At 49.9% G+C, this 140,030-nt stretch overlaps 5 protein-coding genes and 2 long non-coding RNA genes across 9 annotated transcripts; 6 read left to right on the forward strand and 1 right to left on the reverse strand.

Moving 5' to 3' along the window:
* The first annotated feature begins 7,228 nt into the window (after positions 1-7,228).
* LOC104976949 (uncharacterized) lies at positions 7,229-17,175 on the forward strand. The gene is made up of 2 exons (XR_003034707.2): positions 7,229-7,342; positions 16,818-17,175. It is a non-coding gene; the product is annotated as an uncharacterized lncRNA (long non-coding RNA).
* Positions 17,176-25,629: 8,454 nt separating this feature from the next.
* Positions 25,630-33,080, forward strand: KRT8 (keratin 8). The gene is given in 9 exon segments (NM_001033610.1): positions 25,630-26,055; positions 28,463-28,671; positions 29,305-29,365; positions 29,800-29,895; positions 30,475-30,639; positions 30,912-31,037; positions 31,794-32,014; positions 32,133-32,191; positions 32,674-33,080. Coding segments are annotated over 9 exon segments (1,437 nt in total). The 5' UTR covers positions 25,630-25,710; the 3' UTR covers positions 32,829-33,080.
* Positions 33,081-46,124: 13,044 nt separating this feature from the next.
* Positions 46,125-48,278, reverse strand: LOC132345257 (uncharacterized). Its single transcript, XR_009494486.1, has 2 exons — positions 46,801-48,278; positions 46,125-46,366 (listed from the first exon to the last, which is right to left on the reverse strand). It is a non-coding gene; the product is annotated as an uncharacterized lncRNA (long non-coding RNA).
* Positions 48,279-70,257: 21,979 nt separating this feature from the next.
* KRT78 (keratin 78) lies at positions 70,258-78,258 on the forward strand. Of its 2 annotated transcripts, none has more exons than XM_005206216.5 (9): positions 70,258-70,689; positions 71,055-71,269; positions 72,311-72,371; positions 73,050-73,145; positions 73,954-74,118; positions 74,475-74,600; positions 76,883-77,103; positions 77,351-77,385; positions 77,463-78,258. In XM_005206216.5, exons 1-9 carry the CDS (start codon positions 70,324-70,326, stop codon positions 77,765-77,767), a joined length of 1,590 nt encoding a protein of 529 aa, XP_005206273.1. In that variant the 5' UTR covers positions 70,258-70,323; the 3' UTR covers positions 77,768-78,258. The 2 variants fall into 2 exon arrangements, with proteins under 2 accessions (XP_005206273.1, NP_001095547.1); NM_001102077.1 differs by having other exon boundaries at positions 70,292-70,689; positions 77,466-78,258.
* Positions 78,259-83,527: 5,269 nt separating this feature from the next.
* Positions 83,528-94,365, forward strand: KRT79 (keratin 79). Of its 2 annotated transcripts, XM_024991530.2 has the most exons (10): positions 83,528-83,629; positions 83,812-84,319; positions 86,148-86,368; positions 87,428-87,488; positions 87,610-87,705; positions 91,091-91,255; positions 91,466-91,591; positions 92,520-92,740; positions 93,450-93,484; positions 93,712-94,365. In XM_024991530.2, the coding sequence occupies exons 2-10, from the start codon at positions 83,843-83,845 to the stop codon at positions 93,915-93,917; spliced, it is 1,608 nt and encodes a 535-aa protein (XP_024847298.1). In that variant the 5' UTR covers positions 83,528-83,629; positions 83,812-83,842; the 3' UTR covers positions 93,918-94,365. The 2 variants fall into 2 exon arrangements, with proteins under 2 accessions (XP_024847298.1, NP_001068816.1); NM_001075348.1 differs by lacking the exon at positions 83,528-83,629 and having other exon boundaries at positions 83,817-84,319.
* Positions 94,366-103,285: 8,920 nt separating this feature from the next.
* KRT4 (keratin 4) lies at positions 103,286-110,197 on the forward strand. Its single transcript, NM_001098385.1, is given in 9 exon segments — positions 103,286-103,833; positions 105,466-105,680; positions 106,749-106,809; positions 107,147-107,242; positions 107,804-107,968; positions 108,223-108,348; positions 108,881-109,101; positions 109,346-109,380; positions 109,489-110,197. Coding segments are annotated over 9 exon segments (1,650 nt in total). The 5' UTR covers positions 103,286-103,341; the 3' UTR covers positions 109,728-110,197.
* Positions 110,198-122,333: 12,136 nt separating this feature from the next.
* Positions 122,334-128,447, forward strand: KRT3 (keratin 3). The gene is made up of 9 exons (XM_003586049.5): positions 122,334-123,023; positions 124,057-124,277; positions 124,819-124,879; positions 125,211-125,306; positions 125,588-125,752; positions 126,160-126,285; positions 126,597-126,817; positions 127,164-127,198; positions 127,674-128,447. The coding sequence occupies exons 1-9, from the start codon at positions 122,424-122,426 to the stop codon at positions 128,054-128,056; spliced, it is 1,908 nt and encodes a 635-aa protein (XP_003586097.1). The 5' UTR covers positions 122,334-122,423; the 3' UTR covers positions 128,057-128,447.
* The last annotated feature ends 11,583 nt before the right edge of the window (positions 128,448-140,030 follow it).

The raw sequence follows: 140,030 nt of genomic DNA on the forward strand, positions 1-140,030 counted from the left end.
ATTGTTCTTCTTATTTGTTGCTGATTTGTTAATATTTTGGAAAAGATTTTGCATTAATGTTTCTGGAGGATATTGATCTATTCTTTTCTTGCAATGTTTTTGTCTGGCATTGGTATCAGAGTAATGCTGACTTCATAAAATTAGTTAGAAACAGGTTCCTCCTCTTCTGTTTTCTGAAAGAATTGTGTAGAATTGATATTATTTCTTCTTTGAATGTTTGGTAGAATTCATTAATGAAGCAATCTAAGTCCAGACTTTTCTTTGTGGAAGGTTTTTAATTAAGAATTTATTTTTTTAAATAGATGTAGAACTATTTAGGTTTTCTAATTCTTTTGCATGCTCTTTGGTATTTTACATTTTTAAAGGAATTAGTTCAGTTCAGTTCAGTTTAGTCGCTCAGTCACGTCCAACTCTTTGCGACCCCATGAATTGCAGCACGCCAGGCCTCCCTGTCCATCACCAACTCCCGGAGTTCACTCAGACTCACGTCCATCAAGTCAGTGATGTCATCCAGCCATCTCATCCTCTGTCATCCCCTTCTCCTCCTGCCCCAATCCCTCCCAGCATCAGACTCTTTTCCAATGAGTCAACTCTTCGCATGAGGTGGCCAAAGTACTGGAGTTTCAGCTTTAGCATCATTCCCTCCAAAGAAATCCCAGGGCTGATCTCCTTCAGAATGGACTGGTTGGATCTCCTTGCAGTCCAAGGGACTCTCAAGAGTCTTCTCCAACACCACAGTTCAAAAGCATCGATTCTTCAGCACTCAACCTTCTTCACAGTCCAACTCTCACATCCATACATGACCACAGGAAAAACCATAGCCTTGACTAGACGGACCTTTGTTGGCAAAGTAATGTCTCTGCTTTTGAATATGCTATCTAGGTTGGTCATAACTTTCCTTCCAAGGAGTAAGCGTCTTTTAATTTCATGGCTGCAATCACCATCTGCAGTGATTTTGGAGCCCCCCAAAATAAAGTCTGACACTGTTTCCACTGTTTCCTCATCTATTTCCCATGAAGTGATGGGACCAGATGCCATGATCTTCATTTTCTGAAAGTTGAGCTTTAAGCCAACTTTTTCACTCTCCTCTTTCACTTTCATCAAGAGGCTTTTTAGTTCCTCTTCACTTTCTGCCATAAGGGTGGTGTCATCTGCATATCTGAGGTTATTGAGATTTCTCCCACCAATCTTGATTCCAGCTTGTGCTTCTTCCAGCCCAGCGTTTCTCGTAAGGTACTCTGCATAGAAGTTAAATAAGCATGGTGACAATATAGAGCCTTGACATACTCCTTTCCTATTTGGAACCAGTCTGTTGTTCCATGTCCAGTTCTAACTGTTGCTTCCTGACCTGCATACAGATTTCTCAAGAGGCAGGTCAGGTGGTCTGGTATTTCCATCTCTTTCAGAATTTTCCACAGTTTATTATGATCCACACAGTCAAAGGCTTTGGCAAAGTCAATAAAGCAGAAATAGATGTTTTTCTGGAACTCTCTTGCTTTTTCCATGATCCAGCAGATGTTGGCAATTTGATCTCTGGTTCCTCTGCCTTTTCTAAAATCAGCTTGAACATCAGGAAGTTCACAGTTCACATATTGCTGAAGCCTGGCTTGGAGAATTTTGAGCATTACTTTACTAGCGTGTGAGATGAGTGCAATTGTGCAGTAGTTTGAGCATTCTTTGGCATTGCCTTTCTTTGGGATTGGAATGAAAACTGACCTTTTCCAGTCTCGTCTAAGTTGTCAAGTTTATAGGCAGCAATATTCCCTTATTATCCTCTTAACATCTACAGGAGCTGAAATCCCCTCTTTCATTGCTGATATTGGTAGTTTATGTCTTCTTTTTTTTTCTTTCCCTATTAGATGAGTTTTACCAATAGTTTTCATTTTCCAAAGAATCAGCTTTTGGTGTCACTGGTTTCTTCTACTGTTTTTCTATTTTTAAGGTCATTGATTTCTGCTCTTAAATTTATTATTTCCTGCCTTCTGCTTGCTTCTTGCTTTGGTTTTAATTTGCTTTCTTTTCCTGTTTTTTAACTTGGAGGCTTAGGTTTTATTTCAAGGGTTTTAAAAAAAGTATTTAATGCTATAAATTTCCCTCTAGGCACTGCTTTATCTGTGTCCCAAAATGTTTAACTAATTTAAAATATTTTCTAAATTTCCTTGTGAGTTGTTTTAACCATGGATTATTTATAAGTATGTAGCTTAATTCACAAATATTTGGAGATTTTTCCAGATATACTCTGCTATTAATTTCCATTTTTAAGCCTCTTATGGTAAGAGAACATAGATTGTATGATTTCATTTCTTTTCAATTTGTTGAGATTTGTTTGTTTGTTTTTTTTTTTGACCCAGAATATGGGCTATTCTTGTAAATGTTCACTTGAAAAATATATATATTCTGCTGTAGTTGGGTGAAATTTTTTATGTATCAATTAGATCATATTGGTTGATGATGTTTTCTGAGTCTTTTACATCTTTACTGATTTTCTATTTATTTTATTAATTACTGAGAAAGGAACACTGAAGCCTCCGACTGTAATTTTGGATTTATCTACTTCTCCTTTCAGTTCTTTCAATTTCTCTTTTGTGTTTTTTAAAACTCTGTTGTTGAGTGCATACACATTTAGGATCACTGTAGCTTCTTGATGAATTGGCCTCTTCATCGTTCTATAATGTCCTTCTTTATCCCAGATGGAGAAGGCAATGGCACCCCACTCCAGTACTCTAGCCTGGAAAATCCCATGGATGGAGGAGCCTGGTAGGCTGTAGTCCATGGGGTCGCTAAGAGTTGGACACGACTGGGTGACTTCATTTTATCCCAGATATATTCTTTGTTTTGAAGTCCATTTTGTCTGATATTTGTGTGACTTTCTTCTAATTTTTCCCTTCTCATGGAATGGTATCACCATCCAAAGAGATGTCTAGGGCAAAAACTGAGTTGTCATCCTTGACACTTCCCACCCTCCATCACTGTATCAGCTTAGGGTCAAATCTTGTCCATTTTACCTAAGTGAGTGTTTTTCCCTACTTTTTATTTATTCATATTTTTAAAACCATTGTATTTATTTACTGTTGGCTATGCTGGGGCTTTGTTGCTGTGAGGGCTTTTCTCCAGTTGCAGAGAGTGGGGTCTACTCTTCGTTGCCGTGCTTGGGCTTCTCATTGCAGTTGCTTCTCTTGTTGCAGAGCATGAGCTCTTGGTGTTCAGGCTTCGGTAGCTGGGGCACTCAGGCTCAGTAGTTGCAGTTCCCAGGCTCCTGAGCACAGAATCAGTGATGTGACGGACAGGCTTAGTTGCTCCATGACATGTGGGATCTTCTTGGGCCAGGGATTGAATGTGTGTCTCCTGCATTGGCAGGTGGGTTCTTTACCTGGGAAGCCTCAATATTTACATGTTCATTAATGTGATTATTAGGTTACTATCTTTCTCTCCAACTAAATTGTAAGGTCAGGGGCCATGTCTATTTTGCTTACCCTTGTGTCCTCAATGCCTGTGTTTATTAGGTGCTCCAAAAATATTTGTTGAATATGTGGGGAGTCAACATATAGTGGATAGAAGGAAGAGGCAGAAGATGAAGTGGGAAAGGTTGCTGAGGGCCAAGTCAAGGAGGACCTTGCAGACTTTGTATAGTTTTTCCTTTTTTGCTTCTTAATTTTCTTTTACACAAGATACATCAGGGAATGCGTTATGAATGCAAGTGCCAAGGTACCCCCTAGGCTTGCAAAGGATTGGGGTCTGAACCTCTATTTATAACAAGTTCCCTAGGAGTGCACCAAAGGTTGGGGCTACTGTTTTAGGATCTAGGAAGACAATGAAGATTAAATAGGAAAGTGTCATGGTCAGAATTGCATTTTGGCAAGACCATTTTAGCTGTATAACTTGGAAAAATAGGAAGGAACAAGACTGGAGACTACTGCAGTCATCTAGGCATGTGATAATGAATGCCCAGCTTAGAGAAGGCAATGGCACCCCACTCCAGTGCTCTTGCCTGGAGGGTCCCATGGATGTGAGAGCCTGGTGGGCTGTAGTCCATGGGGTCGCTAGGAGTCGGACACGACTGAGCAACTTCCCTTTCAATTTTCACTTTCATGCATTGGAGAAGGAAATGGCAACCCACTCCAGTGTTCTTGCCTGGAGAATCCCAGGGACGGGGGAGCCTGGTGGGCTGCCATCTATGGGGTCATACAGAGTCGGACACGACTGAAGCAACTTAGCAGCAGCAGCAGCAGTGGAAAAACAGAGTAGAAAATAGATTCAAGGGAAATTTGGAAGTTAGAGCTGGCAGGTCTTGGTATCTAATTAGATATAAGGGGGAAAAAAGATGAAAGAATAGCAACCATAATAATGAACAATTACTGAGAACCTATGAAGTGCCAGGCATGATCCTATGTACTTTACACATATCACATTATTTAGTCTCATAACAACCATATTAGGCATGTTATAGAGTACCATTCCTGGGTTACTCCCAATTTTCTTGCTTTGGAGGCAGTAATGGTGTCTACCTGACAAGGATTATGAAAGGAAGGAAGGCCAGGAGGGTGGTGTTAAGGCAGTGACTTCAGTTTGGAAACCTACTGACTTTGGGACTTGGGAGAGATATCCAGGTGGCAATCAGGAATATGGGTCTGAAACTTTCCTGAGAGTCTGGAGATGTGGGTCTATGAGCTGTCATCTTTGGGAGTGGATGGGATTGGCCAGAGGAGGTTGAGGTACCATCCTGGGGATCCTAACATCCAAGGCTGAGGCTCTCAGTCTGGCTTTTGTGATGGTTTCCTGAGCCCAAGAGCCCCCTGAGTTGTATGGGAGATGCTGATAATCTGTGATTGTGCTTTAGAGTCTCAAAAGGGTGCAGTTCAGTTTAGTTCAGTCTCTCAATTGTGTCCAACCCTTTGCAACCCCATGGACTGCAGCACGCCAGGCTTCCCTGTCCATCACCAACTCCCAGAGCTTGCTCAAACTCATGTCCATTGAGTCAGTGATGCCATCCAACCATCTCATTCTCTGTCATCCCCTTCTCCTCCTGCCTTCAATCTTTCCCATCATCAGGGTCTTTCCCAAGGAGTCTGTTCTTCACATCAAGTGGCCAGAGTACTGGAGCTTCAGCTTCAGCATCAGTCCTTCCAATGAATATTCAGGACTGATTCCCTTTAGGATTTACTGGTTTGACCTCCTTGCAGGCCAAGGGACTCTCAAGAGTCTTCTCCAACACCACAGTTCAAAAACATCAGTTCTTCAATGCTCAGCTTTCTTTATAGTTCAACTCTTACATCCATACATGACTACTGGGAAAACCATAGCTTTGACTAGATAGACCTTTGTCAGCAAAGTTATGTCTCTGTTTTTTAATATGCTGTCTAGATTGGTCATAGCTTTTCTTCCAAGGAGCAAGCATCTTTTAATTTCATGGCTATAGTCACCATCTGCAGTGATTTTGAAGTCCCCCAAAATAAAATCTGTTACTGTTTCCATTGTTTCCCCATCTATTTGCCATGAAGTGATGGGACTGGATGCCATGATCTTCATTTTTTGAATGTTGAGTTTTAAACCAGCTTTTACATTCTCCTCTTTCACTTTCATCAAGAGGCCTTTAGTTCTTCTTCACTTTCTGCCATAAGGGTGGTGTAATCTACGTATCTGAGGTTATTGATATCTCTACTGGCAATCTTGATTCCAGTTTGTGCTTCATCCAGCCTGGCATTTCACATGATGTACTCTGCATTGAAGTCAAATAAGCAGGGTGACAGTATACAGCCTTGACGTACTCCTTTCCCTATTTGGAACCAGTCTGTTGTTCCATATCCGGTTCTAACTGTTGCTTCTTGACCTGCGTACAGATTTCTCAGGAGGCAGGACAGGTGGTCTGGTATTCCCATCTCTTGAAGAATTTTCCAGTTTGTTGTGGTATGGCCCACCAAAAAGATTAAGGGCTACAGATACAAATGGTGGGTAGATAAAGTGAATTCAGGAGTGCAAAGAAGTGGCCAGAGAGATAGTAAGAAATTCAGAAGGCGATGTCAGGAGGTTAAGGAAATCATCTTTCAAAACAGAGGGAGTATCCACTCTAATATTGCAGGAGGTCAGATAAGAAAAAGCTTGAAATGGTCTACCAGATTTGGCTTTCAGTTGATCATGGATGGCTTTAATAACTTCTGTGACTGGTGGCTGGGGTCAGAGTAGATAGGATGCGATGAAAATAGAGAACGAATATGGCCTCTTTTTTAGGGGAAGAGCAAAAAGAGGGGTCAAGGATAATTTCCCTCCCTCCTTCCCTCTTTCCTTCTTCCTTACCTTTTTTTTTTTTTTTTCTCTTTTATTTTTGTCTGCATGACATGTGAAGTCTTAGTTCCCCGACCAGGGATTGCACCTGTGCCCCCTCAGTGGAACTGTGGTGTCTTAACCACTGGACTGCTAGGGAAGTCCCCTTCTTTGCTTTTTTAAGGGAGGAAAGGTCTTGAGCAGCGATACAGATAGAGGGGAAAAATCCCTCCTAGGATGAAGGTGAGAGGAGCAGGACCAGATAGAGAAGCCAGTTGATGTAGTGAGGTTCTGAGTAGTGGAGTTCAGAGTGCAGCTGAAGGGCCTGACTCAGAGCACAGCGAGGGCCATATCCCAGAGGGAGGAGGAAAGGATGGGAATGGGTACAGGCAGCGGGTAAGGGGATGTTGTTAAGGATGGTAGTGGCAGCAATGGCGGTCCCTTTGGGCACCATGAGTTTATGATTCTGATGACTAGCAGAGGAGAGTGATGGTGCATCTGGCCTCATGTTAGCTAAGAAGACACTGCTTCTTCCTTAGCCTGGATCACTCTCCTCCTTTATGGGGGCTTGGAAGCCTTCCTTGACTGATACCTCCACTCTGCCCTTTCCCAGTACACGCCTCAGCTCCCCGTTCCCTTTTTGCCTCAGCACAGAGGCCAAGAGCTCCCCTTGGCTCAGTGTCTGTCTGTCTGTCCCTTGTCAGAGCGAAGGCTCAAGGAAGGACGTGAGGAGGCGATGGGAACACATGTGAATCTGTAAAATGGGTGGATTCTCCCTCAGGACTGTCCCCCAGCTCTCAGGACAGGCTGTGCCCACAAGGGGGTGCTCGGCCAGAGAAGGCCTGCGTGGCACCATCTGGGCAAATGGCCCAGTTGGCAGGCTGGTAGCAGGGCCCTCACTCTGGTCAAGACCTTTGCTCCCTGCTCAGATGGCCCTGGGCTCCGTTGCCATGGCTGCTTTTTAGTTTGAGGTAAACAGAGCTCTTCCTCCTCCTGTCCAGACACCTAAGTTCTCTCTGGGGAAGGGTTGGAATTTCAAGCGTCCAGGTGTCCCTCACTCCCCTTCCCGGAAGGCACGAGGGCGGTGAGTCATGCATTTAGGCCCTTCTCCACCCCCTCACTGCTCTCAGGCACCCTGCTTCCCCCTCCTGCCCCTCCTGCCCCTGGGTCTGGAGAGAAATTGGGGAGGATGGGGTGAGGGCTGGGTCTCGCTATCAAGCTGGGTGTGGGGTGGAGGGCAGAGCCTTCCTGTCCTCCCATCTAGGGGCCTGGATCCTGGGGCCTGAATCCAATCCCTGGAATCAGTGAGAACAATTACAGCTTCTTTCCTCCTTATCTGCTGGATCCTTAGGGCCTGGGGTGAAAGAGAGGAGAGGACAGAAAAAACAAATGTGGGGGAGAAGAATAGGGATCAGAGCGGAGAAAATGATTCACCTGGATAGAATTGACTCTTGGAACCATTCATTCATTCACTCATTCTCTCATTCTGTGAATCAAACAAATTCCTGTGCTGGGTGCTGAGGGAAATAGAAACTTGCAAGACAGAACCCTGTTATGTTTTTTTTTTTTCTGATGTGGTCCATTTTTAAAGTCTTTATTGATTTTGTTACAATATTTCTTCTTTTTTAATGTTTTGGTTTTCTGGCCATTAGGCATGTGGCATCTTAGCTCTCTGACCAAGGATTGAAACTGCCCCCCATGCACTGGAAGGCAGAGTCTTAACCACTGGACTGCCAGGGAAGTCCCACCACCCTGATTTTTGAGGAAGCGCCTTATAGCGGGTGTGAAGGCCCTGGATTGGAATTTGGGGGCCCTGGCTTGAGCCCCAAATACCACTGGATGGGCAAATCACTTCTCTAAGCCTTGGGTTCCTCGTCTGTGAATGAGGATAACCATACTGAGCTCCCAAGGTTACTGTGCAGATCAGATGAGATGAATATGGGCGCCTGCTTCATTCGCCCTTGTCCACTGCCTGTCAGATGCCTGTGGCTTGGGTTTACAATCAGGGAGGGGTGCTCAGACAGGTATAACCCAGCCCAGGGAGTAACAAAGGTCGGTTCTTGGGGTCTCTGTGGGAGGGGCACTTCCTACTGTGCTGACTGTGGGTGGCGGTGTGCGGAGGTGCCTGGTGTGTGATTTTCATTCAGTAAATGTTTGCAGAGGGCCCGGGGTGTGCTGGAGCCGGGGCCTGCAGGAAGGGTAAGGTTTCAGCAGGTGCAGGTGCCAAGGATGGCGGCAGGAGGGACAGGCAGAGCCCTGGGGCTGGGGCAGGAGCAGCTAGTGCCAGGTAGGAAGGACTCAGCTCCATCCTTCATGAGCCGCTTGACCTTTACTCTGAAGGCAAAGGAAGTTCTGAGCTGGGGAGTGACAGGATCAAAGTGGTGTTTGTAGAACAGTCTGGCTGGGCCCTGGGCCTTGGGCCCTGGGAGAGGACAACTTGGAGCAAAGCAAAGCCAGCTCAGTGTGGAGGCGGAGGGGGGCTGGGCCACAGGGAAAAAGCCTACGTGTCTAGGAGCCTCAGGCGGGCAGTGAGGTCACCTCTCCCCCAACTCTGCGAGGAGGAGGAGGGCGTTCGTGGCTGCACGTCTCTCTCCCTGGGGCCCCTTCTCACCTGCTTGCGAGAAGGCGGGAGGGAACATGGCAGGGAGTTGGAGAATTTCTCAGGGCCACAGACAGCAAGGAACACTGCCTCTTCTCTCCTCCTTCCTTCCCAGAAGCCAGGGCTCCACTCAGGGCGGAAGGGGGACAGATTGGAATCAGGATTGGGCTCCCTTCTGGGTCCTACTCCAATGCCCCAAGAAAGAGGGTGAGTCAACTGCCATTTTTGAAGCTGGAGAAGTAGTTGATGGTGGCAGAGAGAGGGAAAACCCACAGGCCACAAGAAATTCACTGTCCTGAATGTCCAAAGTTGCTGCCTGCAATACAGTGCTGTCCAGCCCCGGGACACAACTTTCTTGGGAGGGAAATTTCTGGCTAAGGGCTGGCTGATAGGAATCCAAGACACTTAGCCTTTGTTGGCATCAGTGATCCTGGCCACCCTTTGCTCCAACTTCATTTCCGGATGGACCACCCATGCTGGGGTGACTCAGGTGTATGGCCTAGGCCTCCCAACCCCCAGGGCTGACTCAGCCTGAATTCCGGAGAATGAGGAGATAGCTCTCCCCAGCTCTCCGTGGGTGGAGAGATAAGGTTTACGGCTGGTTCTCTGCAAGGTGGTGGGCTGTGCGGACATCCCTCCAATTGCATTCTTCTTGGGCCTGACCTTGCGTTACACAGACTTTTCCAGGAATTTGAGGCATTTCAGCACCATATTCAGAAATCTGCTCCTTGGCACCTCCTCCCCCAGGAGGTCTCCTCACCACCCAGGCCGTGGCTTGCTCTTGTCCCCTCGAAGCACGCTGTTCCCACTCTCCTCTGGGCCTTGGACTCTGGGCTCCATGTTCCACTGTAGGTCTGAGTGAAAAGAGATCCCCCCGCCAACCCCTCACCGCTCCTTTTGCAAAGGAACATCCCCTCCTTTCCTTTTCCCTCACTCTCCTCCTCCTCCTTGCATTAGCCGGTCCTTCCTTCAGTCTAGCCTTTTCTCCCTTTCAATACTTAAACTTCCACTTAATGTAATATTTATTTTCATTTTATCTCCAGGTCACATTCTCTATATTAAAAAATAGTCATATAATAACAATAGATGGAGTATAACCTTTCAAAATTGTGACTATATTGTATATGTCTAACTTGTGTGATATTGTACAGCATTAAAAAAGACGTCGTGAGTATTGAGACTTCCTTGGTGGTCCAGTTGCTATGACTCCAGGCTCCCAATGCAGGGGGCCTGAGTTCCATCCCTAGCTGAGGAACTAGATCCCACATACCACAAGTAAAGATCCCACGTGCCACAACTAATACCTGGTGCAGAGAAGGCAATGGCGCCCCACTCCAGTACTCTTGCCTGGAAAATCCATGGATGGAGGAGCCTGGTGGGCTGCAGTCCATGGGGTCACGAAGAGTCGGACACGACTGAGTGCCTTCATTTTCACTTTTCACTTTCATGTACTGGAGAAGGAAATGGCAGCCCACTCCAGCGGTCTTGCCTGGAGAATCCCAGGGATGGGGGAGCCTGGTGGGCTGCCATCTATGGGGTCATACAGAGTTGGACACGACTGAAGCGACTTAGCAGCAGTAGCAGCAGCCAAGTAAATATATATATATATATATATATATATATATATATATATGTATACACACACACACACTTTGTAGATATTGAAAAAATTTGGATTTAGGGATTATGTATGATCATACTCACTTCCTGCATCCCCTACACTGTCAGAGAAAAAAGTGAACTTTACACACTTTGAAAGATGGGATGCACAGAGAAAGATACACCCAAGTAACAACACAGAGACCAAACGGCAGACATGTCAGAAGCACAGACGAGACAGCTCAGGGCTCACAGCAGAGAGGAGGAGTCACAAAAAGGCTCAAGCTTTGAAATACCATGGCTGGGGCCTTACTGAAAGGGAGAAAAGACCAGACTGAAGGGAGGACTGGCTAATTCAAGGAATAGCAGGAGCAGAAATCAGTGAAGTAGGGTGGTGATGTTCCTTTGAAAGGGAGGAAGGCATTACACTGGAGAAGGAAATGGTAACTTGCTCCAGTATTGTTGCCTGGAGAATCCCGTGGACAGAGGAGCCTGGCAGGCTACAGTCCATGGGGTCGCAAGAGTCGGATATGACTTAGCGATTGAATCATCACATCAAGGCATTACTTAAGGGAGCTGATGCTGTTTTGTTCAAGGGTTGGTATTGCAGGGAGGTAGCATTGGAGAAGGCGATGGCAACCCACTCCAGTGTTCTCGCCTGGAGAATCCCAGGGACGGGAGAGCCTGGTGGGCTGCCGTCTATGGGGTCGCACAGAGTCAGACACAACTGAAGCAACTTAGCAGTAGCAGCAGCAGCAGCAGACTCTGGAGGGCAGGTGAGAGTGGACTTACCACAGGAGCTCCTTAACGGAGGAGAAGGAGGCAACAGACAGGGGTTGGGTGAATTCTTGGGGGAGACCTTATAGTTTTCACCCATCAGAGCGGTAGGTTTTTTTTTTAACTTAAAAAAATCTTTTTATTTTATATAGGAATAGAGCCAACTAACAATGCTGTGATAGTTTCAGGTGGACAGCAAAGGGACTCAGCCATATATATATACATGTCTCCATTCTCCCCCAAACTCCCCTCCCACCAGGGTGCCACATAACACTGAGCAGAGTTCCCTATGCTATCCCATAGGTCCTTCTTGGTTATCCATTTTAAATAGAGCCGTGTGGACGTGCTGATCTTCAACTCCCTAACTATCCTGTACCCCTCCCTATTCTTCCCAGCAGTAGTTCTATATGGGGACTGCACAGGGTAAAGAAAATCTCTTGCAAACATTAGCATTATATAATTGCCCAAATCAGGTGTGATTTCAAGCTTAATGTTTTCCCCAAGGCATTGCAATTACTTTGGGAAGATCAAAGTTCTAAAAACAAAATGAATTTAAATGTCATTAACAATAAAATGTAATTTCAAGGAATTTTTAAAATAAATGGGACTGCTCCTTCATAAAAGATGCAACAACTGTAGCTCTGAGAGGGGAAGTGACCTGTCTCAGATCACACAGCAACTTAGAGACTGAGTTGAGACTGGAGCACGGGTTATTTGATTTCCCAGTTTAATCGGCTGTGGCCGTATATGTTGTTTCAAGAACTGTTGAAAACAATTCTTAAAATGAAAAAAAAAAGAATTCTCCTGACAAAGCCTGGAGCACTTTGGAGGTGGTGGAGGAATCTGCAGAAGTGAAAGGTCCTGAGGGTGTGTCAGCTCGCAGGATTTGTGGGCTGGGCAGGGACTGGGAGCAGGAGGTCAGCTAGCCAGGGAGCCCGCTCTCAGCTGTCCCGGGGTTCCTAAGCCCCAGATCAGCAGGGCAACTTCTGCAGGCCTTCTGGAAGTCATCTTCCTTTGTCAGAGGTGCTGGCTGATGACAGCGAACGCTTTCATGCTGGCCTGGAGGGTCTGTACCCTATCCCCTGTGTCTCTGTGTCTGGTTAGACTCAGGATGGGGAAGCCCAGCAGGACAGGGAAAGCTAACTGGGTTTCGGAGCCAGAAGAGTTGGGTTGGATTCTGATCCTGACACCTAGGTGCTACGGGACCTTACAGAATGGATCTAAAGTTTCTAAACTTCTGCATGTTAATGTATATATAAGACTAGCTGTACTTTCCTCATAGGTTTAATTGTGAGGATTAAATGGGGTTATAAAAAGTCTATGATTCAGGGAGTGCCTGGCATATGGTAAGACCCTGAAGGGATGGGGAGAGAGGGAGGGGTAAGGCAGGGAGGCAGACAGGGCCCAGTTCTACTGTTAGAGCACAAGCTATTCTGAACCTCGATGCTCAGTTTCCTCAGCTGTAAAATGGAGACAGTGCTGATTTCATAGTTTCTCTAAGGATTAAAAGCTGTCATTACTGCCTTAAGGAAACTCCTAAGTCAGTGGGTGGGTACTTACACCCATGCCCAACTCTGGGAGACCGGATCAGAGTCCTGGATGGGAAACCTGGGGAGAAGTCTGAGAGGGAAAGTCTGGGAGGGCTTCCTGTAGGAGGTATTTGGAGTGGAGCCAGAAGAGGAGAGTCTGGTGAAGCAACCAGGTGGAGAGAGAGTTTGTGTAGGGGCTGGCTGTCATGTGAAATAGGGTCAGGCTGTGGGTGGGGAGGGGTGGTTGGAGGTGGAGGGTTCTTGTGGCTGCAAATGTGGGGGTCATGGGAGCCATGGACCTATGGGACTAGGAGGAGGCCTGGAGACTCTGACTTCTGCAGCGGGATACTCCTGAGCCAGAAGCTCTGATCCGGTAGGGAAATGGCCCTCTCCTTTGTCTCCCAGGGCTTCCCTTGAGGCTCAGCTGGCAAAGAATCCACCTGCAATGTGGGAGACCTGGATTCCATCCCTGGGTTGGGAAGATCCTCAGAGAAGGGGAAAGGCTACCCACTCCAGTATTCTGGCCTGGTGAATTCCATGGACTGTGTAGTCCATGGAGTTACAAAGAGCCGGACACGACTGAACCACTTTCACTTTTGTCTCCCATGTTGTGGAGGCTGTTTCTGGGGCTTGTGCTTCTCTTAGCTTTCCCAGATGATCACCTGGGAAACCAAGGAAGGAGAGAGAGGGCAGTACAGGAGCAATGCCTTGGGGAGCCCTGGCCTCAGGCTGGAATTCTGTTGGGAATGCAAAAACACAGACTGCTCTGTGTTGCCATAGAAGCTTGCCTAACACTCCTTGGGGCTAAACAGGTTCCAGCTGGCTGGGCTGGCTGGGACCAAGCCCAATTCCACCTTCCAGGTCAGCAGCTTTGTCACTAGACCTAGGGTTGTATCACTATGATCTGTTTTGGAGTTGTCTTAGCCCTTAGAGACCAAGGAGTCCCGGAAGGTATGTTGGATATCGGGTGGTAGGTAGTACCGACCTGACCTGACCTGAGCTGCTCTCCTACCCTCTCTAATACACACACATACACACACACACACAATGGCATAGACTGAGCAGTGATTAGTGAATTCATTCATCATATGTTGGAAGGCGCTTTCTAAGCACTTTCTAAGGCTGCAGATATAGTAGTTAGTAAGGCAGTCAAGGTCTCTGCTCTCATGGGCTTTCTTTTTTGGGGGAGGTGTCCCCTAGGTCTGTCTGGATTACTAAGTAGGAGAGGTCATTTAGATATTCAGTAAATGAATATAATATATATTTTTTGGATTGCTAAATAAAAGAAGAAGATTTGGGGGGGGGGGACATTTCTTCTGGGTTATTCACACAGACTCTATAAGAAAGCATCACTGAAAACAGCATGCCCAGGGTTTGGACTTACCCCAGACTTGAGGTCAAATCTTGAAGGACCTTTAAATTTCTTATCTGTAAAATGGGGTAATGTTACCTTCCTCCTGGGTTATTTTATGATTATAAATATGTAAGAGATCTGACACTTTGACCATTAGTGGGAACCCAGCAAATGAAAGCTGACATCATTATCACTATCATTTATTTCCCACATCACCACCTTCACCATCATCAAGGATGGCAGGGAAAAGAGCCCTGGGTTGGGAGCTGGGGAAGCAGAATGGGTGTCATGGGCAGAGCTCAGTTTGCATGGCTGGCTTCCTTGGAATTGGATTTGCAAGCTTCTGTTTTGCATTGCAGCAGAGTTTTGCATGTTATCCCTTTATTACAATCCCAGAGACTCCTTCTTATACTCGCAATCACCACCTCTCTCTAGTTACCCTCAACCCTTCTGAACGATCGCTCTCTGCCTTGTGAACACCTCCCATGGGCTGAGTGAACACTGCAGAGGACACAGAGATGCATGAGACATGGTCCCATCCTTCAGGGACTTCAATTTTCACCAGGCAAACGAGTCAAAGTGGGTGTGAACACAAGTTCCATGGGCTGCTGGTCCTGAAGATGCTGAAGGAATGGGGAAGCTGCACATGGGGAGGGGTGATGAGAGTCGAGCTAACATTGGTTGAAAATCTACAACTGTCAACTTACCTGATTGTTAGACCAGTCCTTAGGGAGTTGCATTTTCAGCTGCGGAAAAGGAGCCTCAGAGGGATTAAGTAGTGTGCCCAGCTTCACACAGTTGGGAAGTGGTTACAAAATTCTTTTGATCGCATGCAGTATCCTCTGGCCTTCAGTCACACTGGCTGCAGTAGGACATGCATCGACAGGCTTGGTCAGTCCCACCAGTGAGGAGTCCACCGCATTCAGTCCAGTCTTCTTCAGAGCCATGTGGACTTGGGCACTTACCCATCCTTGCCTAGAGGGATAAACTTACAAACTCTTTGCAAGTTTCCATGAGGTGAAGTTCACAGTGCACATAGTAGGTCTTAGAATGTGTGTCTGGGGCCCTGCCAACCCATCTATTGAACTTCTGCCACCACTTCCCAGGTGACAATGCAGACTTCACTTGTCCAAAGCTTGAGCTTTGGGGAAGTTTTTCTTACAGCCAGCAGAAGTCTCTCTCTGGGGGCTCCTTCCTGCTGGTGCTGGTCATATCCCAGGGGCCATACAGATGAATTGGAGAAGGAAATGGCAACCCACTCCAGTATTCTTGCCTGGAGAATCCCATGGGCAGAGGAGCCTGGCAGGTTACAGTCCACGGGGTCACAAGAGTCAGACACGACTTAGCGACTAAACCGCAACCACCACCACACAGATGAATGTCCCTTCTTCCTCTGGCAGTCTGTGCCTCTTCTCCAGGGAGCATGCTCTCAGTGCCAGCTACCTAAGAGGTTTGCAGAATGTGGTTTGCATTCATCTCCTTATCCCAGACATCTCTTTGCATTGGCTCCATGTGTCCAGGTCCCTCGTCAGAGTCAGACAAGAGCCAAACCCTGTTCTCCAAGCATGGCATGATGGGAGGGGAGAAAACAGGTTCTCCCAGATTTGGATCTCCTGTTGAGGACCACAGAGGATTTCATGGTGGCCTCATCACCCTGTTGCTGGTGTGAAGGTGTGTGTGTGCGTGCATGTGTGATGAACAAAGGTAAGGTGATGGGTGTAAACTGTGTGTGTTCAGGGGGAGAGTCTACACATTCCCTCTGCGGCATCTTCTCTGGGTGGATGCCCTGCCAGACAGAGGTTGGCGCAGGGATGGGAACCAGACATAGATACTGGTGGATGCTCTCCTGTCTGCAAGAAGCTGTGGTCTGACTCTAAGGTCCAGCAGCTCGTGGTGAGTGTGAGCTGCAGTCTGCTAGAGCAGAAGGTGCTAGGGTCAGAAGGGAGCTACTGGAAGTGCCTCTGAGTCACCTTCTCACTTCCCTTCATGTTGGACTCGGCCAGGCAATCAACTGCCATATCCTGTTGGTTCTTTCTTCTTACCATCCTCTCACCACCCTGCTCCGGGCACCCCACAAGCCTTCTCTCTTGTGCTGCAATAGCCCCCTGTCTAGTCTCTTCCCAGTTTTAGCCCCTACCGTCTAACCTACACATTGCAGCCCCCTGAATCTTCCAAAAGCACCACTTTAACCATGTCTTCCTCCCAGCCCGCATCTTCCTTGGCCCCTGTGACCTATAGGATAAGCTGTCTGGCCTTCAAAACCCTCAATCCCATCCCCTTCTCCCCACCTGGCCTTGCTTTTTCATAGATACCTGTTCTTATCCAATAACTCACTGCATTTTATAGGTTTCTTTTCTAAACTCACTTTCATCAAGCCCAAACTCATTTTGTTTTTTTTCAAACTCATTTAAAACAGCTCTTCTCTTCCTCTAAATTCCTATATCCTATGTCTCAATCACTCATTTATCTGAGATCAATATTTCCTTGATAAGTAGAGAAGGTAGACTTTGACCAGGCAGGATTTATACTTATGCAACGGCTGGGTACACCAATATCTTTATACCCCTACAGTCTCTATATTTCCATATCTCCTTTGTGTACATTGGGATTACAGTGAGTAGCGAACATCTGTTGTTTTTACCTGCCCAGCATCTCTTCCTCTTCTTTTGCTGAATTATCTTCTTCTGCCCTTCTTCTATAGAGTTTGGGAAGGGCTGACCACCTTGTCCTCTACCTGGCTCACAATCTGGTATCCCAGTCCCCCCTGCTACTGTGATTGGTTCCAGGAGGAGCACGTGACCTCAGTCAATCCAATGGGAGTCGGTTTTGGAACGTAAGCCATAAAGACTGGGAAAGTGGCTCTCCCTTGGTTGCCATCCTTGCTGCAGCATGGACATGGTCATGGTCAGCTAAGAAGGAAGCCCACACAGAAGGAAACAGTCAAGGGAAGGAGAGAAAATCCGATGCCATCATCAAGTCCCTCATCTGGCTATACCAAAGCCAAATAAACATCCCAAACCTCCCAATTATGTAAGCAAATAAATGCTATTTCATGCTTATGCCCATTTGACTTGGGTCTCAGTCACTTGCAGTCAGGAGTCCTCAGCAATAATGAGTACCTGGGTGTCTTGGTTTGGATGATTTAGCTGTGTGTGTACAGGCACTTGTGTGACGTGCATTGAAGGGTGGCATGCATGTGGCTGTGATGGGTGGGAAAGGTGGCACTATTCACGCTTGGATGGCGTGTGTGTGTCTAAGTGGGGAGGGCAAGGGGCTGACTAGCTGTTAGGATCAGAGGGGATGTATGCACACAGGGTGGGCATGTGAGTGGCTGTTTGTCCTTGACTCCTGTGTATCCTGAGGGCAGGGGCTGAGTTTGAATTACATGTACCCAGGGAGAACCCAGCAGGTACTCAAAATACCTTCTTATCATCATTAGGCTCTACCCTCTGGAGAAAATCCCCATTGTTTTCTGATTGAAGCCAAATTCTTTGGACTCCTTGAGTGATATATAGAATCATAAAACTTGTGTTAATGTTGATGGCTGACTATCCCCACCCCTAATAACAGGAGAGGAAACAGATCCATATAGGAGTCATTTGTCGAGGCATAGCCAGATGTCACCAGGTGGAGTCTTTACTTCCTTCTTCTCCAAGAGGTGGGGACAGAGATGGGCAGGGCTGGCCTTGGGCACTTTTGAGGAGACCCCCCCACCCCCGCCCCAGTCCTGCTTCTCCATGAGCTGTGGTTGAGTTTATGGTAGGTGATTAGCCTCACACTGGATGTTTATGGTAGAATTTCTGGGAATTTATTGCCAGCTCCCATGAATCTTGATCTCTGAGCCCTTTCTCCAAGGTGGGCCATAGCTGCTTGCATCTCATTTCTTTCTCTTCCTCCCTCAGCTCCTCACTTCACCAGAACAGAATGGTCTCCCCAAGCCAGAGCTTCCCTGCCAGGGTGTCTGGTCACACCAGCTGTGCCAAGAGTGAGCTATACCTGTGTGATGCACTGGGCCCACCAGCTCTCTGAGTGTCAGAGGGAAGCTTTGCGTGGCCAGAGCACACCTAGTCCCAAGCATTTACCCCAGCTTACCATGCACAAATGATCACTTCCTGTGGGCCATGACTCTTGACTGTGAAGAAGGTTTGGAATGGCCTAAGAAGTGGCTGTTTCCCGGGATGAAGTGGTGAGATCTGGAGACCGGGAGAGCTCTCAGAAGATCACGCCTTGCCCATGACTTTTCACCACTCCACCTGCATCGTGCAACTTTCTCTTCTGAACTAGATGTGGAAGGGTCACAGCTCCTGTGTATCAGGAGAGCAAGAAGGGGCCCTTCTTCTTCACCCAGGGCTGGACTGGGTGCCTGGGCTAGTGTGTCAGAATGTGCCCTACCCTGGGACTCTGATCAGTATGAAGTATCAAGGCCTTCAAAGGTTCTTTTTTTTAAATTGAAGTATAGTTGATTCATAGTGTTATATTAGTTTCAGGTATACTGCAAAGTGATTCAGTTATACACGGACATACGTATATGCTTTTTCAGATTCTTTTCCCATATAGGAAAGATATTGAATATACTACAAGATATTGAATACAGTTCCTGCTGCTATACAGAACATCCTTGTTGTTTAGCTATTTTATATACAGTAGTAGTATGTGTCTGGTGATTTTGAAGTGTAGAGCTGGAGAAGACTTGAGAATCCCTTAGACAGCAAGGAGATCAAATCAGTCAATCCTAAAGGAAATTCACCCCGGATATTCATTGGAAGGACTAATGCTGCAGGTGGAGCTCCAATACCTTGGCCACCTGATACGAAGAGCTGACACATTGGAAAAGACCCTGATGCTGGGAAAGGTCGAGGAGAAGAGAAGGGAGCGATGGATGATGAAATGGTTAGATAGCATCACTGACTCAATGGACATGAATTTGAGCAAACTCTGGGAGGGAGTGGAGGACAGAGGAGCCTGGCATGCTGCGGTCCATGGGATCACAGAGTGGGACTTAGTGACTGAACAATAACAGTGTGTATTTGTTTTGATCCCAAACCCCTAATTTATTCCTCTCCAAAGGTTCCTATTCAACTCCACTAGTTCTGGGTTTTTAAGGGGGTACCTGGGGGATGTTTTTCAGACCACAAAGGGCCCTTTTCAAGCAGAGCCCTAGATTTCTCTGAGGCCGGGAGATGTGGGCTGAAAAATGAATACTCAGAAGTCTGTCACAGCCTGAAACTTCAGGCAATGTTTTGGTAAGGGAGCTTACCTCAGTACCCTTCCCCACCAGACCTCCTGCCTCCCCAGAGGGCACTTGGACTCAGTGCTGACACTGCGTTCTTCTTCCTATCAAAGTACGCTGCTGTCCTCAGCCCCCCTCTCTCAGGCCCTGCCCCTGGGAGTGTCAGTTTGCTGATCTGAAGGTGGTCTCCAGGCTGCTAAACCATCAATATACCAAGTTAGTGACTAAGGACTCCTAATATTCACCTTTCAATAGAAACCTTCAGGCTATACCTTGCTTAATTCATAGGAGGCTCCTACCTGCACTGAACTGGCATGAAAGGAACCAAAAAGCTATCTCCCCACACCGTTTTGGAGCTTCCCTGGTGGCTCACTGGTAAAGAATCCACCTACAATGCAGGAGATGCAGGAGACTGGGGTTTGATCCCTGGGTCGGGAAGATTCCCTGAAGGAGGGCATTGCAACACCCTCCAGTATTTTTGCCTGGAAAATCCCATGGACAGAGGAGCCTGGCAGGCTATAGTCTGTGGGGTAGGAACACCACACTGTTTAGGGTATTGTCTGATAAGCAATACCCTAAGTGGACAAGTGTGAATGAATGTGTGAATAAAAACAGGAGGGCGTAAAGGCCTGGGTCCCTTCCCCTAACTCCTTGCTTTGGCCTTCAGGTTGTTGGGCAGGAAATTCACAACCGAAGACCACTGGACAATAGCTCCATTGCCAAGCGACCCACAGGGGGCTCAGATGGCAAAGCGTCTGCCCGCAGTGCGGGAGACCCGGGTTTGACTCCTGGATCGGAAAGGTCCCCTGGAGAAGGCAATGGCACCCCACTCCAGTACTCTTGCCTGGAAAATTCCATGGATGGAGGAGCCTGGTAGTCTACAGTCCATGGGGTCGCAAAGAGTTGGACACGACTGAGCGACTTCACTTTCCAGGCCACAGGTGATTCTCAGGGCTAGGAGTGAGGGTAGGCATGGGGGCTGTAGCGGAGACCCAGGTCCTTGCAGTTCCTTTCCCCTTCCTGCACTCCTATCTGGTTACCTGAACACACCTTTAGGGACACTTTTTTCTTGCAGTGGAGGTATGTAGGTGGGTGGGCTGTGCAACTCTTTCCTTGGGGACCCATCCTCCTGGGGAGCCAGCGACTCCCTGTGTCCTCCTTCCCATCACTCAGACCTCCTGCACATTGTCCTCACCTCTATGAGAGGGACCCATCTAGGTCCTCTCTCAGTCTGTCTGTGTCCTTGGAGTGTCAGGCTCCGGGGACTGGTCACTATCTTCCTTCCTAAAGGGCAGGTATCTCCTTCTTTCTGACCAGGGACCCTGAAGTGCTCTGGACTTGGGCTGTAGCCTATATCCTCTTGGGAGAGGAGAAACGTGTATTTCTGGAGGTCTTCATGTGAGAGCAGAGCCAAGGCCAAGAGCTCAACCCTGGCTGCTGCAAGGAAGCTTTTAAAACGTGCAGGTGGGCTTCCCTGGGCTCTCAGTGGTAAAGAATCCATCTGCCAATGCAAGAGACATGGGTTCAAGCCCTGGTCCGGAAAGGTCCCGCATGCCTTGGATCAACTAAGCCCGTGTGCCACAGCTGTTGAGCCTGCACTCTAGAAGCAGAGAACTGCACCTACTGAGCCCATATGCCACAACTACTGAAGCCCGCGACTCCTAGAGCCTGTGCTCTGCAACCTGAGAAACTACTGCAATGAGAAGCCCGCATACCGCAACTGGAGAGTAGCCCCTGCTCGCCGTAACTTGAGAAAAGTCCGCAAAGCAATGAAGACCCAGTGCACTCAAAAATAAGTTAATAAAATCATTAAAAAAATAAAAGAGTTCTTGTATTAAAAAGAAATACAGGGGCAGCCTGGGCGATTTTGGTGTGCATGCTCCAGACGGAGAACCGGAATTAAGAGGAAGGGCAGCAATGATTGAGCTACGGTTGACTGTCTGTCCAGTAGACAGCTGCGTCCAGTTTGGTATCAGTGGAGACGAGGGTATAACGAAGGGAGAGCAGGCTGGAGACCTCATCATCTCCAGGCTGTAGGCTTGCCTCCTTTCCTCCATTAGGAGGCTTACCTTCCTACTTTTCTCCCTGTGCCTGTTCTAATAATTTCTAACTACGCCTTCTGTCAAAATAAAAAGTTTGGTTTGGAGGACATTCGTGGTTGTCCAATCAAAGCCTAAGTTCTGTGACAGCAGATCATGGATCAAGGCTCTCAGAGTGGGGAGGATCGGGAAGTTCTAGTCCAAACCCCTATCTGAGTTACGAATCCTCCTACAGTAACCCAGAAGACAGCTGGTTAGCACACCTTGTTCTCCAGATTTCTAGGGGCAGGAGCTTGTTGCCTCTCTAGGCAGTATATTCCCATTCGACTGGCTTGAATCATCAGAGCTGTGTTTATCACAATGACAAATAGTCGCCATTTACTGAGCACTGACTACGAACAATTTTGGCCTTGAGGCATAGGGCACAAAAATGAACAATCAGATCAACTTTATTATTCATGATGTGGCTTACTGATGGGTTTTCCCACCATCTGTGGCTTTCCACTTAAATTGTTCTTGCTGCCTCAGCCCTAAACTCAGATATTTCCATGTCAACAGTAAGACTCAAATGCTCATCTTTTAAAGTGACTTCAGTTCTTTGGAGACTCTGCTCTGGTTACTAATCTAGAAGCAGGGAACCTACCTTTAGCATCTAAACAAAATCTTCCTTTCTGTCCCCTGAATCCTATGCTGGTCCGCAAAGTCTCTACTTTATATACGTGGCTGATTTATGCTTTTGTGGATTGCCTGTTTTTGTGACAGCTTTATTAAGCTATAATTCACATACCACACAATTCAACCATTTAAAATGTACAATTCAATGATTTTTACTATTTTCACAGGCTTGTACAATGATCACCATAATTGAATTTAGAACATTTTCATCAGCCCTAAAAGAAACTCATATTTTTACCAATCACTTCCATTCCCTCCAGCCTGGAGGTAGTTTGGCAACCATGAATCTGCTTTCTGTCTCTATAGATTTGCTGCTTCTGGACATTTCATACAAATAGAATCATGCAATACGTGATCTTGTGTGACTGGCTTCCTTCACTCAGCATAGCGTTTTTCAAGGTTCATCTGAACTGTAGCAGGTATGGGTGATTCATTCATTTTTACTGAGAATGGTACACCATTGTAGGGGGATGTCGCCTTTTGTCTCTCCATTCACCAACTGGTGGACGTTTGCGTTGTTTGCATTTTGGCTACTGTGAGTAGTGCTTCTTTGAGTGAGGTGTTTTGTGTCACCAGTCCTGATCACTGAGAAGAATGTGTTCAGATCATCTTTTCGGAGGATTGTGAATGACGTATGATAAAGAGCTACCCTGTTCACCCATCTCTGGCCTCAGCCTTGACCTGAGGCCTCCGGGGACTTCCTTGGTGCCATCCTGTGCCATCACCATCAGGGTGGAGGGGGTGAGCGTCTCCTTCTTCCCTCTTCTGACTTCCAGGAAAGGCAGTTTGGAGCAGAATCTGGATCTGGGTAGGGCGTCACCAAAAACACTTTCCCTTTTGTTGGGTAGGAAGCAGTGTGCAGACCTCAGTGGTCAGAGACAGCTTTACAAGTTGTCCCCTCAGGCCACCTCGGTCCCATTTTCTGCTCCCTCGTAACTTGGCCCTAGTCCTGAAAGTGAAGTGAAGTGAAAGTTGCTCAGGTATGTCCGACTCTTTACGACCCTATGGACTGTAGCCCACCAGGTTCCTCTGTCCATGGAAATCTCCAAGCAAGAAGATTGGAGTGGGTTGCCATTCCCTTCTCCAGGGGATCTTTCCGACCCAGGGATCAAACCCAGGTCTTCTGCATAGCAGGTGGATTCTTTACCGGCTGAGCCACCAGGGCTTCCCTCTATTGCTTCCAAGCCGGAATCCCAGGCAGGGGCCACAGGAGTGGGCAGGTCTGGCCTCTTCTCTTGTACCCCAAGCTGGGTTTCAGGCATGGGGGAGGGGTTGGCTAGGGCTCTGGGCAATAGGGAGCTGACAAGAAAGATGCAAGCACTTTCCACCCTGGATCGTTCTGGGCTGCCCCAGCAAAGAGGAACTTCCCCTGGGTGAGGTCTGGGCCTTCTTACAGCCTGAAAACCACAGAGTCCTTGTAGGCCGCTTTGTCTTCATCTTAAACAAAAGGCACTCCTGCAACCAGGGGACCGGGTGGCTGGGGCTGGGGGTGGGAGAGCTGAGATTTCAGGGGAGGGCTCTGGGCTGCAGTTCTGTGCTGAGGACTTTAGGTAAGGTCTCTCCCCTCTGAGTGTGCCCAGGTCCGCTGTGTGGACCACAGTGTGGGGGAGGAGAAGCAGGGAGCTGCTGGGTTGTCCCTCCCCTGGGCTGCCATACCTGTCTGACCAGCCCCTCCCTCTCTCCTTCCGCCTTCTCTGGGCCTGGTTTGGCACCGGGCCCATACCCCTCCCTTTGGTCTCAGGAAAGCGAAGTCTCTCAGCTCTGCTCGGTGTGGGTGTTTGTTGGAGAGGGGGGAGCTTGCATTCAAATCACTCCTTGGAAAACTAAGCATTGTTTAAAGGGGCTGAGAGAGGGCCTGGTACAAACAGGTACGGCCTGGTTCTGTGTGGCAGGAGGCCAGGCCTGGGGAGGGTGGGAAGAGAAAAGAGGGGAGGGAAGAAAGGGATGTGGTCATTGTGTCCCCTCTGAGAGTCTCTGGGTTTGTCTTTCCGGAAGGGACTTCAAAGTACGTTCTTTTGTGCGTATGTGTGCATGGTCTGGTATGTGTGATCTGAGGGGAGCTTATCTGCAAGTCTGTCTTTTGGGATTTGTCCGTCTCCCAGGGAGAGGGTTTCTGGGTCTCACTCTCTAAGGGTCTCTGTGCCTGTGCTCTGGGTGCCTGGGATGCCTGCTGGAGAAGGACGTAGAGTCATCCACTCACCTGCCCTGGGGACAGGCATGGTAGCAGTCACCTCGGTTGGGGCTTGGGGGCTTTGGGCCACCTGTCCCTCTCCTCCAGGGAATCTGTTGGCTTTGAGTAAACAGCCACCCACTCCTCTCCATTTCATGCCCTGCAGGATCTATCAGAGAATCCAGCCCCAGCCATTAGGTAATTGCTACTGGAATCTCTGCCTTGGGGACCCAAAACTTGTGCTTTCCACCCACAGCCTGCCTCACCATGCCCCGCCCAGGCCCTGGGTGCCTTATTCAGCTCCCCATTCTCCAGCCTTCTGCAGGTGCATACGGTGCCCCAACCTGCTCTCCTGACTCATTTTCTTAATGGGTTTGGGGAGACAGGTGCAGGGACTCTTTTCCTTCTCCTACGGCCAGCAGGGGACAGGGAGGTGGCCGGGGACGAGAAAGAGAAGCTGCCGGTTGACTCACCGTTGGAGCTCCCCACTCCACCCCCACCTCACAGTCCTGCCTCTTTCCTGTGATCCACCCACTGGGGGCCGTGGGAATGACTCCTGCAAGGAGTGATGAGCAATGAGATGAAGCCCCCACTGCAGCCACCTTCTCTCCTGACCTCCCCCAGCCCGCCCTTTAGCTCTTGTTCATCCTTCGCTGTGCCTTTCAGGCCCAAGAATCCTGTGATCTTGGGAAGAGAGAAAGACACCACGGCGTTGTGTCCTGGAAAAGCACTGTGTTGGATCTCACTTTAACTTTCACATACAGCCCCATAGCTAAGACAGTGTGTGTTCATTCATTCATTCATTCCAAGAATATTTTCCCAGTGCCTCCTGGCACTGCACCAGGGGCTGAGGGCACAGCAGTAACTGAGGAAAGACCAGGCAAATGGTTGACCTCAGGTTCAATGATTTGGAACCCAAGTGTCCAGCCTGGGCAGACCTTTGTAATCACACGAAGTGGAGGAAAGAAAGAACACAGGGTGGTGTCCTTGGAGTATCGGCTGCTCAGAGGAGACTCAAATGCCAGGGGTCCCTTGCTGGCCGTGTTCCCCAGTGCGTGCATTTATTTCCCACGGGAGGGAAGGAGATAAGACCCAGGCTTTGGGGCTGCAGTGGCTGGGCAGCCCTGGGCAAGCTTTGTTACAGGGAGCTTGTAGAGGCTGGCAGAGTCCTTGCTCTTTCACATTCACAGAGTTGCCTTTTCCTGGGTTCCAGGGTGGTGCAGGCGTGGGCTCCGGGGTGGGAGCAGCTCTCTGCTGCCCCCACCTGAGTCCAGCCTGTAGGTGGCAGGTGTCAGGTTAGGCCCTGCCCCCTCAGGGACTAGCCACTCAGCTACAAGGCCAATCCCCTCCTCATGGGCTGGGCTCTGTTTTATAAAAGGCCATCGGGGAGCTGTACCCCACTGAGAAGCAGCTTCTCGAATCCTCGACTCCTCGACTCCTACTCAGCTTCGGCCTCCTCGCCTCCTCTCCAGCCTCCACCATGTCCATCAGGGTGACCCAGAAGTCCTACAAGGTGTCTACCTCTGCCCCCAGGTCCTTCAGCAGCCGCTCCTACACCAGTGGGCCCGGCTCCCGCATCAGCTCCTCGGCCTTTTCCCGAGTGGGCAGCAGCAGCAGCTTTCGCGGCGGCCTGGGCACCGGCATGAGCATGGCTGGAAGCTACGGTGGGGCCCCAGGTTTGGGGGGCATCACAGCTGTCACCGTGAACCAGAGCCTGCTGAGCCCCCTCAAGCTGGAGGTGGATCCCAACATCCAGGCCGTCCGCACCCAGGAGAAGGAGCAGATCAAGACCCTCAACAACAAATTTGCCTCCTTCATCGACAAGGTGAGGGCTCCCCTCTGCGTGGCTGGCAGTGCCTGGGGCTGGACCAGGATCCCAGCCCTTTCTCTTGGTCACTCCACCCATGGGCACATCTCCAGCCCCTCACTAGTGTCCTGCTGGGCCCCACCCACTCTGGCAACATTCTGCCTTCCAACTAGTGACTTGGCCCCTCTGCGCACTTGGGTTTGGGCAGGGGAAGGGATAGGGAGGGATTTTGGAGGCTTCTGACTGTAAATCTTGGGGGCCCCCGACTCACTCGCCCATCTCACCCCAAGTCTGTAAAGCTCTCAGCCTCGAAGTGTTCCAGGTGTTTAGCTGTGGGAGGGGAGTTCCTCCCTCCGGGTCACCCTTCTCCCTATCCCAGCCCCAAGGGCCTTTCCAGTACTGCTCCTGTGCTTTAAAAAAAATTTTGTTTTTTTAATAAAAGGAATTTGATAGAATTCTAGGAGAAGGAAGCAGCAGTCCTGATTCAAGCAGGCAAATATTGATCCAGGCCTATGGCGTTCTAGGGATCTGAGAGTGGGGGGCATCAAGATGAGTCATAACTTGGCCAGGGCCCGGGGAGCTGACCTTGTGGGCGGGGCCGGGCGGGGCAGAGACCAGCCCCCACGGAGGGGTGAGGGGCAGAGGCTGCGTGCTGGAGACCCGCGCCTAGTCTCCTGGGGAGCACTTAGCACCTGGGGTTTCGGGGGTGGGGGTGGTGGGAGTGTGTCAGGGTGGAGTGAGGTAGGGGTGGGGTGGGGTCGGATGGGGTGGGGTGGGACGCCAGGACTGGCTTCAGGAAAGCCCATGCAGGATTCAAAGTCTGCGGGCGTGGGACACCCTACCCGCGTTTCACGTCCTTTTAAACCCCAGGATTTATGGTTTCAGATAAGGCGCCTATCAACCAACGCCCCTCTCCCCCCGCCTCGGCCCTTGTCCCCTCACTCTTCGCTCCTCAGCTCTGCCCCAATGACCTGGCTCCACTTTCTCAGGGAAGGTGCCAGGCCGGGTTTTGCAGCCTGGGGTTGGGAGCGGGTTGTTGCTCCCTTAAGGCCCCAGGGCCCCCAGCGCTGGAGGACGAGTTCCTATATGCTGACTGGCTCCTGGGAGGCATTGTGGGAGCGGAAGGAGGGAAATCCTGGGGCAGATTGGCGCCTTTAAGAATAGGAGTCCCCTGGGAACCGGGCCCGCCCCTGTTTTTGGGGAAAGCTTGGTGGTTCCTTGGCCTTAGGGACCCTTGACTTGACTTCTTGACTGCCTTTAGCTAGCTCTGGGGTCTTCCCAGTGAGTAGTTTAGCAGAGGCGGAAGGTCCCCAGTGCTCTACCCTTTCCTTTGATGGACTAACTTGCTAAATCTGATTTCCTCATCTACAAAATGGGCTCCCTAATCCCCTAAATCCAAGAGGTTTTGCCTATTCAGGCATATAATGCATGTAAGAGCTTAGCAGTGCTTGGCCTACATTAAGCAGTCTAATAAGGGTAAATGTTACAATCACTTATTTTTTATAATTTTGGGACAGAATGAGCTGAGGAAGAAAGGGATTTACAGAGATGGATTTGCTGGATCTGAACCAAACCCTTAAGACAAACTTCTTTTCCAAGTCCTCCTAATTTAAAAGAAGTTCCAACTTTGGGTTAATTAAAAAAAAAAAAGCATTCCTCTTTTTGGGACCAGTTTGTTATTCTTTCTTAAAAAATTTTCTCTTCCAACATAGTTTAATTTCATCCTAAAATCTGGATTCCTCCAACCCAAGGAACCTAGGACCTTTGTGTTCTGGACACGAAAACAGGATTGTGGATTCAGGGTAGAGTAGGGTGGGGTTGGATGTCGGAGAACACAAAGAGAGGGCTGTGGGGAGGAGGGTCTTCAGTTTGCAGACAGATTTACCTAGTTTCTTGCTCTTAGAGATGGGGCTTGGATAGGGCTTGCCTGAGATCTTCTAGGTCATTGCAGGGTTGAGGAGACCTGGGCTCAGAGAAGGGAAGCGACTCAAGATCAGTAGCAGCATTAGGCTAAAACCTAGGTCTTCTGGCCAGTGCCTTCCAGACTGTAGGGCTGAAGTTTCCCTGTAATCTATGAGTCTCCCAAAGCCACTCCAAATAATAATCATGATTGTTTGATATGAACCATCTGTATTTCTTTCAATCATGAAAAGTGTTAATCAAAACTTGGCTACTTTTACTGATGTGTAATATACAATCTCAGTCAATAATACCTATTGTTTTCCTGAAAGTATAACTTCAACATAATTCCTAGATATCTACTTCCGACCATGTACCCCCTTGTCTCCCCGCAGCGCAACACTAATGCAGTTCTGTAGACCCAGCTGCTTGGGGAGTGGATTAAGGGAAAACACAGTGCTTGCTTTGTGCCAGACTTTGAGCTCTGGCCTGATGTGACTGTGGACTTTTCTGCCCCATCATACAGGTGCGGCACCTGGAGCAGCAGAACAAGGTTCTGGAGACCAAATGGAACCTCCTGCAGCAGCAGAAGACTGCCCGGAGCAACATAGACAACATGTTTGAGAGCTACATTAACAACCTCCGTCGGCAGCTGGAAACTCTGGCCCAGGAGAAGCTGAAGCTGGAAGTGGAGCTTGGCAACATGCAGGGGCTGGTGGAGGACTTCAAGACCAAGTGAGCCTCCGTCCTTCCCAACTGAAATCAATCACCCTGCCTGGACCCTTGGGACCAGAGGTTTCAGACCCTAAGGCCCTCTGGTTTTGGGGCAGTGCAGTCCTGTATAATTAGGGTGACCCCAGGACAGTCTGGGTTTATGTCCATTTTTAATAGCACTTCCCCTCCCCCTTCAATTGCAGAACTGTCTTGATTTGGACAACAAATTATCTTCTAGAGTTTACATAGTAAATCTAAGATGGGAGACAGAGGTAGCCAACAGGCCTCTGTTGTATGTTAATAGCCCTGGCCCCTATTTCTTCCTTATCCCTGATTTCCGGCACATTCCAGAAAGTTCTGTCAAAAGTCTCCTGTCAGTCACTGTTACTAACCCTCCTCATATGCCTAATCCAATATATATTCATGGATTTGAGGAGACACTTCCTGCTCTAGGCTTCCTCACTGACTGGGGATGGTGTGGGATAAGCCTGGGGAGACAGTAGCTGGTTGAGGCAGAATGACCAGCCAATTATCTCATATCTTTTTACATTTCCATTAACTGAATTTTCTAGATATTCTTCCCCCCCTCAAAAGACCCAATGGCAACCTCACCTTTCCCTTTCATCCTCTCATTCTATGTCTCTTCCTTACCAGGTATGAGGATGAAATCCAAAAGCGCACAGACATGGAGAATGAATTTGTCATCATCAAGAAGGTGAGGGAGCACCCCTCCCCCCACCAGACACAGAAGGCTGGCGCTTAGAGCCTCAGGCTAGAGGCTTTCTGTTCTTAAATGTTTCCAAGTCATGGGACAACATTTGGGTGCCTCCTAGGTACTGAACATAGAAGGACAGAGCTCGGTGCATTTGGACAGAACTATGCAGCAGCATGGGTGTTGGAACATGGTTAAGAAAATGGAGCAGTGGAACTGGAGGTCCAGCTATAGAAGGCTTCCAGGCCGAGGGGGAGGCGGGAGGAGGTGGAATGTGCAGGAAGGTGAGGTAAAGGGGCTGGGAATGCAGGTGTGGTGGGGCAGAGACCGGACTGGATCGCTGAGGTGGGAAGGCAATTAGAAAGTTCTAAGTATAGGCCCCAACTTGGAATCAGGAGTGGGCACTCAGCTCTGGCTCCCCTTTCCCCACCCCACAGGATGTGGATGAAGCTTACATGAACAAGGTAGAGCTGGAGTCCCGCCTGGAAGGGCTGACTGATGAGATCAACTTCTACAGGCAACTGTATGAAGAGGTACGTTCTTAGTTGCCGGAGACTGGGGTTCCCTGGCCCCATCAGAGGCTCCTTCCAGCCCCGCCAGTGCACCAACAGACAAGGGCCCAACCCGGAATAATTCTGACTGCCATTAGTCACCTGGCATGGATGTCCTTTATGTTCTGTCTCCCTGAATGAGGGAGGGTTTATTACCCCATTTCACAGATGAGAAAACGGGCTCAGAGAACTGAAAGAGACTGTCCAAGGTCATCATACATACTGCAGAGTGGTGACCTGGCTACCTCAGACCTGCCCTGTCCCTAGGGTTTAGATAGATCCTTTGGGTCATATGGGAGCCCTCTGGGGCCGCCATACTGGTAGCTGAGAGCGTGGAAGGGCTCTGCCCCTCTGGTCTCTCACCCAAAGCCAGATTTCTTTTTAGCCTGGCCTCATTTCATCTTTACTTCCCGCCAAGTTCCAGGTCTTCGACCCATCTTCCTTCTTTAGGAACTTTGCCTTCTCTCCCGCCCTGTCTTGTCCCTTGTGGAAGGCCCTTCTACAGAAGGGGACTCCTTGTGTGCGGGGCCAGGGCCTTACCACCTCCCCTTCCTGCCACAGGAGATCCGTGAGATGCAGTCTCAGATTTCTGACACGTCCGTGGTCCTGTCCATGGACAACAACCGCAACCTGGACCTGGATGGCATCATCGCTGAGGTCAAGGCCCAGTATGAGGAGATCGCCAACCGCAGCCGGGCTGAGGCCGAGGCCATGTACCAAATCAAGGTAAAGAGCAGGGGCTCAACCTGGTGCTCCCCTTTTGGGTAGTTCCGGGTGCTAGTCCTTCCTTGAGGGAGAAGCGAGATTTCAAACTCTGCCTGCTGGGAGTGGGGCTGCCAAGTCGTGCCGGGGGACAGGGATGGGATGTTCCAGGCCCAGAGGTGTGGAGCCAGGTGGGCGTGAGATGACCTGGGCTCTGGTGACTTGGCTGAGGGTACTCTTTCCTTGGAGGGACCAGGAGTCCCGTCTCAAACTCACTCCTCATTTCACATCTGCAGTATGAGGAGCTGCAGACACTGGCTGGGAAGCACGGGGATGACCTTCGTCGCACGAAGACGGAGATTTCTGAGATGAACCGGAACATCAACCGTCTCCAGGCTGAGATCGAGGGTCTCAAAGGCCAGGTATGGGCTGGGCTGGGGGTGGGAGAGGGTCCTGGGACACCTCTGGGGTGGGAGGAGATACTACAGAAAGGAGTGAGGTGTCTGGGGGTTGGGGAAAGCATCTCGGGAGTTGGAGGGGTAGCTACCGGCCAGACTGTTCTGGGAGGCTGAGGGGTCAGAACAGGGGTCACGGGTTGGGCAGGTAGGTTGGAGGTCCAGGATGGGTTCCCCAAGCTTGCTTTATCTGTATTATAAATCAGAGTGCTTATATATCAGATGACTTAAGGGGGTTTAGAAAGCAGAGATCTAGTCCCATTGGGAGTGGGGAGTACAGCATCCCAGGTGAGAAGTGTGTGCAGGAGGGATCTGGAAGCTGCTCATGTCCCCCCATTTCACTTCCTGACTCTCACCCACCGGTAACATTTTCTTCCCTTTTAAAAAAAAATTATTTATTTGGCTGCTTTGAGTCTTAGTTATGACACGTGCACTCTCTGTGTCTCGTGGGCTCCAGAGCATACGGGCTCAGTAGCTGACATGTGGGATCTTAGTTCCCTGATCAGGGATCAATCCCTGTGTTGCAAGGCAGATTTTTAACCACTGGACCATGACGAAAGTCCCCTCTAACATTTTCTTGGAATAAGGTGGGTGGAGTTGGTTAGTCCAGGTTGTGGAGAGGGGGTCCCTAAAGGAGGGGAAAGAGAGAGTGGGTGCAGGCGGAGAAGGAGAGGAGGCAACCGGCCTCTGCTTTACCTGCTTGCTTGTCCCCTCCCCCGACAGAGGGCTTCCCTGGAGGCTGCCATCGCTGACGCTGAGCAGCGTGGTGAGATGGCTGTTAAGGATGCTCAGGCCAAGCTGGCCGAGCTGGAGGCCGCTCTGAGGAACGCCAAGCAGGACATGGCGCGGCAGCTGCGCGAGTACCAGGAGCTCATGAATGTCAAGCTGGCCCTGGACGTGGAGATTGCCACCTACAGGAAGCTGCTGGAGGGCGAGGAGAGCCGGTAGGTGTGGGGGTTCCCTGAGCACCCCTGGTGCACCATCCCTGGAGTGCGGGAGATGGGACCTGGGTCCTCAGGGCCAAGGGTTGGTCCTGATGTTCCATGTGTCCTCTGGGTACAGGCTGGAGTCTGGGATGCAGAACATGAGTATCCACACCAAGACCACCAGTGGCTACGCAGGTGAGTGTCCGTGTCTTGGGGGAAGGGCCGGAGGGCAGCTCCTCTGCGGGTCCCTCTGGTACAGCTGAGGAAGCTGGGGCCCAGCTAAATGTCCTGTCCAAGGTCACACGCATGCGTACGTGTGCTCACTCAGTCGTGTCCGAGTCTTTGTGACCCTACGGACTGTAGCCCACCAGGCTTCTCTGTCTGTGGGATTCTCCAGGCAAGAATACTGGAGTGGGTTGCTACGCCCTCCTCCAGGGAGTTTTCCTGACCTAGGACTCGAACCCAAGTCTCTAACATCTCCCCAAGGTCACATAGCTAATAGCAAGACCCTGTCCCACCCTGCTCCTGGTTTTCGCCCAGTCATCTTGGAGAAGTGAACCAGGGCAGTTCCCCCTCCCTGAGGACCACTTCTGGAGTATCAGGGAGATAGGGGGAACAGCAAGCACCTGATGTGAGCACAGCCTCCCATACTCACGTGGCTGTCTTTTCCTGACCAGGTGGACTGACTTCGTCCTACGGGACCCCTGGCTTCAACTACAGCCTGAGCCCCGGCTCCTTCAGCCGCACCAGTTCCAAGCCTGTGGTTGTGAAGAAGATTGAGACCCGCGATGGGAAGCTGGTGTCCGAGTCCTCTGATGTCCTGTCCAAGTGAAAGGCTCCTGCGGTCCCTCCCAGCCTCTCCGGCTCATTGGCTCCTGCAGATGGAGCTGTGCAGGGGAGCATCTGCACAGGAGACCTGAGGTTTCGCCCCTGTCCTCCGCCCACACCTGGGGGGAGTCGACTGCCTGGGGTTGCCCCTTTCGCCCATGACCCCACCTAAAAGCCAATGTAAGCGTCTTTTTCAGAATAAATCCAATTCGAGTATCTTTTTTTTTCAAAATAAAGCTTCAGTTGGCTCTGCCAACCCGCTATGCTGTATGCAGCCCTTGTTTGTGAGGTGGGAAAGAGGTTGTCAGGAGGCCTGTCTCTGGGATCAGAAGCTGGGGTGGGGGGCCACGTGGAGGAGAGTCTGGCCTCTTCCAGGCTGATCCCAGAGAGACTATTTTTGCTGAAAAACTCATTGATGCCTTGGTCTCAAATACCCCACTTGACTTTTATCTGTGCAGCAAACCCTGTTGGGGAGCAGAGCAGATTTTGGGTGGGAATATCAGGGGGGTTTCCTTTCTGTAGGCCTCACAGGTGATTGGCATCAGGATCAGGCCCTGAGAGACCAAGTCGGCCAAGTTAGGCCAATGGCCTAACTAAAAATCAGGTATTTATACCCCGCACCATCCAGTTCTCAGGCCTGTACTCCTCAACCAGGCATATGGCGTTTTCTTGGTGGCCAGAGATGCCTTTGTACCGTCTTCATTCCTTAACATCTGGGGACAAAGAATCCCTAGGGACACAGGAAGTTCCTGGAGAGATCTAGAGTCCATTCTCAGCAGCTGGGTGTGTCACACCCACAGTTTCTAGAAGCCAAGATGGTATAGGGACTTGGCATGGACTGATGCGCCCTTCCCTGCTCCACTCACAGTCACAACCACCCTCCCCGCCCCCCGCCCATGGTTCCTCGGCACTCTTTTCCATCCATTTACAGGCAGTGTTTGTGTGATATACAGCGGAGTATGTGAAGGGCGTGTGTGTTTGCACGTGGAGGGTGTGTTGTGTGTATATGGGTGTGGATGGGTTCTGTGGAGTGTGTATAGGGGTTTTGCTTATCTCGTAGGAACACGGGTCTCCAGGGTTCAGGGCAGGAGCAGGGCTGGGTGGAGCAGGGCGTCTCTGGTACTTGGCTCCACAACCACTACCACCACTCATGGAGTTCTGGGCAGATTCGCTGGCCCCTCAGTGCTAGACGAAGTGAGTCCTTACTTAGCACGGCTGAGATGGGGGGCATTTTCAGACTTTCCCAAACACCAAAGGAGAACGAACAGGTGGGGGCTGTCTCACTACCTCCCTGCTGCCCACCTCAATGGAGCTGCTTCCAGACCCAGATGAGACATTCTGCCTCCTCCGCCCCCATCACCCAGCCTGGGACCAGGGTCAGGGCTCTGTCCCCTGTCACAGGAGAGGACTTCACTCTGATGATAAAACTTAACAGCACCATTATTCGGAGCAGTGACTCTTAACTACTGTGGCAGCAGCTCTCAGTACAAAATTCATTTTTATCAAGACCTGCCAATGTTTATTGGAGAAGGCAATGCAGCACCCCACTCCAGTACTCTTGCCTGGAAAATCCCACGGGCAGAGGAGCCTGGTAGTCTGCAGTCCATGAGGTTGCTAAGAGTCGGACACGACTGAAGCGACTTAGCAGCAGCAGCAGCAGACGTTTATATCTATATAAATGAAAGAAAAATTTCATAAGACAATATCAGCCATCTGCCCTCTGTTCACATGTGACTGGCTGTCTTACTGGGAGCCCAGAAGATGATGTTGAGACCTGAACAGGTGCAGTAAGCACCCAGTGAGAGAGATTTCTCCCCCACTGAGGCCTCAAGTCAGCATTTCCAACTGTGCCCCACAGGTGGAAGCCAACCACCTGTCTTATCAGGCCTTGGCCCTGGGGCGGTGGGCATGTGGTGGTGGTCGGGGGGGGGGGGGGGGGGGGGGGGGGGGAGGGGTGGATGGGCAGCCATCAAAGGTCCCATCAAAGCTCTCCTGGAGTTTCCACCCCTCCCTCCACTCCCTCCACTGTTTGGTTATGGAAGAAAGCTCCAGGGAGAATTCCCTTTCTGTCTTCCACTCCTCCTTCCTTTCCTGTTTATTGTGTATCTAAAACACCATCTCCTCTGGCTTTGCTGTATTTAATCCCGTAAAAGAGCCGGGTCCTCCAGTTCTCGTTAGATGAGACACTGCTGGAGGATGGATGCTCATGTTTCCTTCATACCTGCCTGGTGGTAGATCTTGTGCTTCATCACATTTCAAGTCTCCGAGGATCCAGGGAGGCAGGTATTAGAACCTCCCCCTTCTTTCAGGAGCTGTTTTTCCAGCTCCAACCCCATGGTTCTGGTAGCCTGCCCCTAATAGCACCTCTTCTCTGGGGCCAGAAAGGCGGAGGGAGCCAGGCTTGGCCAATCACAGGCCCCTTTGTGAGGTTAAGAGTAAATGCAATAAAATGCAGACAGTGTTCAATGGGTTTCTTTTGACATTCACACTGAAATGGAGAACATTGCTGTGTCACAGAAGATTCCCTTGGGCCCCTTGCCAGGGTGCAGCTTTTCTTTTAATTGAAGTATAGTTGACTGACAATGTTGTGTTCGTTTCTGGTGTACAGGAAAATGATCCAGTTTATCTATCTATATACTCACATATATACACACATGTATTCTTTTCTAGATTCTTTTCCATTATAGGTTATTGTCGGTCAGTCGCTACATTGTGTCTGACTCTTTGTGACCCCATGGATTGTAGCCCACCAGGGTCCTCTGTCCATGGGGATTCTCCAGGCAAGAATACTGGAGTGGGCTGCCATTTCCTGCTTCCCGGGATCTTCCCAGACCAGGGATTGAACCCGTATCACTGCTTTGGCAGGTGGATGCTTTATCCCCGAGCCATAGTTCCCTGTGCTGGACAGTGGGTCTCCCAGGTGGTAAGAAGCTGCCTGTCAGTGTACGAGACTTAAGACAGCAGGGTTGAATCCCTGGGAAGACCCCCTGGAGGAGGAAATGGCAACCCACTCCAGTGTTCTTGCCCGGAGAATCCCAGGGACAGAGGAGCCCGGTGGGCTACAGTCCGTATGGGGTTGCTAAGAGTTGGACAGGACTGAAGCAATGTGGCACACCCGTGGCATACAGTGGAAAACTGTTGTTTATCTACTTTATATACAGTTGTGTGTTTTTGTTAATCCCAAACTCCTAATTTATTCCTGCCTCCGCCCCGCCCTTCCCATTTGGTAATCATTAAGTTTATTTTCTATGTCTACAGAGTACACTTAAAAAAATGCAAATCAAAAGAAAATGCAAATCAGATTCAGTTACTCTCATACTTAACCCCCAGAATCTTGACCCCCAGGATAAAACCCCAAGTCCCCTCTGCCTTGGCCCACAGCCTGGGCCAGCTCAGCCTCCAACCCCCCTTAGCACCTCCCCACACACACCTCCCCCATCCCCCCTCTCCCAACTCCCCTCCACCCACCCTCCCCCACAGTTGTGCAGCTCCGCAGCATTCACATCACATTCCTTCTGCCCTGGGCCATTGCACATGCTGTTCTCTGCTTGGAATGGGATGGCTTTTCTTAGTGTAGGAGCTTCCTAGGCAGGTGGAATCTTTCTGGACCAGGGATCGAACTTGTGACTCCTGCATTGGCAGATGGATTCTTTACCACTCAGCCACCAGGAAAGCCATATTTTCAGCCATTTTAACCTTTTTAAAACTCGTTCCTTTTGGAGGAAAAAATCCATTTGCTCAGGCCTAGTCCATGAGCAGCTTATGTATTGATTTATTAAAGTGTCTCCCTGCCAAGTGGACTTAGCCCCATGTGAGCAATAGCCAGTCCTCTGTAATGGTTTGGGCAGGAGTGGAAAAAACAGAGTTAGGCCTGGGTTGGCCTAAATGTGCCTCTAGCAGTGTGCCTGGTACCTGGAGGGTGGGGAGGCGGATGGCAGAGGTGAATGCGAAAGAACTAAGTTAGATCTTAGTCTATTTCCAGCTTACTTGGGAAAACACAATACACATCTCAGAGATATCTTCTCAGTGTGTTCAGGCATGCAAACATTTATTGGTGATCTGGGGCGAGCCAGACACTGGAAAAAGGTCCAAATGCTTGGCACATGGCAAGGTGAGGTGCTGCTCTACATGGTGGTCTCAGCAGTGATTTAGTGCCTTTCCCCGATGGTGGCTCCCGAATCCCTGTTCCTCCTCTTTTCCTCAGTAGATGGAACGCTGCTTTTTAGCTGGGCACATGGCTACCAGGAAAAAGGACTAATTTCCTGCTTCCTTTGCGGTTAGTTGTGGCCATGTGAGAAAGGGATAGAAGTGGAAGTGGAGGGTGCAACTTCTGGGAAGTGTTCTTAGAGGCAGGAAGCACGAGCTGTTTCAGCTCTGTTTTCTGAGGGCAGGAATGCATACATAATGGCTGCAATTCAGGAGCCATATAGGACCATGAGGTGATCTAGGGAATGGAAGCCACCCTTGGCAGAGCAGAAGACAGATAGGACCTGGGTCCACGGCACCATGAAATGTCATTCCTGCATTGGACAGAACATTTCCATGTGTCTGGAAAATTGAAAGAGAAACAAGCTTCTGTCTGAATTGGGACACTGTTATTTTGTCTTTTTTCCTGTTACTCCCAGCTAAGCTAATTCTAATATAGTAAGCATATCTGCCTGTCTCAGGTGGGTAGCTGCTAGAGGAGTCCCAAGGATGAACAGAGAGCACATTGCAATAAGCAAACTGGCTTCCAGCCCTGGCCTGCTTCCTGCCCTTGACTTGCTCTGGGATGTTTGGGAAAGCCCTCCCCTCTCTGGGCCTCAGTTTCCTGTTCTTGAACAAAGAGGGCTGGACTCTAGGGTTGCTATGATATCTTCTAGCTCTGCCATCTTATCTTCTGGACATCTTGGTGAGTCATGGAGACCTGGAATGCTGAACTGAGAAATTTGTGCTTGATCTCAGAAGCACTAACGTCACTAAAGACTTTTTTTTTTTTTTTTTGTGGAGAGCAAGGAAATGAATTGATGGGGGCAGTGCTTTAGGAAGATGAACTTGGCAGTTCCCAACAGGGACACGTGACTAAGTGGGACCGGGCACTGTGTGAGGATCAGAAGACCTGGGTGGGCACCCTGGCTTTGCTAATCATGGTGTCTATGACCTTGGGCATACTGCTTCCTCTCTCTGAACCTCAGTTTGCAGTCAGTTTCATGGGACAATCAACACCGCCCAGAGTGGCTGTGAGGCTGGAACTGGTCAGCCATGTGAAAGTGTCCTGTGGACAGTAAATGGAGACGCTTGCTCTTTCCCCATCCTGCTCAGGATGAATGCTCTCTGTCCCTCTGTATCTCCCCCACCCCATGGACTATACTACTCCCCATAGGACCAGGGAGACTCAAGAAGCAGCCTGGGGCTGAGAAGCAGGCAAAGGCATCCCAAGGCATATCTCTGCTCCCCACTCCCTTCCCGCTTTTCTTAGGTTTCTCCTCCTCACTTCTCTGTGTATTTTGCTTTGCAATTTTCAAAGTGGTTTCATTTGGTTTGGGTTTGGTTCACTCGCTCTTCCTCTCTGTGAGGAAGGTTCGAGTCTCACTTTATGTTTTTAAACTACAAATCCTAAATTTTTTAATGATAAAAACATCCATCATTACATGAAGTAATAACTCCAACTCACTATAATAGAACTGTATTGTGCAGGATGCGCCTTTTATTTAATACAGTTGTGAGTCTCTAAACTCAGTCTCCTTCTACGGTGACCCCTTTCATTCAGAAATATACTTGGAATATTGTCAAGTCTCATTTTATAGGTGAAGGACAAGACCCAAGATCAGGGAGGGGAAGACACTTGCTCAGGGTTGCCTGGCTGTTGAGGGGCAAAACTTGGATGAGAACAAGGACCTCAACCTGTTTTTCCCAGATTATTTTATTAATACTTGCCCAGACTCTTTTATCCTAGGGGGAAGTTGCAGGATTACAGGAAAGGACTGAGGAACGGACCACACTGGTGGATGCACCCAGGGTGAGGGGAGAGGTGGTGGTGGTGGTTTAGTCGCCAAGTCGTATCCGACTCTTCGATTGTAGCCTGCCAGGCTCCTCTGTCCATGTCCATGGGATTCTCCAGACAAGAATACTGGAGTGGGTTGCCATTTCCTTCTCATGAGGGGGGAGGAGGGCAGTACAACTTCAGGTTGGCGGGCTCCTTAGGTAACTTTACTCAGGCTTCTGGCGCCACCTGGAGAAAGATTTGGGAAGTGCAACCAGACTAGCCTTCCCCACTAGCCTTCCTCCTGGCTTCTGGATGTTTCCTCTAGACCCCCTTTTCCTTCTAGATGATGGTCTATTTTGGGGGCTTATTGGAACAGAGACTGTAGGTAACTTAGAGTTTTGTTTTTTCTTTGGTTTAGGGGGTCAAAATTCAAATGCTTACAGGGGTCAGACCACTAATGTGAAAGAGGAAAGTGGGTCTGGGCTAAGAAACTGGATAGACACCTGCTGTTTACACACAAAAAAACACTGGAATATCCTTCTGCTCACAAAGAATTGTGTTTTACATTATCTTTTTTTGAAACTTGCTGGCCTTTCATTCTCCTACCAGAGACTGAAAGACAGACTCAGGGATGGTTTAATTTCTTTTTATCTCTACTATAAGGTGCTCCAAGTGTAGAAAAGACACGTGCCATTTATTTGGATTCATTGTTGGGACAGTAAGAGGGAAGGGTGGACTTCCATGATGGTTCAGTGGTTCTGGGTCCTGCCAATGCAGAGGACACAGGTTCGATCCCTAGTATAGGAAGATTCCACATGCCACGGGGCAACTCAGTTCAAGTGACAAGTACTGAGCCTGCACTCCAGAACCCCACAATGAAGCTACTGAGCAGAAGTGCCTAGAGCCAGCGCACTGCAACAAGAGAAGCCTGCATGCAGCATCGAAGACCCAGCACAGACCAAAAAAAAAAAAAAAAGGGAATAGCGAGGACTATGCCAACTACAGTTACTGATAATCTCTGGGCCAGAGGCATCCCTACTATGGGGCTCTTGTTTTATCAGGCATTGCTCCGTTACCCTCTGGCCGTGACTCTCGACCCTTGGTGAGGAGTCCAAGGGACCAAGGAAGTGCCCACCCAGACAGAGCTGTGTCTTCCTGTTCCTATCCAGATGGCCTTGAGTGCACTTCCAGGAAGTGGGCATCTTCCTTGGGCTCTGTCTGCTGCTGAACCTCTGGTTCTGACAGTGGCTGTATAGTCCATGGGGTCACAAGAAGTGGGACACGACTGAGTGACTTTCACTTCACTTCACTTATATTTCTTTCTTTTTTTAAGCATTAAAAGATCTATCCATCATTATTCCTTTTTAGCTTTCCTTTATTTATTATTCCCTTTTATTGAAAAGTTTAATTAATGAATGTGAAACAAGGTATATCCCAATGTGAAATTATCATTATCAGACAATCAAATGTTGGCTTTTTTTCATCACCGAGTCAATCTTGAGCATTTGCAAATAAAGGTCATAATTTTTAAAAGGGCAAAGGGGAGTCAAAGGTAAAAAGAACAAAAATACAGAATCATAAATTAAAAAATAATTTAAAGATGAAATCAAACTGTATTTTTCTTGACTGTCAAAAGCATCAAACTGAAGACAGAGCAAAGTGTGTCTGTGACCACGTAATAGCTTCTTCTGTTTTACATCAGTGCTGCTTAGCTGGGTGGTTGAGAGGGTATTTTCCCTTGAGAGTGTATTTGGTTCCACGGTTGAAGACAATGTTGGTTGTTAGGTTTCACATTATATTTCTACTGGGCTGGCACAGAGGGCTTTTGGAAGAGTTTTTAGGGTGTTCACAGGTCTGTGCATGAGGGCCTTTCAAATGCAGGGTGAGATTCAGGGTGCAGCTGGGTTAGAAGAACAGGGGGTGGTGGGCCTCTCTCTGTGCCCTGTCCTAGCTCCCCCAAAAATTGGGCCAGGCCCAGGGCAGCCTCTTTCCTCAGCCTCTGCCTGATACAGACACTCAGGGATTCCAGAACTTTCAGTTTTGCAACAAAAATCGGAAATCTGGATTTTTACAGAAACTCTCTTGATTTAAAAATGTTAACAACTGGGATTTCCCTGGTCTTCCAGTGGTTAAGACTTAGTGTTTCCAATGCAGGGGAAGTCGATTCGATCCCCTAGTCAGGGATCTAAGATCCCACATGCTGCACGGGTTACCAAAAATTAAAAAAAAAAAAAAAGTTAACAACTAATTCAAATTTTTAGAAAAAACACTGTCCAGGCCAAGACCACACAAGCCTCAGAAAACATATCTCTGGGCTCTGGTTCAAAAGAGGGAGACTGAGGTCCTTTCCTGGTGGTCCAGTGGTTAAGATTCTGAGTTTCCAATGAAGCAGGTATGGTTGGATCTCTGGTCAGAAACTAAAATCCAAGGTATGGTTAAAAAAAAAAAAAATGAGAGGGAGAGAAAGAGAGACAGGCAAAAGAAAAAAAAGAAGTAGGGAGACTGAGGTCAGAGAGACAAAACTTAACTTTGTTTCCAAAGCCTAGGAGCCGGAACCAACACAGAAGGAGTGGGCCAGGGGGTGGCTTCCCCAGTGGCTCAATGGTAAAGAATCCACCTGCCAATGCAGGAGACGTGGGTTCAATCCCTGGGTCCGGAAGATCCCATATGCTGCAGAGCAACTAAGCCTGTGAGCCACAACTATCGAGTCTGTGCTCTAGAGCCTGGGAGACACAACTGCTGATCCCGTGCACACCTGAGCCCGTACTCTACAACAGGAGGGTAGCCTTCGCCTGCTGAACTGGAAAAAGCCCACGCAGCAACAAAGACCCAGCACAGCCAAAAATAGATAGGTAAATAAAATTATATACATATTTTAAAAGGACTGAGGGGAAGCAGATGAAAGGGGCTGTAAAATCTTCATCACCAGCTCCCACCTCAGTCCAGCATCTGTTTTATGGGGAACTGAAGTGGTGGAGACCCAAGGGACCCAGAGAGCTCTAAATTTTCCTCTTTCCCTGCAGCCTGTTGCTCAGCCTGTCTGAACCTCTGAAGAATGGGAAGAAAGACTGGGCTGCGCTCAGAGGGAGGTTGTACTTGCGCAAAAAGGAGGTTCATCAGGTGTCCACAGAGGGGCAGCAGAGGAGCAGGGAAGTAGCAGCTCTATGTGCTAGAGCAGAGCTGGCGTGCCTGTGGCATCCTCCCCATTCCAGGAGCCAGAGCTGGGAGGTGGGTTGCAGGCCCCCACAAGCCCTCCTCCAAGGTCGAATCAAGCCCACCACCATGATTTGATTCATGCAGATCAAAGGAAGCTCCTGTCCTCTGGGGTCTTGCAGTCCCTGGTCAGACTCTTGCTTGCTAAGTGAATGGAGCTGGGGGTGGATTTTGGTCTGCATCCACCTATGTGCTACGGGCTTCCCTGGTGGCTCAGATGGTAAAGAACCTGCCTGCAATGCAAGAAACCTGGATTCGATCCCTGGGTCGGGAAGATCCCCTGGAGAAGGGAATGGCTACCCACTCTAGTATTCTTGCCTGGAGAATTCCATGGACAGAGAGAGGAGCTTGGTGGGCTACAGTCCTTGGGGCTGCAGAGTCACACATGACTGAGTGACTAACACACACACACACACACACACACACACACACACACACAGACCTATGTCCTACACGCCTGGCAATCCAGGGGCCATGGTTGCAGTGGTTGCGGTGTGGTTGTGGCGGTGGAGGAGCTGCGGGCTGAGGGCAGCCCTGTTCTGGTGGATGTGTGTCCTCTCTATTGCTCGAAAACTTTGAGTTCCAGGTGAGAGGTGGCGGGGTTCCCCAAGAGGGCGCCACACTGCCAGGTGCCAGCTGCTGGCTCCTGCCTCTCCTGGCAGTTGGCAGGCTCCAGGCTCCAAGCTCCATAGGCAAAGCCAGGTGAAGCTGGGGCAGGAGGCTCTGCTGTGGAAGGATCGGGGGCTGGCAGGTGAAGCTGGGGAGGCAGATGAGGTCGGCAGGATCCAGGAGGAGCAGGTATTGGAGGCAGATGGGATTCCTGACCCTGGAAAAGGGACGCCTGCCCCATCGAATGCAGCTGGCACCTGGCACCACAACCCCACCACCTCCCCCATGAAAAGCAGCCCCCCCCCACCAGCAGCTCAGCTCCTTGCAGGTTTCCAGAGTAAGCGCAGTCTCACACCCCTGCTCTTCCCGTGAGCTTTCCCCTGCGGCAGTGTGCCGACATGGGGCTCCTGTCTTAAGTACTCCTGAGGCTTCTGAATCCTGACTTGTCTGAGGCTGGGCTCCAGGCTCCCCTGCATTCCAACCCATGGCTCTTTTCTTTGCATGGAATTCTGCCCCCCAACCTCTACGCCCCAGCAGATGGTGAGCTTGGTGAGTCTGCCTGGAATGCCTCTCGTATCCCTGTTCCTGGCAGGAAAGCCTGACTACATCCCTTCTCCCTCCTCCCAGCGGCAGCCTCACCATCACAGAAGACCTGCAGGGAGCTGGTCATGTGTGTGCATATGTATGCATGTTTGTGTGTGTGTGCTCATATGTGTGTGTGGTAAGTGCACACACAGAGGGCCTCAGGCAGCAGAGGCCAGACTAATCCACATGGGAGGTACCATGTGCGCAGGCGCAGACAGGCACAGACAGGCCTTTCACATCAACCCAGAAAGACACAGCTCTGTATGCAGTGTATGCAGTGTGGGGTCTACTTTAAAAAAAATTATTTCATTGACGTGCATTAAAACATACACACAAGAAGCACTCACATCAAAAGATCCCGTGTGCCACAACTGAGGCCTGGTACAGCCAAATAAATAAGATATAATTTTTAGAAATGTACAGCTTGACGGGTTTTCACAAGCTGAACACACTATGCTACCAGCAACAGATGAGGAAAGTTCAGCGCAAGCACTGGAGGCCACGTGGGGCCTTTTTAGAGGCCTGTGCCTTGACTCTGAAGCTGGGATGGGGTCTCCAGAGGGCCGGGGGAGGAGAGAATCTGGGGGGAGGTTCTGACTTTCGCCTGTCTCCCCAAGGGGCCAGACTTGGGAGGGCACAGCTGTTGGGGTGACATCCGGCACATCTGCTGGGGTGACATCCGCCCCAGACAGGCTTGTCATAGCTCCAGCGTACAGACAGAACAAGAATTAATGAAATCCATTGATTAATGAAATCAATGTCCTAGAACTGCAAACACAAGGAGGGTACAAAGACCTGCCCCCTAAAACCAGCACTTCCAGGATGGAACTGGCTTGATTGTGTCTGGGACAATTATAAATGCCCAGGGACGCTGTACAGGTCTGAGTGACTGGACATGCACAGGGACACCATTGCCCACTGTGCATATTTTACGGAGACTGCACGGAACCCTGTGTGTGGTGGGGGTTTGCTGGTCTGGTGGTGTTGGGGTACTGGGTATGACAGGCTGGGAGTGGGTGGCTGGGTGGCTGTGCGTGCAGGGCTGTGTATGTGGGGCTGTGAGAAGGGCTGGTTGTGTCTGCATGCTTGGGAGCCTATGGGCACAGATGTCTGTGGGTGAGGGGACAGCGCCGGGAGAGCAGTAACTCTACCCAGAGGTCAATCTGGAGAAGAAGAAGGGACAGCGGGGGGTGGTGGTGGTGGGAGGCTGCCAATGGACTGTTCCTTTTCCCGAGGGTCTTGCCAGTGGGCTCCTTCTCCTGGCTCCCAGCTCTAGGGGTCAGTCGCCCTGCCCACCGCCTGCAGTAACTAGCTAGGTGGAACCCAGGCTGTGGCCCAGATGCTGAGGTAGCAGGCAGGCCAGGGAGGAGGGGGTGGGGCCAGCGACATGCCAGAGCGGCAGCCAGCAGCATGGGGCACCCTGCCCTGTGCTGAGCTGGCAGCTGGCGCTGGGAGCAGGCGGGGCCCCACCCAAGCAGGCCAGGGCAGGCAGGGCAGGGTCTGTCTTGGGCCAGGGAGGGGATGGAGCCGATGGGGCAAGCCTGGGCCTTGTCTGGCCAAGAAGGAAGCTTGAGGGGCAGCTGAGAGAATTCCTTTTGTGCTGAGGGCAGGGTGTCCGTGCCTGCTTAGTCTTATGGGTGCCTGTGTGACTGATTTGCTTATGTATCTGTTTTTCTGTCTTTAAAAAAAAAAATACTTATTTTTAATTGAAGGATCATTGGTTTGCAATATTGCTTTGGCTTCTGCCATACATCAGCATGAATCAGCCATAGGTATACATATGCCCCTCCCTCTTGAACCCCCCTCCCAGCTCCCTTCCTTTCCCACTGCTCTAGGTTGTTACAGAGCCTCAGTTGGAGTTTCCTGATTCAGCAAATTTCTCTCTTGTATGCATGGATCCGCGGGCCTGTGTGAGGGTCACGGGTGGTTCTGTGTGTGTGTGACTGTGTGTGACTGGCATCCAGGCATGTTTGTGTGAGAGTCTTGCACAGATGTATTTATGGGAAGGCTGTGGCCCCTTTTGGAAAGATGCACGTGACTCCTGTAGGTCACGTCTGTGGCAGACAACTGCCTCTGTCAATGCAGGCTTTCTCCAAGGCTACATGTGTGTGCAGGTCTCTGTGTGTGTATGTGAGTAGTTCAGGTCTTGGGTCTGGAGAGCAGAGGGCCAGTGGTTGGTAGCGGCCTGTCCAGGGTAGGTGGTGTGGGGAGGGGAAGGGTCTGGGTTTCCTGAATTGGAGCTTGGCCAGGCTCTGGGATCAATCTGTTCCTGCAACAAATTCAGGTGTTCTTCCCACCCCCATTACTCCTGCTTTAAAGGTTCTGATAGTGTGTGTGTGTGTGTAATGACCCACAAACCAGTGCAACTCTGTGTAACCATTCCACTGGCCCATTACAATGTGCTCGTGTTTATAACAATCCTAAAGACCATGTGTGCACCATGTGGAACATGCATGTGTAAGACACACTCCTACGTGTGTCTGTGTTTGTGTGTGTGACGACCTCTCAAGCCTCTGGCTATGTGCCTTGGTGTGTGTGGGTCCCACAGTCACCGTACACGTATGGTCTCTTCTCAGCCCTGGGACTGGGCACATACCTCCTGTTGCCTCCTGAAAAGCCCACGTGTGCTGACACTCAGCTTCTTTCTGCTCCTCACCCCACCCCTTCTCAGCCCTTGGGGATCCTCCCTGGAGACGGGAACCCTGGGTGGTGAAGTTGAGAACCGGGCCTCCTGCAGAGTCAACTGTTTGCCTCCCAAGTCTGCTTTAGTGTCATGGGGGCAAACAGACGCCATACCAGCTAGGAGCTCAGGGGGTGGCCACGGCCAGGGCCGGTGGGAAGAGCACATGGTTAGAGCCAGGCAGAGCTGGGTTCAAATTCAGACTCACACCATACCTGTAGGACCTTGGACAAACCATGCTCTATGCCTCAGTTTCTCCTGTTTATTTTTGGAGTTGCTCTGACAAGCAACGGGTGAACAGGATGCTCCCGGCAGTAGGTACACAGACACAGGAGTCTCTGGACAAAGGTGGATCCTCTTCAGTGTGAGGGATCACTTTGAGAACACTTGAAGATCACCCTGAGATCTCGCAGGAAAGAGCCACAGGGGTTGGAGAAGGTGTCTGGGGTCTGGTCTCGAGGTAGCATCTGAGATCTGACCGTCAGGGGCCCTGCAGCGTGGAGGTGAGCAAAGCCATGGCTGGAGAACTCTCCAAACATGTAGCCCCTGCCAGGGCCCCCAGGGCCCCGCCTGTCTCAGAAAGCCTTGGGCCTTGCACCCCTCTCCGAGAGTGGCATAGAGGGGGGCACCCAGAGTGTGTGTGGAGGGGGCTATAGAGATGATCTTGAAATGGCGGTCATGGAGTGATACCCACAAAAAGTCAACTTGCAGGCTCCAAAAGACCACTGTCCATTAGCTGAACCCACAAAGATCCAGGTGAGGAAGACACCCTTAAAAAGAGAGGACACAGCCTCCCATTTCAGAGGGACAGAAATCCCCAGCACCTCAACGACGACCCTTGAAGAACACACACCAGATAATCCTCCCCTCCAGACGGCCCCCGATTCTTCCAGAAGGGTGGACACGCATTCCCCACCCCCTCACCCCTGGGGAGGACGCACAGAGGGCTGCAGGCAGGCCCCGCTCCCCCTGCTGAGTCAGCCTGTCCCAGCTTAGCCGGCGGGTGTTGGGTGGCAGCTGCTGGGCGCCAGTCCAGCTCCAGGGGTGGGGCAGGGGGTGAGTCACAGAGCGGCCTCCAGAGCCGCCCAGGCCTCCCCCTCCCCGCCGCGGCGGCCGTGGGAGCGCGAAGGCCCAGCCAATCGGCGGCTGCCACCCGGCCTAGCGCTCTGGCCCCGCCCCCGCCGTGGGCCGCCGGCCTCTAGGTTCCCAGGGCCCCCTCGCAGATGGCCCGATGGACACCCCCCACGACCTGGCACCCGACCAGAAGGAGCCCGTGGTCGCTGCCTGGGGAACGAGGTGCAGAAGACGGAGCACGGGGCTCCCAGGGAACAGAGCTCCGAGCCAGGAAGTCTCAGTTCCTCCCCTGGGTCCCCCTCTTTGCCATTTCCACCTGCTGGTTCGGGGCAGGAGTGACCTTGTCAGTGACAGAGATGGGGTGGGAGTTGTTTTTCAGTCGCTCAGTCGTGTTCTTTTTGAGACCCCATGGGGTGGGGATGGGGTGGTGAAATGGCCTCCTTCTCTGGCTGCCCTGTGAGCTTTCCCTAGATTGTCCCCTCCTCGAAGGGACTAAATTGGCTTTGAGTTCAGGGTCTGGGACTGTGCTGGCCCACATTGGCACAGTCTTGATGGCAAAAGTTCTCTGGCCAGAGTCATCCACATCACAAGCTCTGTTTTCTGCTTCAGACATGACAGTCACTGTTCTTAGGTTGTCCTTCTTAAGACTCTGATCCCAGCTACTGAGCCTCTCCTGGCCAGGGCCCAGGCTTGATCCAGACACACAGGTATGCAGGTATGCACAGACTCCCCTGGGCAGCCAGAGGTTATGTGGACACACAGACAGACCTGTCCAGATCCTCACATACATGTAACACAGAGACCTTTTCAGCACAATAGGCAAGCATCACAGCTCTGTTCCTTACTACTTTCCTGACTTTGAGTCTGTCATCAGATTTCTCCAACCGTTTATCTGTAAAATGGGGATAGCTAGAATCCCTTCCTTACAGGGAGGATTCAAGGAAAAAAAAAAAACCCAACACCTAGAGAGTGCCTGTTGGAGAAGGAAATGGCAGCCCACTCCAGTATTCTTGCCAGGAGAATCCCAGGGACGGGGGAGCCTGGTGGACTACCGTCTATGGGGTCGCACAGAGTCGGACACGACTGACGCTACTTAGCAGCAGAGAGTGCCTGATACATTGTAATAACTCAATAAACGTAGCTATAATGATCTCCCAGACCCACAAGAATATATCCTCACAAGCACACTCATAGACCCACACCAATACACACACACACACACACACACACACACACACATGTCAGACTTCAGACATCAATACATATGCAAGCACCAGGTGTGTTTGCATATAGAAACACAAACAGCCACCCCCTCGCCCCCACTGCCGCCCCCAGAAAAACAGCAGCCTCCGCAACAACCATAAAAGCAAGTTTTACTGCCCAGGGTGTGATGGGAACAGCCAGCCCAGCTGGGCGGGGGGCGGAGGCCTCAGCGTCGGGCGGTGCCCGCCCTGCTCAGGCTCCCACTCAGCCCCAGGGAGAGGACGCTTTCATTCTTCCAACACGCCCCTCTCTGTGCCCTGAGAACAGTCACCCCATCCTCTCTCCACTGTCACCTGAAATCAGGCTCCACCTTCTGGCAACACTCTGAGCCCCAGGGTGGGGGACCCCGAGGATTTGTGGTCCGTGGGGTCGGTGGGTGGGCATGGTGGCCTGGCTCGCTGGGGAGGGGCTGGGGGCCGGCAGGGTGGCCCTGTCCCCACCACTTCTCTGGGCTGGTGGATCCTGGAGGGTAGTGGTTGTGAGCATTTGACTGCTGGGCCCTGGAAGCAGCCAGAAGGGGACCATCTGGAGCTGGGAATACCCCTCTGGGCTTAGATTCCCCTGGACTCTGGACAGCTCTCAGGAAGCTTCTCTCTACTATTTATTTTATTTTTGTTGCGATAAGAATGCTTAACATGAGATCTACCCTCTTACATTTTACCTGTACAACATAGTATTGCTACAGGCTCCATGTTGAAGCATCTAGAACTTACTCGTCTAGAAATTGGACCACCTTCTACTTCGTCTTGTGCTCCGCATCCCCAGCTCTTGCTGGACCCTCAGCTGTCCCCAGAGCTGGGGACATTTGTGAGTGGTTCTTCGGGTCTCCGGGAAAGCTAGAGGGAATGCTGCCTCCAGCTCTTTTCTGAGAAACCATGGCCACAACAAACTGGTCTTCTACTTTAAGCAGGTTCTCATTGCCCTCCAGTCCCCTCCCTCCATTAACACACAAGGATACCGAATACTCCTGGTAGCATAAGCTGTCAGAGCTGAAAGGGCACCCCAAGGTTACTGACACAAGACCCAAGACAGAGGGCCCCGGGTCTGAGGTCACACTGTGAGTGTGTAGACGCAGCAGTGGGACTGACCCAGGGCTCCTGTCTCCTTGTGCAGAAAGGCCCGAGTCTCAATGCTGGCGGTACCCCTCCTTCCCAGTCCCCCTTGTTTTACAGGGCTGTGCCCCTCCTGCAGCATCTGATCCCAGGAGCTGGGAAGGGGACTCAGGCTGTGTCCTCAGGGACTCCAGCCTGATGGGGAGGAGGGTGTCAGATCCAGGGAACAGAGAGGCTCATCCTATACATGGGACCTGAATACACCAGACCAGAAGGTCTCACAGTCTTGGGGAGGTTATCAGGCAGTTGCCTGGAGGAGGGTTTTGAGGGAGAAGAGGAACATGGGCAGGTCCAGCAGGGGTGGCCTCTGGACCGTGGGAGTGGGGGTCTTGAGGAAGGTTGGACAGGCTTGCTCTGTCCCTGCATGGAGTAAACCTCTGCTTCCCACTGTGGGGACTGGATTGTGGGGGTTGCCATTAGATACCAGGTGACTCTGCTTTAATGTTGCAAATGACCAAAGGGAGGCCAGAAAGTCTTGCAAGGACTGGATGTAGTTGTAATGACCTGTAATGTAACCTCCAGGGTGGGGACACTGGTCACCTTCAGAGACTGGTCTCCCTTGGTGGTGGGGGTTGCTGGGTGGGGAGGGGATGATTTCAATAATGTCTTGCCAACCTCCACTTGCCCACAGCCCAGCCCAAGCTTCATAGAGACCAGCTGGCCTTCGAGTGTGGCCATGTCCTGCCAATGGGTGCCCAGAGGACTAGGAAGACTTCTCAAATGTCCTGGCCTGCAACAGACCCTTTTCTTTCCTGCTTTCAGATTTCCTGCCCCCTTTTGCCCTCCAGGGCTGGGATGAGCCAGAAGGGTGGGGATCCCAGTTGCCAAGATCCAATTTTGCTGGCTGGGAGTTTTTCAGGTGCTAATTAAAAGGAGCCACCCAGAGAGAATGACTTCACTTGTTCACACACACACCCTGCACCCTGCCCTTTCTTCTGCCCCCATTCACACGCCCAGCCAAGGCCAGGGCGGCTGGCAAGGGAGCCCCACAGGGAAAGCAGGATTGTGAGCCTGTGTGGCTGTCAACAAGCAAACTGCAGGCTCAGAGCATTTTTGACATTTTTTCCCCCTAGTCAAATGTTGCAGTCTCAGCATTTTCCCTGTTCCCTCCCCAGATGAACTGGATGGGGAGGGGCCCGTGAGGGCCCCACTGTGGGGAAACACTGAGGCCTAGTCTCAGTCCAGCTAGCTGCAGCCCTGGTGGGTGGGGGGCAAGGGGGCTCTTGGTGGGATCACCTTCAGCACAGGCAGGGAGGGCTTCTCCCCACTTCACAGTCCTCTCTGCTCTCTAAATTCTTCCAAAGATAAAACCACGATCCCTTCCATTCTGGGCTGCAGGATGGGAGCGTGATGCCCGAGGTGGGCATTGGCGCAGAAACAGCGGCATCTTAGGAGAGGTGTTGGAGTGTTGCCCAGAACTCCCAAAGGTTCCTGCGTTGGTGCTTGCTACAACCCCCATGGACCCCTTGGTCTCGGCTAGTTGGGAGGAGGCATGCGAGTTTCTGGATTCTGTCAGGATCGGGGTTATGGTGCGGGGGTCTGACCCCGGACTCCAGGTGCCGGGGAGCAGCGCGGCACATGGGAGGCCAAGGGGCTGGGCGGCCGCGCCCCGCGTGGAGCTGGGCGGAGCCGGCGCAGGCCCGCTCCCTCTCCTGTGTTCTGGGAACGTCCTGCAGGGGTCGCCCTAAGCCAGGCTCCTGGGCGCCGGGGGCGGTGCGGGTTCTCTCCCGAAGCCGGGTCCCAGGTCAGACCCCAGGTCCCAGACTCGGGCTCTCTTCTCCCTTCGGGGTCCTCCAGCCCTCAGGAGTCTGGGAAAAGCCACTAGGGAGGGACAGAGACAACGTGGGGTCCAATGGCTCTGAAGCGACAGGAGTGACAAGTGTCGTTGGCCCGACAGGGCTCATGCAAATGACATGCAAATGAGCCCAGGTAATCCGCCCTGGCCAGAGCCCGACACGTTTTGACTCGGCGGGGAGACCTTATCTCCGGTTTTCTTCCTATGTCTATGAGCGTTAGGATACCATCCTTACTCCCTCCCTCCAAGTAACTGTGCCAGTGCTGTGCTAAATGCTCTGGCTACTTCACTTAGCTGTCAGGATAAGCCACTGGCAGGGACCATCATCCTCATTTATATATGGTTCCCATGGGTTTAGAGTAATATTTCCCAGTTTTTCCTCTTTTCCCTCAGAAATCACCAGGTATCAAATGAGCTTGAACAGAATATAACAGGACCCATCACCCACTCCCAGCCTCTGGAAAACAGGGTCCTTCTGCGAGGTCCCTGAGAATGGAGATCTTGGTCTGTGATTTGGCACAAAAGGACTCCCTGAAGATTAGGTCAGGACTTTGAAGAAGTCATCTGGAGCATTCCCTGCCTCTGTGGGGCAGCCTTTCGCTGCAGGACCTGGGTCAAGGGGACCTTGAGCATTAGTGACCCACACTGCTCACGTCCTTTGTCCTTTCCTTAATGGTGTCAGAGGTCTGACTCCATCTCCCTCTCTGTAGCACTGGCCCATTCCTCTGGTGATGGGCCAGGCTTCCCAAGGGACTTTTAGAGGGGGTTTCGGTGCAGTTTCTGTATCCCTTTCTTACGAAAGGCCTTCATCGAGCTGGGGGCCTGTGGGTGACACTGATCACTTACCCAGAGTAGAGTCCCAGAGAAAGCAGAACTGAATCCTTCTTCCCCAGGAGGTAGGCACAGTTCTCCTTGGCACTTGGCTGGGGCTGGGGCCAGGGGAGGTGTGCCCCTCCTCTTCCTCCAAGTGCCTGACAGCATCCTGGTCTCAGGATAGAATCTCCCCTCTCTACACCCAATTCCTCCCTGACATCTTCATTTACCCTGCCCTGCTATCTCTCCCACCTCCCACTCCTCCGTGGCCCCCTGCCCCTCTTCTCTCTCCTGGATCTTCCGCCAGGCACCCCTTCTCTGTCGCTGACCATTTGGGAACCTTGGCTGCTCATCCTGGAGACCTCCTGGGTTTTTCTTTCCTGCAGGCCTGGGGCCTTGAGTGCTTCTCCCAGTTGCTGGGAATGAGGTGGTTCGAGGAATGAAGGTCTGGCACATTCCAGAGTTTGGAGGTGCTCAGATGCCCAGCACCTGGGCTGTTTGGAGTCTGAGACCCCTGGCCCTGCAGAAGCCATGAGGCAGATGGCCCAGGTCTCCTTGGGGTAGTGATGGCACAGGGGGACAGGTACTTTGGGGGGCTCAGAAACCAGGCCTCAATTTCTACCATTTCCATTCTCTACTCTGCCACACTGCATGCCACCATGTGCTGCCCTCCCCAGCTGGCTGTCACAGAGGTCTGGGTCCCGCTTCTTATCCCCTTACTCAACAGTCTCTCCCTCTTGCTTCCGGAGGCCCTCCATACTCCCCTCTTCTGCAAGATGCTGCCAACTGCCCCAGCCCACTATTCCTGGAGTTGTTCCATCTGGTCTGAGCAGGTTTCTATCTTTCTTTAGATTCCCCATCTCCTCAGGTAGAGGGGGAAGAACAGAGGTGCTGATTCAGGTTGAGAACAGGTAGATACAGGCACAGACCTGAGAAAGGGTTCAGGTTTTATAGACAGACCTGGTTCAAATATTGACTCCACCACCACTGGTTGTATGAGCTAAGACAAGTGATTTAACTTGACTGACCCTCAGTTCCCCCATCTATACAGTAGGGATAATTAGAAGCACAGTATGGAAAGCACCTGGCATGTAGTAGTTGTGCATTAAATGATAATTCTTCTTCTTTTGACCATGCTGTGTGGCTTGTAGGTCCCAGTTCCCCAACCAGAGATTGAACCCTGGGCCATGGCAGTGAAAACCCAGAATCCTAACCACTACACCATTAGGAATCCTCTGATTATTCTTGATACATATAATAGTATTAAAAATTGAGACAACTTCCTGGAAGAGAGGTCTTCTCTGGAACCCCTAAATGTAAGGAAGGACCCTTCTTGATGTCGAATCCCTGCCCCCAAGTAGCCTTTCTCTCTGAGACACCCTTCTCATCCAGTTCTTTATTGGGATTTTGTCTTCTTAGGAGAGGCAGGGTGGGGTGGAGTGCCTGCCTCCTGGGAAGGGGTTTGGTTGTGGGCTTGAAGATGATCACTTGCTCTCCTCCAGCCCCAGTTCCCCTCTTCATGAAGTTGCCAGCTGCCCCTGGTTGGGCCTGCCTGGGCAGGTAGGCAGAGTGCTCTCAAAGTCAGCAGAGGGGTTTAAGCGATCTCATCAGTGTCTGGGAGCTGCCCCGGGCACCCTCAGAGGGGCTGGGGAGAGCAGGGAGAGGGTGCGGCCTGAGCAGCCAGTGGGAGGTGGGGGTGCAGGGTGGGGACGGCTAGTGCTGGTTTCCTTCCCGAGTTTCGATCAGTGGGGCGGGTTTAAGGCTGGGCTCTGATGAGCTAGCAGCTTTTCTCTAGGAAACCCGAGAGCTTTGAAGACAGAAAAACAAGTTTGTTCCACATCAAATCAGGGGTGCTGGGGAACTTTTTTTTTCTGATGAAGCACCGTCTCCCAGAAATGTGTGCCTTGGGTGGAGCTGGGGACTGAGGGCATTCACACACAACCCTCATACACACACATCATCACATACAACCTCACCACACAGTCACACTCCTCTCTCCCCTCTTTGCACACCTTTATACGTTGATGTACACAAGTGTCTTCTACCATGCATATTCACAGAAGCTGTGTATTCACACTCTTACCTTATACACACTGCTAGCTTACACATTCACACCCAAACTCTGCTTGCACAGCTCCCTACACTTTTACTTGTATGCACACACATGTGGCCTTGCATGATCATATCCCATCCCTTTTTACATTCATGCTCACTCCCTCACATTGTATCAGCTCCTGGTGATACACTCCCCACCTGTATTCACATGCTTGTCCTTACTTTCTTTTACTGTGGGAGGTCAGAAGGGCAGTTGTCCTTGGACAGCAGTGAGAGCAGGAGGAATCCCGGGAAAGTCAGTCTTTATTTAGTAGGCTAGGCCTGGTTGGTGAGTGGAGGCTCAGAAAATGATAATAAAAAAAAAAAACCCTAATAGTTGATGGGTACCACCCTGTGCTAAGTACTGTTGTGAGCATTCCTCGTATATCAGTTGTTTGACATAATGCAGCAATCCTAGGATTGGATTGATTGAAATAGGAATGATTATCCTCATATTAGAGTCGGGGATGCAGAGGCACAGAGAGGTTAAGTCGCTTGCCTGAGGTCACACAGCTAGTCAGTAGTGGAGATAGCATCTGAACCCAAGCAGTCTGGGCCAGTTGGGACTTCTTAAAAGTTCAGAAAAATGCCCAGAAATCACCAGGGCTTAGGTCCCCATTAGGGGGCCTGTTTGGGGCCTCTATTTCTTTGCATTGATCGTTGAGGAAGGCTTTCTTATCTCCTTGCTATTCTTTGGAACTCTGCATTCAAATGGGTACATCTTTCCTTTTTCCTTTGCCTTTAGCTTCTCCTTTTCTCAACTATTTGTAAGGCCTCGTCAGACAACCATTTTGCCTTTTTGCATTTCTTTTTCTTTGGGATGGTCTTGATCACTGCAAAGAAATAGAGAACAATAGAATGGGAAAGACTAGAGATCTCTTCAAGAAAATTAGAGATACCAAGGGAACATTTCATGCAAAGATGAGGACATTAAAGGACAGAAATGGTATGGACCCAACAGAAGCAGAAGATATTAAGAAGAGGTGGCAAGAATACACAGAAGAAATGTACAAAAAAGATCTTCATGACCCAGATAATCATGATGGTGTGATCACTCACCTAGAGCCAGACATCCTGGAATGTGAAGTCAAGTAGGACTTAGGAATCATCACTACAAACAAAGCTAGTGGAGGTGATGGAATTCAAGCTGAACTATTCCAAATCCTGAAAGATGATGCTGTGAAAGTGCTGCAGTCAATATGCCAGCAAATCTGGAAAACTCAGCAGTGGCCACAGGACTGAAAAAGGTCAGTTTTCATTCCAATCCCAAAGAAAGGCAATGCCAAAGAATGCTCAAACTACCGCACAATTGCACTCATCTCACATGCTAGCAAAGTAATGCTCAAAATTCTCCAAGCCAGGCTTCAACAGTACGTGAACCGTGAACTTCCAGATGTTCAAGCTGGATTTAGAAAAGGCAGAGGAACCAGAGATCAAATTGCCAACATCTGCTGGATCATTGAAAAAGGAAGAGAGTTCCAGAATAACATCTACTTTTGCTTTGTTGACTACATCAAAGCCTTTGACTGTGTGGATCACAATAAACTGTGGAAAATTCTGAAAGAGATGGGAATACCAGACCACCTGACCTGCCTCCTGAGAAATCTGTATGCAGGTCAAGAAGCAACAGTTAGAACTGGACATGGAACAACAGACTGGTTCCAAATAGGAAAAGGAGTACGTCAAGGCTGTATATTGTCACCCTACTTATTTAACTTATGTGCAGAGTACATCATGTGAAATCCTGGGCTGGAAGAAGCACAAGCTGGAATCAAGATTGCTGGGAGAAATATCAATAACCTCAGATACGCAGATGACACAACAGTTATGGCAGAAAGTGAAGAACTAAATAGCCTCTTGATGAAAGTGAAAGAGGAGAGTGAAAAAGTTGGCTTAAAACTCAACATTCAGAAAACTAAGATCCTGGCACCTGGTCCCATCACTTCATGGCAAATAGATGGGGAAACAATGGAAACAGTGAGAGACTTTATTTTCTTGGGCTCCAAAATCCCTGCAGATGGTGACTGCAGCCATGAAATTAAAAGATGCTTGCTCCTTGGAAGAAAAGTTATGACCAACCTAGACAGCATATTAAAAAGCAGAGACGTTACTTTACCAACAAAGGTCCATCTAGTCAAAGTTATAGTTTTTCCAGTAGTCATGTATGGATGTGAGTTGGACTATAAAGAAAGCTGAGCACCAAAGAATTGATGCTTTTGAACTGTGGTGTTGGAGAAGACTCTTGAGAGTCCCTTGGACAACAAGGAGATCAAACCAGGTAATCTTTAAGGAAATCAGTCCTGAATATTCTTTGGAAGGACTGATGGTGAAGCTGAGACTCCAATACTGTGGTCACCTAATGCAAAGAACTGACTCATTGGAAAAGACCCTGATGCTGGGCAAGATTGAAGCAGGAAGAGAAAGGGACAACAGAGGATGAGATGGTTTGATGGCATCACCGACGTGATGGACAGGAGGTTGAGTAAGCTCTGGGAATTGATGATGGACAGGGAAGCTTGGCATGCTGCACTCCATGGGGTTGCAAAGAATCGGACACGACTGAACTGAACTGAACTTGGGGCCTCTGGCCTTCCATCGCCACCAGGCACTAGGGAGGCAGTGGCAGAGAAGGGATTCAGGGAAGTCAGAATCAGCCTCCCCTTCTGTTCTTTCCACTGCTGCAGGACTGGTTCCTGCCTAACTCCCAGGCCTGGCTCCAGGTGTCTAGGTAGCCTGCAGGGGGAGTCAAGACTGGGAAAAGCCGGGCTCCAGCTCCTGCCTGAAAAGGAAAGCTGGGAATGAGTCTGTGCCCTGGAGAATCATGGAAACAGGTCTGGGATCAAGATGAGTTTAGACCTCACAGTCAGTTGAGGAGAGAGCTGTCTTCCATGTCTGCAGTGTGCAGGCGCAGGCTCCTGTATGTGTGTGTGTGTGTGCACGTGTGTGTGTGTACGCGCGTGTGTGTGTATGCATGTGCGTGTGTAGACTGGGTTTCCAGAGCAAGGTTCAGGTTTCCTGTGGGAAAGAAATCAGATAGTGGACCTGGTGAAAAATCCTGAGACTTCTTGCAAGGGAATATTTCTGAGCCATTCATGATAATCTAAGTGTATATTTACTGACATAGATGGGGCGGGGGCGGGAACTGGCTAGAAATCTGTGTGTGTAATATGATCCCACTTCTGGGAAATACATATTTGCATGAATAAATGGTGCTTACAGTAGATAGAATACAACCCTATACTAGACATATGAATACACACACATACACATATAATCATCATGAGATGCAAACTCTATAAGGGCTTGGATATTTAAAAAAATATTTATTTTTAATTTCTTTGGCTGCATTGGGCTTTTAGTTGAGGCATGTGAACTCTTAGTTGTAGCATGTGGGATCTAGTTCCCTGACCAGGGAAAGAACCTGGCCCCGTGGCATTGGGAGTGTGGAGTCTCAACCACCGGACCGCCAGGGAAGTTCCCAGGGCATGGGTTTTTATCTGTTTCATTTACTACTTTATCTTTAGCACTAGAAAAATATCTGGCACATAGAAAGTGTCCAATAAACATAGATTGAATGCATAATGAGAGATATCTACATATGGAAAAGTCTAGAAGATTATGCACCAAAATGTTAATAGTGACTACTTCTAGGAGGTAGCATAAGAGTTTTATTTTTCCTAATTTTGTGACGTGCTGCTTTGAATTTTTCAACAATAAATTTGTAATAGTTGTATAAAGAAAAGGAAGTGCTACCAGCTCTGAACTCTTCTTCCTCCACATCTTTAAAACAGGAGCCTAGAGTTTAAGAAGCCAGGCAGTGGGTGGGATCTGCCTTTTCTTCCCCTTCCACCTGCCCACCCACCATCTTCCTGCCCTTCCTCTCCTCTTTCTGCCCCTTCTCCACCCACCAGCTTCTGCTGGCAGAGCTACCCAGGCTTTTCTGTCCTGCCTTAGCATAATAAGGTTTAGGTAAAGTCACTGGAACAATGGACAGGCTGACTCAGGAGCCAGGAGAGGGCTCTGTGCAGCATCAGCCTTCTCCCTCCCTTCCAGGCCAGGCTAGCAAGCAGGTGCTGCTGGGGCCAAGAGGGACAGGCTGAAGTTGCAGCAGGAAGGAATGAGGTTAGACCCGAGACCTTCCTGACAGTAATAAGAGTCTGGAGCAGGTCAGAGAGGTCTTAGAGCCTGTCTCCTTTCCTGGAGGGCAGGAGGGGCACTTCCTTTTTACCTGGAGGAGATTAGTTGGTGTATCTCCACATACCAAGCACAGTGCTTGGTGCTGAGAAGTGCCCAAGAAGTCTTATGGGCCGATGATAGTGTGTGTGAGCTTGTTGGGATGGTGGGGCTCGGGGTCCTCTTCTGTGGTCTCTGTCCTAGTCGTATGACTCTCCGTAGTGCAGGATGAAATGAGTCCTGTCCTTGCTGTGTGCCCTGGGCAGGTTGCTTGCCCTCTCTGGACCTCAGTTTCTTGTGCTATGAAAGAAGGGTGTAGGATAAGATGACCTCTCAGATCTCTCTGCTCTGACGTCCTATAATAACAGGCAGGTATTATGCACGTGTGGGGGGGTTTTGCTGTCGGGTCATTCTCCAGTTGTGAGTATTCTGGTCTTAACAAGACTCTACAATCCTCGAGACCTGGTCTGTGCGGCTGCGGCACACACAGCTGGCCTGCCTTGCCTTGCTTTGTTGGCGCTCAGCACGCTGCTGTCTGCACTCCCCAGCTGCTAACCTTCCCTCCCCTGGACCCAACCAGAGGTTCCTGTCCTTGTCACTGTTGTGACTCAGAGGTTATGTGGAGCAGGGGGCTATGATTCTTCCTTTTGGAGAGTGGGTGGGCTGCAGCGCAGAGCAGGCATCAATGAGCTGAGGGATTAGATTCGGTCTTAGGAGAATTTCCAAACTTTCAGGATAGATTGAGAGAGGGGTCTTCACTCTCTGAGTCCCCGCTCCCAATCCTGCTTTCATTACTGTCATCCATCTATAAAAGCTTCCCAGACTAAACCTCTCTTTTCCCATCCCCCAGTCCTGACAACTAATGGCACTCCGGGTTCTGGTCTTATTTCTTGGGTTGTGTTTGTCTGCGGGTGGGACCACTTCCTCTATCAGAGGGTTATTCAGCTTTTTGGGACCATGATCCCTGGTAAGAAATGCATTTTATATCACAGTTCTGTATATATTTATACAGACATAATGCACACTGCGGAGAAGGCAATGGCAACCCACTCCAGCACGCTTGCCTGGAAAATCCCACGGACAGAGGAGCCTGGTAGGCTGCAGTCCATGGGGTCACGAAGAGTCGGACACGACTGAGTGACTTCACTTTCACTCTTCACTTTCATGCATTGGAGAAGGAAATGGCAACCCACTCCAGTGTTCTTGCCTGGAGAATGCCAGGGGCGGTGGAGCCTGGTGGGCTGCCGTCTCTGGGGTCTCACAGAGTCGGACACGACTGAAGTGACTTAGCAGTAGCAATGCACACTGAACACAATTTTATGGTGATACACTCTGATATGCTGGTTGACATCCATTAAATTAATTTCACAACCTACTAGCGAACTGTAACTTGCAGTTGTTTTTTTTTTTTGGTTGCCCTAGGTCTTCACTGGAGTGTGTGGGTTTCTCTAGTTGTGGTTGGTGGGCTTCTCTTGTCATGGGACATGGGCTTGAGAGAGCATGGGCTCAGTAGTTGTGGTGCCCAGGCTTAGTTGCATGTGGGATCTTAGTTCCCTGTTCAGTTCAGTTCAGTTGCTCAGTCATGTCTGACTCTGCGACCCCATGCCCTGCAGCACACCAGGCTTCCCTGTCCATCACCAACTCCCGGATCTTGCTCAAACTCATGTCCATTGAGTTGGTGATGCCATCCAACCATATCATCCTGACCAGGGATTGAATCTGCATCCCCTGCATTGGAAGGTGGATTCTTAATCTCTGGACCACCAGGGAAGTCCTGTAACTTGCAGTTTTGAAAATACTATTCTCTCAGGCTGATGTCTGAAAGCAAGGAGACCAAACCAGTCCATCCTAAAGGAAATCAACCCTGAATATTGACTGGAAGGACTGAGGCTGAAGCTGAAGCTCCAATACTTTGGCCACCTGATGTGAAGAGCTGACCTGTTGGAAGAGGCCCTGATGCTTCGAAAGATTAAGAGCAGGAAGAGAAGGGGGCAACAAAGGATGAGATGGTTGGATGGTATCACCGACTCAATGGACAATGAGTTAGAGCAAATTCGGGGAGATAGTGAAGGCTTCAGTCCATGGGATTGCAAAGAGTTGGACACAACTTAGTGACTGAACAGAAACAGGCTGAAGTTCCTCGGGGATGGAGGCAGAAGATTCAACCCCCTCCCTAGGGCTTATTGCTTCAGATGGCCATTAGAGGGATGCTGGTGAGAGGGGCTGAGGAGGGGCAGGGAGCTGGTCCAGGTAAATCCCCACCTTCATCTCCCAGTCTAGGAGTTCCTACTGGGCCCTGGACCTTGTTTTCCCAGGGTTGTAGGAATCCTGGGACCTTTCCCCTAGAAGTTGCCTCATGGGCCTTTCACCCTCGGGTGTTGGGAGGCTGTCCTTAGTAACATGCCTCATAAATATTTGCCAAATCAGGAGCGGTTGCTAGAAGCAGGACACCCAACTGGCTGAACCTGATTGGGTCTGAGTGGCAGGGACTGCGTGCTGGGCCCTGATGGGCAAGTCTGGACTCAACTCGTGTTTTCTGATCTGTACTCTTCCGCTTCCCTCTCTGCCCAGCCCTCTTTCCTCTCCAGATACCGTCAGCTTGCTCCTAAAGGGGTGTTAGTGGCTCCCACAGTCTGGGACAAGTCGTGCTCCACAGAAGGGCTTCCACCTTCCTCACCCTTGGCCAGTGGTGTGCAGGAGCCAGTTTGTGCAAACTTGAGAGAGCTAATTGTGTTCACTTCTTCCCAGCTCTGCAGTCAGTGACATAACACTGGTAGTTTGAAATCAGCCATGGTGGTGGCGTTTATATCCTAGAAAATGATGACAAACACTACAAAACAGAGATGTGTTCTCACAACCCTGCACACAGCCAGCTGTAATCCTGCAGCACCCGCTGTTCAGTGGAGCTCAGCCAGTCCCCTCCCCAGCTCCTCTCCCCGGCTCCTGGCAGAGGGGAGGTTCTCTGTTGACTAGGGAAACATGTGCACAGGCCTGTTCTCAGTGGAGGCTGTGGCCTTCCTGAGAAGACTACAGGATCCTCAGAAGAGCTGGGTTCTTCTCCTGGCTGGACATATTCCTCTCTTTGGGATCTCTTGGGTAGTGGCTTTTGTTTCTGTGTCTGTGAATAAGAACAATACCCAGTTTTCAGACTGTGGTGAAGACTAGAAAAGGTTAAGTTTCTACAGGGCCTGGTACAGCGATTGGCACTCAGAGGGTCTGCAATAAAATTTATTTTGTAATATAATTAATTTTTAAATTAAAGTATAGTTGATTTACAATGTTGTGCTAGTTTCAGATGTAAAACACGGTGATTCAGTTATGCACACACACGCGTATATATGTATATATATTTATTTTCCTTTATAGATATTACAAAATGTTGATATATTTCCCTGTGTTATACAGTAGGTCCTTGTTGATTATTTTATTTATTCTAATTAATTAATTATAGTTGGAAGATAATTACTTTACACTATCATGATGGTGTTTTGCCATACATCAACATGAATCAGCCACTCTATTTTATATCTAGTAGTGTGGAGAAGGAAATGGCAACCCACTCCAGCATTCTCGCCTAGAGAATCCCGTGGACAGAGGAGCCTCGTGGGCTGCTGTCCATAGGGTCGTACAGAGTTGGACACGACTGAAGCGACTGAGCATGTGTGCATGCATTGGAGAAGGAAATGGAAACCCATTCCAGTATTCTTGCCTGGAGAATCCCAGGGACGGGGGAGCCTGGTGGGCTGCTGTCTATGGGGTCACACAGAGTCGGACACAACTGAAGCGACTTAGCAGCAGCAGCAGCAGCAGCAGTGTATATCTGTTAATCTCAAACTCCTAATTTATCCCTTCCCCCCCATTCCCCTTTGGTAACCACTGGTTTGTTTTCTATGTCTGTGGGATTCTGTTTTGTAAATAAATTCATTTGTAACTTTTTTTAGAAAAAAGATTCCATGTATAAGAGATATCTCATGGTATTTTCTTTCTCTGTTTGGCTTACTTCACTGAGTATGACAGTCTCTATGTGCACCCATGTTATTGCAAATTCTTTTTTATGGCTGAGTAATATTCCATTTTACATCTGTATCAGATTTTCTTCATCCATTGCTTTGTCGCTGGACCTTTAGTTTGCTTCCATGTCTTGGCCATTGTAAATAGTGCTGCAAGGAACACTTGGATGCCTCAATGGAATTTTAAAAACATGAGCATGTTATAGTTGGAAAATGGCGATCACTTCAAAGTCAGAGTTTGGTGTTGTCCCTCCTCACTCCCACCCTCAACCAGGAACTTGGAGACACACATTAAATTCTGAGCTCCCGGGAAAGCTTAGAAAATTGTTCCTTTCCACATTCTTGGGAATGTGCTCCCTGTGGGTTTGGGGGCTCACTACCTGGGCACAGAGGGCCCACAGAGGCAGTAGCTTGGCTCACCTTGGGGGCACCCTTCCCTGTCACAGTAAGCCCACCGCTGGGTGGGCATCCCCTTCCTTCATCAGCAGTGCAGTGAGGAGGGCAGGGGCTACTCACCCCAGCCCAGCAGGCAGGAGGGTGCCAGGGCAGAGCAGGCTGGTGTGAGGGTGCTCTCTCTGGCCTAGGGGAGTGTGAAGGGCAGGCCTTTCATCTCCCCGCTCCCCTCCTGCCCCGACAGGCCAGGAGAGCTCTCAGCTGTCTTGCAGGTGAGATAGAAATCAGCCACTCCCGTGGGTGCTGCTCCTCTCTCCCTCACTGGCTTTAGGAAACTTTGAATAGGGTTGAGGTTGACCTGTGTTCTGTGTAAACCACATCAGGCAGAAGAATGTTTTACATTGTAATAGTTAGGTCTTATGTGAATATGAATTAGCAAAAGATTAGAACTAGCACACAAAAGCTACATTTATGGATATTATGGTTTAGGGTCAGGATAAGAAAGAGGTGAATCCATTTAAATTCTATTTTAAGAATATATTAAGGACATACCAGTATGTCTGGCATTACACAATGGCATGATGTTGGAGGTTGAGTGTGAGTGCCTGATGTTTGGGAGACTTGGGAGATTCTGGGTTAGAATTTGGTATGTATTTCTCAGTTGCAAAGGCTGAGCTGAGGGAGGGGTCCATGGTGCCTAGATTGAGGAAGTCACGGGCTGTCTGTTGTCAGGAAAGGGAGACTGACTAAAGGCAGGCACAAGACGTTTGAACCTTTCTGGTCCAGCTCCGCTCAAACAGGATGGGACAGGAAACAACCCCTTTGTTGACTCTCGAAAGCCAGGAAGACCCGAATGGGTGTGGGTAGCCGTGCCTCACCTTGACCCCAGGCGATGACTTCTGTTCTTTGGGGATGTGCCCAAAATAAGCACACCTGCTTTTTCAGGAAGATGCCAGAACCACAGAATTGTACCTGCATCTATAGGTATCTCCAGCACTTACTGCATTTTCAGTTCAGTTCAGTTCAGTCACTCAGTCGTGTCCGACTCTGTGACCCCATGGACTGCAGCACGCCAGGCCCCCCTGTCCATCACCAACTCCTGGAGTTTACCCAAACTCACGTCCATTGTGTCGGTGATGCCATCCAACCATCTCATCCTCTGTCGTCCCCTTCTCCTCCTGCCCCCAATCTTTCCAGAATCAGGGTCTTTTCAAATGAGTCAGCTCTTCGCACCAGGTGGCCAAAGTATTGGAGTTTCAGCTTCAAAATCAGTTCTTCCAGTGAACACCCAGGACTGATCTCCTTTAGGATGGACTGGTTGGATCTCCTTGCAATGCAAGGGACTTTTACTGGTCTTCAAAATATATTCCCCACGTCTTCCCTACTCCCCTTCCAGACTGCAGACACCTTGAAGGCAAGAACTTTCATTAAATCTTGTTTACTTTGGGCTGGCATAGTGTCTGGCACCAGCTAGTGTTTCATTAGTGTTGATCAGGGATGAATGTGGAGGACTGAGTTTCACTTTTGGATCTGCTGTGTGATCTTAGGCAAGTCATTCTACCTGTCTGGACTTTAGTTGGTTGAGGTGTCCTTCAACATGGACATTCCTAGGTCTCCTAGAGGAGTGCAGTGAGGTTGTTAATGGCAGATTCTGGAGTCCATCTGTGTGTGTGCGTGCTCAGTCACTTCGCTCATATCTGACTCTGCAACTATATGGACTGTAGCCCACCAGGTTCCTCTGTTCATGGGATTGTCCAGGCAAGAATACTGGAATGGGTTGCTGTTGCTTCGTCCAAGGGATCTTCCTGACCCAGGGATGGAATCGGAGTCTCCTGCATCTCCTGTATATTGCAGGCAGAGTCTTTACTGCTGAGCCACTGGGGAAGCCCCGGAGTCTATCTACCTTTGTTCAAATTTTGGCTCCATTCCTACTAGCTGTGTGGCCTTGGGAAAATTATTTTTTCTCTCTGTGCCTCCCTTTATAAGGTGGTGATAATCCTAATACCTACTTCGTAGGGTTGGGTTGTTAGGATCGCATGGCTGCTCTATGTAAATGGATTAGATAAAGGACAGCTGGGTAGATTCCCAAACAGCTGAGCATAGAGCTACAGCTGACTTGTAGCTCTATGGGGATCTGTGAAGGAGCATGCTAGAAGGAGGGAACAGCAAGTGCAAAGGCTCTGAGGCAAGAGTGTTCCTGGCATGTTTCTGAAAAAATTAGGGGATAAACTAGGCTAGGTCTTTTTCATGCCCTGTACTTTCCCCAAAAGACATACACTGAGAGGATGTAAAATGGCAGAGGAAGGGTTTCTAGTGGCATGCCACAAGGCTCTGTCCTTGTTTTCCTTCAAGACAAAAGAAGAATCCCTCACTACCATAACAACACGTCTACTTGCACCCCAGGGCAGTCTCTTTCAGATTTTCCTCCCTCTTTTGCATTCATATGTGTATTCTCCATCGCATTGTATAACTGTACATTCTTTTCAGACGGGAATGGGGCCTTATCCATCTTATGTCTTCTGTATCATTTAGCTCAGTGCTCAGCCCACAGCAGGAGCTCAATAACACACACACACACACACCACACTTGTGCAATACACACACTCACACACATGCACACACACGCACACACATGACTATGTTTGCTTGCTCCCAACCTTGTCAGGGAGTGAGGTGCTTTGGAGAACAGAATTGAGAGTTACAAGGATATCCAGAGGTTGAAAGATGAAGGAGATCCACAAGATGAAATTGAATGGGGAGCCATTTATTTAACAAGTGTTTACTGAGCACCTACTGTATTAGGCAGAGTTCTAAGTGCAGAGGATATAGAAGTCAGCAAAGAGACCAAATCCTCGTGTTCATGGAATGGTATTCTAGAGCAGGAAGACTGACAAACAAAATGAGTAAGTGAAATATATGGCATGTTAGAAAGTGCCAAGTGCTGAGCGGAAGCAGATAGAGCTGGGAAGCGGGTAAGAAGTGTCAGTGCATGTTTACAATAGCCAGGACATGGAAGCAACCTAGATGTCCATCAGCAGATGAATGGATAAGAAAGCTGTGGTACATATACACAATGGAGTATTACTCAGCCATTAAAAAGAATACATGTGAATCAGTTCTAATGAGGTGGATGAAACTGGAACCTATTATACAGAGTGAAGTAAGCCAGAAAGAAAAACACCAATACAGTATACTAATGCATATATATGGAATTTAGAAAGATGGTAATGATAACCCTGTATGCGAGACAGCGAAAGAGACACAGATATATAGAACAGTCTTTTGGACTCTGTGGGAGATGGAGAGGGGGATGATTTGGGAGAATGGCATTGAAACATGTATAATATCATATATGAAACGAATCGCCAGTCCAAGTTCGATGCAGGATACTGGATGCTTGGGGCTGGTGCACTGGGATGACCCAGAGGGATGGAACGGGGAGGGAGGAGGGAGGAGGGTTTGGGATGGGGAGCATGTGTACACCCATGGCGGATTCATGTTGACGTATGGCAAAACCAATACAATATTGTAAAGTAATTAGCCTCCAATTAAAATAAATAAATTTATATTAAAAAAAGAAAGTAGCAGTGAAAAATAATAAAGAAGAGGCAAACCTTCAAAGTAATATTTCCACCTTGTTTTGCATTTGATTGTCTTAATTGTCATAACTCAATCCTTGAAATGCTACATAAATGACACAATGCTTTTAGCCAAGACTTTTCCTCTTTTTTACAGAATCATTATTACCTTCATCTGAGATCAGGAGATTCTGAATTTCTATGGGATTCACTGTATTTTAAGTTGCCTAAATATAAAAGTAAACAGATTTCCCTCGTTGAATTTTAACTTCATCTTGTATGAATTAAAATGTTGAATTTGTTTGTTCTCTTTTTCTCTTTTTAACAACCTGAAGACAACTTTGTGAATGATAATGCTAGATACTGTTAAAACATCTGAATGAGAATCTCAGAATAACTTTTTTCTAATAAAGTTGTTGCTACTCAGAAAAAAAAAAAAGAAGTGTCAGTGCAACTCGGTGTTTCAGTTTTGCAGCCAGAGACGGTGACTTGTAGCTCTACGGGGTTCTGTGAAGGAGCATTCTTGAAAGAGGGAATAGCAAAGGGCAAAGGCTCTGAGGCAGGGGTGTTCCTGGCATGTTCGAGAAAAAATTAGGGGATAAGCTAGGTTAGGACTCTTTCATGCCCTGTACTTTTCTCTTCTTATCATAATTGCAATTAAATACATGTTTAATTGCCTGTTCAATGTCTCTTTCTCTACTGGACTCTAAGTTTTCTTAGTGCGGGGGCCGGGCCTTGTTCTCTGCTAAATTCCTAACTCTCAGCATAGGTCCTGGCACACAGGAGGTGCTTAATCATAATTTGTCGAGTCAATAAGTAAATGTGGGGACTTCCTTGGTGGTCCAGTGGTTAAGAATGCAGGGGTTGCGGGTTCAATCCCTGGTCAGGGAGCAAAGATCCCCCAAGTCTCAGGGCAACTATGCCTGTGGGCCACAACTAGAGAAGCCCAAGCACTGCACTGAGAAGCCCTTGTGCTGCAACAAGGATTCAGCGCAGCCAAGATTAAAAAAATAAGTTCAATGTGAACAAATGGCTATTGGGTAAAAGCCTCCACTGCACAAGCAGAACAGGCTTGAGTGCAATTAAAGGGAAAGAGGCTGAGGAGTTGTAGCTGCAGCCAGAGGTGAACTCAGGGTGGAGAAGTAAGAAAAGGGGCTACTGGGGAGTGGCGAATACAAGTAGCTGCCCTGGCTGGGTATCCTCGAAGGCAGGACTGGGGTAGGCAGGGATTGTAGGGCTTGAGGTGTGGTTGAGGCTGGTTGACTTGGAGCAGGAGATTTAACCCAATGGGTAAAACCCCCTGGAACTGTCGCACGCTGGGTTTAAGGTGAAGTCCACGATTTGAGCCGTTTGCACTTCGCTGCCCCGGAAGTGGCCCTTTGTGTGCCTTTGTGTGTAACTCTTGGGCTTCCCAGGTGGTGCTAGTGGGAAAGAACCCACCTGCCAACGCAGGTTAGACAGAAGACTCGAAGGTTCAGTCCCTGCATCGGGAAGATGCCCTGGAGGAGGGCACGGCAACCCACTCCAGGATTCTTGCCTGCAGAATCCCCATGAACAGAGGAGTCTGGCAGGCTACAGTCCATGGGGTCGCAAAGAGTCCAACATGATTGAAGTGACTGAGCACGTGTGTACCACTTAGCCTCTGAGGGGGCCTAGTATTCAAATCTCCAAATCATTTTGTCATTCTCTCCATCATGGCATGACTTTTTTTTTTAATTGAGGAAAACATGTTATAGTAGTGTTTGAGAATTTAAGGGGATTCAAGAAGGTCCCTAGGTATAACTGTCACGGGTAAGAATTCATCTCTTAGGCAAGTGCTTTGAATGACTAGTGTAAGCCAGACCCTGAGCTGGATGGAGGGGTGGACAAGGCAGACACAGTGGAGTCATGATCAAAGGTCTGTTTATGGGATGTTCCTGGGTCAGTGGTCTGAGCTGGGTGGGGGCTCAGGCTCCAACCTGATCAGCTGTGTGGGTGGCCTTGAGCAAGTCGCTCAAACCAGAGTGATGGGTCAAAGTAGGCTTAGGGGTCATCTGGTGCAATCTCTTAGATTACTCAAGGTTGCACAGTCTCTGCACCTACCCTAAACCCTCTGGGGCCTCAGAGTCCTTAAGTGAAAAACAAGGGCATTGGACCAGAGGACCTTGAAGCTCTCTGGCTTTAATACTCTGTCACGTGCTCGGTCGCTTCAGGCATGTCTGACTCTTTGTGACCCCATGGACTATAGCAGGCCAGGCCCCTCTGTCCATGGATTTTCCAGGCAAGTATACAGGAGTCGGTTGCCATGCCCTCTTCCAGGGGATCTTCCCAATGAAGGATCGAACCCTCATCTCCTGAGGTTCCTGCATTGCAGGTGGATTCTGTAGTGCTGAGCCACTGGGGAAGCCCTTCTAATACTCTGAAACATTACAAATATGGGGAAGTTTCAAGTGTGACCTCTGCCCTTCACCCTCAGTACTGGTGGGGAGGGAGTGGTTGAATCCAGCCTGCAGAGATCTTTCTCCAGAATGTTTGTGGGAGGAATGTACCTCTGTGGAGTGGTCCCAGGGGACAGGGTTTGGAGGTGGGTCCTCAGTGGGATTCAGTCCATTCCCCAGATTCTCTTTCTAGACTCCGAGTCCAGCCGCACTGCCTGCTCTCTACTCGGTGTGCCTGAATCACTTCTTGGATCATTTTCCTTCCTTCTCTTTCTCACCTGAGTCCTCACTGCCTCGATTGCCTTTGTTTTCCCCAGAGGAGGCCCGGCCTCTTCCTCCCCTTGAGGTCATCTGTCATTCAGTTTCCTTCCGGGTTGTCTGCTGGATGGGGCTATAGGGGAAGTAGGAAGGAACTTTTAATCCTCTAGAGGGAGGGGAGACACGCTCACCGTTGTCTGGTACCAGGGGTGGAGCGTCTATGGGATTGTTTGCATTGCTAGGACTGACTTCCTCATAGCACATCTCTTGCGTGTTCGTTTTTCTGAGTCTCTGCACTGGCTTTGAGTTGCATTATCAAAGACCCCAGTACCCCAGCTTCAGGGTGCATCAGGCTCTAAGAAATGGTGGGAGGAAGAGGGAGAAATAGCCCGCCCATCATGGAAAGTAGACATTTTGGAAATTTCTGAAAATCAGAGCAGCCAGCCCTCCCTGCCTGCAGTGGGAGGGCAACAGGGGAGGCAGCTGAATGCTGCCTGGTTCCTCCACCAGGTGGGAGAATCACTGAGTGATGAACCCTGGGGCTCCTCCAGTTAGCAGACTCTCAGGGCAGGGATTGAATCTATTCGGCGGCTGCCCCAAAGCTCCTATGTTTGTTCCCAGGCCCCAGGGGAAGGCTGTTTTTAAATGTACATTTTATTTTAGAGCCTGGGAGCTCTGATGAGTAACGTGACAAATGCAGTGCGAGACCCAGGTTGCTGGGCCTGGTGCTGTGCGTTTGTGGAAGGGACACGGGCTGGGCTTAGGAATGCTTTATCTGCCGCCATCCCAGGTGGAGAGGCCTGGTTTGAGTAGGGTGGCGCCTTGTCGATGATTACTGGGTTGGGCAAGAGGAGGGACTTGGATACCCTGTTTTTCTGTTTCATTTCCAAATCTTGCAGTGTTTTTGAGCCAGCGATGACAGTAACACCTCTATTAACCTCCTGGCTTCTCCTGTGCTGCAAAGAGCCTTCCTTCTCCTACTCTTGTACATGAATCCTCCTTTGAGAAGTTGTGCTCCCCCGTCCAGCATCTGCAGGGCAGTCAAGTGCTCCATTTGAACCCCCTCCATCTTCTTCTCCCCTTGAACGTGCCTCCCTTCTTACCCATTTCCTCCTCCAGGAAGCCTTCCTTGAATGACCCTCACCCTCTCTCCCCATCCTCCAGCACTGAAGTCCCAGTCTCTGGCTGCTTCCTGGTCTTCAGAATGTGCCCACACTTCCTGTAGCCTGGGAGCTCAGAGGGCAGGCTCTGGGTCTCTTCCTTAGGCTCTGCACGTACCAGGCATCTATTCCCAGGCGTGTCAGAAGAGGTCAGCTGGAGCCAGTGACAGACACAGTCAGGCCAAGAGCATCTTGCTCTCCAAGGCCCAGCCCAGGCACGGGAGGGGATAAAAGTCTCGTGCCGGGCCTCAGGGCAGGAACTCGCTCTTGACAATCTTTTGCAGCCCTGAGACCTTCAGTCACTGCCATGTCTCTCTCTCCCTGCCGGGCCCGGAGGGGCTTCAGCGCTCGCTCAGCCTGTTCTGCCCAATCAGTGGGCCGAGGCAGGACTGGCTTCAGCAGCAGGAGCCTCAGTTCCTTTGGGGGTTGCCGAGGAGGCTCTCGTGGAAGGACCTGGGGTTCGTGGGGAAGGCTAGGGGTGCGGCTTGGGGAGGGGAGTGGTGGGCCTGGGCTTTCCCTGTGCCCTCCGGGAGGCATCCAGCAAGTAACCATCAACCAGAGTCTTCTGATCCCACCGAAGATTGAGATCGACCCCCAGTTCCAGGTGGTTCGGACTCAGGAGACCCAACAGATCAGAGTCCTCAACAACCAGTTTGCTTCTTTCATTGACAAGGTAAGGGTCCACTCAGCTAAGCCCCTGTCTCTGGGCCTGCCTCCGAGGAACTGTTTTCGATGGACTTGGGAATGGGGCAGTCTAGCCTCCTACTCCTTTTCTGATCACTTCTACAGCAAGGAAGTCCCTCTTGTGGTCTAACTGGAGTCTCTCTGGTTATGCTGAGGCTATGTTTAATTGGTGTTTTGAAATTCCCTTTATAGAAATGTCATTATAATTCATTGAGTGTGTGGGCAAATATTTATCAAAGGCCTCAAAGGCTCCAGGCTGGCCAGAGGGTTGCTCAGGCTAGAGAGTTGTCCCGGAGGCTGTGCCCAGGCAGGCAGCCTGGCAGGAGCCTCAGGAACTCTCTGCTTGTGCGGCAGGTGCGGTTCCTGGAGCAGCAGAACAAGGTCCTGGAGACCAAGTGGCACTTGCTGCAGCAGCAGGGGTTGAGTGACAGACCCCAGGGCCTGGAGTCTTTCTTCGAGGCCTATCTGGTCCGGCTCAGGACACAGCTGGAGGAGCTGCAGAAGAAACGAGGGTCTCTGGACGCCGAGCTGAAGTCCTGCCAGGGCCAGGAGGAGGAGTATAAAGCTAAGTATGTGAACCACAGCATCCCCATGGGGCCTGGTGGCAGCTGGGAGGGCTTGAATCAGGCTGTCTGCTGGAAGCTGTCCTTCCTCTGAGCTCCCGGAATCACAGGATAGGCCTCTCCTCTGGGCCCTCTGCATCCCTACTCTCTCTGATTCTCAGGGGGCCCCATCTGCTGCAGGTAAGAGGCCCCCCAGCCCCTGATATCCAGGACTGGAGAGCCTCGATTCTAGCAGGCCCTGACTATGAGGGCCACGTTTCTGGTCAAGGTGGGGAGGGGCTTATTTAAAGAATGTTCCTGTGGGTTTTTTTCTTGAGAAATTCCTGTTGAGCAGGCTGTGGGCTAAAGTGACTCAGATATCCTCTGGTCTCAGAGGGAGAAGGGAATGCACTTAGTGGGACCACCCCTGGGCCTGTGCATGATTCACGGCTGGCTGCAGTTCTGGGTTCCCCACGAGGTCACCTGGTGGCACAGGGAGAGCCCTGAAGCCACAGAAGGCTCAGGTTTGGTGACTGTGAGCAAGGAAAGCTGTGTGGCCTTGAGCAAAGAATCTCACCTTTCCCAGCTTCAGTTTCCATATCTGTAGACGGGGATAATGCCTTTCTTGTGTTCCAGAGCCACTGGGAGGTTGGCTCCAGGGCCCAGGGGGAGGGTCCTAGAAAGATTGGGGCCAGGAGACCTGGATTTTAGATCTGCATGGGCCACCTAATTATCTATAACCTGGGCACATCTTATAATCTCTCTGATAAAATCCAAAATGCCTGCTTCAGATGATGATTGTGAGTGGTAAGTGAGAAGTGTTTGAAAGTGCCTTCCAGACATGAAGCTAAGTGACCCGATGTCATAGTGAACCTGGGCCGAGAGAGTGAAGAGGGACATAGGACGTCACAAACCTTCCTGACGGAAGAATAGAGGTGCAGCCTGGTGGAGGGTCCTGCTTTGGAGCATCTAAAGCAGAGTGACCTTCTCTTGGACACTGTGCTAGGAGAGAGTCCTGGGCTCTGATGCCAGCACCCTGGGCAGCGTCTTTCTGTGCTTACTTGGCAGATATGAGCATGAGGCCAACAGGCGTGCCACGCTGGAGAATGACTTTGTGGTCCTCAAAAAGGTGAGTGGGTTCAACTGCTCTACCTGAATCCTTTTTTAAAAAAAATTTATTTACTAAGCTGCACTGGGTCTTAATTGCGGCATGGGGGATATTTAGCTGTGGCAGGCAAACTCTTAGTTGTGGCATGTGGAATCTAGTTCCCTCATCAGGGATTGAACCCCAGCCCCCTGCTTTGGGAGCATGGAGTCTTAGCCACTGAACCACCAGGGAAGTCCCTCTACTTGAATCCTGAGCCATTCATTGTGCACAGAATCTGGGCTGCGAGAGCCGTGTGTGTGTGTGTGTGTGTGTGTGTGTGAGGGGGATTCTCACGCACGACATGCTGACACATGTCTACATGGGGAAGTGGAACATACACACAGATACAGGGACCCTTGGAAAGATCTGATTGAGGGACTATGGGATTAGCTCTGGGAGTCACTGTGGGAGAGGGTGGGGACAGAGTGGAAGAAGCCGAACTGGTTGGGATGAATTAGGGAAGGCTTCCTGAAGGCGGTGTGGGTCAGTGTCAGACAAAAGACAGAGCAGGGCAAGGCGGGGCTGAAAGAGGAAGGAATGGAAGCCAGAGAGGGCCATGGGGGTGTGTGTGCTGGGCAGTGTGTGAACACAACTCCTGGGTCAGAGTGGGACCCCCAAAGAGGGAGTGGGGGTACATTGTTTTTGTCTTTCTGTCCCTAGGATGCAGACGGGGTTCTCCTGAGCAAAATGGAGATGGAAAGCAAGGTGGAGGATCTGAAAGAGTACATCTGCTTCCTGAAGCATCTCTATGAAGAAGTGAGGATTCTCCAGGGGCAGAAGTGATGGTCTGCCTAGGGCAGGCGGGATGAGGGAGGGGACAGCACAGGCAGGCTCCCTGTGGCCACAGCATAGTGGGAGTGGCCGGGAGGTGAAGCCTGCTTAGGGTGCCTTAAACACTAGTCATTCAGTCCTGTGACAATTACTGAGAATGTACCAGGTGAATTGCTAGGTATTGAGAATATACCCGTGAATGACAAGACAAAAATCACGAGGCTGGGAGATAATAAACACAATAAGCAGTAGGCCTGGTAAATAAGTAAATTACAAAGCATGTTAGAAAGTGATAAATGCTATGGAAAAAGGAAAACCAGAGCAGGGAGAGGAGGATTGGGAACGTGGAGGGGTAGGGCAGGTGGCAGTTCCAAATAGAGCGGTCAGATGGCCTTATTTAGAAGATGAAATTGGAGTAAAGATCTGACAGAGGTGAGGAAGTTAGCCACATGGTGAGGGTGGTGCGAGGGATTCCAGGCAGAGGGAGCCAGGAGCCTACTGGTCTTTAAGGAAATGCAAGGAGGAAGAGGGAGGGGATGTGATAGGAGGTCAGGGAGTGATGTGGGCCAGGTGATGTGGGGCCCTGAGGACATGTTCCTTTGACGTCCAGGAGTCCTCGGACTGCCCTCACTTCCAGATAAGGGGACAGGGCATGCTCAGTGGCAGCCGGCATGGATGAGGGCTGCCTCTGAAGGAGGGGGCAGGAAGTCAGGCACTCTGCCCACTTTCCCCGGGGCTCCAAGGGGAAGGGGAGCCGGGAAGCCATGGGACACTGAGTCAGTCTTGCCCGCAGGAGCTGGGCCAGCTGCAGACCCAGGCCAGTGACATGTCCGTGGTGTTGTCCATGGACAACAACCGCTGCCTGGACTTCAGAGACCTCATTGCCGAGGTCCGAGCCCGGTACGAGGAGATCGCCCGGACCAGCAAAGCCGAAGCCGAGATGCTGTACCAGACCAAGGTGCCGGGACTGGGGGGCTAGCACCGAGCTGGGAAAGACTGGGTCTCCCTGCCTGCCCCCGTGGGGCAGTTGTCCACCTCAGTCTGGCTGAGGCAGTTCTGATAACCTGTCTGGAGCACCAGGGCTGGGTGGCTACCATGTTCCCCCTCTCCGGGAGGGAGGCAATGCAGGGAAACCATGGGAGATGAGCCTGGAGTTCCACAACCTCATCCCACCATGTCCTGGTCTCAGCGTTTCACCTGCATTCCGGATGAGGATGTGAGGAGGCAGAGAGCCGTGGCCATGGTCAAAGGTGAGGGTCAAAGGTCAAAGGTGGGGTGCTGTCCACTGACGGTGCCACCTCTGTTCCCCTCCAGTACCGGGAACTTCAGGCATGTGCCCAGCTTCATGGGAACAGCATGAAGGAGACCAAAGTCCAGATCACTCAGCTGCAACAGACAATTAAGAAGCTGCAGAGTCAGATTGAGACCGTCAAGAGTCAGGTAAGGGTCCTGAGCCCCCAAGCTCTCTGTCTTACCACCTTTGTGCAGGCATCACTGTGGGGTTGGTGTGAAACTTTGATAACTTGTTGGAGCTTTGTATAATTTGGGGTTGAGAGCACTTTGAGCCCCATGTCAGAGGTGTTCGGCTCTCCTCCAGGGGATTCTAGATGCACGGGCTCCGCACTGCCAACCCCGGCATAGCCTTCTCACTGCATTCCATGCCCACATGCGCTTGGTGCTTTCGGCTCCTAGGGGAGAGGGTTAATTCATCTCTTTTCTAATCGTTTCTTTTGGCACTTACTCCTCAAGTCCAGCAAGGACTCTAAGGCCGTGCACTGAATTTCCTGGTCCCCCTGTTGGGGAGGGAGAGAACCAGGATCTCAGGGAGCGGGGGACATGGGCAGGATGGTGAGGTGCTGAGGCCCCCTTAGGGTTGGGTGATGCTGCGGATGGGAGGAGTGGGGAGAGGTAGGAGGAAGGATGTCAAGGGCAGGGAGGTGGTTTCCTGCCCCTCTTGGAGACCTTACTTCCAGATGTGAGGATTACAGATTCTTAAGTTTTCAAGTGTCTTTGCTCTCACTTTCCCCAAGCCCAAAGAATCGCTCTTTTGGGATCAACAGAGGGTTGAGAGCTGAGACCAGTCAGAGGGTTTCCTCAAGCACTTCAGCCTGATGGCAAAGTCATGTGTGGCCCGTGCACGTGTGAGCAGGGCACAGATCTTGGAGAAAGTTCTTGGAGTACAGATCATTCAAAGGCCATACTCAGTCTCTAGACGTCCTGACCTGCTCTCCTTTGAAGTGCAAGGCAGGACCTGAGGTGAAGGTGACCAGGTCCTATTACTCAATTTGCTGCCCCTTTGTTTTGCCCATCATTTTGGACTTTTTGCTTTAGAAGCTTGGGGATTCTCTGGGGTGTCTGATAAGATACAGATTCCTGGGCCTCCCACTGGCAACAGGGAATCAGAGTCTCTAAGCGTGGAGCCCAGAAACCTGCTTTCTCAACAAAGCTCACCCAGGTAATGACGAAGCGCATGGAGTCTGAGCCCAGTGGCGAGCGCTTAGGAGAGTCACTATGTGCCCAAGTCTGGGAACCACAGTCCTCCCGTACAGAAAGGTGTCTTTCCTGGGAGAATCCCTCTTGGGGACCCACGCCCTATTACTCCTCCCTTTCATGCACAAGCCTGATGAACAGAGACTAAAGTAAGAGCAGTGGACTGGACCTCAGATGTCCTGGGTTAGGTTCCAGCTCCACCTCTCACCTCCTTTTCAGGGCTCAGTTTCTTCATCAGGAGAATGGAGACATTGTCCCCATCCATGGGGTGCTTTGTGGAAAATGAATAATGAGAGTCTTTAGGGAATGCCTTCCTTCCTGACCCAAATGTGAGGGTAAATCAGCTAGATGGCTGATTAGACAGGGATGCAGTCTTTCCTCTAGGAGTTTTCTATCGGATTGGAGAGGTGAACACAGAGAAAGTGTTTTTCAAATTGAGGCCCATAGTTTGATAGACTCTGACAACATCGGGACAAAGTATTTGAAATGGGGCTGTTCTAAAAAACACATGTATAATGACCCATCCAGGACAGGAGGAGCTGTAAGTACTCTGGGAGAGAGAAACTATTTAAGGGATGGTGCTGAGGATTAAGGCTAGGGGAAGAAATACAGCAAATCACTGGGGAAAGTGGCAAAGGAGATGGACACATTTCCTGTGGCTGCTGTGACAAAGTATTACAAACTTGATAGTTTGAAAGAACAGAAAACTGTTCTGTCTGGTCCAGAGGCTGAAGTCTGAACTCGGGTGTCAGCAGCTGTGCCCTCTGAAGGAGCTGGGGGAATCTTTCTTGGTATCTGGTGGCTCCAGGAATTCCTTGTCTGGTGGCTGCCTCACTCTCATCTCTGCCTCCATCTATTTCAGTGTTTGTATCCCCTCATCTTTTTCTTGGACATTGGTCACTGGATTTAGGGCTCACCCTGAATACAGTACGATAGCATCTTGAGATCCTTAACTCATTACATCTGCAAAGACCGTATCTTTCCAAATAAGGTCATGTTCTGAAGTTCTTGGTGGACATGACATTTTTGAGGACACTACTTAACCCACTCTAGGACTTAAAGAAGCAGAAGAAGGAACCCTTCCTTTTAGAACGAGAAGAGCTGGGAGTGGCCAAGAATAATTTTGGGCTCATGAAATTATGGTCCATCTCAGCTTTTAAGTTATAGTAGGTACTCTGGGGGCCTGTGCCATGCTGATAGTCACTTTCTCCCTTATCTCCACGCTTTGCTAGAATGCCAGCCTGCAGGTCGCCATTGCTGATGCTGAGCAGCGTGGGGAACTGGCCCTCAAGGATGCTCAGACCAAGCTGGCCGAGCTGGAGGCTGCCCTGAGAACCGCCAAGCAGGACATCGCGCGGCTGCTGCATGACTACCAGGAGCTGATGAGTGTAAAGCTGTCCCTGGATATAGAGATTGCCACCTACCGCCGGCTGCTGGAGGGTGAAGAGTGCAGGTGAGGGCTGGTGAGGGTCCCGGGGATGTGTGATAGGTGGGGGTGGGGGATGCCAGACCAACACAGGATACTGAGAGATTTCTCCACACTCTGAACTGCTGAGGGCCACCCGTTCTGCTGGGAGGGATTTAAAATTGGGGGATTTTATCTGCTCAGAGGGTGCTGCTCCAAGAGGCTGAAAAACACCCCGGGACACATTCTCTGCAGCCTTTCTTAGTGTTTCTTCCTCTTGTCTTTTCTCCCCTAGGATGTCTGGGGAATGCGCCAGCCAGGTCACTATCTGTGAGTATCAGGGGACTTTGGGAGAGGGGTTCCCATGGGGAATCGAGGACTCTGCTGTGACCCTGGCCTTTTCTCAGCAGCTGTTGGGGGAGGCAGCACCGTCGTGTCTGGAGGAGCAGATGGTGGCCTGGCGGGCACTTGTGGACTTGGAGGTGTGAAAGGCAGCTTTGGGTCTAGGTGCTCCAGCGTCGTGAAGGGAGGCTCCAGCATCGTGAAGGGAGGCTCCAGCGTTGTGATCGGTGGCTCCAGCATCATCCTGGGCTCTGAGCAGGGCCCCGCTGTGGGCTCTGGCTCTGTGTCCGGCTCTTCCTCCAGCTCCACCAGCCACACTATTCTGAAGAAGACGGTTGAGTCAAGTCTGAAAACGTCTGTCACATACTGAGAGGCCCAGAGGCCACCTACTCACCCCCGCTTTCCTGAGCCCTCTCAGGCCTTCTCATCCTCATCATTCCTGCTTCTGTGCTGCCGACTCTACGTCCACTGCACACAGCCTGAGCCAGCCACAGGGGACTCTGCAGAAGTCAGCGGGTCCTGCCTGCTTGCTGTTCTGAATGCTCGTCCGGGCTAGCCTTGCTCTGCGTACTAATTTGCATCTTACTTGTCTGCTGCCAGCAGTGCCCAGCCTCAGCCCACCAGCCAGCCTCGTCCTCTCCTCTCTCTGCAGCCTTCGACCGAGCTGGGAAAACTCCTGACTGGGCTTGGCCAGATTGCCTCTCCATCCCAAGGGAGAGGCTCGAGGCCCACTGACCAGAACCTGAGGGCTGGAACCACGGGCCACACCTTTGCCCTCTTCACCTGCCTCTGGGCCACCATTTCTGTATTTCTGTCCATTTATTTTCTGTGAAATAAAGCAGCACCCAGTTATCCCTGCAATGGGCCTTCCTTTCTTGCTCCCTCCTGCTTCCCCACTCCTTCTCTCCCATAAATTTTTTTGAGTGTCAGGACTAGGGTTGCTCTGGTGAGTAAGATCAGCCCTGTCATGCTCTCCTAATGTGTCTCTCTTACCACTTCTGTCTCCAGTATAACCCCTCCCATTCATGAGAGCCAGACCTTCCTTCTTGGAGCCCTTGGTTTCCAGGGACAGAGCGAGGTTTGGTCCATAAGTCATGTTTGACTCTTGCAACCCCATGGACTGTAGCCTGCCAGGCTCCTCTGTCCATGGGATTTTCCAGGCAAGAATACTGGGGTGGGTTGCCATTTCCTTGTAACTGGCCTTTTACAGCTAATTCACATACCTGGGGTTGGGAGATCAGGATTTGTGCTGAGGTTCTTTTGTGTCCTCTTGCTTCTTCCAGCTTCCTCCCAGTGATGTGCTGGTTCTAGCTCTACCCAGAGTGATAAGCTTGGGTCTTATCTCACTTCCATCTCTTACCTCAGAACTTTAACCTGCCACTTCTCCTGGGCAGGTTAATTCAGCACCGATGCTAAGCCACAGCCTTATACATGTGTTCCAAGGGCATTTAGAGGACAGGCTGCAAGGCAGAGACAAAAGTTCCTTTTGGCAATGTGCAGCTTCTCTGCCACTTCTTCCAGCAATTCTGCTCTGCCCCAGGCTTGCATAGCTCACCTCCCACACGCCCACCCCGCAAAACAAAAACTATGCAGGTACTCAGCTCACTCTCCTCAGAAGGCGATTTATGGAGTATCTACATTGTTTGAGTAAGTCCTGTGGGCATCTCACACTTAAGGGATTCCTTCCAAACCTCCACTATGCTCCCTGTATGCCCTGCATCTCCTCCATCCCCACTGATGTTTTAGTAGCTCTCATAGCTTGCTCCCTAGTTAATTGCCTACAGTAGGCTCTATTCCCAACCAAGGACAGCTCCATTCACCCCCGTTCTTCCTTCTTCCCAAGATTGTGCCCATTTTTCTCTCCCTTGGAAACCTTCCCTAATTCTCCATGTCAGAATGCACCAGACACTTCCTGGCACAGCCTGTTGTGATTCTTGACTCTGTTTCTATATGGTTCTGGTCTGGAACCCAGTTTCCATATTAGTCTGAGACCTCTGGGACCTCTGGGTGATCTGCACCCTGGGTGGGGATCAGCAGCTCAGCTTGTGTCTGGGGTTTGTTGGGGACTTGGGACTGAAACTATGCCCATTTCTCCTTCTTCTTGGTGTTCATCCTGTCTCTGGGCCTGTCTGAACATGACATTGGAAACTTCTCCCTCCCTCTTTTTCAGGGAGCTCTGCAGGAAACCGGGAGTGTGGGCATCAGAACCAGGTTCTAGGAGGGTGGGAGAGTCACCTTTTCATCCCCCATCTACCCATAGGCTCCTACACGTCTTCTTTCCTTTTCCTCCTCTCTACCCAGCCAGCTCCCAATTCCATGGCCTGAGCTGCAGGTTCAGTTCAGTTCAGTTCAGTCACTCAGTCATGTCCAGCTCTTTGCGACCCCATGGACTACAGCACACCAGGGCTCCCTGTCTATTACCAACTCTACTCAGTCATGTCCAGCTCTTTGCGACCCCATGGACTATAGCACACCAGGCCTCCCTGTCTATTACCAACTCTCAGAGTTTACCCAAACTCATGTCCATTGAGTCGGTGATGCCATCCAACCATCTCATCCTCTGTTGCCCCTTCTCCTCCTGCCTTCAGTCTTTCCCAGCATCAGGGTCTAGGTCATACCATTGTTCTCTGCTTTAAGGGGAGGTGAGCCCTTTTCTCAGACCCATAGGTTCTCTCCATCAAAAGTATCTAAGAAGGAGCTTTCCAGCCTTTGCCTTCTGTGAGAGAGACATTAGTGGGTGAGCACATAGTCCTAGAGCTAGACTTCTTGGGCTTGAATCCCGGCTCTGCCCTTTGCTGCTGATGTGACCAGTTCCTTGACCTCTCCTCTCCATGCTTTAGTTACCTCACCTGTGAAAAGACATTCGTGACACTAATACTCAGCTCAAAGGGCTACGGGGGGATGGGAACATTTAGGGTCCTAGAGGGAAATCAATGTACTCAAGATGGTTCAGCTAAATGAACTTTAATGAAAGGAATCCTCACAGAGGTGTGGGTGTGGCTAAGGACACAAACATGGGATGGAAAGTCCAGAGGTGGTTAATGGTGGGAAACCATTGCCACTCCCATCACTCCCCACTTGCCCTTCTGGCAGGAGTGGCCAAACTCTGATTTGTCCAGGGCACAGAGGTTTTCTGGGGTGTGGGATTTTCAGTGCTAAAGGAGGATGTTCAAGCATGTTAGTTGCTCAGTCATGTTTGGTTCTTTGTGACACCATGGGCTATAGCCCTCCAGGCTTCTCTGTCCATGGAGATTCTCCAAGCAAGAATACTGGAGTGGGTTGCCATTCCCTTCTGCAGGGAAACTTCCCAACCCAGGGGTTGAACTGGGGTCTCCTGCATTGCAGGCAAATTCTTTACCATCTGAGCCACCAGGGAAGGGGCTAAAGTGGGATAGTCCCAGGAAAATCAGGAGGGGATGGTGGCTCTGTATAGAGCTGAAGAGATGAGAGAAAGAGTGGATGACTGATTGGGTGATAGAGATGTAGCAATAGGTGGAAGCTGTAAGCATGGAGGAAGGCAGCCACCCCTAGAGCAGGAAGGAAGTACCTCCCATGTCTCCCAGATCTCCTGCTAATGTCCCCCCTCCTTGGCTAACCCCCACCTCTGGAAGCCAGAGAGCCAGGGAGTGGCCTGCAGGGATCAGGGAGGTCGGGGAATCAATCAGAGCAGAAAGGATGCACATGGAGAATCCCCAGTGTGGGGACTGGATGTTTTTGTTTCGAAGGTGTTTTTGTATCGAAGGTATCTGCCCTGTAGTGAGTGCTTAGTAAATGCTGACTGTAATAATTGTTCCTATTAGATGAGAAAACCCTGCCCTGGATGGGGCTCCTCAAGGGCAGTGACTGTTTTCTTCACCTCTGCATCTTTCCTATCGTTCAGCCCATGTTGGGTGCCAGGTTGATGCCATCGGCTGTCTTGCCTCATCCCTTTTATATCAGCAGCAGCATTCTGTCCCCTCTGCTCCTGTGTCCTGTGCAGGGATGGACCCTGGACAGGAGAGGGTCTCTAAAGATGGAGGCCCTTGGTTCAAGCAGCAGAGGTGGGGAGGGAGCCACGCCTCCTCGGCTATGGATGAAAGGTCTGAATTTGGGTGTCCTGTATAAAGATGAGCGGAGAGCCAGACTGGAGAAGGCGGAGTGGCTCCCACGCTGTCTGGGCTGGGGCTGGTGAGACTGTCTCTGATAGTAACTGTGGGCTTCCTCCGTGGCTGTCACCAGCCCCCGGCACATGCCTTGGCACTGAGTGCCAGGTAAACACAGGAGGGTGTCAGTCCCTGGGGAGGGGTGGAGGGTGTGTTTGTGGCCAAGTCTGCTCCCACCACCCTGCTGTGCCTGACTCAGATGGCTGACATCACTCCTTTCCCCACTTGCCACTGCCTCCCCCTCCCATGCTCCCTGGGGAAGAGATAAGGGATCTGAAGAAGGGGTTACAGCCTCAGGGACAGCACACAAAGCTCAGCAGGGAGTGATGGTTCAGTCTTGGGATGGAGGGCCAGCACTTTTGAGAAGACTTTCCTGGCGGGCCCTGGTCATAAGCAGAGGCAGGGGGGCCCAGAGAAGTTGAATGTTGTCTAAGGACACATTGGAGGTGAACCTCAGTGGGGGTTCACCTCCCAGCTCAGCTCCCCCAAATGCCTGGTGTCCTGACTCCAAGCAGGGAGGAAAAACCCCTTCCTGGCCACTGAGGGGCTAGTTCTGGGAGTATCTTCACCCTCATCTGGTGTGGGAAAGTGAAAGTGTGAGTTGCCCTGTCGTGTCTGACTCTTTGCAACCCCATGGAACCTGCCAGGCTCCTCTGTCCATGGAATTCACCAGACAAGAATACTGGAGTGGGTAGCCATTCCCTTCTCCAGGGAATCTTACTGACCCAGGGTTGAACACGGGTCTTCTGCATTGCAGGCAGATTCTTTACCATCTGAGCCACCAGAGAAGCCCTGGGAGGCTGGATTCAACTCCTTCAGGCAACTGGGAGCCACTACAGTCTCCCAGCTGCCTAGAAACCATCCCACAGCCTCCTCTGGGCCCAGAGCACCTGCTCTCTGCCTGTTTCCTGGGACAGTAGGGGTAGTCCCTTGTCCTCTCCCACCCCAACCCTGGCCCTGGCAGCTGTGTGGGGACCCCAGCAAGAGCTGTCCCTGCTCCTTTCTTCGGGCAAGTCTCCTTCTGGGACCACTTCCTTGCTGAGGGTTGTGGTGGGCAATCAGTGGCACATCCTCACCACTCCCCTGTCCTAACACCTGGCTAACATTACGCCTCCAGGTCCTTCCTCAGGGATGTGTTTGGTCCCAGCAGCCCGAGGTGGTAGGCACGGACGAGACTCTGTGAAGTGATTTGAGGAGCCCTCCGGCCTTCTGGATCGAGATCCTGGGCTCTGTGGCTGGGAAGATGGGATGTTGGGGGTATCTATAGGCTTCTTGGGGCTTTTGTTGGAGACATCTTATTTTTTTTCAGCTGTATCTTGCAGCATGTAGGATTTTAGTTCCCTGACCAGGGATGGAACCTGTTTCCCCTGTAGTAGAAGCATGGAGTCTTAACTAAGGGCAACCAGGGAACTTCTGACGCTTTTTGAATCTGTACTATGTCCAGCCAGAGTGGGGTGTGTCCACCCACTTCCAGCTCCTTCCCAAATGGCTGGGCCCTTCTGGGGGAATGCTGCCAAGGGGGACTCAGGTGGCTGTTGAAACCCCCAGTCTTTGCCTCCTTCATCTCCTGGCTTCGGCCCTTCTTCCTCATTATTAAGTGCCCAGGCCTCTGAGTCAGGCAGGGACCGTCTCTGTCCTGTGTCCCCTCTGCCCAGCATAGGCTCTCTACCGGGCAGACAGTCTGCCAGCGTACAACAAAAGAACTGGCTACCCCCAACCCAGACTGGCACCTGTGTCCCCAGCTTGGACCTGCCAGAAGGCGCTGAGGCTGTGGGCTGTGACAGCGGGACTGGAGCAGGCCTGGGCACCCTCTCCACAGCCCATTGCTCAATGCTTCCGCCCCTACCACCCGCACAGCCTGGGCCCTGGGGCCTTTGCTTACCACAGGGGCCTGGGACCAACCCCAGAACAGAGCCCCACTGACTCAGAGCGGCTACCAGGGCTGGGTGGGAGGAGACCAGTCTGCCACTGGGTGGGGGTGGCCCTGGGAGCCCGTATCATCCTGTTCCAAGTCAGGAGCACCCCAGCGGGGGAGAAGGAGGTGGCATCCGGCCCCAGACAGTCGGCTCAGCCCCAGCTCTGGAGCTCAGGTGATAACTCGGAGCAGCCCCTCCCTCCCGCAGTGGGAAAGGAACACCCCCGGTCCTCAGGGCCCCTCCCTCTCTTCCTGGGGCGATGGGGCAGGAGTGTCTGTGGAATCCAGGAGCCAGCCCAGTTGGGAAAAGATAAAAAGCCCATCAGTGGCCCAGCAGCTCACTGTGCTCCCTCCCAGCTCTCCTGTCTGCTCTGGCCCTGCTGCAGCGATGAGATCCTCCGTGTCTCGGCAGACATACTCCACCAAAGGGGCCTTCAGCTCCAGCTCAGCCAGTGGCGGGGGTGGTTCCCAGGCCCGCACCAGCTTCAGCTCGGTGACTGTGTCCCGGAACAGTGGCAGAGGCGGGGGGCCCCGCTGTGGCCCCAGCATGGGTGGCTTTGGGAGCCAGAGCCTCTATAACTTGGGGGGCAGCAAGAGCATCTCGGTCAGCGTGGCTGGAGGGGCCTCAGCGGGGCGGGTGCTGGGAGGCTTCGGCCTTGGCGGTGGGGCCTACATGGGCCTGGGGGCTTGCAGGCCGATGCTGGGGCCCGTCTGTCCTCCTGGCGGCATCCAGCAGGTCACCGTCAACCAAAGCCTGTTGACCCCCCTCCACGTGGAGATCGACCCGGAGATCCAGCGGGTGCGCACGGAGGAGCGGGAGCAGATCAAGACCCTTAATAACAAGTTCGCCTCCTTCATCGACAAGGTGGGCCCAGGTGGAAGGAGGCAGGAAGGGGTCAGGGAGTGCACCCTGAGAGAGGGTGGGCGGAGGCTGTTGCAACCCATGTGTACTGGGGCGGGGATGGATGGAGTGACTTTTGAAGCCCTTCTGGGATGCTTGGACCCGAGTGGCTGGATGGTCTTTCTTTGCAAGTGATGATGACTCTTGAGTTGCTCTCACGAGGCCTTTTGGCCCAGCCCAGCTTGATGGTGTTGCAGTCATCATTAACGGGGTTACACAGCAGCCTTATAGTATGATTAAATAGTGGATTGTCCTTGTTATTCCTCTTAGTGGGGTGGCCCTTCCTGCTTCCTGTCATTTTTTAACTGGGAAAACTGGCTTGAGTGTCAAGTCCCCAAGAACCCCATGTGTTGCCTGTTCTGTTGGTTTTGGAGGAGTTCTAAGGACAAAAATGTTATCAGGACACAGTGCAGCGGTGGGAGTTCTAGAGGAAGTCTCCTTTTGGCTTCTCCAATTCTTCTTCCTGTTCCAGCCAAGAAGCTCAGTGTGGGGTGGACATGAGTTCAGTGGTCACAGGTCACCATGACTCAGGGATATACAGTTTGATCTGCCTCAGATCAGGGGTGTTCTGACTCCTTCTCTGGCCCCCAGGCCAATGAGGCAAGCGTTTCCAGGTCCACTTTGCTGCGCTGTCTACCACTACCCCAAGGCCCCCAGCCAGTAGGACCATGATGAGAAGAATCCTGGTGGATGACCATACCCTGGTTCAGTGATCTGTGGGTTTCCAAAGGAGCCTGATGCCCTCTTTCCCATATGATACCCATAGTGTTTCATGAGGAGTCAGTCCAGGTGACAGTGAGTCTATTTTTAAAAAGAGAAAATCGAGGTCTGGAGAGACGAAGTGATTTGCCCAGGATCACCTGGAGGCAGTGGTGGGCCCGGGACTCAAGTTCATGGCTTTAAGAGGTCACTGCTCCTGGCAGGTACACCTGCATGGTGCCTTGGGGCCATGGAACCATGGGCCTGGGGTGCTGTGGAGGTGGGATCCGGAGAGACCGGATGGCAAAGGATGAGGCAAGCTATTTCGCTCAACCCCTCACCGTCTCCCCGACGGACTTTTGGTTCTTCTGTGGGACTGTCCCAGAGGTCAAAGAAGCAAACCCCTCTCAGGCTCTCAGAATCACGGCCTGGGACCTGGGGGCCTGACAGTTTGTCCGTGTCTGGTGTCTTAGAAGCCTGGTTGGGCAGAGACTCCCCCTGGGGGCCCATTAAACTCACACCATGAGCACCCTTCTAAGTCTATAGAGATAGGGCTGGACATCCGTATTTTAAAAACTCAAAACATGTCAAGTTTTCAGAAAAGACTCAATAATAGTACAATATATTCCTATATTTCTTTTCACTCAGATTTACCAGTTTTTGGCATTTTGTCACTTTTGCTTTCTTTTTCCCTCTTTGTAGGTATATTTGTATATGTACATATATATACACACTTAAACTATAGATGTATCTGCATTTGAATTTTTTGATCTTAATGCAGAATTAGGGTTCAGAAACATTGATTTAGTCTGATTTACCCAGGATAATGAGAAGAGGAGATCCAGGGAGAAGTGACTTGACTGTCACCAACCAGTAAATGACCGAACTGGACCTTTTAAGAATCCTTGTCATTGGATCGAACTGTCTTTTTCAGCAAAGATGTTTCCCTCAGGAACTCCTCCCCAAAGCAAGGCATAGACCCTGCACTGCCCCGTGCTGTGTCCTGGTCAGGATGGATGGTGACAATGAGCCTGGTCCTGGTCCCTCCTGGAGCTGGGGGAGGCCCCAGCCCACCCTTCTTGTTCTGGCTCAGGTGCGGTTCCTGGAGCAGCAGAACAAGGTGCTGGAGACCAAGTGGGCGCTGCTGCAGGAGCAGGGTCAGAAATCGGGCGTCACCAGGAACAATCTGGAGCCCCTCTTCGAGCACTTCATCAACAACCTGCGGGGGAAGCTGGACAACCTCCAGAGCGAGCGGGGGAGGCTGGACTCGGAGTTGAGGAATGTGCAGGATCTTGCTGAGGACTTCAAGACCAAGTGAGGAGGGCTGGACCAGCTGTGGCCATATGTGGATGGGGAGGGGCAGCATGGGGAATCTCCCAAGAGAGGGGCACCCCGTTCCTGGGTCCTAGGACCCAGTTGGGTGGGTGCTCAGACAGAGCTGTTTCCATGGGGGCTCAGGCTCTGGACCCATGGCCTCCTGGAGGGTTGTCACAGTGTGTAATAATTTTAAAAATTATTATAAGATAGGGAGAAAAGTTTAATGAACCTTTATGGTCTCATTACCCAGCTTTTATAATCACCAACTCACAGCCAATCTTGTTTTGTCTTTACCCCTACTCACTTCCTTCCCCTCTTCCCTTATTGTCTTGAAGCAAATCTCATTCATCAAGTCATTTCACTCACAAGCATTTTTACTGGATGTATTCATAGAGTTCATTTGTGTAACTTCACTTAATAATATACAAACACAGTGCCATAAGAACACCTAAATCTTTTAAAACAGTAATCCTCAGTATCATCAACTATCTAATCAATGATTAAATTTGCCCTTGTTCCATAAGTGTCATAAATTTTAAAAATACAGTTTATTTGAATCAAGATGCAAGTAATGTACTACGCAAATTCACATATTATGATTGGTTGAGCTGTATATTTATGAGTTTAAGGTATAAACTTTTATAACTTTCCCCACTGCTTGACACTGGCAATTTTAAGATCTTAAAAGTCTCAGCAAAAGCAGCTGGACAGAAGTTGGCATTTTCAATGACATCCTGTTGTAGAAAGTGAATGCAAAGGTTAACCACTGTTGACACATCTTCGCCTGTTCCCATAAAGCCTCCCAAGGGCTCTGATTCAAAGACATGGCTGCTCTCTGTTGCCATATTATTGCACAAATACTGTGTTCACTTTCTCAAAGAGGGTGGGTGGATTATTTAAAGACTGTATCCCAGTTTCTCCATTGGTTGGCTGCAATACAGAACTTCTCCCCAAAGGTGTTTTTGGCCATCCAAAATCCCTATTAGGGACTCCTTAAAGCCAACTAGGTTCAGTGTCTTAAAAGGTGAACTGGGCTGAGTCTTCCTTGTGTAACAGGTATGAGGATGAAATCAATAAGCGCACTGCCGCAGAGAACGAGTTTGTGGTCCTCAAGAAGGTGAGCAGGGTGGCAGGGAGTGGGGGCAGGTGGTCTTTATCTGCCAGGGTGCTGGGCTGACTTGGAGAGGGGCAAGAGTCCTGGGGGCTGAGCCCACTGCCCTTCTCTCTCTCTCCCCCAGGATGTAGATGCCGCATATGTGGGCCGAATGGATCTGCATGGCATGGTGGACCACCTGATGGGGGAGATAGACTTCCTGAGGCATCTCTATGAAGAGGTGAGATAGCCAATGGACAGGGATACTTAGATTCACATACAGTTTTGGGGATTCCTCCTGGAAGTGTGATCAGAATTCAGTAGTGCAACCTCATTGATAGAATATAGCACCTGGACCCTTAATCAATACTAGCATCCATGTCTTACGTGCTTATGATGGGCCAGGAACTGGGCTAAGTTTTTTATATAATCCCCTCAACAACTCCGTAATATAGGTACTGTTATTGTCTCCATTTTATAGTCTTGGACCCTGAGGCTCTGAGTAAGTTGCCCATGCTCTCATAGCTAGCTAGAGGGAGTTGTAGAACTAAAACTTCATCCTTGGACTGTTATACTGTTTTCCTTATTGCCCAGTTTATAACAGAGCAAAGGATGGAGGATTTGAGACGGGTAGAGAGTGTGGATTGAAATTTCAGGTTAGAGCAGGAGGTGAGGTGTGTGTAGCAGATAAATCACAGAATTTAGGAGGGATTCCAGGAAACAAAGGGGCTTTGGAGACTAAGGTAAAAGCATTTCCAAAGAGAAGGAAAAAAGATGTCTTCCAAAAAAAAAAAAAAAAGCAAAAGAGTCTTGGTCAAACAGCATTCATGGCATCCTTATTAGTTTGGTAATGCAGGCATAAAGGAGAATCTGTGTGGCTTGATTTTTCCTTGGGGCTGTCTTGTTGGGTCCATGCCTTTCACACACAGTTTAGAGTTCATTCTAGAGGCTCATGGGAGATTTATGTCAAGTTTAACTTGGAAAAGTCTAAATCTTTCCCCTTTGAAAATGAGGACGTTTCCATGTCTCAGGTTCTGGAATCTCTTCTACTGTCCATATTTCTCACGGATCTCCGGGGGTATTTGTTTCCTTAGCCATGGCCATGAGGTCCTAGTATTTGCTCCTCTGGCCTGGACCACTGATGTTGTCAACAAGGCCAAGGCCTTTCTCACTCTCAGTATCTGTCTTGGCTTCCATTTCCTCCCAAGCATCCTGTCCTTTTCAGTTTGATGACTGTTTCCCTTGATAGGAAAGAGCAAACGATGTAGGAGTAGAGTTGTTGGCTTTGCCTGGGTTGTCTGTAGGGTTAGCCCAATGTGCCTTCTTGTTCTTCTTGCCTAGAGCTTATCTAAAGGCTGCTATCCACTGACCTTTGCATTTCCCCAAGGATGAACTCTGCATGTTCATCCTTGGCTGTGCTGCTCTCCTTCAAACATCTCTGTGTGTCCTTCAGGATGAGCTTGTGGGGGAGTGTTCTATGTCATACTGCTGATTTCTTAGGTGTCTCCCTAGCTTTTTCTTTACTGGGATCACTGATGGTCATTCACCATCTGGGATTTACTCATTCTCTTCTCTTAGGATGGTCTCTCTTTTAGAACAGGTCAAGGGGGCCCAGGCCCTTTTCTCTCAATGGGAAGGAACTGGCTTTTCTAGTGTCTCAAAAAGCTTTCCTTTCCTTTGCTGTTTCCTGTCCATTTGCTGCATATTGTTAAGTACCTTCTGCAGAACCATGGAAGGACAGTTTGCCTTTGCAGGTTTCCGTATGATATGTTGAGAGCCATGTTGGGACAGGTGAGGTGCATGGGACAGGCTGCGGCTGACTCTCCCTGGGAGGGCTGGGAGAGTTTCAGAGGAGAAAGCATTTTGGATTTTGAAGGAAGGGTGGGACTTCTAAAGAAGGGGCAAGTAGAATCTGCTTGTGTTTGGGGAGCGGCAGGTGAACCAGGCATCAAGTATGTGGGAGAATGAGGTGAGGAGGTGAACAAGGAAGGTGAGCTGACCAAGTGACCAAGCCAGGGTCACTTCCGGTGGCTCCTTGGGAGGTAAGAGTGAAGACCAGAGCAGTCGTTCCCTTGCTTGCATACCAGCTGCGATGGCTAACACAGCACTCGGTAATCAATTTTATGGTCTGGTTTTGGTCAAGTCAGATCTTAAGGAAATTCAGAAGGCCAACCACCAATCCCTGGCATGTCATACAGGGCAGGAAAGTTACCTTGTGGCTTCCCTCTGGCCTGGGGGGTCCTTGTGGGATCCAGCCCTTGCTTCAATGCCATCACTTCATCTGTCTGGCTCCTTTCCCCATGCATAGATAAAAAGCTCACACCTTAACTCCACAGAGTTCTTCCCTCTCCACTTGCATTAGCTCTTTCTTTGGAAAGCCTGCCCTTTTTATCCTCTAGTCCTAGCAAGAACATCCTTATCCACTTTTGGTGGTGTTTGGTAGATAGTGTTTGCCTCTTGTCTGAAAAATTCCAAGTTAATTTTCCTCAGGACCACACTCTGGCATGGGGCTGTAGAGGGACCCTGAGCCGGGGAGCGTGATGAGTGATGCTGCAAGATGATGCTGGCAATGCACGATTGTGACAATGATTTTATCTGTGGCACATGATTCATGGGCATATGGACTGAACTTTGGAGAAGGCTGGGCAAATAATGCATTTTACTGAGCACCCACCATGGGTCATGTATGAATCTGAATCCTCAGATCAACTACATTTTGAAGGTATTATCATGGCCATTTTACAGAAGAAGAGACTGAGGCCTTGTAAGGCTTAGTGGGGACCTCAGTACCATGGCTGGTGAATGTCAGACTGGCATTCAAACTTAGCTTTGTCTGTCTTCAAAGCTTGTGTCTTTCTGCCTGGCATCCACCTCCAACCCATTCCACCTTTTAAAAGCCAGTCTAATTTGAACATCTAAATCTGTGTCTATACAGATACCAGTTTTGGCTTTGGTAGTCCTTTCTTTCTTATTTTTTAAATTGAAATGTAGTTGATTTACAATATTGTGTTGGTTTCAGTTATACAGCGAAGTGATTTGATTATACACACACATATATGTATATATATATATGGGCTTCCAGGTGGTGCTAGTGGTAAAGAACCCACTGCTAATGCAGACACGCAGGGGATGTGGGTTTGATCCCTGGGTTGGGAAGGTACCCTGGAGGAGGAAATGGAAACCCACTCCAGTATTCTTGCCTGGAGAATCCCATGGACAGAGAGGCATGGTGGGCTATAGTCCATGGGGTCGCAAAGAGTTGGACACGACTGAAGAGACTTAGCACAGCACAGCACAACCTTCTGTGGGCCAGCTGTGGCCCTGCCTGCCTCCCAGGGGTTCTGAGGATTAAAGGTGAGCCTGCTGGCTCAGGGCCTGGCAACAGCTAGAGTGTACTCCTTCCTTCTTTAGGCTCTTGGAAGCCTGAAAATCCATACCAAGAAAGAGGTCTATTCAACTAGGACCCCCGTTTCCAGCTGGAAAGACTGAAGCTCTGCTGGCAACCATAGATTCCTTTTAGGGTGGATCCTGGAGGGGCGGGAGCACAGCCTCCTGATGCCAAAATCACTCCCCTACCCCCTGCTCCTCTGGCCTGGTGCTGGAGAGAGCTACATCTCTTTCTGCAGGAGCTGAGCCAAGTGCAGACTCATGTGTCTGACACCAGTGTCATCCTCTCCATGGACAACAACCGCAACCTCGACCTGGATAGCATCATCGCTGAGGTGAAGGCCCAATATGAGCAGATTGCCCAGAGGAGCAGGGCTGAGGCTGAGTCCTGGTACCAGACCAAGGTGAGAGAATGGCTGGCTCAGGGGTGTGGGTTGGGCCTGCACCCGGATCTTCCCCCTTGGTGAGAGGCCTGGGCCCCTGGGCTCCTCGGAGGCTGGGGCCAGACACATCCAGCCTACTCATCCAGCCGTGAGGGTGGGTCCAGGGGCCAGCAGTTACCCAGGTGGGCCTGGAACAATTTGACAGCTCACTGTCATTTCTTTGGTCTCCAGTATGAGGAACTGCAGGTGACCGCTGGGAAGCATGGGGACAACCTGAGGGACACCAAGAATGAGATCGCTGAGCTCACCCGCACTGTGCAGAGGCTGCAGGGGGAGGCAGATGCAGTCAAGAAGCAGGTGAACCTCTGGTGGGGGGCCTGAGTGTTGGCAGAGGTGTGCTCAGGGGTAAGGCCTGTTCTTCTCCCCATGGATGGGATATGCTTAAATGCTGGACCAATAAGATCAAGGAGCTCCTCTTACAGGAGAGGAAACTGAGGCTCAGAGAGGGACAGGGACTTGCCCAAGATCACACAGCATATTAGTGGTAGAGTAGCCCCCTCGAAGAAGATTGATCCCATCTCCAGAAGGTCAGAGCAGGAGTCTGAGCATTCAAGAGTCCAGGTCACAGTTGCTGACTCCATCTAAGGCATGGGCTCATCCTAAGAGCATAGTGAAGCATTTGGTTAATGGTGAGCTTGTATGATTTATTTTATCTCTTTTGTGCTGGGGTGAGTTGCAGCAGGAAGGTTTTTGTTTTTTTTTTAAGGATTTCTTTCTTTCTTTTGTTTTTTGACTGTGGTGGGTCTTTGTTGCTGCATTCGGGCTTTCTCTAGTTGTAGTGAGCAGGGACTACTCTTCATTGCGGTGCACAGGCTTCTCATTGCCGTGGCTTCTCTTGTCGTGGAGCATGGATTCTGGAGTGCTTGGACTCGGTAGTTGTGGCACATGGGCTTAGTTGTTGCTCAGCACATGTGATTTTCCTAGACCGGGGATCAAATCCATGTCCTCTGCATTGCAAGGCAGACTCTTAACCACTGAACCACCAGGAAAGCCCCCAGGAGGGTCTTAAGATTAGACTTCAGTAAGAACTTTCCCAGTGGGGCTACATGGTCTTGTTTGTATAGTATCACCTCCTCTCTCAGAGGAATATTTCTCTTTTCCTTCATTCTCAGTTGGTTGGGGCGGCAGTCAGGGGAGCTGGGGATGGTGATGTCTAGTTTAAGGGCAGAGAGATGGATGCAATGACCCTGGAGGGTGTGTCCAATACCTCTCACACCCTGGGCAGTGCCAGCAGCTGCAGACTGCCATCGCAGATGCGGAACAGCATGGGGAGCTGGCATTAAAAGATGCTCAGAAGAAACTTGGGGACCTGGATGCTGCCCTGAATCAGGCCAAGGAGGACCTGGCCCGGCTGCTGCGTGACTACCAGGCGCTCATGAACGTCAAGCTGGCCCTGGATGTGGAGATCGCCACCTACCGCAAGCTGCTGGAGAGTGAGGAGAGCAGGTGGGTGCCCCCCACCTTCCCTGTCCTGATTCTGAGGGCTCCCGGCCCTGCCCTGTGGGAGATCCCATGTAGTTGGTTCTTGTGTCAAGGGGAGGAGGGTGAGGGAGCAACCGTGGAACTGGGCTCGTAACTCATCACCTGAGACTCTCCTGCTTCTGTTCAGGGCCTCACTGTGTGTCTCCTTGGCTGGCACTACTGTCAGTAATCCTGACGGTGTCTGGCAGGCCAACAGGGGACAGGGTTTTCTTTTCCAACACCAGATTCTGACCCTGGCAGAAGCTTAGAAAAAAAAGAATTCATCATCTCTGTTCTTGTGGAAGACATGAGATGCAGAGAAAGTCACCTTAGCCAGAAAATGGGCAGCTCTGTTGTGGAGTGGGTTTTGTTTCCCATCCCATAGGAGCAGGGGCTGCTGCTTATGGCCCAAGTGTGGAGGGAGGAGAGGGCAGAAGAAGGATGGAGCTGCCTGGCCTACTGAATCTCTGCTTTCTCTGCTACACTGGCTTTAGGAGCTGGCGGAAGGGTGCCTGGCCCAGGGCAGCCCTGGGCCAAGTTTTGGTTCCTTAGTTTTGTCACGTGGCCCCCGCTCCTGAGAGTCTCAAGGCCCACTGAGTTGATTTATTGTAAAGACAATGAGAGGGAGAGAGAGGGTTTTTACTTGGGCTCCTGGGACCACTGATCCTTCACCTGGCCTGTCTGTTTCCCCCAGGATGTCTGGAGAATGTCCCAGTGCTGTCAGCATTTGTGAGTATTTTGCCGCCCTGGGCCCGGCCCCAGTCCTCTTCTTAGTCCGTTCAATCTGTCCTTGAGCCCTGGAGACAGGTTCAGGGGTCCCAGAGAATGAGCCCCCTGAGCCTGGTTTCCCAGGGCACCACTGTCTGAGTTCATTCCCATCACTCACTGATGTCGGGAAGCCCTGGATCTTCTCCTGACACAGCTGCCCTGCCTCACCCAGACCCTTTCTCTTGCAGCGGTGACGGGCAACTCCACCACTGTGTGCGGAGGCGGCGCGGCTGGCTTCGGGGGTGGCATCTCCCTGGGTGGGGGTGGGGGGGCCAGCAAGGGCAGATTCAGCACAAACGCAGGCTACAGCACTGTCAAGGGAGGGCCTGTCTCTGGGGGCACCTCCATCCTGCGGAAGACCACCACGGTCAAGACGTCCAGCCGGAGGTATTAGCTGCTGTCTTGCAAGCTGGGGCCCCTGCACTTCTCTCCCCACTCCCCATCCTCAGGAGCAGGAATAGCCCCAGGACCACTGACCCAGGGTACAGGCATGCCAGACTGCTCATGGGATCTGCATTTTGGGAAGGGTTCAAATCTACCCAGGTTTCCTCCTTGGTTCTGCAACAGGATGGGAGGGGTGGTTAAGGCCACCAGTTTGCGGGATGTGTTTGGATGATTCGGGGATGATATTTTGACCACAGAGAGGAGGTTGGATTTCCCCAGGCCATCTTGGCTTCTCTCACCTCTTCTGCTCATCTGCTCCGGGCTCAGGTCAGGCTGAGGGAGTATAAAGTCAGAAGTGGTCTCCCATCTCCCACCAGACCACCCCCTCCCTGAATCTACCTATGTCCCCCTCCCCTGTCTGTGCTGTGATGTATCTCAATAAATGGAAATTGCAACTAGCTGTCTGGGGCTTGTCTGTCCTGCCCAGAGAGCAGAAACTGTCAGCTGATTAACTCAGTGATGGTTAGGCAGCAACAACCACGTGCTCACAATATCTCAATCTTGCTAAAAGCACATTAGTTCAGTACCATCACCACCGTAGGCTTTGGTTCTTACTCTCCTCCTGGAGGAAGTTGGAGGGACTATGTAAGTAGCTCCCAGCAGGACCCAGCTCCCAGCAGCTGTCTGTTGCTCAGCCCCTCCCCTAATGCTACTGTGCCCCCTGCCAGCTCTGTGGGGGCAGGCAGCACGTGTTCAGTGGAGAGGTCTTGGGCTTCACAATAGGTTTAAATCCTGACTGTCACTTACTAGCTGACCTTGGGCAAATTACTTAGCCTCTTTGGGCCTCACTTTCCTCCTTTGTAAGGGGACAACAGAGGGTGAGACAGAGGATGGTTGGAGGGCATCACCGACTTGATGGACATGAATTTGAGCAAGCTCTGGGAGTTGGTGATGGACAGGGAAGCCTGGCGTGTTGCAGTCCATGGGGTCTCAGAGTTGGACATGACTGAGCAACTGAACTTCCTCCTTTGTTAAAACGGGTGTGATGGAAACATGTGTAAAGCATTTGGCTTAGAAGAGCCTTGGCAGGAACTACTTCCCTCACCTCTGGCTTCTGGTTCCCAGCTCATCATCTTGGTACTCCAAGATGATGAATTTCTCTTTCAGCCCTCACATCCAGTCATCCATAAAACCCCACATTTTCCTGCCAATAACAGAATATATATTGTTCTTAAGTGCATATGGAGCACTTTCTGGGATAAATCCTGTGTTAGGCCACAAAATAAATCTTGGAAGGCAGCTATGCTCACCACTATATCACCGATGCTGCACATAAAACAAGTCTTAGCAAATTCAAGAAGAATGGCATTGAAACATGTATAATACCATGTATGAAACGAGTCGCCAGTCCAGATTCGATGCATGATACTGGATGCTTGGGGCTGGTGCACTGGGACGACCCAGAGGGAGGGTATGGGGAGGGAGGAGGGAGGAGGGTTCAGGATGGGGAACACAGGTATACCTGTGGCGGATTCATTTCGATACTTGGCAAAACTAATACAATATTGTAAAGTTTAAAAATAAAATAAAATTAAAAAAAAAAGAAGACTTAAATAATATAAAGCGTCTTTGCTGACCACAAGAGTATGAAACCAGAAACCAATAACAGAAGGAAAAGTGGAAAATTCATGAATACATGGAAATTAAACAGTACACTCCAAACAACTCCAATAACCAACAGATCAAAGAAGAAATTTAAAAATGGAAATACAAAAGTATCTGGAGACAAATGAAAATGTAACACAAGATACCAAAACTTACGAGATGCAGCAAGAGCAGTTCTAAGAGGGAAATTGATAGCTATAAACACATGTATTGAGAAAATAGAAAGAACCCAAATAAACATTTTAACTTTTACACCTCAGGGAACTAGAAAAAGAACAGAGTAAGTCCAAATTTAGAAGAAGGAAGGAAATAATAAAGATTAGCGCAGAAGTGGATTAAATAGGAAACAGGAAAATAGTGGAGAAGACAAAACCCCCTAAGAGTTGGATCTTTGAAAAGGTAAACAAAATGGAAAACCTTTAGCTAGACTAACCAAGGGAAAAAGAGATGGCCCGAATCAATGAAATTATTCAAGAAAGAGGAGACATTCAACTGATACCACAAAAATACACAGGATCAGACTTCCTGGTGGAACAGTGTGTAAGAATCTGCCTGCCAATGCAGGGGACATGGGTTCATTCCCTGGTCTGGGTAGATCCCACAGGCTGCAGAGCAACTAAGCCTGTGTGCCACAACTCCTGAGCCCACGTGCTGCAACTTTTGAAGCCCATGCATCTAGAGCCTGTGCTCCACAACAAGAGAAGCCATTGCAATGAGAAGCTCACACACCACAATGACGAGTAGCCCCAGCTTGTCACAACTTGATAAATCCCGTGCAAAGCAGCTCAGTCAAAAATAAATAAATAAAATTATAAAAAAATACATAGGATCATAAGAGGTTGTTATGGACAACTATATGCCAATAAACTGGACAACCTAGAAGAAAGGGATAAATTCTTGGATATGTATCACTTACCAAGACTGAATCAGGAACAAACTGGAAATCTGAACCATTCAATTACCAGTAAGGATATTGAACCAGTAATCAAACGTCTCCAACAAGGAAAATTCCAGGACCAGATGGCTTCATTGGTAAATTTTTTACTAAATATTAAAGAAGAATTAATGTCAACCCTTCTCAAACTTCTCCAAACCCCAAAGAGAATGGGAAACTCCCAAACTCATTTCATGGGATTAGCATCAAAGCCAGATAAGCACACTACAAGGAAAGAAAACTACAGACCAATATCCCTGATGACTATAGACATAAAAAAATTCCCCCCAAAATACTAGAAAACTGAATTCTGCAGCACATTGAAAGGATAATACACCATGATCAAGTGGGATTCATCCCTGGGATGCAAGGTTGGCTCAACATACACAAATCAATGTGTGGTACATTAACAGAATAAAAAATTAAAAAATCATATGATTATCTTAATGTGCGTGTTTTGTGCTAAGTCTCTTCAGTCATGCCTGACTCTTTGGGACCCTATGGACTGTAGCCCACCAGGCTCCTTTGTCCATGGGATTCTCCAGGCAAGAATACTGGAGTGTGCTGCCATGCCCTCCTCCAGGGAATCTTTCTGACCCAGGGATCTGCATCGTCTGAATACATGAAGAAAAAGCATTTGAAGAAATTCAACACCCACTCATATAAGAATTATCAACAAACTAGGTATAGAAGGAACATACCTCAGCATAATAAGGTATAGAAGGAACATACCTCAACATTTATCACAAGCCCACAGCTAACATCACACTTCAAGGTAAAAGGTCACAAGCTTTTCCTCCAAAATCAGGAACAAGGCAAGGGTGCTCATTCTCACAATTCCAATTCAGCTAACTGGAAGTGGTAATCAGATAATTTAAAAAAAAGAAGCATAGTTAATTTACAGTGCTGTGTCAGTTTCAAGTGTAAAGCAAAGTGATTCCGTTATACATATACACATATGTATATATCCTAACAGAGAAACAATTTTATTGAAATTATATTTCACTTCAAGTTTAGTTGCTCAGTCGTGTCCGACTCTTTGTGACCCCATGGACTGCAGCACGCCAGGCTTCCCTGTCCATCACCAACTCCCGGATCTTGCTCAAACTCATGTCCATCGAGTCGGTGATGCCATCAAGACATCTTACTCTCTGTTGTCCACTTCTCCTCCTGCCTTCAATCTTTCCCAGCATCAGGATCTTTTCCAATGAGTCAGTTCTTTGCATCAGGTGACCAAAGTACTGGAGTTTCAGCCTCATTATCAGTCCTTCCAGTGAAAATTCAGGGCTGATTTCCTTTAGGATTGACAACCTCTACCATCAGGAAGCTTCCATAATAAGCCTCTTATCCTTATCCATCAGAGGGCAGACAGAGTGAAAACCACAATCACAGAAAACTAATCAAACTGATCACATGGATCACAGCCTTGTCTAACTCAATGAAACTAGGAGCCATGCCGTGTAGGCTCGGGCGGGTCATGGTGGAGACTTCTAACAAAACATGGTCCACTGGAGAAGAGAATGGCAAACCACTTCAGTATTCTTGCCTTGAGAACCCCATGAACAATATGAAAAGGCAAAAAGATATGAAATTATAGTTAGGACTTAAGAAATAGAAACAGCTTCATCATATAACAAAATGCAAAGATTATACTATGGGCCAGGAAGATCCACTAAGGACACATTGTTATGTTACTTAGAAATACTCGTGTAAATCTGGGAATGGCCCGGACACAGGGGTTTCCAGGCTGAATTTCTGGAGACTCAGAACCCCAGGGGCTGCTCTCAAGGGGTCTGGGAGAGGCCAGCAGGCAAGAAGTTTCATATTTCCCTCCTCTGCACCAATCAGAGCATCTCCTCTTTTACTTGTTTTACAAATGGGGCTGTGCATTTGTTTTTGATGACAAGAATGGTTTTGCTGCCAGAACGTGTTGGGTTACCCCTGCTGACACATGCCTGGGGGGTGGGGGAGACCAGAAATGCTCTCTGCCCCTGGGAAACGGGGGATTGTGCACAGACCCCACTTCCCGATTCTAAGGGCTCTCCACCCTCTCTCTGCCCTCACTGTCCCCGTTCCGAAATGCTGACTGGTGCTTTCTGTAGGATTTCTGATCCCCAAGTTGGCTCTGGCTCCCCATGGAGTGACTCAGGGGTGGCTGAGGCTGGGTGACTGAACAGGGTGAGGGCACCAACCCAGTCAGGACAGGCGGGGGTGCTTTCCCACACCACACACCAGGTTTGGGGCTAAGAGTAAAAGACTTGGGATCCCCATAATCCCAGGACTGAATGCCAGGGCTTGTCTCCCTCACCCACAAAGCCCCGGGCAAACACACCCTCCGCCTCCTCCACACCCCTGTCAGCTGCTTATTCCTCTTTGACAAGATGGGGAACGGCTGCCAGTTGAGGAAGGGTCACAAGGACAGGAGTGGAAGCTGTGGAGGTGGGGCAGGGAACCGGATTTTAGCTGCTGCTTCCAGGTAGAGTCACCTGGTCCAGTTTCCTGCCTCTGGCCCAGGGCTGCAGGAGGCAACCTTCCCCTTTTCATGGATGGAAACTCTTCTTTGCCTTTCTCCCTCGGGGGAAAGGGCTCTCTTGTACACTGAGGGCATGCTGCCTTGAGTTTTTCAGGCTACAGTCCAAGGATTTTGTGAACTTCTGGAAATTTTGACTTTATAATGAGCCACAGAATAGGGCTCTAGTCTAGAACTTTCTTTCTGTTTGGTGTGGGTTTATTGTAGGATTTGTCATTTAGCTAATTTGGACTTAGTTGGAGGACACAGAATTGGCCCCCCATGACAGGGTCCTATCTTATTGGTTACTTGTAAGGACAGGGCTACATAATCTGATCAACATTCCTTGGCAGAAGCAGGGATAGAACATTTAGCATGCTGGCGGAGGCCCTGTGGCTGCTCTGGTGGACCACAAGCTACGGGTCAAAATTCCTGTATAATTGTTTTTCCTGCAGATTCTGATATAAACCATTGGGGTGTAGAGATCAAAGTCACAAGCTTTGAAGTTAGATGGACAGGACTGGCCACCTACCTCCACCACTTCCTAGCTGTGTGATCTTAGTCAAATTATATAAGCTCTCTCAACCTTGGTTGTCTGTAGCTCTAAACCGCCTGGCGACCCCCTTTAGCTGGGTTGTTGTGAGGAAGGGAATTCTTATAAGAAAAGCACTCAGCGTCCAGCACATGATGGCAATTCTGTGGGAGAGTAACTGTTACCTGGAAAGCCAGGCAGCCTTCCCCTCATCTTTCTGTCTGAGGGATGACCTCTGCCTCAACTTAGGGTTTGCATGATGAGAAGTACCTCCATTGAGGATCCATGGTTTGGGTGTCCCACAGGCACAAAATAAGATTGATTATATATTATAGATTATTTCCCTTAAAGTCCCTTCCACCTCTGTTGGCTTTCTGTTTTATACACACCTTAAGGACGCAGGATTCTCTTGTATTGGGGTGTCAGAGCTATAGACTATAAGACACAATGGACACATCACAAGACACCGTGGGGCTACATCTCTGGGGAGGAAAACCCTCCTCCTAGCCTACAAAGGTCCTCGTCAACCCCTAGAGGCAGCCAGGAGGATGGAGCCATGAGTGGGAGGTGAGGCAGGTGAGGGGTCTGAGCCCTGGGTTCTGCCCCTTCCCACCCTCAGGGCAGAAAAGCAGACAATCAGACCTCAGCTCCCCTAGAGGGTGGCTCCAGCTGTTCCCTGCTCCTTCAGCTGCAGCCTCAGCCATGCCCACTAGGGTGGAAATCGGTAAACCCTTGCATACTCGCGTCCTCAGAGCCGGTTCAAGGTTTGCTCAGGTGCCCAAATCTGGATTGACCGCTGTACAAATTAGACAAACTGACTTTACATCAGGCAGGATGGTATGGGTGAGAGGCCAGGGAGGGCAGAGCCTTTGGGAATAGACTGATGTCAGTTGGAGTCCTAGCTCCATCACTGTGTGACCCTGGGGGCTACTTCACCGCCCCTGGGTCTTCCAAGTCATCATTTGTAAGCACCGTTGTGATGCTGACTACAGAGAGCTTCTAGGAAGATTCCATGATCACATGTATATAAAGCAGTCAGCACAGAGCCTGGCACAAAGCTGGCACTTCATAAATACTCACTGAGAGAAGGATGTCCAACCCTGATCTTCACAGGAGATGGTCTTGGCTCTAGAAGGCTCCCCTACTACAGGTGGATGGACCATGGCTCGGGCTTTCTCCAGTGGACCTTTGATGGAACCCCGGTGGAGGGGGGTGTCTCCTGTCCCACTGCCATAGCCCTTCCAAGCACTCATTTACTTAGAGGCCATCTGGACAGGTGCATAGGGAGCCCAGCAAAGACAGAGGTCGATGGGGACAGAGGGTGAGGTGTGGATGAGAAGTAGAGGAAGAGGAGGGCAGGGAGAGGCAATGAGGGTGGGGGTGGGGAGAGAGGAGCTGGCTGGAGGAGAGAGCTCCCAGCCAGTCCAGTCTTCCTGCAGCCTGGTTCCCATGACCTGGATCCATGCAGCACCTTCTCATCCCACGGGCCTCCTCAGTCTCTCTGCACGGAAGGGGCTGCTCATTTTTTTTTTTTTTTTTAATTATTTTTGGCTGTGCTGGGTCTGCGTTCCTGTGAGGGCTTTCTCTAGTTGCAGCAAGTGGGGGCTACTCTTCGTTGCAATGTGAGGGTTTCTCATTGCTGTGGCTTCTCTTGTTGCGGAGCCTGGGCTCTAGAGCGCAGGCTCAGTAGCTGTGGCACATGGGCTTAGTTGCTCCGTGGCATGCGGGATTGTCTTGGACCAGGGATCGAACCCTTGTCCTCTGCACTGGCAGGCAGATTCTTAGCCTCTGGACCTCCAGGGAAGTCTAGGGCTGCTTGTTTTTGCAGTGGCCAGTTTTCAATTGGTCAGGGTCAGCTTGGGCCTGTGGGAATCACGAACGCCCTCTTCACTGCCGTTCCCCAGATTCAGGATAGCAGTCTCATTAGAGATTGAGAAGAGAGATAAAGATTCATCTGATTTCTCCTCAAAAGTGGCAACACCAAAGCCTGGGCAGGATGTAAGAATGAATGTCTCCAGACCTAGTGTGTACCAGGCACTGTAGGTACATCATCTCATGATCTATGAGATCATCTAAGATCTATGGGTTCTGAGACATTAGGTGACCTGCCCAAGACTGCACAGCCAGTTAGTAGCAACAGGTGGGATTTGAATACAGATCCACTGCACTCAGTGGGAAAGACTTTAAGTTCAAGCTTAAAACTAGGGTATTGTATTTGAAAACATTGCTCTGAGAAGGGGCTCATAGGTTTCATTATTCTGCCAAAGATGTCCCCATCACCCCATTGTTCCAGCTCCTGCCCCAAATGCTGAGACTGTTATGGGAAAACAGACATGGCCTGTCCTAGTGGGCCAAGCAAACGACTGGGCAGCAAATGGAGTAGCGTGGCACACAGTCAGGACCCAGGCTGGAGAGTGCTGACCTAGAATCTGGTAAATGCAGGCTGGAGTCCCAAGAAGGAATGGAAGTCCTGAGAGCCCGAGGCAGAGTCACCTGTATTTCGCCTCCAGCTCCATGCCTGGCAGATAGTAGGTTTTCAATAATTGTGTATCAAGCCAAGCTGAGTCTTTTTAAAAACTATTTATTTATTTTTGGCTGCCCTGGGTCTTTGTTGCTGTGCACGAGCTTTCACTAATTACAGAGAGCTGGGGCTACTCTTTGTTGGGGTGCATGGACTTCTCATTGCAGCGGCTTCTCTTGTTGCAGAGCATGGGCTCTAGGGCATGTGGGCTTCAGTAGTTGCGGTGCATGGACTCTAGAGCTCGGGCTCAGTAATTGTGGCGCACAGGCTTGTAGTCTGTTGGCATGTGGAATCTCCCTGGACCAGGGATCGAACCCATGTACCCTGCATTGGCAGGTGGATTCTTAACCACTGTACTACCAAGGAAGTCCCAAGCTGAGTCCTGATCTACAGGTTTGGAAGTCTAGCAGGCTGGACTATGGATTTCCCCTTTTGTATATATGTGTGTGTGCTTGTTAGTTGCTTAGTCGTGTCTGACTCTGTGTGACCCCATGGACTGTAGCCCACCAGGCTTCTCTATCCATGGGATTCTTCAAGCAAGAATACTGGATGGATTTCCAGGCCCTCCTCCAGGGGATCTTCCTGACCCAGGGGTTGAACCTGGGTTTCCTGCATTGCAGGCGGACTCTTTTCCATCTGAGACACTGGGGACACACTTTTCGGGGCCAAGTGCACACAGAGGAATAGAAATGCTGGTGACAAATATACGTGCAGTCTCTGACAGGTTACAGAGCCCTCGTTCCTTGTAATCTCAGGATCTTGACAGAAGGTGAAGGCAAATATTTGTATTATTTCCAATTTATGGGTGAAGCAACTGAGCACCAGAGAATGACTAGCTGCAGGTTTGCAAAGCGTGCATTTGAAGTCAGCCTCTCAGGTTCCAAATTCTGTGGAGTGAGCGACAGAGCAACGGTTGTCTTGTCTGGAGCAGGGAGGCCCCTGGAGGCTGGTGAGATTAGAGTGCAGTGTCGGGTGGGGGGGCGGTGGTGACCCAGGAGGCCCTGGGACACTGGTTCAGCTTCTCGGGGAAGAGAGTGTGCCCTCCGAATGACTTCTGTAGGTGTGTTTGTGACATGTTCAGCAGGTGCAAGAAGGATGGGCCAGTGCCAAAGGCCAAGCCCAGAGATGTTTCAGATTTTTCCCTTTATGCCCCTGCAACCAAGCCCTGCTTTCCAGCACATATAAGAGACCCAGACTGGTGCTGCTGCAGTCAGTGACCTGGCCCCTCTTGCTTCTCCCTGACAACTCTGAGCTTGCTCGTCTCTCTCCAGTCATGATCGCCAGACAGCAGTATGTGCGAGGCGGGCCCCGTGGCTTTAGCTGCGGCTCGGCCATCGTAGGTGGGGTCAAGAAGGCTGCTTTCAGCTCAGCCTCCATGTCCGGGGGTGCAGGCCGCTGCTCCTCTGGGGGCTTCGGCAGCAGAAGCCTCTACAACCTTGGGGGGAACAAGAGCATCTCCATCAGCATGGCCGGGTGCCGGCAGGGTGCCGGCTTCGGGGCTGCAGGTGGCTTTGGGGCTGCTGGAGGTTTTGGCTCTGGTTTCGGCGCTGGTGGCTTTGGCAGTGGATTCGGGGGCTCCTTCGGTGGACGAGGTGGTGCTGGCTTCCCGGTCTGCCCTGCTGGAGGGATTCAGGAAGTCACCATCAACCAGAGCCTGCTGACCCCACTCCACGTGGAGATTGACCCTGAGATCCAGAAGGTCCGGACTGAGGAGCGTGAGCAGATCAAGCTCCTTAACAACAAGTTTGCCTCCTTCATCGACAAGGTGAGCGGCCCCTTGGTCAGATAAGGTGGTAGAAGCCAGGGCTTCTGAGTCCCAGCATCTCATACCTAATCCTGCTGCAGACTTAGGAAACCTGTGGATTTCTCTGGGCCTCTGTTTCCTACCTGGTTAAGGAGAACCGTTACTCTTTCTCTTTTATCCTGTGGCTGGTGGGAAAACAGGCTGCTCAAAGCAGTTCAATGTTTGAATTTCCCTGAGGTTGCTATGTGCTTCTGGGCAAATCATTCAACTTTTCTGGGCCCAGTCACCCCAGCTATAAAACGGGTACATCGTTTCTCTGCTTTTTCTCTAGATTTTGGTTTCAGAAATAACATGTTTAATAATATAGTTCATTCATTCTAGCTAATACGATTGCTTAACTACTGGCACTTCCGATTTTGGGGCAGAATAAAACCAGGCTGCTTTCTCAAATGAGAGAGGGACTGACTCCAGTGGCAGATTCCAGGGCCCACGAGGACCTCAGAAGGTCATCGTGTTCATCCTCCTGACTGGGCAAAATTGCTCATTTTGGGGTCTTTTTGAAGAGGGAGTGGGCTGAATCTCTCCTTTTTTTTTTTTTTGTAGTCTACTTTCCTTCTCCTTGTAAGGTCTAGAGGTTCAAGACTTTTGCGCTGTATGCCATGTTTATGTGTGATGGATAATAGTAGACAGATTAGTTCCACAGAGTCATTAATTCCAAGACGAATGACCGAATGGATGGGTGAGCACATTTGGCCCAGGGTGCCCTGGTTCTCTGTGCAATGAAGTCTCAGTTCTCTTAGATGAATGGGGCAAGAATGAACGATCTTGGCGTAGATTGAATGGGAATATTTGTTCTTGCTAGCTTGAAGAAATCCCTAGTAGCTTAAAAGGGCTTCACTATGACTCTAGGACCTACAGGTGCAAAAGTAAGACTGACGGTTGGGTGCTTACTTGTCTTATCTCCCATCATCGGTTTAAGTTCAAATCATGATCAGTCACCCTTATCTGCTTTCTTTTCTATTCTGAGGCACATAAAGTGGAAATGTCATGCTACACCTTGGTTTATCTGGCTAGATCTCTTCCTAGAGGGAAAGTTCAGGGAAGTTCCCTTGCAGGACTGAGTCTATGAGACTCAGAATATGTCTAGTGCTGGATCTTAGACATTTTATATTCCATTCTGCACAGGTTCACAGGGACACACGAGGTCCATTTATAAGAAAGCTTGTTTAAAAACATCTTCAGTGAGTTTATGATTCCTTTGCCTTGGGTGAGGTCACACTGAGTGCAATAGCCCCTAGGCTCTGGTTGTGTTTCCTGAATTTGTTTTATTATTTCATAGAAGTTCAATGTTCTTCTCAGCAATTCTTCCCAGGCCTTCTGGACCCCTGTGGTCCAGTTGTTCTTGCTGCACAGTCAGGCCCCGATGCGTGGGCTCTGCTCTGTTCTTCCCAACACATGTGGCCCACTTGCTTCCGTGGAGGGGGGGTGCCATACTGACTCCAGCAGATGGTGCCTGAAGTTGTAAGGTGGTGGCCTTACTCTGAAGGCTCTTGGGTTTCCAGGTTGGCTTGGGTTGACTGGGTTGGTGTGGTCCAGCCCTCCTGCCAGAGTTTCAGGCTCTCATCAGTTGGTTGGTGCCTTTGTTAAATACAGGTGCGGTTCTTAGAGCAGCAGAACAAGGTGCTAGAGACCAAGTGGAAACTCCTCCAGCAGCAGACGACTACCACATCTGTCAAAAACCTCGAGCCCTTCTTTGAGGCCTACATCAATGCCCTGAGGAAGCAGGTGGATTCCTTAGCCAACGACAAAGGACGCCTGCAGTCTGAGCTGAAGATCATGCAGGACAGCGTGGAGGACTATAAGACCAAGTATGTAGGGAGCGAATGCCGTCCAGCAAATCTGACTGTGCCCCGGCCAGGGGCTCCTCTTCAGTCATTTAGATTCCCAGGCTCAGAAGAGACCCTGAAGAGTCAGGGATGACCTCCAGTCTGTTCTGCATCTACATGGTCACTTTTTAAAATAGGATGTCATCAGCTCTAAGTTGCCCCAAACAGAAAATGAGTGATAGGTCCAGGGAGCTGGGCGTGGCATATACCAAACAGATGGAAAGTAACACAGCAGGCTGAGGAGAATACAGGCTGTAAGGAGAGATGGACCTGCTTGGCATACTGATTCTTCCACTTACGAAGCTGTGTGATCTTGGCCGGCTTGCTTAACCTCTCTGAATCTTAGTTTTCTTCATCTTTATTATTATTATTTATTGGCAGCACTGTGCAGACTGTGGGATCTTAGTTCCCTGACCTAGGATCAAACTCATGCCCCCCTGCAGAGGGAGTGCAGAGTCTTAACCAGTGGACCACCAAGGAGGTCCTTCTTCATCTTTAAAATGGGAATAATAGTTCCACCTTATAGGTTGAGAGAATTAAATGACATTAAATGAGATAGAGAAAGCAGGTAGCGTAGTGCTGGGCGTACAATGACCATTGAATGCATAGTAGCTTTTAGTATGCTCATTATGGGATGAAACAGAAAAATACCAGCTCCCTCTCTCAATTCACTCTCATACCAAAGAAAAAGAACTGGAGCATTGGCAACTCTCCTAAGAATTTAGTCCACCTAATAGCCAAAGGACAGCTCTTCTACTGAAATCAAATCAACCAGATCATGCTTGTTCTCCTCCTCACACCTTATCTCTCGCAAACAGTCTTTTTCAATTTTGTTTTTCACTCCTCTGAATAAACTAGAATCTAGACTGTTATCTCACACAAGGTCGTTACTCAGCAAATGTAAATGAAATTAATACCTGCATGAACGTGGGGAAATGTAGCCAATCAGATGGATTTTTTCCAATAGGTGTTTGAAAACCAGCAGGAAAGAGTGAGAAACACTGGCCCCCTGTGGAGCTGTTGTCTTTTCTTTCTCATCCCCCCTCCCAGGTATGAAGATGAAATCAACAAACGCGCAGCTGCTGAAAATGACTTTGTGGTCCTCAAGAAGGTGAGGGTTGAAGGAGGGTAGGGATGTGCTCCCAATTCCCTCAGGAGTGGTCTTTGGCTTGAATCACGGGTTTGGTTCATCCTGACCTTCTCCCCCACGCCCCGCTCCACCCTTCCTTAGTACTATCCAGACCTCACTGAATTAGGAATTAAGGCTGTGAAAAAAGCCCATATGGATAATTAACTTCCATGTCTGCAGGTGGCTTTAGGGGCAGAACAGGCCAAATAAGGTGAGGCCCTTACCACCTCACCTGGTGCTACCTGTGTGTCACATAATGCCCCCTGCCCCTCATTGGAATGCTTGTACCTTATCTCTTATCCTCCCTTCTCCTCTGCAGGACGTGGATGCTGCCTACATGAACAAGGTGGAGCTGGAGGCCAAGGTGGATGCCCTGAACGATGAGATCAACTTCCTGAGGGTCCTCTATGCTGCGGTGAGGACTCCATCTTCAACCCCCTCCATTTAGGGAAGGCCTCCACCTGTGAGGCTGCTGGTTGGAATTGACAGTCCTTTGAAAGGACTCCAACTCCCTTACTTCAGGGCCATGAGCTCTCAGCAAGATCATGGATAGAAAGGATTGAAGTGACAGATTCAACTGAAACCGAGAGATTCTCTAAACCAGAGGTTGTCTTAGAGGATTAGATCTGAAGTTTGCACGGGATAGAAGTGATTGCTGTCTAGCATTTCTCCAGTGAGAAAGATCATTATTTTCCCTTCCATGCCAACATACTTGAGCCTCCTGACCTGGAGTGACTTGTGGTCCTCAGGGAGCAGGGAAGACTACAGGCATTGCTCTTCTGTCCTGAGATGTCACCAGCCACTTGATTTCTACATAGAAATTTACCCCTCCTCCTCTTCTGTATACTTTGGGAATGCCAAGTCAGCTCCCATCTGAGCCTGTGGCATGGCCATTTCCATGATGATGGTGGGTCTCTGGTGTCAGAGATTAGGGAAGACCCTCCAGTAGGCCTGATATGAGACATTTTCCCTGCAGGAGCTGTCCCAGATGCAGACCCAGGTCAGCGACACATCCGTGGTTCTCTCCATGGACAACAACCGCAATCTGGACCTGGACAGCATCATTGCTGAGGTCCGGGCCCAGTATGAGGAGATCGCCCAGAGGAGCAAGGCTGAGGCTGAGGCCCTGTACCAGATCAAGGTGAGTGCTGGGGGTCTTTCTGGAGTTGGTGGCTTCTGGGGCTCTGCTTTTGATGTCTGTGAGCAAGCCATCATCAGCTCGAGCCCAAGAGAAGTCAGAGGTAAACTGATTCTTCTGGGCGTCACTGATCCTGGTCTGCCTGGAGATTATGTGACATTTTGTATTACCCCTGCCACCTGTGGCTATTCTTGCTGAGTTCATTGGAGGATAGACCTCACCCAAACAACCCTGACCCTTGCTTCCCTGGGTCTCAGGTCCAGCAGCTTCAGACCTCAGTGGACCAACATGGAGACAGCCTGAGGAACACCAAGAATGAGATTTCAGAGCTTAACAGGTTGATCCAGAGGCTGCGGGCTGAGATCGAGAACGTCAAGAAGCAGGTAGGTGTCACCTCTACCTGAGAGCCTCACTACAGGGCCAGGGGCCCAAGATATGTCTCAGAGTAGACAAGCAGACAAGGCATGAGGCTGGAAGACTTTGAGCTGGTCTGCAGGGGATTTGTAGCTCTTTGCACAAGGAAATGGCAATCCACTCCAGTATTCTTGCCTGGGAAATCCCATGGACAGAGGAGCTGGTGGGCTATAGTCCATGGGGTGGCAAAGAGTTGGACACGACTTAGTTACTGAAAACGGACAAGTCATACCCAAATCTTTTCAGCAGTAACCTAGTTAGCATAATATGACACCTCAGTAAATAAGGTTTCTTGGCTCTTTTTCATTGTTTGTTTTATTTTGTTGAATTGGTGGACTCTAGCAGGAGTGAATAAAATGCATGAGTCAGGGAAGGTGGGGAGGACAGACAGAATCCTAACATCCTAAGCCAAGTAAAGTGGCTACAGGAGAGGGGACAGATTTCGAGGTCTTGACAACAGGCCCTAATGATTGACTGCCTGTCCCTTGCCATCGTCTTCAGTGCCAGACTCTGCAGGGATCCGTGGCCGACGCAGAGCAGCGTGGGGAGGTGGCCCTAAAGGATGCCTACAGCAAGCGCACGGAGCTAGAGGCCGCCCTGCAGAAGGCCAAGGAGGAGCTGGCCCGGGTGCTGCGAGAGTACCAGGAGCTCATGAGCGTCAAGCTGGCCCTGGACATCGAGATTGCCACCTACCGCAAGCTGCTGGAGGGCGAGGAGTGCCGGTGAGTGGGGAAGGCAGGGTGGGAACAGGGGAAACGGAGAGGGTCCAGAGCCATGACCAGTCCAGGGCGCCTCTGCTGCACCGTTTGCTTCAGTGCTGGTGTGTTATAAACCGGGATGTTACATGCAGGTTCACATTCAGGCCTCAATTCAGCTTAACAAGGGGGAGGGTGCTTGCCACCGGCTTGTTGAATGAAGCGTGGCTCCAGGCTTGCTGAGGTTCACTGCTCTTTCTCTCACCTACAGAATGTCTGGAGAATGCCAGAGTGCTGTGAGCATCTGTAAGTACTGTCTGCTCCCTACTGTGGCTGTTTGTTCGCCCTGGTTTGGGGTGAGATTCCCAGTAACAGTGCTGATGGAGTTACCTTGTTCTTGCCTTTTTCCCGCAGCTGTGGTTGGTGGAGCTGCCAGCGCAGGAGGCCTCGGTGGAGCGTTAGGAGGCAGCTCTGGATTTGGCCTGGGCTCTGGCTCCTGCGCAGTTGGCCTCGGTGGAGGGTTAGGAGGCAGCTCTGGATTTGGCCTGGGTTCTGGCTCTGGAAGTGGCTTTGGATTTGGTGGTGGCATCGGCGGCAGTTCCAGTGGCAAGATCATCTCTACCACCACCGTGTCCAAGAAATCCTTCCGATAAAGGAGACGGGGGCCCTGCAGCCCTCTGCGGCCAGCCTGCCCAGCCCTGGTGTCTCTGCTTCCTTCACCTCTACCTCCACTCTCCTTTCCTGGGGCTCATCTTACCAGTGTCACCTCAGTGCCAGGACATGGACTCTGCCCTCTTAGAGTTTGGTAGCTTCTTCCCATTTGGGCTTGTGATCCAGCTGGAATGGGAGAGGTGTCGGCTGACTCTTTACCTCCCATTGACAGAGGAGAATCCAACCAGGTGCCTCATCTCCAGGATTATCAGGGTCATGTGTCCCCTCCCAGCCCAACGCTGCCTCCTACCAGATCCTGCATCTCACTCTACATCAGGACCAAACTCCTCCATCACCGGGCAGCAACCGACCCTGCAAGGTCGGGACAAGAACCCCTGAGTACCCTGTCTACTCTTCTCCTTCCCTTTATCCATCTTCGGGTGAATCTTCAATAAAACACCTTTGTCATTCATCTCTGAGCAGTTGTGTTGTTCCTTGGGAGAAGTCCCCAGAATTCTGGTAAAAGGGAAAGAGGCTGGGGCCCAAGGGATCTGTCAGTCCCTATTAAGGTCATCTGCCCAGATTATTGGGAGAGAAGTGCGGTGTGTGAAGCCTGAAGGCTGCCTTCAGAATAGGAGCACAGACTCAAAACAGCCAACAGTTGTACAGAGACCGCTCATTGCAGGCAAGCAGGGCAGTACCATTTCAGTGCTGAGACTCAGGCATCTGGAGGGAAGGGGTGCAAGTGTGGAGGCATGGGGCGTAGGGCAGGTATGGGGACAGGCAGTCAGGGGTCTCCACTGAATACAGAACAAGAGGTTATGGCGCTTATGGAGAGTTCATGCTTAGTGTCTAGCAAGGCCTCCTTGTCTTCATGGAACTCCAGGCACCGGCTCTCCCTCCAGGTCAGCAAGGCTTTCAGGAACTTGTTGGCACAATCAACAAGGTCACGGTTGTTGGATGGAGCAGTGAAAACACGTTGCTCTAATAGAGCTCTCATGCCGAGCTCACTTGCCCCTGTCCTCAGGTGACTCTGTCAGGGTTATCTGAATGGCCGTCCCTGTGTGGTGGGAGAGTGGAGGCAGTAGAGGATGCCTGACTGGGGCCAGCCCTGGAGGTTCTGGTTGGACAATCGGAGGTGGGGGTCGGGGTGTACAGCCTTTGGGGACCCTCTGTTCTGGACCGATGATACCTGGAGCATCACCATCTTCCCTTCTTCAGCAAAGTTCCAGTGTGCGGTCTGACCTGTATCCCTCTTGCTGTGTTTGCAGGTTGCACTCCCCTCCCCCCTCCGCTGTCAGTTGGTGCCTCCCACCCTCCATTGCCAGGGAGTGTCTGCAGACTCCAATCGTTCCACATGGTGCCTCCCACCTTACTGTGTGCAGACGAAGGGCACACGGTTTGCCCAGGCTGGTCTCTGCTCACAGGCAGGCTTAGGGCAGCAGGGCAGAGCAGTGAAGGGTGCACCTCAGGGGCTTGTGCTCCCTGGCAGGGGCCTCCTACCAGAAGCAGCCGCTCCCTGGGCTTGCTGGCTGCTCCTTCACAAGTTAATCTCCGCATTGTCCCGGGGCTCACTCCGTGGGCAGAGCAGGAAGTCTTGGACTTCTTCCCCTCACTACACCCCTCCCCTGGGTTGGATGCTGAATAGGCCTTTTCCCTGAGCTTCTGGGGTGGAAGGAGGAGTCAAGGATTAAAAGCAGGGGAGGGGCTTCTCAAGTTCACCCCCCAGGAAGCTGCAGGTCACAGTGAGCCACACCAGAAGCTGAAACCCAGAAGCCTGGCAGATTAATGCGGGCGGGAGCACAGGAGTGTCACTGCGGGGCCTCCCAGGCCCTCCTCAGTTGAATTAAACCACTTGCAAAGTTAGATCGTAGAGGAGACATGTACGTGTGTATCTTTGCATAGACAGGTTTGTATTTGTAGGCAAGCAGCTACGCAGATGTGTTTTTTTTTTTTTTTTTTTTTTTAATTTAATTTTATTTTTAAACTTTACATAATTGTATTAGTTTTGCCAAACATCAAAATGAATCCACCACAGGTATACATGTGTTCCCCATCCTGAACCCTCCTCCCTCCTCCCTCCCCATACCATCCCTCTGGGTCGTCCCAGTGCACTAGCCCCAAGCATCCAGTATCGTGCATCGAACCTGGACTGGCAACTCGTTTCTTACATGATATTTTACATGTTACAATGTCATTCTCCCAAATCTTCCCACCCTCTCCCTCTCCCACAGAGTCCATAAGACTGAAGGAAAAACATAAATACAGTATTCTAACGCATATATATGGAATTTAGAAAGATGGTAACAATAACCCTGTGTACGAGACAGCAAAAGAGACACTGATGTATAGAGCAGATGTGTTTTTAAAATTTATTTAAGAAGACTCCTGTTTAACATAAAAGAGCCCCTTAGGGAGGTGGCTGAGGGAGCTGTGACCCCCTTTGTGGCCCCTTCAGGATTCGGTGCTAGGGCAAAGGGAAGGGTGGGCCGAGAGAAAAAGGTTTCACTTTAGCACCTGCTCCATCTTTTGCTGTGTTGAAGATCGGGACTCAACGGTAGACTCTTTCTCCCATGTTGGTGAGGTGGTGAAGGGGGCAGGTATATGAACTGACAGAGGGCGGGACTCTAACCTTTTCTGAGAGGCACCCTTTCTTCTAGGAAGTCTCCTGGGAGCCGTTCCACCCTCTTGGCTCACCCTGCTGGGTCTCCCTTAGGCCTCCTGGGGCCTCCTTCTGATCACACTCCCTTCTCTGCATGCTGTTCCGAGGCCTGCAGACTTCCTCTCATCAGACCGGAAGCTTTCTGTCAGAAAATCCACAGTCTGAGGACTTCGGCTGGACAGGCTTCACTGCGGGGCTGTCTCCCTTGGGGAGGACATAGCTTCATGTGACTGTGGGTTCATGAGTATGGGGGTTGTTGGGGAGGCAGACACGCCAAGTTCAGACTTCCCATACTTTCAAGAGAGTGGCAAGAGCAATGATGTATGTGTTAATTGCTCAGTCGTGTCTGACTCTTTGCGACCCTATAGACTGTAGCCCGTCAGGCTCCTCTGTCCATGGAATTCTCCAGGCAGGAATATTGGAGTGGGTTGCCATTCCCTTCTCCAGGGGATCTTCCCGACCCAGGATTCGAACCTGGGTCTCCTGGATTGCAGGCAGATTCTTTACCATTTGAGCTATAGGGAAGCAAGAGCAGTGGTAAAAGTAAACAATGAGGCTCTGAAAGCACAGGGGAGAAGCATTCAGTTTTTAAAAAGAAATATTTTATTATTTGGCTGTTCCAGGTCTTAATTTTGGCATGACAACTCTTAGCTGTGGCACATGGACTCCCAGTTGCGGCATGTGTGATCTAGTTCCCCAACTAGGGATTGAACCCAGGCCCTTTGCATTGGGAGTGCAGAGTCTCGACCACTGGATCCCCAGGGAAGTCCCAGAAGCATTCACTTTTGCCAAGAGAATCAAAGGAGGCTTCCTGGAAGAGGTGATCCCTGAGATAAATCTTGAAGCCTGAGAAGGAGTCAATCAGGTGAAAGAGTTGTGGACCTGGAGTTGGGGCAAGGGGCTCAGGGAGGTAGGGTGCTCTAGGCGGTAAGAATACTGGAGTAGAGGCAGGGAATCGAGGTGCCATGTAGCGTGTATAAGAACCCACAGTAGCTTGGCATCATACCAGATTAGGAACAGGACGTGGTGGAAGGGAGGCTGGAGAGCAAGGCCCAGGCCAGGCATGGAGAGTGGCTTGGCCCATCATCTGATTTGTGTGGGGCTTTAGCTTTGTGTTCCAAGACTAGGCAAGCTCAGAAAGAGGCTTGTCTGAGACAGCAGGTCTGAAAGAGACAGAGGGAACTCTGGGGAACCTGCCTTCAGGGAGTGGCCTGTAGGCCCAGGACATGCTTTGGACTCCTGTCTGGGAATGGCCACTTCTGCATCTCACTGCCTTTCCACGTGGCGGTCAGGCTGAGTCTTGTGATTCTCTACCTCCTTTCCCAGTCTTGTTCACCAGGAGGAAATGTTCTTTGCTGTCATTCCCTTGTCTTCTATCTCCCCATAGTGATAGTCATTTCTTCAGTATTTTTTGAGCATCTGCTTTATGCCAGAGACTGTAAATCACTGTTCCTAAGTCTCCTTTGATAACTTACACGATATCTCATGGTCACCTTATTTCTTATCTTGATCACAGCCTCTGCTCTATGTCCAGCTGGACTCCCTGAAATTCTGCAGTGAAGAGCACAAGAGCCACACTTTTAAAAAACTCATTGTACTCAAAAATCAATTTAAATTTCCCCTTGACTTTCTCTACCCCAGGTTAAACGATTGCTTAACGTTTTTTCCTCCTCCTCTTTTTTCCTTTTGTTTCAATCAATTTATTTACTAACTTCCCATTTTTGTTTTGAATTTCCCAGCAAGGACAAGATGTGATTTCTGCTATTTACAACTTCTGGCTTGAGGATACACACCAGACTAACAAGATTCAGCACAAGTATGGTGGAGAGCTCCTATCACACAGAGGACTCTTTCATAAATAAAAGGCTCTTCAGGGCGAAACTCGTGTTCAGTTTTTTTTTTTTTTTAATTAATTTTTATTGGAGTATATTTGCTTTGCATCCAGTTTTACTGCCCTGTTGATTGTCTCGGGAATGTTCTGTCGCTGCTGGCCCTTCAGTTTCCTCTTCCACCAGGAGGTAGAAGTGAGCGACTTAAAAGCAGAAGGCGGGTTTCTGTCTTGAAAGGTAAGGAAAGTGGAGTAGGTCTCATCAGTTCCCCCTTGACCCCTAGAATCCGTCACCTTGTAGCTGACCTTTGCTGAAACCCTTCAACGGCTTCGCCTCTCAGAGTAAAAGCAAGTCTTATCGTGTCAAAGTCACATGTGTGATGGGATTCCACTCCCCGCCCTGCACCCCAGCCCCAGAACTCATCTCTGATGCCTGTCCTCCTGCCTCACTCTGCTTCAGCTCTGCTGGTCCCCCGCTGCTCCGCAACACACTCCTCCCCTGCCTGCCTCAGGGCCTTTGCACATGTGCTTTCCTCTGCCCAGCGCACACTTCACTCAGGTGTCTGCATGTCCTTGCCACCTCACCGCACTCAGCTGTCTGCTCAGACCACTCTCAATGAAATAGCACCCTTCTCATGTCTGCTGCTGATGCTAAGTCGCTTCAGTTGTGTCCGACTCTGTGCGACCCCAGAGATGGCAGCCCACCAGGCTCCCCCGTCCCTGGGATTCTCCAGGCAAGAACACTGGAGTGGGTTGCCATTTCCTTCTCCAATGCATGAAAGTGGAAAGTGAAAGTGAAGTTGCTCAGTCGTGTCCGACTCTTAGCGACCCCATGGACTGCAGCCCACCAGGCTCCTCCGTCCATGGGATTTTCCAGGCAAGAGTACTGGAGTGGGGTGCCATTGCCTCCTCCGCTTCTTATGTCTACCCACTTTTTTTCTGGTGCCTTTATTTTATAGCACTTTTCACAGCCTGGTATAATGTGTACTTACTTCTTTTAGTAAGTAATTCTTTCAGTTGTACTTCTTCCAACATTAGAAAATACTGTTGAATTTCCAGAAACTGTCCTCAGCTGTGTTGGGTCTTAGCTGTGGCCTGTGAGATCTTTGCTGAATCATGTGGGGTTTTTCTCTAGTTGTGGCACGCAGTCTCAGTAGTTTAGTTGGCTTAGTTGCTCTGTGGCATGTGGGATTTTAGTTCCCCGACCAGGGATTGAACCCGTGTCCCCTGCATGGCCAGGTGGGCTCTTAACCTCTGGGCCACCAGGGAAGTCCCTGTATTTACTTCTTTACTGTCTGTTTGTTGCTGGCATGTGAGCTCTAGCAGAGCAGGAACTTCATCACTGCATTCACGGTGCCTGAACACAGTGACTGGAAAGTCGCAAGTGTTCAATAAAGATTCATAGCCCCAGGGCAGGCTGATTGGGGCTGATGCTCTGCATCTGAGAAAGAAGAACATGAAGTCGAAAACATGGAGAAAATGAAGTGCCTGGGTCATCACAGGAGCAGTCAATTTGCTGAATCGACCTATGATTTGTCCAGAGCAACAGAAGAGACTGTATTATTGTATTAGGACAGAAGTACACCCCAAAGTGGCATAAAATGACAAATACAAAGTAACAGCCAGGGTCCCCTGAGTACTGACAATGTCTAGGCTGCATTCATGTTTGCCATACCTTGTTTAATTCAATTCTCACAACAGCTATGGCAGATTAATCTGTTATTTCCATTTGACAGATGAGGAAACTTAGGTTCTAGAAGGCTTACTATGTGATCTTGCCTCAGATCCCACAGTAAGTGAGTAAGAGGCAGAGCCAGGCTTCAAACCCAGGATGGCCTGACTTTCATGGTAAAGCCCACGTCTAACCCCTCCACCGGCTCAGGATTGATAGGAGCCGACTGCTAAAGAAGGGCAGAGACTCTTCCCCTGCACTGGAAGAAGCGGTGCCCACATCACAGCCACAAGTGTCCCCCTAAGAGTTTCAGTGCACGTTATACCAGCCCTGATTTTTAAAAATTGAAGTGTAGTTAGTTTACAATGTTGTGTTACTTTCAAGTGTAAAGAAAAATGATTCAGATTCTTTTCCATTATAGGTTGTTACCTTCCTCTGATTATTTTATCTTATTTAAACGCCATGATTTTAAGAGCAAAATGGAGTGAAGGGAAATCATGTGTCCTGAAGATCGGGAGAAGCAATTGGGGATATGTAACTGAGAGGACAGTATCTGGAAATTCAACAGTATTTTCTAATGTTGGAAGAAAATACAGAAACCAAGGAAGCTAGTCTGTGTTACTCTGAAAGGCCAGATGAGAGCAAATCCATTCCACTTCAGGCCACACTGAAGGCCTGCTAGGACCAGATGCTGATGGACGCAGAGGCAAGGAAGCCTGGCTGTGACAGCAGTGTGGAGGGTCACAGTCCAGCAGGGCATTTCAGCTGGGGACCATGAGCCTGTCTAAGGGACAGAGCTGTCCAGCAGAGGAAGAGTCTGGTTGGCAGGAGTTTGAGACAGAGGTTGACAGGCTTCAGTTAGGGTGGCTGCTGGGTTACTGTCAGGGTTCTGAGCATCCACATGTACACAAACATTTGTAGACTGAATAAACAGTATGTGCTAAGTTGCTTCAGTTGTGACTCTTCGGGACCCCATAGACTGTAGCCTCCCAGGCTCCTCTGTCCATGGGATTTTCTAGGCAAGAATACCAGAGTGGGTTGGCATTTCCTCCTCCAGGAGATCTTCCCGACCCAAACACTGAACCTGAATCTCTTATGTCTCCTGCATTGGCAGGCGGGTTCATTACCACCAGTGCCCCCTGGGAATAAATAGTATGTCTTCATATATATGTGTTACCATTTTCAAATGCATGTGATTATAAGATGCAGTTTTATTTAAAAGTATTGCTGAATTCATAGTAAAAAAATACATTCTCAAAAGATACTGAAAATATAAGTTTTGAAGGTCAGGATCATTTCTGATGTTAAAAGGGGCCTTCAGTTCCAGAGAGGGCTGGGTTCCAAATTCACTGATCCCATGAAGAGCAGTCCAGTTCCCACTGGATCAGAAGGCATTAAAGCTAGATCTAAGAAGATATTCCTTGGGTCAGGGTGGTGCCTGGCTGGCCTAGGCAAGCAAGAAGATTTGACGAATTGCCTTCCATGGGCATTCGGAATAGGATAGGCTGCTTGTGTGCGTGTGTATATGTGTGTTTGTGTATGCGGGACTGTCCTGAGGTAGAAGCACGGACTGGCTGGCCTCTTGGCTACAGAGCCCTATGAGACTTTGATTTTATACATTGCAACACAGTGACTCACTCTTTTCTCTAGGGAGAAGGTATTTAGGCTACTTACTTAAGCTTCATAATCCGGGTGCTGAAATGAGTGTAAGCCAACTCTGATTTCTCAAAATGTTTACTGGGTCCCTCAAGCCTGGAGGGCTGGGCCCAACCATCAAGAATTTCAACTCATGGATTGCTTCCTCCTCTTCTATCATTTGCATCCCTGGTGACTCTCCAATCAGAATCGCCACCCTTGTCCTGCTAATGGACTCCCGATCCCTATTTTGCTCCCCGTCCCCTAGTGGACAACGTCTTCTCTGCAATCCCGGGTGCAGAATAATAGATTAAATGCGCTTTGCTGTAAAGCAGAAATTAACACAACCTTGTAAATCGACTATACTTCAATTAAAAAAAGAAAATAGATTAAACTTTTTTCCCATTTCTTCCACCACCTGTTGGAGAGTTTCTAGATCTGATGACAATGGTGGTTGTGACTTTCCTTCTCAAAGATCCCTCTCCAAGGCAATTCCCTTGAAGGAATGAAAAATGTGACTTAGGATCAGTGGGCTCTATCTGCCTCAGTGTGGGGCAGAAAGGTACCTTGCTTCACTTCAGGCCCCACACCTGGTCATGCAGCAGCCCCATTCTCTTTGGCACAAAAGGCAGGCCCTGCATCCTGTCTCAACCACATCCCCTATGTCTTCTACAATCCCTTTCTGCTCTAGCCAGGTCTGTCTCATCCCTGTATTGATCAGCACTCATACTTGCATATATGAGCATCCATTCTGCCTGGGATGTAAATAGAAAATAATTTATTAAAGCACATTGTTGCTCATGGCCTCTCTGGGGGTTCTACAACCTGGAACCATGTCCAGCCACCCCTAGAGGCAGCTCTGGAGCAAACATTATGACCATTGCTGCTGTACCAATGATGCTCAGGGGCAGTAACAAAACTTCACCTCTGTCCGTGTGTGGATGTGTGCTCAGTCACTTCAGTTATGTCCAACTCTTTGTGACTCCATAGAGTGTAGCCTGCCAGACCCCTCTGTCCATGGGATTCTCCAGGTAAGTATACAAGATTGGGTTGCCATGCCCTCCTCCAGGGGATCTTCCCAACCCACGTATTGAACCTGTGCCTCTTGCATCTCCTGCACTGCAGACAGATTCTTCACCTCAGAGCCACTGGGAAAGCCCCCACCTCCATCCATCAGGACTCAGATGTCTCCATCAGAACCTAGGTGTCACGAGGGTGTCTCTCATTGAAAGGTTCCAGGCCACAGGCCTGGCTTCTAGCTGCAAAGGAGTCTGGGAATGTGTTTCCTGGATTTTACCCTAAGAAGGTAGGGATCTCACTGTGGGAAATGACCAAAATGAAGGGAAGACATTCAAAGATGTTGTGTAGCCACAGATGACAAAAGTCTACCCAGGTCACCAGGTCCTGAACCTAACCATGCTTGCTTTCGTGCTGAGCCTTGGCTCATGACCAACTAGGTTGGAATGTCTTTCCTTCTGTCTAGCAAATTCTGCCCTTTTTGAAAGTTCCAGCTCATGTCTCTTCCTGAAGCCTTACCATGCAATTCCCCTTTTTCATTGCGTTTCTGATTCTCCATGCTCTCAAAGCATCTCTAACTTGGGACTTAGTTTTGCACAGTCTTATAATGTTTGGCTTTTCTGCACTGCGAGTTCTTTGGAAACCATTCTTTTTACTGCATAGTGATCTGGAGAGTCCATGTCACGTCTCTTATTGGTTCATGGATTTCTCTTTGTTGGGCCAGACGCTGAGGCCTGCTTCCTTGCATCTCATCATGGAGTTGATGTGGGTCTAGCTATCTGGCCCCATGCTGTTCTCACACTCCCTGGGGAATCTCAATTGTTAATTAGCAAATGGAATCATTACTTCATTGGGTTGATTCTTTTGACAGGTATGAAAGCTGAAATTCTCCATGTGGTTTGTAAACAAAAATAGCTAAGAATATCAGTGGACGCTGAGCACTTACACTGTGCTAGGTACTTTCTGGATGTGATGATGACTATGAGAGAGGTATTTTTAGCAACTTAACTTTACAGATAAGGAAACCAAGGCACAGAGAGGTTAATGAATTTCCTCACAGACACACAGAGACAAAGCTGAGATTCAAAACAGAGAACAGACTTGTGATTGCCACAGGGGAGGGGGCAGGGGAGAGATGGATTGGGAAGTCGGGGTTAGCAGATGGAAACTATTAAATGTAGAATGGATAAACAGCAAAGTCCTACTGTACATCACAGGGAAATATATTCAATATCTTGTGATAAATCATAATGTAAAAAAAGAATTTAAAAAAGAATGTATATATATATATGTATAGGTGAATCACTTTGCTATACAGCAGAAATTAACACAACATTATAAATCAACTATACTTAAAAAAATGAAATCAAAGCCGGGTCTATTTGGCTCTAAAGTACATACACTTAAACACTGAGAGAGAAAAAAATATGACCTAATTTTTGCTATGTGTTTCATAAAACTCATTCATCTATTATCCTATAAGAACCAGAAGGGTAGAGACTACTGATCATCTTTATCGGTTAATAATGCTGATACACAGAGAATTTAAATAGCCTTGCTCATGGTTAGTCATGGGGAGAGGCTAGTCCAGCTCTGAGTTTGGTTCATTTTTTAAACTCTGGTTTCTCTGAGGGAGCAAAGCTGAGGAGGGTGTGTGTACAGCCACCTTCTGGGCCCTGAGCTAATTTCTCCTGCCAATAATCCTTTGGGTAGCAGTTGTGGAAGATGAGGGGTGTAAGTCAGACCTGTTGCAGAGGGAATCCCAGTACTGGGTGGGAGGCAGATTATGTGACTCAAAGGCCCAGTCAACTTCAACGTGATTCTGTGATGGATTCTTCAACTGATTCTTGATACTGTGATTCTATAGCCTTTTTAATTTTTTTTTACTGGAGAGGAGAGGAGATGCCACTCATTTGCACATATATTTTCTTAAATCTGAACACCAAATTCAAGAGGTCTGGATTCTTTATGTTGAGATCATCTCTGTTAGCTTGGACTGCCTTATGTAAAGAAAGAAAGTGAAAGTCACACAGTAGTGTCTGACTCCTTGTGATCCCATGGACTGTAGCCCGCCAGGCTCCTCTGTCCTTGGAATTTTCCAGGCAAGAGTGCTGGAATGGGTTGCCGGTTCCTTCTCCAGGACATTATGTAATGGGATTTCAATTAAACTTTGACTAGTTTTATTTGGCTTTAATCCAGCAAACAGGCTTAATTCATTCATCAATTGTTCCACTGAGTGACTGATCATTCATTCAACCAACCAACCTTTAGGAGCATCTATTATTGGCACAGTGCTGTGCTAAGAACCAGAGGGTCCAGTATTTTGACAAGACTGTAAGCTCCTGAAGTTTATGGCTTCATTCCGCGGGAGGGACCATGATGTTGCAGAGCCTGGAGGTAATGACATAGGGAGAGGACAGATGGGAGAATCAGGCCACTGAAGAGAGTATCACTTCCTCGCACGTGGGCCATCCCCAGCCCAGCCCAGTGAGCGCTGAAGAATCCACTGTTCTTCTCTCCTTTCCCCCATTCTGAGGAGGCTCCTGCCAGGCCACACAGGCCACACCCGGAGCAGGGCCATCTGTGCAGCAGACAGAAGGAAAAAGTCTTGTGCTGGAGCAATCCATGGCTGACTTGGCAGGCTCCAAACCTGCGCAGAAAGGCTTTCCTCTTGAACAAGCCAAGCCCAGTCCCCAAGCCTCTGAAAAACTTTAGACTGGCAGATTCTCAGATTTTCGGAGTCAGACACGTACGACAGTGCTGCCAGCCCTGCTGGGCCTGGACTCCTGAGGCTGGGGGTGGGGGTGGGGGGTCGGTGTCTTGACACTGAGGCCACAGACCCCCCCAGAAGCACTTGTCCCCTTCCGACACAGAGAACGGTTCCTGTGTCTGTCTCCAGTGGCTCATCCAGTGCCTGAGATGAGTTAGGTCATCTGTCAATAGGTGTCACATTTGTGGTATAATTGATGTTTGAATTTCCAGCCGTCTGGGACTTGGACTGAAACCAGGGAGATGCCAAAAATGGGGGGAGCAAGAAAGGAAGCTTTAGAGATGTTCTGAAGATAGGGAATAGTGTATGGCTTTCCTGGGAAGTTTTCAAAATGAACTGGCTTGTTGAATTTTGCTGACGGCTTATCAAAGCACAGAGTGTTAATTCCCTCCCCTTTTTCAAGAAGAGTTGTGAATCCAAATGCTACAGCCTCCTGGACCACAGCTTAGGAGACAGGGGGAACCCAAGAGGCAGCTTTGTGATGGTTCTGGGCTTTGTTTCCAGGAAGGGAAGAGGAGAGATCATCATTTCATCCTCAAATCCAGCACAGAGCTGGGCACACAGTGGGTGCTCCGTGGCCATGTGCAGTCTGAGGAATAGACTGTATCACCCCTCCTGCTGAGATATTTCCCTGAGCCCTGGAGTGGGCTTCACCGTCTCCACCACCCAGACAACCAGAACCTCTCCAACCCACCTTCCACTCCATCCTTTCCAGAGCTGAGCCCAGCTGTGGCAGGACCCAGGACAGCTGGCCAGTAGACAGATTAGTGTGCCTCCTGGGTCCTGCCAGACAAAGCTAGGAGGTGGCCATGCCCAAGCACGGGGCCAAGTCAGGCACCTCCCCCTGCCAGGTAAGCCTGCCACCTTAGCACTTTCACCATTTCAGATTATTTTTAAGGTGTGTTTAGTAGCCCAAAACTAACATTGCCTGGAAGGCAAACCCAACCCATGACTACTTGAGATTAATTATCTCTCCTTCGTTTGAGCCCAGCAGCCTCCTAGATGTATATAAAGGGATTTATCCTGCACAGGTCTTCAGTTTGCTTCTCTCTTCCTCTGGCTCTGAGTGGCCCTGCTTAACTCTTGCACTTTCCCTTCACCGACTTCGCTCACCATGAACAGACAAGTCCGCAAGACATCTGGCAGCGGGAGCCAGGGCTTCTCAGGCCGCTCTGCCGTGGTCTCTGGCAGTAGCAGGATGAGCTGTGTGGCCCGCTCTGGGGGAGGCGGCGGAGGGGCCTTTGGGTTCCGGAGCGGAGCAGGTGGCTTTGGCAGTCGCAGCCTCTACAACCTGGGTGGCAATAAGAGCATCTCCATCAGCGTGGCCGGCTCCCGGGCTGGTGGCTTTGGAGGAGGGCGCAGCAGCTGTGTCAGTGGCTTTGGGAGTGGCTACGGAGGTGGTTATGGAGGTGGCTTTGGTGGTGGCAGAGGAATGGGAGGTGGTTTTGGAGGAGCTGGTGGCTTTGGAGGAGCTGGTGGCTTTGGAGGAGCTGGTGGCTTTGGTGGACTTGGTGGTTTTGGAGGACCCGGTGGCTTTGGCCCTGGTGGCTTTGGTCCAGGTGGCTTCCCTGGGGGAATCCAGGAAGTGACTGTCAACCAGAGCCTCCTGCAGCCCCTCAATGTGGAGATTGACCCCCAGATTGGGCAAGTAAAGACTCAAGAGCGGGAGCAGATCAAGACCCTCAACAACAAGTTTGCCTCTTTCATCGACAAGGTGAGGAAGCCCTGATGCGGCCCCCATTCCTAGGTTGGAGACTTTGAGTTTGATATTTACATACAGTGTTTAGGATCAATCTGGAGTGGTCCAGGCTTGAGGGGAAGGGTTAGGCAGCATTCTTGGCTCTTATGAGGATGTTCAGGGCTGATGAACCTGCCCATGTGGTCATGTGATTGGGAAAGATGATGGTCCCCTATTTGGATCCCCACATCCCCAAGTCTTGTTTGTCTGCCTCTTTGCTCAAGGCTCCCACCCCTTATCCAGCCTTGGCAGGTAGCGCTGGCAGGGCAGGGTGGGGGTCATGGCCTCTGACAGGCAAGGGTCTGACCCAGAACTGGGGGCTATTCAAACATGAGCTGCCTTCTGGGGTTTTCCAGGAGGCCTCTTTTCTCTATGGTGATGTGCCAGGCAAAGGAGGCAGGCACCTTAGTGAAGGAATTTAAGAGGCTCAAGGGGGAACCTGAGTCCCAAGGGGCTGCTGAGACCCTAGAAACTCAGTCTGCACCCCAATCAACCTCATCAGGAAGAAGAGGGTGCTCAGGGACCTCCAGAGCAGGGTAGCTCACACTGGCTGTCTCTCTCCTGTCACAACGATGACAGTAGCATTTCAACTGTGTCAGTTCCTGCCATTCACATCCTTTGAAGTGAATATCAGTGGGGCATCAATGGTGTCTTAGATGTAAACAATGCTGTTGAGGTTTAAGCACCTTCTTGCAGTATGCTCTGTGTTTCTGAAATTGGGCTAGAATCATGAAGTCCCCAGGAATACTGAAGGGTCACGTCTCTCGCTTCCAGGCAGGGGTTACTTCCAGTTTCCCCTCCCATTTCTCCTGCTTCTGTAAGGAAGCCGTCTTGCATCATCAATGGCCTGACTGCTGTGATAGTCTGACCATACCCACTCCAGCCACAGCGGGAGCTTTCTAGGCCTTTGTGTGGGGAGATGGGGAGATGCAGACACCCAGTTCTGCCCAAGGCAAGGCCCCTCTGCTCCAAGCGCTGCCTGAGTTTGCTTCTCTCAAATGCACTTCAGGTACGGTTCCTGGAGCAACAGAACAAGGTCCTGGAGACCAAGTGGAGCCTGCTCCAGCAGCAGGGCACACATCCCATCACAGGCACCAATAACCTCGAGCCCCTTTTTGAGAACTACATCAATTCCCTGCGGAGCTACCTGGACAGCATTCTGGGGGAGAGAGGCCGCCTGGACTCAGAGCTGAGGAACATGCAGGACCTGGTGGAAGACTTTAAGAAGAAGTGAGTGGCAGGCGCGTGTGGGAAGATGCTGGGGGGACCCTGTCTCAGAATCCCAGCTTTCACTGCGTTCCCCTTGCCTACTGAGAGGGCTGTCACTTATCCCACTTTCCTATATCTTCATAGTGGACAGTTTGGTTCACTGGGTTCCTCCTCACTTTCTTTCCTAAAGGATAGTCCTTTACTAAGAAAATTAGAAGGCTAGAGCTGAAGAAGCACCTTATCATGAGCCAGGCTGGGGAAGATCCTGGCTGTAGGATCTGAAGGATGCTGGGACAACTCACAGGGTGGTGACCAAGCATCCAGTCTACTGGGGATGGAGGGGTTTCCCAGGACTTACTTTCCGTGTTAAACCCAGTCTGCCTGAATGAATGGGAATGGTTGGTCCTTCTAACTAACAGGGGGACAGTGAGAGGGTGTGTTTATTTAAGAGGGGCGGGAGGGGGACAGAGGACAGAAGAGAGGTACTTTCAGAGTTTCAGAGAACAGTGACATTTATGACTACCTCATACTGCAAACAGTGATTTCCTTTTAACTCTTACAGATATGAGGATGAGATCAACAAGCGCACAGCTGCTGAGAATGAATTTGTGACCCTGAAGAAGGTAAGGGCTGTAGTGTGAGGTTTCTAGGGCTTGTAGGCACTGGTTTCCATCTGGGCTGTGGGGAATCCTTACTCCACTGCCACAGAGCTGCCAAGTTCAGGCAGTTGAACCAAAAATAAAAGCCAAGTGCATCTTAGTCTGGAGAGATGCCTCAAGGAGTCAGTTCACTCATTTTTCAGCTTTTGAGTAGGAGTGAACTTCCGCCACCCCCTTGATGTGAATCCTTTATGTGGAGACCAGCCTTGGACAAGTACTGGTCTTGCTGTGGCTGCAGCTTGCTGTGCATTCTTTGGAGTAATGAGGCCTTTAAGTGTTTATCTGTCTTTCTCAGGACGTGGACGCTGCCTACATGAACAAGGTGGAGCTTCAGGCCAAGGTGGATGCCTTAACAGATGAGATCAATTTCTTGACGACCCTCTATGATATGGTGAGGATGTTTCCTACTAAGAGGGGGCAAGAGAGAGGGTGAGATATTTTCAGATTTGATAGGTAAGGCCCAGGAAGACTGAGCCTTGAAATAAGGCCTCTTGTTGGGGCTCCCCAGGAGGAACTGTAAGCATGGGGTCTCTGAGAGGCTGGCAGGCAGGGCAGAGCCGATCCACCTTCCAAGCTGACTCAGCAGATGGGTCCGTTGATCAGGAGCCTCTTGGGCTTCTGTGTGCTGGCTGTAGAGGCCCCAACAGTGAACAGGCCCCTCTGCATTGGCAGGAGCTGTCCCAGATGCAGAGCCATGTCAGTGACACATCCGTGGTCCTGTCCATGGACAACAACCGCAGCCTGGACCTGGACAGTATCATCGCCGAGGTCAAGGCCCAGTACGAGGAGATCGCCCAGAGGAGCAAGGCCGAGGCCGAGGCCCTGTATCAGACCAAGGTGAGATCCAGGCACCTCTCAGAGGATTCACTGAAGGTCCCAGGGAGGCTGTGGTCCATGGGATGGATGGCTGGGTGGTGGCCATTGGGTGGCCCCTCTCGATTCTCCTCTTTGGAGACATCCTGTCAAGGTTGTTCAGTTACAGAAAGTGCTGCCCCCTAGGGGGAAGTGGTTCCACTGTCCCTTGCCAGACCACAGGTCCCTTGCTCAGGGATCGAGGGGTGGGAGAACAACAAACCAGATGTTCTCTTCCCTGCTGCCTCAGAGATGTCCCTGTAGAAACATAATTCAATGTCATTTAGACACAGTGCTTACTAAGTACCTCGAGTTTGGCTGGGTAACATTAGGGATGGAGAAACACGCAGGCAAAGCTGCATCAACACCTGACTGTCCCTTCTATTCTCCAGCTGGGTGAACTGCAGACCACGGCTGGCAGGCACGGGGATGACCTGAAGAGCACCAAGAGTGAGATCTCGGAGCTCAACCGGGTGATCCAGAGGCTGCGGGCTGAAATCGAGAATGTCAAGAAGCAGGTGGGACAGCCACGGAGGCTGCTGTCTAGGCTGATGGGTGAGGGGTCGGGGCGAGGATCGCAGAACTCCTAGGCTGGGGGAGGGGACTTCTGGGGTCATCTCAGGCAGCACTAGCCTTCAAGGAGTTCAAAGACAAAGCCAGTTTAGATGGCTGGTAAGCCACAGCCATCCATCTGTCTTCCGTGCATGAAGACAGACAGAGGTGCTAAGGAAGGGGTGAGGTTGACTGACTTGCTCTGGGATAATCTAGTCTAACACTCAGAGAACCCTCCTACTGGGCTCATCGTTCCTCCTCCCTCCCCCTGCTCCAGATTGCTAAACTGCAATCAGCCATTGCTGAAGCTGAGCAGCGTGGGGAGCTGGCCCTCAAGGATGCTAACGCCAAGCTCCAAGAGCTACAGGCTGCCCTTCAGCAGGCCAAGGATGACCTGGCCCGGCTGCTGCGCGACTACCAGGAGCTGATGAATGTCAAGCTGGCCCTGGATGTGGAGATCGCCACCTACCGCAAGCTACTGGAGGGCGAGGAGTGCAGGTGGGCCTCTTACTGCCATCTCCCTGCTTCTCCTGCCCCAAGTCACATGCTGAGGGCCAGATAAGTGACCAAGGGAATGGGGAGCAGGCCTGTTATAGACAGAGGCCCCCACATGGCACAGGGCTTACAGGCAACCACTTGCCTTTGCCAGTTCACGCCCTCCATAGATGGCCAAATGCATAGGTAACCAGTGCGCATAGGGGTTCTGTGTTGGCCCATGAACAGTAGATAGAGTACTGATGTGCCAGGCTGCTGAATTCTGTTCTGGTTGCTGTCACTTTCATTCATGGACATGTTGGAAATTTACTTTGCGACTGAGCTAGCCTTCTCTTGCTTTCTCATACAGGATGTCTGGAGAGTGCCCGAGTGCTGTTAGCATCTGTAAGTAGCCAAAGAAACCGTGACAGTGAGAATTGGTTCTGAAATATCTGTACTAATTCAAGGCGATAGTCCCTAATTTAAACAATATTTCCATGGTGGTTGGACACGTTTTCTGGGGGGCAGAAGGGGCAGCAGATATGCTTTGGTAATGGTTCTGGGCTCAGAGCACTATTAACAGTACTATATGGAGTGTGGGGGGATATCTAATAGGGAGCTTATTAATAGGAGGAGAAATTCTGGATAATCTCCATGGGGGGTTCTTCAAGAGTTGATAGTATGTAGAAGGAACCATTGGAAAATTCAAACTGACTTAACACTGAGGGGGTGAACACCTCACCACATCAGAACGCAAAACAGTAATCTTCAGGTTCAAAGCCGCCTTGATCGCCTCTCAATCACCCTGGGCCCAGGGGATCGTTATGATATAGAGAGGTGGTGGCTGGGAGCTGATCGCTGTCTGTGGTCTCCCCTGCAGCCGTGGTCAGCAGCAGCAGCACCACCTCCGCCTCCGCGGGTGGTTTCGGAGGCGGATACGGCGGTGGCGTCGGCGTGGGAGGAGGCGCCCGTAGCGGCTTCGGCGGCGGCAGCGGCTTCGGCGGCGGCAGCGGCTTCGGCGGCGGCAGCGGCTTCGGCGGCGGCAGCGGAATTAGTGGCAGCAGCGGCTTTGGCGGCGGTAGCGGCAGCGGCTTCGGAGGCGGTAGCGGATTCAGTGGCAGCAGTGGATTCGGCGGCGGCAGCAGCGGATTCGGCTCTGGCTCCGGGGGTCGCTCTGGGGTCAGCGGTGGAGGCCTCAGCTCAGGCAGCAGCCGGGGCGGCAGCGTCAGGTTCTCCCAGTCCTCCCAGCGCACCTCCAGATAAAACACCGCGCAGGGCACCGCAGCCGCCCCAGCGCCGCCGGTCGTTCCCATCCGCTCCTCAGTTCTCACCTCTGCAGCCTCCTCAGCGCCCTCCCACCCACCTGCCTCTCCCCTCTCCAGTCCCCGCCAGCAGTCGCTTTTTGGGTCTAAAAGACTGGGGCCTCTTGTCCTTCAAGCATCCAGATCCCCGAGCAAGAGCAGCCAGGACAATTTCAGACTCTCTCTCTGGCTCCCGCTGGAGCCTGTGATTGTCTAGGTGTGGCCTCAGCCACCATCTTCGCTGCCCTTGGGGCCTCCTCCCGGGGTGCAGTGGTCACCACAGTTCTGATGTATATAACACACAGGTCCCTCTGCCCATCCGTTCTGTCGCCAGTAAAATGCATTGTGTTTAAGTCTGGCCTCTGAGTCTCTCTGGACCTCTTTCTCCCCGCTGAACTGACTTCTTCCATCCTGTCCCGTATGGGCCGGCCCTTCTACAGGATGGGTACTACTGAGTACTACTCCTCTGAAACCCAGACAGTTACTCTCTGTTGTCCATCGTATGGATCTGAATGGGCGAGATCTGGTTGTTCCTTTATTCTCTGAGCACTGGGACAACTGAGCTACTGGGAGAGGTGGGAGTGGGGAGCCGGGAGGGGGAGGATGGGGCCACACTCCAGGAGGCTGGTGGGGAGTTCTTGGTGGTGTCCTAACTCTGCAGACATTCCTTCTCTAGTTTGGAGGAACCATGAACTGAACTGAACTGAACTGAAGAGGGCCTTGAGGTGCCTGGGGATAGCAGATTTCTTTCCTTGGTGCTGGTCCCCATTCCAGCTGACCCCCTGAAAGCTTTCCCCCTATCAAGGTGCGCCTGGGAAGGTGTGAGCTGAAAGAACCCCAGGGCTACTTCCCAAGGGCCACCTGTTTCAAAGTCTGACTCACAACCCGCTGCCCACTCCCCCTCCAACACACACACAAAGGGTTCCATGTTCATTGAATCTTTCGTCTTTGGAGCACATATTAGAGGTTCTGAGAAGTCTTGTAGGAAAGAGTCACCCGTTAGTTATCTGTAACCCAGAATTTTCCACATTCCCTTCCTGGTAAACAATTATTAACATCCCTCAGAAAAGGCCCTGTTCCTGAGCATGCTGGCATGCAGTCTGGGTCCCCAGGGTGTGTGTAGCAGCCGTGGAAGTTCCTGGTGGCTGCCCTACACTAGGAAGCCCTGATAATGTGGTCGTTGGCCTTGGGACGACTGTTCAGAAGGTCATGATTGGAAGGGATTCAGGCAGGAGGAGTGGCCTGCTTAGAGTCCAGGAGCATCCGAGGGGCTGAGCTGGGAGCGAGTGCACAGGAGGATCCTGAATCTGGAACTCCTCCGCTTCTCCATACTTATCTCTGAGGCTGTGGCTGCTGCCCTCCAGGCAAGGCTGGCTGCCTGGGTACCCAGGGAAGACACAGATGACGGAGTGGGACGTTTAGCTAGGCCAGGCCAGGAAAGCAGTATTTCCATCTTAGGCCAAAGCTGAATTTATTTCAGAGAATGGAAATGACAGTTCAAGAAACAAATAAAACTGGCTACTGGGGTGCAAAGAGATTTATATAGAAATTCCACATCCAGGCTTGGCAGAGCAACGCAGTCAGTGGCAATTCTTTGATCTCCCAGGATGTTCTCTGAAGGAGGTGGTATTCGGTCATTGCTGCTCCATTCTGGGGCAGGGTGGAACTTTTTCTTGTTGGTATCCTTCTGTGGAAAAGGAGCGGGAAAGATAGGTGGGGAGATTCAACACCTGCCCTGCCCAGACTTGACGCCAGGCCAGCTATGGGACAAGTACTTCACGCTGGATGAAGTCATCATTAATGGATGCTTGCCTTCCTTCCTTCAGCTCATATTCATTAAGTATTTACTTTCTGGCCCTAGGCTAAATGTTGGACTTACATTGGTGAGTGAAATATCATTTCTCATTTTTGTAAGGGAGCCCCCAAACAACACAAAGTAAACAAATAGCTTTAAGCTGTGATACGAATATGAAGAGGAGAAGCTTGGGGGCTGCACTGGAGAATGAGAGGACTTCTGAATGGAGTGGGTGAGGCGGTGAAGGACAGGGAAGATTCATCGTGATGCCCAGCTGGAGCAACTGGGTGGTTGGGGTGATGACATGCATTGAGGTAGAGGGGTGTGTGTGGAGGTGGGATGGGTCTGAGGAGGGACTTCAGGAGCTCTGCTCTAGATAAGTTTGAGTTGCTTATGGGACAGCTGAGTGGAGGTCTCCTGACTGCACTTGTGGATTTAGAGGGAAGCCTGTCAGGGCTGGAGACTCCGATTTGGACAGCACTGCATCAGGCTGGTTAGAGTGGTTCCTAAGCCATGGGAACTGAGGAGAGAGAGGAGGGAAGAGGACCCAGGTGAGCTCCAAGAAAGCCTGGTGTTCGGAATCAGGAAGAGGAGGAGAGAGCCAGGCTATAGAGCCTGGTCCAGGTTTTCCAAAATGCCTCCATCTAAGAAGTCAAGGGGTTTCTAAATGGGCTCTAAGGGAAACCCAGACTGGGCCCAGACTTCCTGGGGACACCGTCCACTGGTTTCAAGTCTCATATTCAGATGGGGGCTTCTTGCCTTTGCCACTTCTCTCTGGACTCTAAATTATATCATCCTGGGCGGGTGGTTTACAGGAGACCATGGGGGAAATCCATGTAGCTTCTTCTTTTCTTAAAAAAAAAAAAAAAAAGTTTATTTATTTTTGGCTGCACTGGATCTTAGTTTTGGCACTCAGACTTCTTTCTAGTCATGGCATACAGGCTTAGTTACCCTGAGGTATGTGGGAATCTCAGTTCCCCTACCAGGAATGGAACCCACATCCCCTGCATTGAAAGGTGGATTCTCAACCATTAGACCATCAGGGAAGGCCCCCTGCAGCTTCCTTTTTCAAAAAGAAATCCATTTATTATATTTATCTTTTGGCTGTGCTGGGTCTTTGTTGCTATGTGCAGGCTTTCTCTAGTTGCGTAGAGCAGGGGCTGCGCTCTCATTGCGGTGTGTGGGCTTCTCACTGGGGTGGCTTCTCTTGTTGTGGCGCATGAGCATGCAGCGTGTGGACTTCAGTAGTTGCTGCAATGGGCTCAGTAGTTGTGGTGCCTGGGCCCAGTTGCCCCTTGGCATGTAGAATCTTCCTGGACCAGGAATCAAACCGGTGTCCCCTGCACTGCAAGGTGGATTCTTTACTGGTCGACCAGGGAAGCCCCCTCCCTCCGCCACTCCATGCAGCTTCTTAAAGGAGAGAATAACCAAGCGTTGCCTAGCTCAGAGGGGATGGCACCGTGGAAAGGGCTATCTCCCTGATGTGTCATTCACTGTCCCAGAGGAATGGCCAGACAGGTGAGCTTGGTGCTGGGACCTGAGACAGAGGAGTTAATCCCATACTTGCCTGGATCTCAGCCCAGCCCTGACCATTTCTAATCCAGACTGACAGCACCTCTAGGGAACTTTGCCTGATTATTATCTCCTTTCTTTCGCCTCAGCATGCACATCATTTGTTTGTGAAGATCGATGTTGACTTTTCAAGTGCTCTTCAATCCCTGGCCTTGGGCCTGCTTGTACTTGACTCTCCATTCTTCGAGCTTGCAGCCATTTGGTGCTGTGTCGTTCGTTCCATTTCCTGTCTTCTAAGGCATGGTTTCTTGCCCACAGAGGAACCCACAGAGATTGCTGAATGATGCTGACTTGTGTGCTGGAGCCTAAACTGGGATTTGGGGTCATGGGTCAATGATCAAGTATTTATGGTTTTTTTTTTTTTCATTATTTAAAGGGACTTCTCTGTAGCTGAGATGGTAAAGAATCTGCCTGCGATGCAGGAGATCTGGGTTTGATCCCTGGGTCTGGGAGATCCCCTGGAGAAAGAAATGGCAACCCACTCCAATATTCTTGCCTGGAAGAACCTAGCAGGCTAGAATCCATAGGGTTGCAAAAAGCTGGACATGACTAAGTGACTAACATACACACACACACTCATGGATCGATGATCAAGTATTTATTTTTTCATTATTAAAAAAATTTTTTTTAATTGAAGGATAATTGCTTTAAAGAATTTTGTTGGTTTCTGCCAAACATTAACATGAACCAGCCATAGGTATACATATGGTCCCTCTCTCTTGAACCTCCCTCCCACCTCCCTTACTCCTCTGTTTTGCTCCATCTCCCTCTTCCTTGGGCGTGGAGTGGTACCACTTCCTGTGAGGACACAGAGGACCCTGGCTGTACCCTCCACCACATTCCCATCACCATCCATTCCTCTCTGCCTTGTCCCCTCATGCCTCAGTTGGAAAGAATGGTCAAGATAGTACCTTCCTTTTCTCAGAGCTTATTGACTTACCCCTTGATGTTAAGGAGACCAAGACATGTTTTTAGATTTCAGGTTATTCCCTTCTATCTCCTCCTGGGATGTGGGCTACGTGCCAGAGAAAGTATCAACAGCGATGGTGAAACAGCTATAGAAGGCTCTTTGAAGGAAATCAGGGGATTGCTTCCCATAAGAATCTGTCTGGGGATAATCCAGACTTGACTGCTGATGATCAAGTCTGAATATAAAATTTTGGGTACTTGGTAGGTCAATCTCTATATGACTCTCCCCTGTTTTGCCTTAGAGTTGGGTGGGGTTTTGTTAGCCAATCATCAGAGATCTCATCTTTTGGGATGTGGGTTGCCCCTTCCCTCTGCCTTCTCATCACCTTAATCCAGGTACATTCTGCCACCAAGACCAAAAATGTGGACCCTTTGTAAGTCTCAGGATGACTGAAAAAGACACACTTGAGTTCTGAAAACACTTTACATGTTTTATTTGTATTTTATCTACACCCCTCCTGTTAGGCAGGAATTTAGTCAAGAGCTATGAGAGGCGACCCCTCTGGCTGCACATCCAATGGGCCACCTAATACCACCAAGCTACTTACCAACCCCACCCCCAAATGACCCCGTCACCACCCAAAATAGTCAGGGGACAGGAAAAATCCCCCACTGGCTGACTGGAGGGACTTTCTCTCCTCTGGCACATAAACTCACACCTCACACTGTCATGTACTTAGATAATCTTTGGCAGCCATTTGGCTCATTAAGTAATCATAAATATTCTATGAATACATACATCTAATTATAACAGGCTGAATTATGGAGAAGTGCATGCACAGTAGAGCCTCTTGTTGTGTAACCTGCAGCTGTCATTCAAGACTGTCAATCAGCAACTTCCTGGATTATGCACATAACCTTGCCTTAAACACTCTGCACCCCAGCCCTCCAGGGCCATTGTCTCCCTTGGCCCAGCCCATCTCCCTCTTGAGGTATTCTGTCTTTCCTTGTCTTCAATAAACATTCTTGTAACGGGTAAAAACTCAGATTCTTCTTTGCGTCCTTACCAAAAACTGAGGCCCATGGGAGGCGGGGTCTCCAGACTCTCCTTCACTAACACTCCCAAGCCCTTCTGGCCTGCCAGCCCCACAGATGCACATCTCTGCTGTGGTTAAGATCAAGCTCATCACTGCAGCCTTTCCAGCCCAGACCAAGTTGGAAGGCTAGCTGGTTCTCCTAGGAAACCACTGACAAAGGTATAGTGGGAGCAGTTCATACCTTGGAATCCATGGTGACATCACCAAATGGTGACAGCTTCATCAACCCTGAGAGAAGACAGGGGCTTGAAAGAATGGTTCTGGATGCAATAAAACAGAGATTCTCAGTGGAGGCAATTCCCATTCTCCCTCACCCCCCAAAACATATGACAATGTCTAGTAACATTTTTGGCTGTCATAGCTGGAGAAGTGTGTGTGTGCTAAGTCGGTTCAGTTGTGTCCAACTCTGTGTGACTCCATCGACTGCAGCCTGCCAGGCTCCTCTGTCCACGGGATTCTCCAGGCAAGAATATTGGAGTGGGTTGCCATTTCCTCCTCCAGGGAATCTTCATGACCCAGGAATTGAATCTGCATCTCTTATATCTAACCTGCGTTGGCAGGTGGGGTTTTTAATCACTAGTGCTACCTGGGAAGCTAGTAGTAAAGAATCTGGAGGAGAGTTGCTTCTGGTATCTAGAGGGTAGAGGCTAGGATGTTACTAAGTATCCTACAATGCACAGGACAGGCCCCATGGCAAAGAATCATCCAACCTGAGATGTCAACAGAGCTGCCATTGAGAAAACTGCAGCCATGCAGAAGGCCACTTCACTGTCCCCTCTCCTTGGGAAAGGAGCCTTGGCTGGAGTCATAGTGTAGGCAGCTGAGCTGACACAGTCCATTCTGAATTTGAAGAAAGTATATATTTTTATTTTAAAATTGTTATTGGGGTATAGTTGATTTACAATGTTGTATTAGTTTCTGGGGCACAGCAAAGACAATCTGTTATATATGAATATACACATTTTTAGAAGTTTGTTGGTTTTATATGGGAAATGCCCTTTTACCCTGGGCAAGGACATGGGAAACCAGCCAGGCAGACAGCATAGCCTTATGTAGGTTCTTTCAAGACCTAAGCCGATGGCCTGTGCGATGCTTGCTGTTCTGCAACAAGCCTGGCTGTGTCAGGCCTCTGTGCCTCTGGTAATCTGTTCCCCTTGCCAGGAATGCTCACCCTGCCTTCAATTACTGGACCAACCCTTACTTCTCACCACAGATCACACCAGCACTGCCTCCTGAAAGCTTTCCTGGGTTGCACACATGGCACTAAATGTCTGTTTGGGTTCCTGTCGGACTGTGTTAATCTCTGTTTATCACTTGTCCTGTTCTATTAAACTGACTCATTTCAGTGTCTGTTCTCCGCTAGAATGGAATTTCCTTGGAGGGCGGGATGTGCCACCTTCATCTCTGGGCCGCTGTTTGCCCAGCACATCCTAGGCGCTGAGAATTTCAGTGAGCTAATGGGGCACTTTAAAAGGAGAGGGCTGGACTCTAAAATGCAACGGCTGTCCTGACATCCTTAACAAAAACAATGCAATTTAAACTACTGACTTTCATTTGGTGCTTACTGGTGCGAGTCACACACCGGACACCTGTGCAAGTCATCTCACGTAATCCTCATCACTGCCGGAGGGGGCAGGCAGCAAATATCCTCACTTTCCAGATGAGGGAAGCAGGGCTCAGAGTGGCAGGGTAACATGCCCATGTTAGTGATGGAAATGGCAGATCCAGGCCCCGAATCCAAAGGCTACACCCATAACCCCTGTGCTATGCTGCTGGATGGGGCTAGCTGACTTCTCAGTCTCCTGGAGGCCCTCTCTTCCACCAGCTCTCACATGTGCTGCTAACAGCTTCATGGAGTCTTGAGGAGCAGAAACCAAACCTGAAGTTCTGATGTGAGCAGAAGAGGTTTTCTCAGGTGTCTGCTGTGGGCGGGCCCACCTTCAGCTCTGGAGAGTTCCAGTCTCCAGTAGAGGAGTCAGAGAGACTGACTGGGAGAAATACCTTGATAATGATGGGTGTCACTCCTTGATGCCAAAGAGGAGTTTGTAAGATTTAAAGCTATTTTAAAGTGGCTATTACAAGTGGCTGCTTTGAGGCATATCTATCCATCATCTTCTATGATGGGCTCTTTAAATGTCAGAGTGGACTTTCCACTCTGGGATGGTGTCATTTGATTTGTTGAAGCCCACACAGATAAAAATGATCCATTGATTTATGACAGGCTTTGAAGTTGCATAGTCTGAGTAAAATCCCATCTCACTCAGCTGATTGTCTTGGGACAAGTTAATTAGTTTCATTAAGCTTATGCCCTTATTTGTAAAATATGAATGAAAATTTCAATCCTGCAGAGTTTTTAGGACAGCTAGAAATGATAATTGTAAATAATCTAACTCCGTGGCTGGCATATGGCTGGCACTCAATGTTAGCCATTTTTATATACTTTCACAGACAGGTGAAAGGAGTAAAGATTTGAAAGAGGAAATTATTTTTACTAAATCACAGTCCTTCCAACTCTGAGAAGTATGCAGTACCTCAATTAACATTTGCTGATTGATGAACTGCTTTACTGATGAGCCCCTGTAGTGGGAAACTGGCTTGGCCAGGCATGGAAAAATGACTTGTAGGTGAATCACAAAGATTCTTTGCAATTTTATTCCAAAATCATCAGCCTTCAGTGCCACAAGGACCCTAAACTAGGCTACCCCTTAGAACTCCTTCCTCCTCTTCAGCCTCCACACTGACAACTCCCAGGAGGGCTCCGTATATGGACATTATCGTTGTCATCATCACAAAGGCTGCTGTATGGAGACCTGCCCTGTGTAAGGGCTTTCCATCACACTTTCTATGGTCCTCACTGCAACCTCACAAAGAGGCTGTGCTCACCCCAATTTACAGAACAGAAAACTGAGGCCAGACTCCCTGGAGTCCATGTAAGTGGCAAGTGGCGAGGCTGGGATTTGAACACAGGTCTAACTTCAAGGCCTCCATGTTTTTCACTCCTCCAAACTGCAAGGAAAGAGAGGGAACAGTTGCCATTGTTTGAGTTTCAGAAAATCCAGCACAGGGAAAATCCAAGGGGATGAGGCCCCTTGCCCAGGGTGCTTCCCTAGGGAGGGTCCATGGCTTTCAGAAAGACCCAGCAAAATCTGTGGCTGGTGAGAAATAGAGGTTGACAGGATCATTGGTTCTCCCAGACCTTCTCTATTTCCCAGCGTTAAAAAGTGCTTCTCCCTGCTTCTTCATCCCACAGGCCTTAGTCTGCCCACAGCCTTCTCTGTCACTGGGAGCACATGCTTTCTCTCCAGGGATGAGGCGAGTCTCCTTTACTTTAAGTCACTGTCCCTTGACTGTCCTCTCCATGCATTAAAAAAAATTTTTTTAATTAATTTATTTAAGTGGAGGCTAATTATTTTACAATATTGTGGTTTTTGCCATACATTGACATGAATCAGCCATGGGTGTACATGAGTTCCCCATCCTGAACCTCCCTCCCACCTCCCTCCCCATCCCATCCCTCAGGGTCATCCCAGTGGACTGGCCCTGAGCACCCTGTCTCATGCACTGAACCTGGACTGGCGATCTATTTCACATATGGTAATATACATGTTGCAATGCTATTCTCTCAAATCATCCCACTCTCACCTTCTCCCACAGAGCCCAAAAGTCTGTTCTTTACATCTGTGTCTCTTTTGCTGTCTCGCATATAGGGTCATCTTTACCATCTTTCTAAATTCCATATACATGTGTTAATATACTGTATTCATGTTTTTCTTTCTTACTTACTTCATTGTGTATAACAGGCTCCAGTTTCATCCACCTCATTAGAACTGATTCAAATGCATTCTTTTTAATAGCTGAGTAATATTCCATTGTGTGTATATACCACAGCTCTCTCGTCCATTCATCTGCCAATGGACATCTAGGTTGCTTCCATGTCCTGGCCATTGTAAACAGTGCTGTGATGAACATTGGGGTACAAGTGTCTCTTTCAATTCTGGTTTCCTCGGTGTGTATGCCCAGCAGTGGGGTTGCTGGGTCGTGTGGCAGTTCTCGGAGAAGGCAATGGCAACCCACTCCAGTATTCTTGCCTGGCAAATCCCATGGATGGAGGAGCCTGGTAGGCTGCAGTCCATGGGGTCGCTAAGAGTTGGACACTACTGAGCGACTTCACTTTCACTTTTCACTTTCATGCATTGGAAATGGCAACCCACTCCTGTGTTCTTGCCTGGAGAATCCCAGGGACGGGGGAGCCTGGTGGGCTGCCGTCTCTGGGGTCGCACAGAGTTGGACACAAATGAAGTGACTTGGTAGCAGCAGCAGCAGCAGCATGGCAGTTCTATTTCCAGTTTTTTAAGGAATCTCCACACTGTTCTCCATAGTGGCTGTACTAGTTTGCATTCCCACCAACAGTGTAAGAGGGTTCCCTTTTCTCTGCACCCTCTCCAGCATTTATTGTTTGTAGGCTTTTTGATAGCAGCCATTCTGACCGGCATGAGATGGTACCTTATTGTGGTTTTGATTTGCACTTCTCTGATAATGAGTGATGTCGAGCATCTTTTCATGTGTTTGTTAGCCATCTGTATGTCTTCTTTGGAGAAATGTCTGTTTAGTTCTTTGCATTCTTATTCATTTTGTTTTAGTGTTTCTTTTGAGCATACTCTGGGAGATAGTGGAGGACAGAAGAGCCTGGGATGCTGCAGTCCATGGGGTTGCAAAGAGCTGGACACGACTTAGTGACTGAACAACAACAACAACAAAAGTATATTCAACAAGTTAATAGGGGTTAACATAGAAAGATTTTGTTGCTAGGTTTGTTTGGGGAGCTCCGATTTAGTAAAAGTAAATGATTCTTTGTACAAGAAAGAGGCTTTTAATAGGCAAATAAGCTTTAATAAAAACCCAAGAGAAAGCTAAACAATTTTCATTTCCCAAATTTATTTAACCACAAAACGTCTTAATCAAGGCTAACTTGGGGATAGATTTCTGCCCTAGATAAGCCCTGGGAGAGAATCTAGTACTAGATAAGGATTTAGGGATGAGTTGAAGAGTATTTTAATCCAGTCTGGGGAGGGAACCAGAATTTAGAAAAAATTGTGATTGCTAATAAGGTTTAGTAACAAAAGGATTTAGCTGTACTTAGGCATTCACTTTATCAAGCTTAAGTGGTTGACGGGAGCTATAGAGTAATATATTTTTACTGTTAAGTAAAAAATTTACATTTTTACATTTACATTTGTTAATGTAAAAAAGTTTACATTTGTTAAGTAAAGTTATTTCAGCAGTGCCAAGTTTTTATTTTAACATGATAAAAAGGAGAAAATAATAATTCTTAGTCCAGGGGCAGCAGATCCAGAATGACTGCTTTTTTTTGAAGAACAAATTAATGATTATCTTGAAAATTGGATCTGAGAATCCATATGTAGAAAAGGGCATGTAAGAATCACCCCTTCATCCTTATCTCCTATATGGAGAAGGATGTCTGCTCACTTTGACCTAGAGGTAATGACTACTGCCTCATGATTCATTCTTCCTCTTACAATTACGTTTTAGGAAACTCAAGCATTCTCACTGCAGTTGAGTACCAGAGAACAATTTGGTTAGAGGGAACCACTCAGCTTCATGAAAACTGTCTTATTTTCTAGGTGAGGAAATAAGGATTCAGAGTGTTCTGCCACTTGGCAACCTTACACAGAAAGTTCCAGCAAGTGAGGGATTAGAACTCACACTGTTGGCAGCAGGTAGTTCATTGGAACTGCCCTAGAAGATCAGTGGGAAATATAGCCCAGGATGCTAACTCTGGATATTTTCAGCAGCTTTAGTCAACTGCTGAGAAAACAATCCCAACCCGCTAAAGAAGGCGGTGGTTGGCAGGCTCAGGGCATGTGGATTGGGGGAATCCAACTCAAAACTGTGCTTCAGTGACCTGCCCATCACCTCTCTCCATTCCTCTTCTTCAGTATCTACCAGGATGGCAGAAATCAGCCATACATAGGAGGCTGCCACCCGCTGTCTCAGCACTGGAGCCAAGGGAGGGGAAGGGAGTCAGAGACATTGATGTTTGTCCTTGTTTGCTTTGAGCTCTCACTCGGGGCTTCAGGTGAGCCTGGCTCAGCTTTGTTCCCAGGGAGGGCATTTTGTCTTCTGCTTTTCAAGGAGTTTCAAAGATTATGAACACAGACTTCACCAAGAGGACTGGCATTCAACTGATGGATGGAGTAAATGTCTCAAAGAAGAACCTGACACAGATCCCCTTCATGAATTGGCTATCGATGGGTAACGACTTAAAAACCCAGTTTGTTGCTGGACACAATTTAAATCTCAAAACAATCCTGTGAGTGGGGCTCATTTTACATATAAGAGAGGCTAAAGAATTCTAGACTTCGCAACTAAACAGCAACGACAAAGAGGTCAAGTAGCTTGACTGAGGTCGTCACATGGTAAGAGGGAGACAAGAGGTTATTTGAACCCAGGTCTTCTTTAGTCCACGATGACAGGCTTTCTGTTAGACCCCAGTTACCTTGTTTTGTGTAGCATTTTGTAACTATCAAGGACTTTCAACTTAC

The sequence above is a fragment of the Bos taurus genome, chromosome 5, assembly GCF_002263795.3.
Source record: "Bos taurus isolate L1 Dominette 01449 registration number 42190680 breed Hereford chromosome 5, ARS-UCD2.0, whole genome shotgun sequence".
Classification (NCBI taxonomy): Eukaryota; Metazoa; Chordata; class Mammalia; order Artiodactyla; family Bovidae; genus Bos; species Bos taurus.

Excerpts from the sequence above, each read along its gene's own strand:
- KRT78 (XM_005206216.5), top strand. The coding sequence starts at position 70,324 with ATGTCTCTCTCTCCCTGCCGGGCCCGGAGGGGCTTCAGCGCTCGCTCA. Across the intron at positions 77,104-77,350 it reads CTGGAGGGTGAAGAGTGCAG|GATGTCTGGGGAATGCGCCA; the intron begins GTGAGGGCTGGT and ends TTTCTCCCCTAG. Across the intron at positions 77,386-77,462 it reads CGCCAGCCAGGTCACTATCT|CAGCTGTTGGGGGAGGCAGC; the intron begins GTGAGTATCAGG and ends GCCTTTTCTCAG.
- KRT79 (XM_024991530.2), top strand. The coding sequence starts at position 83,843 with ATGAGATCCTCCGTGTCTCGGCAGACATACTCCACCAAAGGGGCCTTC. Across the intron at positions 86,369-87,427 it reads GCTGAGGACTTCAAGACCAA|GTATGAGGATGAAATCAATA; the intron begins GTGAGGAGGGCT and ends CTTGTGTAACAG. Across the intron at positions 91,592-92,519 it reads CAGATGCAGTCAAGAAGCAG|TGCCAGCAGCTGCAGACTGC; the intron begins GTGAACCTCTGG and ends CACCCTGGGCAG.
- KRT3 (XM_003586049.5), top strand. The coding sequence starts at position 122,424 with ATGAACAGACAAGTCCGCAAGACATCTGGCAGCGGGAGCCAGGGCTTC. Across the intron at positions 125,307-125,587 it reads TGACGACCCTCTATGATATG|GAGCTGTCCCAGATGCAGAG; the intron begins GTGAGGATGTTT and ends CTGCATTGGCAG. Across the intron at positions 126,818-127,163 it reads CTGGAGGGCGAGGAGTGCAG|GATGTCTGGAGAGTGCCCGA; the intron begins GTGGGCCTCTTA and ends TTTCTCATACAG.